This window comes from Ranitomeya variabilis, chromosome 5 (genome assembly GCF_051348905.1).
Source record: "Ranitomeya variabilis isolate aRanVar5 chromosome 5, aRanVar5.hap1, whole genome shotgun sequence".
Lineage (NCBI taxonomy): Eukaryota > Metazoa > Chordata > Amphibia > Anura > Dendrobatidae > Ranitomeya > Ranitomeya variabilis.
This window is the reverse complement of record NC_135236.1, coordinates 33,994,757-34,138,935: the sequence shown is the minus strand read 5'-3', so window position 1 is coordinate 34,138,935 and position 144,179 is coordinate 33,994,757. Positions and strand designations below refer to the sequence as shown.

At 45.6% G+C, this 144,179-nt stretch overlaps 1 protein-coding gene across 1 annotated transcript; it reads left to right on the top strand.

The window, feature by feature from the left end:
• Positions 1-78,371: 78,371 nt before the first annotated feature.
• On the top strand, positions 78,372-134,444 carry LOC143774801 (extracellular calcium-sensing receptor-like). The gene is made up of 6 exons (XM_077262570.1): positions 78,372-78,389; positions 79,688-80,515; positions 82,998-83,225; positions 120,786-120,909; positions 133,792-133,895; positions 133,998-134,444. Exons 1-6 carry the CDS (start codon positions 78,372-78,374, stop codon positions 134,442-134,444), a joined length of 1,749 nt encoding a protein of 582 aa, XP_077118685.1.
• Positions 134,445-144,179: the final 9,735 nt, after the last annotated feature.

Below are 144,179 nucleotides of genomic sequence, written 5' to 3'. Positions count from 1 at the left end.
ACTTGTAGGTTCATTCTACATGAAGGAAAACAACTAAGAATAATGTAGGATGTATTGGGGGACGTGGCGGAGATATTAAAGGCACAGAGGTTTAGCCCAATGTAATAGAATAGCAGGATTTTGCGTTTTTTTTTATGACGTTCGGCGTTAGAAAGAATTTGACTATGTTAATTTTTTTTTTAATGTCAGATATTGATGTTTCACTGCTTCCACGCCCTTCACCTTTTTTTTTACTTCTCCCACGCTTTCTTCTTAATTATCCTCATCATCAGCTTCTTTGACATCAACTTCTTCACCTTATTCATCTTCTTCTTCATCTTCTACCTATTATTTTTTGGGTTACATTGTTCATATTGTTTTTAGTTTACTATTATCTTCATCATATTCTACTTCTTCATCATATTCTTATTTGTGACAGGCATTCCCGTAGTTGTTATCTATAAAAGTTTGAAGATTACACCTTCCGTTCTGCCTGTCACAAAACAGTTACATTTGTCCGCGTTCAGTTTGGCCTGCAGCATCAGGCTTTATCCAGGGGCACCACGAGGAGGAACGGACTCACCCCCATACACTGCTTAGTCTTCTTCTGCTTATAATTTACATAATATTTTTTGCTCTGATATTTTGTGTTATGCTTAATGTCCTTCTGCTCTTTGTTCTGCAGTCTCTTGTTCTTCTGCTTCTCGGTCTTCCAGGTCGTCGTCGTCTCCAGGGTCGTCGTCTCCGGGGTCGTCGTCATCGGGGTGGTCTTCAGGGTCGTCGTCTCCGGGGTCGTCGTCATCGGGGTGGTCTTCAGGGTCATCGTCTCCAGGGTCGTCGTCATCACGGTGGTTGTCGTCTCTGGTGTCGTCGTCATCTTAGGGGTGGTCTTCCGGGTCATCGTGTTTAGTCTCTTGAACTTGGAAATGTAGCAGAAGGTACAAGAAGGCTGAGAAAATGCCGAGAACCAGCTGATGGAACTGGAACTCGGATGGCTACCCGAAGGTCCAAGAGCCAATGGAACGACCGAGGACCAGCTGACGTTACTGGAACCCGGTTACTAAGCAGGAGGTACCTGTGCTGAAAGCACTACCAAGGACCACCTGACGTTGGTGGAACTCAGATACCCAGAGGGAGGCACCTAAGCCAAAGGCTCTGCCCGGAACCAGCTGACGGTACTGGAACCAGGATGGGGAGCAGAAGGTACAAGAGCAAAAGACACTGCCGAGAACCAGCTGACGGTGCTGGAACCCGGATGGGTAGCCGAAGGTCCAAGAGCCAATGGAACTACCGAGGACCAGCTGACGTTACTGGAACCCGGTTACTAAGCAGGAGGTACCCGTGCCTGAAAGCACTACCAAGGACCACCTGACGTTGGTGGAACTCGGATACCAAAGGGAGGCACCTAAGCCAAAGGCTCTGCCCGGAACCAGCTGACGGTACTGGAACCAGGATGGGGAGCAGAAGGTCCAAGAGCAAGTGTCTGCGTGGCTTTTGCAGGACACGTTGCCGGCTGCACAGCAGGGGAACAGCTGGCGGTGCTGGACCCCACTGACACATTGGCGAGGTGTTTGGCTCTGTGCAGCCAGCACTTCCGGACAGCAACTAGCGGTGTTGGAGCCCGGGCTCTGCAGGGGGAGCAGAGTGTAGGCCGAAGCCTACTTGAACCAATTTCAAAGGTAACCTTTAACCCCCCCTCAGGGGTTAGAAAGTAGAAGAGCCACAGCTTATGCAGCAGTAGTGCTGCACAAGTCAAAGGTTGCTCTTTTAATTTCGCTCCTTGCACACGCTGAATGAAACACGTATAACATTTAGCCCTTTATACAGTCAAACTGTGTTGGAGGCGCGAGTTCCCTTTGTAATGAGACGCAGCACAGATGTCAAGAATCCCACCTTGGTGCTGGGTGCAGCCTCCTGAGCGTTGTTATTTGCTGTACAGGAGTCTGCGCTGTCGTGTTATCCCCTGGCCTAGCGCTGTTAGCGCTGCCCATCTTCTGACCTCATTTAATGTTGGCTGGTGCGGTTCGCGATGCCCATGAATCACAGCCCCGCAGTGTATTGACATAGTTAAAACACTGCGGGGCTGGGATTCATGGCCTGGCGCAGTACATATGTTCGCCTCTCGCTTGGGTTCTTACACCTGCTTCAGACTATGTGGCGTCAGCTGATCCCTTATCGCATGCCACGGCCATGAAGCCGCACAGTCTGAAGAAGGCGGAAGGAGATGAGGGACAGGCGAACTGATGCACTGCTCATGCCCATCAAACACACCCTCGCAGTCCCAATAAATAAGACACCGAGGGGCGTTGTGTGGGTCAGGGCGGCCGCAGAGGCGCAGGCAGCCAAACAATGATGCCAGAAGACGGGCAGCGCTACCAAGGGGGTTGCAGCGTGTCATTACAAAGGAAAGTCACACCACCGGGACGGTTAAATGGTCACACAGAGGACACATTGCAGACGTGTTTTCAGTTCCACATGTGCGAGGAGAATACGTTTCTGAGCCACCTTGCACACATGCAGCATTACCGCTGTACAAGGTGGCTGGATAACGTAAAAACGCCTGGGGGAGGGGGGACAGGTTCCCTTCAATTTCAGTTCTTGTGTCTGCGTGGCTTTTGCAGGACACGTTGCCGGCTGCACAGCAGGGGAACAGCTGGCGGTGCTGGACCCCACTGACACATTGGCTGGTGTTTTTCTCTGTGCAGCTAGCACATCTGGGCCCCAACTGGCGGTTTGTTAGAGCCCAGGGTCAGCAGGAGGAGGAGGAGCAGGAGCAGGGGGAGGGGAGTGTAGGCCGAAGCCTGCACTGGCGGCAGCTTTGGGTCTGTTGTGTCTGCGTGGCGGTCGCAGGACACGATGCCGGCTGCACAGCAGGGGAACAGCTGGCGGTGCTGAACCCCACTGACACATTGGCGAGGTGTTTTTCTCTGTGCAGCTAGCAGTACCGGGCCCCAACTGGCGGTGTTGGAGCCCAGGGCTCTGCAGGGGGAGCAGAGTGTAGGCCGAAGCCTAATTGAACCAATTTCAAAGGTAACCTTTAACCCCCCCTCAGGGGTTACAAAGTAGAAGAGCCACAGCTTATGCAGCAGTAGTGCTGCACAAGTCAAAGGTTGCTCTTTTAATTTCGCTCCTTGCACACGCTGAATGAAACACGTATAACATTTAGCCCTTTATACAGTCAAACTGTGTTGGAGGCGCGAGTTCCCTTTGTAATGAGACGCAGCACAGATGTCAAGAATCCCACCTTGGTGCTGGGTGCAGCCTCCTGAGCGTTGTTATTTGCTGTACAGGAGTCTGCGCTGTCGTGTTATCCCCTGGCCTAGCGCTGTTAGCGCTGCCCATCTTCTGACCTCATTTAATGTTGGCTGGTGCGGTTCGCGATGCCCATGAATCACAGCCCCGCAGTGTATTGACATAGTTAAAACACTGCGGGGCTGGGATTCATGGCCTGGCGCAGTACATATGTTCGCCTCTCGCTTGGGTTCTTACACCTGCTTCAGACTATGTGGCGTCAGCTGATCCCTTATCGCATGCCACGGCCATGAAGCCGCACAGTCTGAAGAAGGTGGAAGGAGATGAGGGACAGGCGAACTGATGCACTGCTCATGCCCATCAAACACACCCTCGCAGTCCCAATAAATAAGACACCGAGGGGCGTTGTGTGGGTCAGGGCGGCCGCAGAGGCGCAGGCAGCCAAACAATGATGCCAGAAGACGGGCAGCGCTACCAAGGGGGTTGCAGCGTGTCATTACAAAGGAAAGTCACACCACCGGGACGGTTAAATGGTCACACAGAGGACACATTGCAGACGTGTTTTCAGTTCCACATGTGCGAGGAGAATACGTTTCTGAGCCACCTTGCACACATGCAGCATTACCGCTGTACAAGGTGGCTGGATAACGTAAAAACGCCTGGGGGAGGGGGGACAGGTTCCCTTCAATTTCAGTTCTTGTGTCTGCGTGGCTTTTGCAGGACACGTTGCCGGCTGCACAGCAGGGGAACAGCTGGCGGTGCTGGACCCCACTGACACATTGGCTGGTGTTTTTCTCTGTGCAGCTAGCACATCTGGGCCCCAACTGGCGGTTTGTTAGAGCCCAGGGTCAGCAGGAGGAGGAGGAGCAGGAGCAGGGGGAGGGGAGTGTAGGCCGAAGCCTGCACTGGCGGCAGCTTTGGGTCTGTTGTGTCTGCGTGGCGGTCGCAGGACACGATGCCGGCTGCACAGCAGGGGAACAGCTGGCGGTGCTGAACCCCACTGACACATTGGCGAGGTGTTTTTCTCTGTGCAGCTAGCAGTACCGGGCCCCAACTGGCGGTGTTGGAGCCCAGGGCTCTGCAGGGGGAGCAGAGTGTAGGCCGAAGCCTAATTGAACCAATTTCAAAGGTAACCTTTAACCCCCCCTCAGGGGTTACAAAGTAGAAGAGCCACAGCTTATGCAGCAGTAGTGCTGCACAAGTCAAAGGTTGCTCTTTTAATTTCGCTCCTTGCACACGCTGAATGAAACACGTATAACATTTAGCCCTTTATACAGTCAAACTGTGTTGGAGGCGCGAGTTCCCTTTGTAATGAGACGCAGCACAGATGTCAAGAATCCCACCTTGGTGCTGGGTGCAGCCTCCTGAGCGTTGTTATTTGCTGTACAGGAGTCTGCGCTGTCGTGTTATCCCCTGGCCTAGCGCTGTTAGCGCTGCCCATCTTCTGACCTCATTTAATGTTGGCTGGTGCGGTTCGCGATGCCCATGAATCACAGCCCCGCAGTGTATTGACATAGTTAAAACACTGCGGGGCTGGGATTCATGGCCTGGCGCAGTACATATGTTCGCCTCTCGCTTGGGTTCTTACACCTGCTTCAGACTATGTGGCGTCAGCTGATCCCTTATCGCATGCCACGGCCATGAAGCCGCACAGTCTGAAGAAGGCGGAAGGAGATGAGGGACAGGCGAACTGATGCACTGCTCATGCCCATCAAACACACCCTCGCAGTCCCAATAAATAAGACACCGAGGGGCGTTGTGTGGGTCAGGGCGGCCGCAGAGGCGCAGGCAGCCAAACAATGATGCCAGAAGACGGGCAGCGCTACCAAGGGGGTTGCAGCGTGTCATTACAAAGGAAAGTCACACCACCGGGACGGTTAAATGGTCACACAGAGGACACATTGCAGACGTGTTTTCAGTTCCACATGTGCGAGGAGAATACGTTTCTGAGCCACCTTGCACACATGCAGCATTACCGCTGTACAAGGTGGCTGGATAACGTAAAAACGCCTGGGGGAGGGGGGACAGGTTCCCTTCAATTTCAGTTCTTGTGTCTGCGTGGCTTTTGCAGGACACGTTGCCGGCTGCACAGCAGGGGAACAGCTGGCGGTGCTGGACCCCACTGACACATTGGCTGGTGTTTTTCTCTGTGCAGCTAGCACATCTGGGCCCCAACTGGCGGTTTGTTAGAGCCCAGGGTCAGCAGGAGGAGGAGGAGCAGGAGCAGGGGGAGGGGAGTGTAGGCCGAAGCCTGCACTGGCGGCAGCTTTGGGTCTGTTGTGTCTGCGTGGCGGTCGCAGGACACGATGCCGGCTGCACAGCAGGGGAACAGCTGGCGGTGCTGAACCCCACTGACACATTGGCTGGTGTTTTTCTCTGTGCAGCTAGCAGTACCGGGCCCCAACTGGCGGTGTTAGAGCCCAGGGTCAGCAGGAGGAGCAGGGGGAGCGGAGTTTAGGCCGAAGCCTGCACTCGAGCAAGTTGAAAGGAAACCTTTAACCCCCCCCCCCCAGGCGTTTGTAGCTGAAAGAGCCATTGTGTACAGCACTAATGCTGGAAAAGGTAAACTTAGCTCTTTTAATTATGGTCCTTGCACATGCGGAACCTAACAGTTATGAAATGTGTCCCCTCACAGCGTTAAACCGTCCGGTAGGTGGAACTTTCCTTTGTCGTGTGACGCAGCACAGCCATCATTTTTACCCCCTTGGCGCCGTGCGCCGCCTCCTCAGCATTGTTTGAATCTGTCCCGGAGCCTGCGCTGTTAGGTTAGCCCTTGGCCATGCACACATTTTGCGCTGCCCGTCTTCTGACATCATTTGGTGTCAGGCTGGCTGCGCCTGTGCGGGTGCGCTGGCCGAGATCCCGCCTCGCAGTGTCGTCTAATGTAATCCCACCGCGGGCCTGTGATCCGTGCCCGTGCGCAGTGCATATCCTCGCCTCTCACTCCCCTCCCTACGGCTTTTTCAGACTGTGCGGTGTCACGGCCGTGGCATGCTATTAGGGACCAGCTGACATCGCACAGTCTGAAGAAGCCGTAGGGAGGGGAGTGAGAGGCGAGGATATGCACTGCGCACGGGCACGGATCACAGGCCCGCGGTGGGATTACATTAGACGACACTGCGAGGCGGGATCTCGGCCAGCGCACCCGCACAGGCGCAGCCAGCCTGACACCAAATGATGTCAGAAGACGGGCAGCGCAAAATGTGTGCATGGCCAAGGGCTAACCTAACAGCGCAGGCTCCGGGACAGATTCAAACAACGCTGAGGAGGCGGCGCACGGCGCCAAGGGGGTAAAAATGATGGCTGTGCTGCGTCACACGACAAAGGAAAGTTCCAGCTACCGGACGGTTTAACGCTGTGATGGGACACATTTCATAACTGTTAGGTTCCGCATGTGCAAGGAGCACCACGAAAAGAGGCACTTTTTCCCTTTGCATCATTACTGCTGCACAAGGTGGCTCCTTCAGTAACAAACGCCTGGGGGGGGGGGGACAGGTTCCCTTAAAGTAAACTTGTTGTGACTGCGTGGCGGTCGCAGTACACGTTGCCGTATACACAGCAGGGGAACAGCTGGCGGTGCTGAACCCCACTAACACATTGGCGAGGTGTTTGGCTCTGTGCGTACAGCACTTCTGGACGGCAACTGGCGGTGTTGGAGCCCAGGGACAGGTGGAGGAGGAGGAGGTTGGAGGAGGTTGGAGGAGGTAGGAGGGATTGCCACACACACAGCAGGGGAACAGCTGACGTTACTGAACCCCAATAACAGAGGAGGGACTGTTGACTGTGCGTACAGCACTTCTGGACGGCAACTGGCGGTGTTGGAGCCCAGGGACAGGTGGAGGAGGAGGAGGTTGGAGGAGGTAGGAGGGATTGCCACACACACAGCAGGGGAACAGCTGATGTTACTGAACCCCAATAACAGAGGAGCGACTGTTGACTGTGCGTACAGCACTTCTGGACGGCAACTGGCGGTGTTGGAGCCCAGGGACAGGTGGAGGAGGAGGAGGTTGGAGGAGGTAGGAGGGATTGCCACACACACAGCAGGGGAACAGCTGACGTTACTGAACCCCAATAACAGAGGAGGGACTGTTGACTGTGCGTACAGCACTTCTGGACGGCAACTGGCGGTGTTGGAGCCCAGGGACAGGTGGAGGAGGAGGAGGTTGGAGGAGGTAGGAGGGATTGCCACACACACAGCAGGGGAACAGCTGACGTTACTGAACCCCAATAACAGAGGAGGGACTGTTGACTGTGCGTACAGCACTTCTGGACGGCAACTGGCGGTGTTGGAGCCCAGGGACAGGTGGAGGAGGAGGAGGAGGTTGGAGGAGGTAGGAGGGATTGCCACACACACAGCAGGGGAACAGCTGACGTTACTGAACCCCAATAACAGAGGAGGGACTGTTGACTGTGCGTACAGCACTTCTGGACGGCAACTGGCGGTGTTGGAGCCCAGGGACAGGTGGAGGAGGAGGAGGTTGGAGGAGGTAGGAGGAGGTAGGAGGGATTGCCACACACACAGCAGGGGAACAGCTGACGTTACTGAACCCCAATAACAGAGGAGGGACTGTTGACTGTGCGTACAGCACTTCTGGACGGCAACTGGCGGTGTTGGAGCCCAGGGACAGGTGGAGGAGGAGGAGGAGGTTGGAGGAGGTTGGAGGAGGTAGGAGGGATTGCCACACACACAGCAGGGGAACAGCTGATGTTACTGAACCCCAATAACAGAGGAGGGACTGTTGACTGTGCGTACAGCACTTCTGGACGGCAACTGGCGGTGTTGGAGCCCAGGGACAGGTGGAGGAGGAGGAGGAGGTTGGAGGAGGTAGGAGGGATTGCCACACACACAGCAGGGGAACAGCTGACGTTACTGAACCCCAATAACAGAGGAGGGACTGTTGACTGTGCGTACAGCACTTCTGGACGGCAACTGGCGGTGTTGGAGCCCAGGGACAGGTGGAGGAGGAGGAGGAGGTTGGAGGAGGTTGGAGGAGGTAGGAGGGATTGCCACACACACAGCAGGGGAACAGCTGACGTTACTGAACCCCAATAACAGAGGAGGGACTGTTGACTGTGCGTACAGCACTTCTGGAGGGCAACTGGCGGTGTTGGAGCCCAGGGACAGGTGGAGGAGGAGGAGGAGGTTGGAGGAGGTAGGAGGGATTGCCACACACACAGCAGGGGAACAGCTGACGTTACTGAACCCCAATAACAGAGGAGGGACTGTTGACTGTGCGTACAGCACTTCTGGACGGCAACTGGCGGTGTTGGAGCCCAGGGACAGGTGGAGGAGGAGGAGGAGGTTGGAGGAGGTTGGAGGAGGTAGGAGGGATTGCCACACACACAGCAGGGGAACAGCTGACGTTACTGAACCCCAATAACAGAGGAGGGACTGTTGACTGTGCGTACAGCACTTCTGGACGGCAACTGGCGGTGTTGGAGCCCAGGGACAGGTGGAGGAGGAGGAGGTTGGAGGAGGTTGGAGGAGGTAGGAGGGATTGCCACACACACAGCAGGGGAACAGCTGACGTTACTGAACCCCAATAACAGAGGAGGGACTGTTGACTGTGCGTACAGCACTTCTGGACGGCAACTGGCGGTGTTGGAGCCCAGGGACAGGTGGAGGAGGAGGAGGTTGGAGGAGGTTGGAGGAGGTAGGAGGGATTGCCACACACACAGCAGGGGAACAGCTGACGTTACTGAACCCCAATAACAGAGGAGGGACTGTTGACTGTGCGTACAGCACTTCTGGACGGCAACTGGCGGTGTTGGAGCCCAGGGACAGGTGGAGGAGGAGGAGGAGGTTGGAGGAGGTAGGAGGGATTGCCACACACACAGCAGGGGAACAGCTGACGTTACTGAACCTCAATAACAGAGGAGGGACTGTTGACTGTGCGTACAGCACTTCTGGACGGCAACTGGCGGTGTTGGAGCCCAGGGACAGGTGGAGGAGGAGGAGGAGGTTGGAGGAGGTTGGAGGAGGTAGGAGGGATTGCCACACACACAGCAGGGGAACAGCTGACGTTACTGAACCCCAATAACAGAGGAGGGACTGTTGACTGTGCGTACAGCACTTCTGGACGGCAACTGGCGGTGTTGGAGCCCAGGGACAGGTGGAGGAGGAGGAGGTTGGAGGAGGTAGGAGGGATTGCCACACACACAGCAGGGGAACAGCTGACGTTACTGAACCCCAATAACAGAGGAGGGACTGTTGACTGTGCGTACAGCACTTCTGGACGGCAACTGGCGGTGTTGGAGCCCAGGGACAGGTGGAAAAGCAGAGGAACACAATGTAGGCCGAAGCCTGAGAAAGTCGAAAGGGAACCTTTAACCCCCCCCCCCAAGGCGTTTGTAGCTGAAAGAGCCAGCTTGTGCAGCACAAAAGATGCAAAAGGAAAAGGTGGCTCTTTTCATCATGCTCCTTGCACACGCAGAACTAAACACTTATAAAATGTGTCCCCTGAAACCGTGAAACCGTCCCGGAGGTGGGACTTTCCTTCGTAATATGACGCAGCACAACCGTCATTCCTACCCCCCCGGCGCCGCGCCCCGGCTCCTCAGCGTTGTTTGATTCCGTCCCGGAGCCTGCGCTGTTATGTTATCCCGTGGCCAGGCACACTTAGCGCTGCCCATCTTCTGACATCATTTGGTGTCAGGCTGGCTGCGCCTGTGCGGCCGCGCTGGCAGAGAGCCCGCCTCGCAGTGTCTTCTGATTTAATCCCACTGGGGGCCTGGGATCCATGGACATGCGCAGTGCATATCCTCGCCTCTCACTCCCCTCCCTACGGCTTCTTAAGACTGTGCGGTGTCACGGCCGTGGCATGCTATTAGGGACCAGCTGACACCGAACAGTCTGAAGAAGCCATAGGGAAATGAGTGAGAGGTGGAGGTTCAGATATGCACTGCGCATGTCCATGGATCCCAGGCCCCCAGTGGGATTAAATCAGAAGACACTGCGAGGCGGGCTCTCTGCCAGCGCGGCCGCACAGGCGCAGCCATCCTGACACCAAATGATGCCAGAAGACGGGCAGCGCTAAGTGTGCCTGGCCACGGGATAACATAACAGCGCAGGCTCCGGGACGGAATAAAACAACGCTGAGGAGCCGGTGCGCGGCGCCGGGGGGGTAGGAATGACGGCTGTGCTGCGTCACATTACGAAGGAAAGTCCCACCTCCGGGACGGTTTTACGGTTGCAGGGGACACATTTTATAAGTGTTAAGTTCTGCGTGTGCAAGGAGCTAAACAAAAATAGCTACCTTTTCCTTGTGCAGCATTACTGCTGCACAAGGTGGCTCTTTCAGTAACAAACGCCTTGGGGGGGGGGGGACAGATTCCCTTACATTTCAGTTGTTGTGTCAGCGTGGCGGTCGCATGACACATTGCCGGCTACACAGCTGGGGATCAGCTGACGTTACTGAAACCCAATAACACTGGGTCGTATGTTTTGACTGTGCAGACGGCACTTCTGAGCCTCAACTGGCGGTGTTGGAGCCCAGGAATTAAAGTTCAGGTGGTAGAAAGATGAACACAACAGGAGACCTGGATAACGTATACAGTGACCTAATTATTTAATCAGGAGGAGGAGTGGCAAATTCCTGCGAGATCCAGGCCTTGTTCATTTTCAGGAAAGTAAGCCGGTCAACGTTATCGGAGGATAGTCGCATGCGACGGTCAGTTAGTACACCACCTGCAGCACTAAAGACACGTTCCGATAATACACTGGCCGCAGGGCAAGACAGCACCTCCAATGCATACTGGCTTAGCTCTGGCCATGTATCCAGCTTTGAGACCCAAAACTTGAAAGGGGAAGAGCCGTCTGGGAGTACAGCAAGAGGGCAAGACATGTAGTCTGTCACCATCTGACGGAACCGTTGCCTCCTGCTGACTGGAGCCGTCTGTGATGGTGTAGACTTTTGTGGGGGGCACAGAAAACTGTGCCACAGTTGGGCCATACTGGTCTTGCCTTGGGCAGAGGCACTGCTTCTGCTCCCTCTTTGTGCAGAGCCTCCACCACTGCCTGGACGCACTGAGCTGCTTTGGAATGCACTAGCAGCACTTCTCTCAGTTGGAATGGAGAAGATGATGGAATTGACCAGTGTGTCTTGGTACTCCCGCATTTTTCGCTCACGGTTCAACGGTGTGATGAGGCTTTCTACGTTGTCCCGGTAGCGAGGATCGAGGAGGGTGAACACCCAATAATCAGACATGTTGAGAATGTGGGCGATGCGGCGGTCGTTTCTCAGGCACTGCAGCATGTAATCCACCATGTGCTGCAGACTGCCAACTGCCCAAGAAACGCTGTCCCCTGCTGGAGGCGTGATCTCTGCCCGCTCGTCATCACCCCACCCTCGCTGTACACACTGAGTACTGGACAATTCGGTAACTCCCTCCTCTGGACGGACGTCTTCCTCCTCCATTGACTCCTCCTCATCCTCCTCACAAACTGTCCCCTGCCTAAGCGTTTGTGAGGAACCACGTGGCGCTGACTGTCCAGAAGATGATGGAAATGGTGAATCCTCATCCTCCACCTCTTCCACAACATCATCCCTTAGCGCTTGCAGTGATTTTTCAAGCAGGCAGATAAGGGGGACAGTCATGCTGACTAGTGCATCATCTGCACTCGCCATCCGCGTGGAATAATCAAAGGGACGCAAAACCTGGCAGACGTCATTCATAGTGGCCCACTCTGTGGTTGTGAAGTCTGTACGGCGCTGAGTGCGACTTCTTTGCGCCTGAAGCAGCTGGTACTCCATTACAGCTTGCTGCTGCTCACACAACCGCTCCAACATATGTAACGTGGAATTCCACCTGGTAGGTAGGTCACATATGATGCGATGTTCCGGCAGGCGGTGTCGGCGCTGCAGAGCCGCAATGCGCGCTTTTGCCGTGCTGGAACGCCGCAAGTGAGCACACTCTAGGCGGACCTTGTGCAGCAGTGCATCAAGATCCGGATAGTCCCTCAAAAAGCTCTGCACGACCAAATTGAGCACATGTGCCAGACATGGGATGTGAGTGAGGTTGCCGAGGCCCAGAGCTGCCACCAGATTTCGGCCATTATCACACACTACCATGCCTGGCTGGAGATTCGCTGGCACAAACCACACATCGCTCTCCTGCTTGATGGCATTCCAGAGCTCCTGCGCTGTGTGGCTATGATTCCCCAAAAAAATTAATTTCAACACGGCCTGTTGACGTTTGGCCACGGCTGTGCTCATGTCGGTCGTAACAGGTACACGTTCATCACGGGTCCATGTGGAGGTGGACTGTGACGGCTCCTGCAGCGATGATTCTGAGGAACTGGTGTAAGAGGAGGAGTCAATGCGTACAGAATGGATTCCTGCAATCCTTGGAGTGGGCAGGACACGTCCTGCGCCACTCGCACGGTCTGTACCCGGCTCAATGACATTAACCCAATGGGCAGTGAGGGAAAGGTATCGCCCCTGTCCATGTTGACTGGTCCACGCATCGGTGGTGAGGTGGACCTTGCTACTGACGGCGTTCAGTAGCGCGTGTTTTATGTGTCCCTCCACATGCTTGTGCAGGGCAGGGACGGCTTGCCTGCTGAAGTAAAAGCGGCTGGGCACATTGTACTGTGGGACTGCCAATGACATCAAGTCACGGAAGCTGTCAGTCTCCACCAGCCTGAATGACAGCATTTCCAGTGACAGAAGTTTGGCAATGCCTGCAGTCAGAGCCTGTGCTCGTGGGTGGTTTGACGAGAAAGGCCGCCTTTTCTCCCATGCCTGTACTACCGATGGCTGTAGACTGGGCTGGGAGTGTGTGGATGACTGGGAAAGTGGTGCTGCGGGTGGAATTACAGCGGGTCTCTGGACAACAGGGCCAGAGGTTCTTCCACGGCAATCCTGGGAGGAAGCCGAACCAGCTGCGTGTGAGCTAGAGGAAGAGGCAACACGAGCTGAAGAGGTGGTAGCTGCCGCTGTTGGTTGGCCTACCTCTTCAGTGTGTTTTTCTAACAACGCCGGGTGCCTGGTGCGCACATGTTTCCACATGTTGGAGGTATTGAGGCTGCTGACATTTCGACCTCTTTTGACTTTGTGATGACACACGTTGCATCTGACATAGCAAATGTCATCTGCAACTGTGTCAAAAAAGGACCAGGCACTGCAAGTCTTGGGAGCGCCCTTTTTGGCTTTTGGAAGAGACATGCTCCTAACGGGTGCCAAAGCGGAGGCTGCAGGATCCGCAGTCTTCCCCCTCCCTCTCCCTCTTTGGGCCGTACGGGGAATCTCTTCCTCAGAGCTGCTCCCACCACCTTCCTGTCCCTCACGCCAAGATGGGTCGAGGACCTCATCATCTACACTACCCTCTGCCCCCAACTGCTCCTCCTGGGTAGTCTCAGCAGCAGAGCACGCACCAGTAAGTGGCACCTGAGTGTCATCATCAGCTGATGCGGCCTGCGATGTGGTGACCGGAGCCACTGGCCCACCCGCCTCTTCAGAGGAAGACAGAAAAAGCTGTTGGGCATCACTGCACCCTGCCTCTTCTTCCATTTCTCCAATGCTGCTTGGCTGGCCCCCTGTTTCCAAGCCAAGAGATTCAGAGAACAGAAGTAGAGACGGCTCCTGTCCTGGGCTCTCTGTCTGCCTGGGCAATTTGGCAGGTGGTGAAGAGACAGATGGCTGCTCTCCAGTGCTCTGTGTCTGAGAGGATGTGGCACTAATGGAAGTTGATGCATTAGCTGCCATCCATCCGACAACGGCTTCAATTTGGTCTTCACGCAGCAGCGGTGTACGGCGCTCTGACACAAAGCTGCGCATGAACGACTGTTGCCTGGTGAAAGTGGGTGCTGATGAGTCACCGGTGCCCGCAGCAGGCACAGAATCCCCACGTCCCCTCCCTGCTCCGCGCCCACGCCCACGTGCCTTACTCACTGCCTTCTTCATCTTGGTTGACTGATAAAGATAAGCAGAAAAGTACTAACGGATTTGTGTGCTTATTCCTGAGCAACTCCTCCTAACAGGTATAAGAAACACTAATTTTCTAAAGTGTGGACTAGACTTTAATATGAGCTAATGTGGCCTACACAAATGTAAAGTGGTGTAACTGGTGTGTTTGGTGAACTTTATTATTTATTTCTTTTTTGGGGGCTGAACTGACAACAGATAGAGCTGCAGTCACACAGAGACCGTGCAGACAGACGTAAACGGCGCTGCAAGGCCCAAAAACCCTCCTCTACTTTATCCTATGTAGTGTTTTTCAACAAATTAGCTGGAGACGGGTGGAAAGACACTAATAGGATTTTTTTAAATTAATTAGCAGCAGACTACACTACTTGAAAAAAAATTAAAATTGATTTGGCGGTATGACGCAGTGAACAACCCTGAGCTGGAGACAACCAGGCTACGGCTGCTCACAGACTACAGGGCGAGCTGCAGTCACACGGAGACCGTGCAGACAGCCGTAAACGGCGCTGCAAGGCCCAAAAACCCTCCTCTACTTTATCCTATGTAGTGTTTTTCCACAAATTAGCTGGAGACGGGTGGAAAGACACTAATAGGATTTTTTTAAATTAATTAGCAGCAGACTACACTACTTGAAAAAAAATTAAAATTGATTTGGCGGTATGACGCAGTGAACAACCCTGAGCTGCAGACAACCAGGCTACGGCTGCTCACAGACTACAGGGCGAGCTGCAGTCACACGGAGACCGTGCAGACAGCCGTAAACGGCGCTGCAAGGCCCAAAAACCCTCCTCTACTTTATCCTATGTAGTGTTTTTCCACAAATTAGCTGGAGACGGGTGGAAAGACACTAATAGGATTTTTTTGAATAAATTAGCAGCAGACTACACTACTTGAAAAAAAAAAAAAAAAAAAGAACAGTATGAGGCAATGAACCACCCTCCCTGAACTGAATACAACCAGCTATGGATGGCCTATGTGGCTGCACTCAGACTAGAGAGTGGGCTGCACTCACACACACACACACACACACAGACCTTGCAGATCGCTGTGAAAACAGCGCTACAAGGCAAAAGCAAGGTGAATAGTAGGTGAACACAGCGGTTGCTAAATTAGCCTTTGGAAAGCACAAAGAAGCAAATCGCTATCTCTAAACTGTCCCTCAGTCAGCAAACAGCGTCCTGTCACTAACTGAATTCACAGCAGAGTGATCGGAAAATGGCGCCAGCGACTTTTAAACTGCATCATGACATCATTTCAGCAGCCAATCACAGCCTTGCCAGTAGTTTCATGCCCTCCATGCTAAACAGGATGTGCCCACACTTGGAATCATTCTCATTGGCTGAATTTCTGAATTTTGAATCTTGGAACTTCCGATTCCGGTATCCGATACGCGGCAAGTATCGGAATACCGGTATCGGAATTCCGATACCGCAAGTATCGGCCGATACCCGATACTTGCGGTATCGGAATGCTCAACACTAGCGATGACGATTACTGGTTGGCCTGCATCCTTGACCCTCGCTATAAAGGCAAATTGCAAAATATTATGCCACATGAGAACCTCGAACAAATATTAGCAACCAAACAAGCTACTCTTGTAGACCGTTTGATTCAGGCATTCCCAGCACACAGCGCCGGTGATGGTTCTCACACAAGCTGCAGGGGGCTACATGGAAGAGGTGTTAGAGGTGCACAGATCAGAAGTGGCGTTGGACAGAGGGGTTTTCTGACCAGGTTGTGGAGTGATTTCGCAATGACCGCAGACAGGACAGGTACTGCAGCATCTATTCAAAGTGACAGGAGACAACATTTGTCCAGTATGGTTACTAACTATTTTTCTTCCCTTATCGATGTTCTCCCTCAACCGTCATTCCCATTTGATTACTGGGCATCAAAAGTAGACACCTGGCCTGAATTGGCAGAATATGCGTTGCAGGAGCTTGCTTGCCCAGCAGCTAGTGTGCTATCAGAAAGAGTATTCAGTGCTGCTGGTTCAATATTAACCGAAAAAAGGACTCGTCTGGCTACCCAAAATGTGGATGATCTCACCTTCATTAAAATGAACCACTCCTGGATTTCAAATTATTTTGCCCCACCTTTCCCGGCTGACACCTAGCTTTCCTATAAAAAGGTCTTGCTTGTGGACTGGTCTTACTGAGTGTTCCAATCTGTTAATTTGCAGCAGCTGTTTGTCCAGCATACGACATGTTTACACCTCCCCCAATGGGAAAAATCCCCCCACGGGGCCGTTGTCTCGCCACTTGGCGTAAGCACCCGTTACAGTGCTGATTGTCTGAAGAGGCAGGTGTGCCCGCTTTTGGTCGACGGCATTGCCACTGGGTCCCTCATAGTACAATGTAGTGTCTCTGGCGGTGGTGGTGCGCACCCAACGTCAGACACACCGTTGTAACATGAGGGGCCCTGGGGCGGTACCGCCGGCCGCAAGAGAGTTCCCCCCCAGCTCAAACTGTGCTCTACCACGTGCAAAATTATCACGCACAGCTCCACCAATGTTTAGTCTATGCACTGACATCATTCAATGCCTGGCACTGACAAACAATACCAATTTGTTTGCATCTATGATGCTAGTTAAAGTAGTCTGGGTCAGTGTCCTATATTGACACCAGTAAATACTAATTTACTGCCAAATAACTTTGTCATAAACTCTGCAGATGAGCCCACCCCTGTACCTAAGCATGCCATCCTTTTTTTACTTATAGTTGTTTTGCGAGACATTAACATCTATTTATTTTTTTGGAGTACTAACTGTGTCAGACACTCCTTGCAATACTCCTCCACTGACCACAATGCTGCCTGGAGTGCCTGCCTGTGTATCCATGTAACCGATTTCAAACTGCCATGACTGCCTACTGTTTGTTATTTTAGGCCTTAGTGAGCCTGTCTGCGGCCCCTACTTGCAATACTCCTCCACTGACCACAATGCTGCCTGTGTATCCATGTAACCGATATAAAACTGCCATGAGCCTATTGTTTGTTATTTTAGGCCTTTGATAGCCTGTCTGCGGTCCCTACTTGCATTACTCCTCCACTGACCACAATGCTGCCTGGAGTGCCTGCCTGTGTATCCATGTAACCGATGTAAAACTGCCATGACTGCCTACTGTTTGTTATTTTAGGCCTTTGTGAGCCTGTCTGCGGCCCCTACATGCAATACTCCTCCACTGTCCAGTGACCACAATGCTGCCTGGAGTGCCTGCCTGTGTATCCATGTAACCGATGTAAAACTGCCATGACTGCCTACTGTTTGTTATTTTAGGCCTTTGTGAGCCTGTCTGCGGCCCCTACTTGCAATACTCCTCCACTGACCACAATGCTGCCTGCCTGTGTATCCATGTAACCGATTTCAAACTGCCATGACTGCCTACTGTTTGTTATTTTAGGCCTTTGTGAGCCTGTCTGCGGCCCCTACTTGCAATACTCCTCCACTGACCACAATGCTGCCTGGAGTGCCTGCCTGTGTATCCATGTAACCGATTTCAAACTGCCATGACTGCCTACTGTTTGTTATTTTAGGCCTTTGTGAGCCTGTCTGCGGCCCCTACTTGCAATACTCCTCCACTGTCCAGTGACCACAATGCTGCCTGGAGTGCCTGCCTGTGTATCCATGTAACCGATGTAAAACTGCCATGACTGCCTACTGTTTGTTATTTTAGGCCTTTGTGAGCCTGTCTGCGGCCCCTACTTGCAATACTCCTCCACTGTCCACAATGCTGCCTGGAGTGCCTGCCTGTGTATCCATGTAACCGATGTAAAACTGCCATGACTGCCTACTGTTTGTTATTTTAGGTCTTTGTGAGCCTGTCTGCGGCCCCTACTTGCAATACTCCTCCACTGACCACAATGCTGCCTGGAGTGCCTGCCTGTGTATCCATGTAACCGATGTAAAACTGCCATGACTGCCTACTGTTTGTTATTTTAGGCCTTTGTGAGCCTGTCTGCGGCCCCTACTTGCAATACTCCTCCACTGACCACACCAATGCTGCCCGTGTACCCCTGGAACCTATTTAAAAGTTCACAGAGCCTAGTTATATATTTTATTTACTATTAATAAGGCCATGATAGACTACGCTGTACCATGCTACAAGCTAACCAGTCGACACTTCTTTTGCGAGAAAAGCCATCCCAACCCTCCACCAGCATGTAAAAGACCGCATTGTCCATGCACTCTGGCAATCTGTGAGTACAAAGGTGCACCTGACAACAGACGCATGGACCTGTAGGCATGGCCACGGAAGATTACGTGTCCATTACGGCGCAATGGGTTAAGGTGTTGGATGCATGGTCCACAGGGGACAGCCTACTAAGTCTGTCTGCAGTCCCTAATTCAAATTGTCCTCCACTGTCATGAATCCCAATGGCTAGGGATAGCAAGGGACAAGCAAAGTAATACAAAATATCGGACGAGCTCTAGGGTGATGGAACCTGGGCTGACCGCTGCCCTACGCCTGACAAACGCAACTAGAGATAGCCAGGGAGCGTGCCTACGTTGGTTCTAGACGCCACGCACCAGCCTAAGAGCTAACTAGTACTGCAGAGAAAATAAGACCTCACTTGCCTCCAGAGGAATGAACCCCAAAAGGTATAGTTGCCCCCCACATGTATTGACGGTGAAATGAGAGGAAGGCACACACATAGAGATGATATATATAGGATCAGCAAATTGAGGCCCGCTGTAAACTAGAAAGCAGAACGATACAAAAGGGGTCTGAGCGGTCAGCAAAAAACCCTAATCAAAAAACCATCCTGAGATTACAAGAACCCATGTGCCAACTCATGGCACATGGGGAGAACCTCAGTCCACTAGAGCTACCAGCTAGCATAGAGACATAATAAGCAAGCTGGACAAAAAACCAAACAACTGAAAATCAGCACTTAGCTTATCCTGAAAGATCTGGGAGCAGGTAGGCAGGAACCAAACAGAGCACATCTGAATACATTGACAGCCGGCAAGGGAATGACAGAAAGGCCAGGTAAAATAGGAAACACCCAGCCTCTGATGGACAGGTGGAAACCAAAGGCCGCAACCCACCAAAGTCACCCAGTACCAGCAGTAACCACCAGAGGGAGCCCACAAACAGAATCCACAACAGTACCCCCCCCTTGAGGAGGGGTCACCGAACCCTCACGAGAACCCCCAGGGCGATCAGGGTGAGCTCTATGGAAGGCGCGGACCAAATCAGTCGCATGAACATCGGAGGCGACCACCCAGGAATTATCCTCCTGACCATAACCCTTCCACTTAACCAAATACTGGAGTTTGCGTCTGGAAACACGAGAATCCAAGATCTTCTCAACAACATACTCCAATTCTCCCTCCACCAGCACCGGAGCAGGAGGCTCAACCGAAGGAACAACGGGCACCTCATACCTCCGCAACAACGACCGATGGAACACATTATGAATAGCAAACGATGCTGGGAGATCCAAACGAAAAGATACAGGGTTAAGAATCTCCGAGATCCTATAAGGACCGATGAACCGAGGCTTGAACTTAGGAGAAGAGACCTTCATAGGGACAAAACGAGAAGACAACCACACCAAATCCCCAACAAGAAGTCGGGGACCCACGCGGCGACGGCGATTAGCAAACTGCTGAGTCTTCTCCTGAGATAACTTCAAATTGTCCACCACCTGATTCCAAATCTGATGTAGCCTGTCCACCACCACGTCCACTCCAGGACAATCCGAAGACTCCACCTGACCAGAGGAAAAACGAGGATGAAACCCCGAATTACAAAAAAAAGGAGAGACCAACGTGGCAGAACTAGCCCGATTATTAAGAGCAAATTCGGCCAGCGGCAAAAAAGCAACCTAGTCATCCTGATCAGCAGAAACAAAACACCTCAAATAAGTTTCCAAGGTCTGATTAGTTCGCTCCGTCTGGCCATTCGTCTGAGGATGGAATGCAGATGAGAAAGACAAATCAATGCCCAACTTGGCACAAAACGTCCGCCAATATCTAGACACAAACTGGGATCCCCTGTCAGAAACGATATTCTCCGGAATCCCATGCAAACGAACCACGTTCTGAAAAAATAAAGGGACCAACTCAGAGTAGGAAGGCAACTTAGGCAAGGGCACCAAATGAACCATCTTAGAAAAGCGGTCACACACCACCCAGATAACGGACATTTTCTGTGAAACCGGGAGATCAGAAATAAAATCCATGGAAATGTGCGTCCAAGGCCTCTTCGGGATGGGCAAGGATAACAACAAGCCACTGGCCCGAGAACAGCAAGGCTTAGCTCGAGCACACACTTCACAAGACTGCACAAAGGTACGCACATCCCTAGACAAGGAAGGCCACCAAAAAGACCTGGCCACCAAGTCTCTAGTACCAAATATTCCAGGATGACCAGCCAACACAGAAGAATGGACCTCGGAAATGACTCTACTGGTCCAATCATCCGGAACAAACAGTCTTTCTGGTGGACAACGATCCGGTTTATCCACCTGAAACTCCTGCAATGCACGTCGCAAGTCTGGGGATACGGCGGACAATATTACCCCATCCCTAAGGATACCAGTAGGCCCAGAGTCTCCAGGAGAGTCAGGCACAAAACTCCTGGAAAGAGCATCTGCCTTCACATTCTTTGAACCTGGCAGGTATGAAACCACGAAATTGAAACGAGAAAAAAAACAACGACCAACGAGCCTGTCTAGGATTCAAACGCCTGGCAGACTCAAGGTAAATGAGATTCTTGTGATCAGTCAAGACCACCACACGATGTTTAGCACCCTCAAGCCAATGACGCCACTCCTCAAATGCCCACTTCATGGCCAAAAGCTCCCGATTACCCACATCATAATTGCACTCGGCGGGCGAGAATTTTCTAGAGAAGAATGCACATGGCTTCATCACCGAGCCATTAGAACTTCTCTGTGACAAAACCGCCCCCGCTCCAATCTCGGAAGCATCAACCTCAACCTGAAAAGGAAGTGAAACATCTGGTTGACACAACACAGGAGCAGAAGAAAACCGGCGCTTAAGTTCCTGAAAGGCCTCCACGGCCGCAGGAGACCAATCAGCAACATCAGCACCCTTTTTAGTCAAATCAGTCAAAGGTTTAACAATACTGGAAAAATTAGCAATGAACCGACGATAAAAATTAGCAAACCCCAAGAACTTCTGAAGGCTCTTAACAGATGTAGGTTGTGTCCAGTCACAAATCGCCTGAACCTTGACGGGATCCATCTCAATAGTAGAAGGAGAAAAAATGTACCCCAAAAAAGAAATCTTCTGGACTCCGAAAAGACACTTTGAGCCCTTCACAAACAGAGAATTGGCCCGCAGAACCTGAAACACCTTCCTGACCTGTAAAACATGAGACTCCCAGTCATCAGAAAACACCAAAATATCATCCAAATACACAATCATAAACTTATCCAGATATTCACGGAAAATATTGTGCATAAAGGACTGAAAGACTGACGGAGCATTGGAGAGTCCAAAAGGCATTACCAAATACTCAAAATGGCCCTCAGGCGTATTAAATGCGGTTTTCCACTCGTCACCCTGTTTTATCCGCACCAGATTATACGCACCGCGAAGATCTATCTTAGTGAACCACCTAGCCCCCTTAATGCGAGCAAACAAATCAGTCAATAATGGCAGTGGATACTGATATTTGACTGTAATCTTATTCAGAAGGCGATAATCTATACAAGGCCTCAGGGAACCATCTTTTTTTGCCACGAAAAAAAAACCTGCTCCCAGAGGGGACGAAGATGGACGAATATGTCCCTTTTCCAAGGACTCCTTAATATAATTCCGCATAGCAGTATGCTCTGGCAGTGACAGATTAAATAAACGACCCTTAGGGAACTTACTGCCAGGAATCAATTCTATAGCACAGTCACAATCTCTATGAGGAGGGAGCGAATTGAGCTTAGGCTCCTCAAAAACATCCCTATAGTCAGACAAAAACGCAGGGATCTCAGAAGGAGTAGATGAAGCGATTGAAATCGGAGGTGCATAATCATGAACCCCCTGACATCCCCAGCTTAACACAGATATTGTTTTCCAGTCCAGGACAGGATTGAGTTTGTAACCATGGCAGACCAAGCACTAGTACATCATGTAAATTATACAGTACAAGTAAGCGAATCACCTCCTGATGAACGGGAGTCATGCGCATGGTCACTTGTGTCCAATACTGCGGCTTATTCATAGCCAATGGTGTAGAGTCAATTCCCTTCAGAGGGATAGGAACTTCCAGAGGCTCCAGACTAAAACCGCAGCGTTTAGCAAATGACCAATCCATAAGACTCAGGGCAGCGCCTGAATCCACATAGGCATCGACGGAAATGGAAGACAGTGAAAAAATCAGAGTCACAGACAAAATGAACTTAGGCTGCAGAGTACCAATGGCAAAAGATTTATCAACCCTTTTTGTGCGTTTAGAGCATGCTGATATAACATGAGCTGAATCACCACAATAAAAACACAATCCATTTTTCCGCCTATAATTTTGCCGTTCACTTCTGGACTGAATTCTATCACATTGCATAGTCTCAGGTGCCTGTTCAGAAGACACCGCCAACTGGTGCACAGGTTTGCGCTCCCGTAAACGCCGATCAATCTGAATGGCCATAGCCATCGACTCATTCAGACCTGTAGGCGTAGGGAACCCCACCATAATATCCTTAATGGCCTCGGAAAGACCATTTCTGAAGTTAGCAGCCAGGGCGCACTCATTCCACTGAGTAAGCACCGACCATTTCCGAAATTTTTGACAATATATTTCCGCTTCATCATGCCCCTGAGAGAGGGCTAATAAAGCCTTTTCAGCCTGAATCTCCAGGTTGGGTTCCTCATAGAGCAATCCCAATGCCAGAAAAAACGCATCCACATTGAGCAATGCAGGATCCCCTGGTGCCAATGCAAATGCCCAATTCTGAGGGTCGCCCCGCAGGAAAGATATTACAATCTTGACCTGTTGAGCAGGGTCTGCAGAGGAGCGAGATTTTAAAGAAAGAAACAATTTACAATTGTTCCTGAAATTCAGGAAGGTAGATCTATCTCCAGAAAAGAACTCTGGAATAGGAATTCTAGGTTCAGACATGGGAGTGTGAACAACAAAATCCTGTATGTTTTGAACTTTTGCCGCGAGATTACTCAGGCTGGAAGCCAAACTCTGGACATCCATGTTAAACAGCTAATATCAGAGCCATTCAAGGGTTAAGAGGAGGTAAGAAGCACCTAGACAGCAATTAAGGGCTAGGCAGCAAAACTCTGAAGGAAAAAAAAAAAAAAAAAAGATTTCCCTTAAACACTTCTTTTTCTCCTGCTTCAGCCCAAACAATTAACACTTTGTGGGCCGGCTATACTGTCATGAATCCCAATGGCTAGGGATAGCAAGGGACAAGCAAAGTAATACAAAATATCGGACGAGCTCTAGGGTGATGGAACCTGGGCTGACCGCTGCCCTACGCCTGACAAACGCAACTAGAGATAGCCAGGGAGCGTGCCTACGTTGGTTCTAGACGCGACGCACCAGCCTAAGAGCTAACTAGTACTGCAGAGAAAATAAGACCTCACTTGCCTCCAGAGGAATGAACCCCAAAAGGTATAGTTGCCCCCCACATGTATTGACGGTGAAATGAGAGGAAGGCACACACATAGAGATGATATATATAGGATCAGCAAATTGAGGCCCGCTGTAAACTAGAAAGCAGAACGATACAAAAGGGGTCTGAGCGGTCAGCAAAAAACCCTAATCAAAAAACCATCCTGAGATTACAAGAACCCATGTGCCAACTCATGGCACATGGGGAGAACCTCAGTCCACTAGAGCTACCAGCTAGCATAGAGACATAATAAGCAAGCTGGACAAAAAACCAAACAACTGAAAATCAGCACTTAGCTTATCCTGAAAGATCTGGGAGCAGGTAGACAGGAAGCAAACAGAGCACATCTGAATACATTGATAGCCGGCAAGGGAATGACAGAAAGGCCAGGTAAAATAGGAAACACCCAGCCTCTGATGGACAGGTGGAAACCAAAGGCCGCAACCCACCAAAGTCACCCAGTACCAGCAGTAACCACCAGAGGGAGCCCACAAACAGAATCCACAACACTCCACTGTCTAAATCGGAGCTTCCACCTTCTGGCTTTCGGCCTATAGTATCAGAAATTAAACTGCATTTGACCTTCAACTTTGGTTACGGCCTACTAACGGTGTCTGCCCCTGCCTGGTGTTTGTCCTCAACTGAATAAAGCTGAGCTTCAACCTTCTGGCTCTCATTAAGTGCTGTTATTTTAAAAATTGGTGGTTAGGGCCTACTAAAGGTGTCTGCCCCTCCCTGGTGTTTGCCCGCAACTGAATAAAGCTGAGCTTCATACTTCTGGCTCTCATTAAGTGCTGTGTTTTCAAAAATTGGTGGTTAGGGCCTACTAACGGTGTCTGCCCCTCCCTGGTGTTTGTCCTCAACTGAATAAAGCTGAGCTTCATCCTTCTGGCTCTCATTAAGTGCTGTGTTTTCAAAAATTGGTGGTTAGGGCCTACTAACGGTGTCTGCCCCTCCCTGGTGTTTTTCCTCAACTGAATAAAGCTGAGCTTCAACCTTCTGGCTTTCGGCCTATAGTATCAGAAATTAAACTGCATTTGGCCTTCAACTTTGGTTACGGCCTACTAACGGTGTCTGCCCCTGTCTGGTGTTTGTCCTCAACTGAATAAAGCTGAGCTTCAACCTTCTGGCTTTCGGCCTATAGTATCAGAAATTAAACTGCATTTGGCCTTCAACTTTGGTTACGGCCTACTAACGGTGTCTGCCCCTGCCTGGTGTTTGTCCTCAACTGAATAAAGCTGAGCTTCATCCTTCTGGCTCTCATTAAGTGCTGTGTTTTCAAAAATTGGTGGTTAGGGCCTACTAACGGTGTCTGCCCCTCCCTGGTGTTTGCCCGCAACTGAATAAAGCTGAGCTTCATCCTTCTGGCTCTCATTAAGTGCTGTGTTTTCAAAAATTGGTGGTTAGGGCCTACTAACGGTGTCTGCCCCTCCCTGGTGTTTGTCCTCAACTGAATAAAGCTGAGCTTCATCCTTCTGGCTCTCATTAAGTGCTGTGTTTTCAAAAATTGGTGGTTAGCCTACTAACGGTGTCTGCCCCTCCCTGGTGTTTTTCCTCAACTGAATAAAGCTGAGCTTCAACCTTCTGGCTTTCGGCCTATAGTATCAGAAATTAAACTGCATTTGGCCTTCAACGTTGGTTACGGCCTACTGACGGTGTCTGCCCCTGCCTGGTGTTTGTCCTCAACTGAATAAAGCTGAGCTTCAACCTTCTGGCTTTCGGCCTATAGTATCAGAAATTAAACAGCATTTGGCCTTCAACTTTGGTTACAGCCTACTAACGGTGTCTGCCCCTGCCTGGTGTTTTTCCTCAACTGAATAAAGCTGAGCTTCAACCTTCTGGCTCTCATTAAGTGCTGTTATTTTAAAAATTGGTGGTTAGGGCCTACTAACGGTGTCTGCCCCTCCCTGGTGTTTGCCCTCAACTGAATAAAGCTGAGCTTCAACCTTCTGGCTTTGGGCCTATAGTATCAGATATTAAACTGCATTTGGCCTACTAGTGTGGTTGGGCCCTTAAAACAGTGTCTGCTGCTCCTGGGTTTGCTACTCCACTGAACAAAGCAATGCCGCCTGTTTAGTCCTGTCCTGTTACCAATTTTGAACTGCATTTAGCCTACTTTATTCTTTGGCCCTATATCTGTTTCCTCCTCATCCTGCCCATTGCCCAGCCACTGCTAGATGAGTGTGCTGGTACATTGACCTAGACCACTACATTCCCCTTGCACTCTACACAGCCAGAATCTGACCCTGCTGAAAGTAAGGTTCCCCTTCCCGCATGTTATACCACCTTACACAGGGACAAAGAGGAAGGTGCAGATGAAAGTGCAGGTTCCTTCATCAGGTGGGGGGGGCATACTCGTTGGCGACGTCACTGGCACAGGGCCCCTCAGAGTACGCAAAAGTGTCGCTGCTGGTGGGAGGCGCCCCCGCCGTGCAAACACACCGCTGTACTTTGAGGGGCCCTGTGCCAGTGCCAATGCGAACAAGTGTGCCCCCCTGCTTGCTCAGGATCACAGCACTTGCAACGTTGAAATACTTTCCTCTCCCTGCTCCACCGCCATGACGTAGTCCACGATTCCTGGGCCCACTAAAACCTTGAACCAGCCCTACCCCCCACAAATTTGCCAAATAACCCCCAAGTTCCATTGAACAACTATTATTATAAAGTTAATTAAGATTGACAAGCTTCAGAAACAAGAATGGATGTTTTTGGCATTAAAATGGGCACTGTAGGTGTTTTCCTGGCCTCCACTCACTGCCGACTATGCTTCCCCATTGACTTGCATTGGGTTTCGTGTTTCGGTCGATCCCCGACTTTTAGCGATAATCGGCCGACTGCACTCGACTCGACTCTGGACAAAGTCGGGTTTCACAAAACCCGACTCGATCTTAAAAAAATGAAAGTCGCTCAACCCTACATGAGTGTTCTTTTTCTGTTCATCTGCGATAGCTTTTTTCGCTAATTTTTCACGTTCTTTTTGTGATTTAACCATGGTGAGGCTTCTAATAACGTGTATAGCTGTGCACACAACTTGGACAAAAGAGAGAAAATTCATTTGCGCATATTTTTGGAGTTAGAGCAAATTATGAGGTGTCGCTGTAGTATTAAAGAGAGATAAATGAATGCAGAGCACTTTCCATGTCTGTTTTGAAATGAGAAAAAATGTACAGTCTCTAAACGCTTTATATGTGCTCTTAAAAACGGTAGCCTAGCAGAGAGAAAGCAGTCTGGGGGATACTGAAAGGCTATAATGAATCACCCTTCCCTTTGATTGATTGCTGGGGGGTAGTTGCCACAACAGTTCAACAGTCCTGCTTATAAATTGGGAAATTGGGTATGGGGCAGCAGGAGAGAAAGCTCATGAGAGCAACCTAAGATATGAGCAGCCTTGTCCCCAGAGCCGAGTGCTGGTGAATATGTACAGTTAAAGTTTATAATGACCAAAATGCCCTGAGAGCAAATAACTATAATCAGGACTCCGGTAGATGAAGCTTGCCCTGGTTGCCCTGGGGCCTCTGGGCTCACCTTGTCTCCTCCGTGCTGAAGGCCGATGGAGAACATGCTGCTTCCCCTAGGGCGACGCTGCACTCTGAGTCCGGATGCCGGCTGTGAACAATTCAGCTCTGTAAACCGCAAACGCCTTCCGCCTCCTTACTAGAGTCAGGGAGGGCCGTCGCCTGCTGCGGGGGGATGTCGGGTGGCACCACGCTTTGTGGTCCTCTGGCGGGAAAGATACCAGGTTCGCAGCAGAGCCACGTCGGCCGCACCCAACTCCGAAGAGCTCCGATACCCTCTCACCGCCGTCGATCATCGGGGATGCCTCTGGTGCTTCTGGGGTCTCGGCGCAGGTATCAGCGTTGTACTCTGGTCCCCAGCGCCGCGATAGTAAGTGCAGGAACCCTCTGCTGATGATCACCATAGCTCTTGCGCCTCCAAGCAGCGAGGGGAAGCTGCCTCCCGTGGGAAGGAGGTCCCAGACCGACCAGCACCGGGTGAGTGATGCTGTTCTCCTTTTTAGCAAGCTGGGAGAGTGGCGCTGGGTTTGCGGTAATAGGTTAGCCACCGGTCCCTGTTGCTGATGGAGGGGGAGAGTGACTCACGTTGTGTGTTGCCTTCTCTCCAAGATGGCGGTTCCAGCGGGATCCAGGCAGCTGGAGGGACGCCGAAGTGAGAAGTCTCTCAAAAGCTTGCTAGATTGATGAGCTTGGTCCCCACTTGAAGCTGATCATCTGGATAGGCTTTAGATGTCCACAAAAGTCCTTTTTAGCCTCAAAAAGGGTTTAAAATAGCTTAAATGAAGGGGTCTGGGAGGGAGCTCAGAGTTCCTGCTGCCTCACCCGACCAGAGCTAGGCCACGCCCCCTCTTCTGGGTCATTTTAATGTGAGTTTGCCCATGTTGGCTGTGGACAGGTACATGTGTCTGTCTGTGATCACACCTCTATCATGCTAAACACACTTTCTGACAGTACACTTTCCGCAGGGCAGGACAACACCTCCAAGTTGGAAAGGGCAAGCTCAGGCCATATGTCCAATTTGGAGATTCAAAATTTAAATGGGCCAGACCCATCAATTAGTATGTGGATAAATGTGAACACTTACTCTTCCACCATGTTGTTGAAACTGTTTTACTCATGGATTTGAACCCTTAAGCTTGTGTTTTTTCGTCTGCTTATCTTTCTGCTGAGCCATATGAGACACACCTTTTCTTTGAGTGTTTGTTTTCTGGCTGCACTCTGTGTAGCTTGACACAGGTGTTTTTCTCTGTTCACCTATCACCTTATGGGTGCAGCATTATATTCTTTCCCCATTTCCTGCTGGTGATACATTCATTTAGATATTCTGACATTGTACTGATGTTTGGAGCAGGTCTGTGAGTTTTGAGCTAAGGATTTTCACCTTGTAGTATCCTTGCTATACTTTGCACCTCTCTTCTGTTTAACTTAAGTAAGCTGTATATTATTCCATGTTCTGTAATTTCTTATTTACTTTACTCACAGTAAGATCTTTCCTTTGCTCAGCACACTTCTCCTCTTGTAGTTAATTCACACTCTACTCTGCCCACCGGTTCCTTAGGAGATACATGAAGCAGGTCCAAGTTGCCATCCAATAGTTCTTTGGTTAGGGCTATCTGCTTACCTGAAGGCACCACTGCCGGTACAGACTGCGGTGTCACAATATACAGTCTGCACGGGAAGTGACTGGCTCAGTTGGGTTTCTTTAGTGTCTAATCTACCGTATATAGTCGAGTATAAGCCGACCCGAGTATAAGCCGACCCCCCTAATTTTGCCACAAAAAACTGGGAAAACTTATTGACTCGAGTATAAGCCTAGGGTGGAAAATGCAGCAGCTACCGGTGAATTTCAAAAATAAAAATAGATGCTCCATACCGTTCATTATGGCCCCATAGCTGTGCCATATAGTGCTCTGCACCATTCATTATGGCCCCATAGCTGTGCCATATAGTGCTCTGCACCGTTCATTATTGCCCCATAGCTGTGCCATATAGTGCTCTGCACCGTTCATTATGGCCCCATAGCTGTGCCATATATGCTCTGCACCATTCATTATTGCCCCATAGATATACCATAGGAAGCTGTGCCATATAGTGCTCTGCACCATTCATTATTGCCCCATAGCTGTGCCATATAGTGCTCTGCACCGTTCATTATTGCCCCATAGCTGTGCCATATAGTGCTCTGCACCGTTCATTATTGCCCCATAGCTGTACCATAGGAAGCTGTGCCATATAGTGCTCTGCACCATTCATTATTGCCCCATAGCTGTGCCATATAGTGCTCTGCACCGTTCATTATTGCCCCATAGCTGTGCGATATAGTGCTCTGAGTCTGCACCATTCATTATTGCCCCATAGATGTACCATAGAAAGCTGTGCCATTGCTGCTGCTGCTGCAATAAAAAAAAAGACATACTCACCTCTCTTGCTTGCAGCTCGTCAGCGTCCCATCCCGGCGTCTCTCTGCACTGACTGATCAGGCAGAGGGCGGCGCGCACACTATATGCGTCATCGCACCCTCTGACTTGCACAGTCAGTGAGGAGAGACGCCGGGAAGATGGAGCGGCGCCCGGCGTGTGGAACGCGGACAGGTGAATATGTAATACTTACCTGCTCCCGGCATCCCGCTCCTTCCCCCGGACAGCTGGTCTTCGGTGCCACAGCCTCTTCCTCCATCAGCGGTCACCGTTACCGCTCATTAGAGAAATGAATATGCAGCTCCACCCCTATGGGAGTGGAGTCCATATTCATTTCTCTAATGAGCGGTCCCACGTGACCGCTGAACAGGGGAAGAGCTGCGGCACCCGGTGACCGTGGGACTGCAGGGACAGCGCCAGGAGCCCCGGAAGCAGGTAAGTATGCCTCAGCGCCCTCTCCCCCTCAACCGCCGACCCTGCCGCCGACCGTGACTCGAGTATAAGCCGAGAGGGGCACTTTCAGCCCAAAAATTTGGGCTGAAAATCTCGGCTTATACTCGAGTATATACGGTATTAATCTCAAGTGAATTACTACACATGCATAACTTAAAGGCTGCCTCCTGCTAATACGCACCATATCAGATGGTGGTGCTGGATGTTGTGATATGCTGAATAATGTTTCCCACATATCCGCCATGCTAACTTTCCATTATGTGGAGGTGCTGATAGCAACTTCCTCCTCCTACTATGCCATGTGCCTCCGCTGAGCACTCACTGTCAGGTGAGGATGAATTTAGTAGTGCATTCATTAGGGTGTGGTTGTATTCTCGCATTTTATGATCAGTGATCAATGTAAGGATGGCACGTTGTGCTTGTAGTGGGGATTAGTGGGGATTCAGCAGGCTGAACACACAGTAATCATCACATGTAACAATCCTGCCAACTCAGCGGTCATTGCATGTAATGCCTCTTGCGTTCCAGGTTGTCAAGAGGCAACAACAAGCTGTCCTCAGTGGGGGTGTATCATGCCAGTCACACTCAGTGAAATCTGGGAGCTGCTTTGAGTGTCACGCTTCTGTGAACATGTTGTACACATGATTGTTCCTCATCCTCCTCCTCCTTGAAAACTGTTCCTTGGCTGGATATTTGTGTACCTGGCCACTGTTGGCAAAGAAACTCATCCTCCAAGGCATGTGTGGATGCCTGGCCTGATAATTTTGTGAATGATCCCTGTTCTTCCTCCTCTTCCTCCTGTGCTACCATCTTATCCATCATTGCCTGAAGGTTTGATATTCTACGAGGCATAGAACTGGGATAGTAGCTCTGATTATAGCATCATCAGCACTGGTCATGTTCTTGAAGTACTTAAAGCAGCGCAACATGGCACACATGTCCCTCATGGTGGTCTACTCATTGCTTGTGATGTGGTATTGTTCCGCAGGGAGATTCACCCGTGCATGCTGCAGCTCAAATGCAAGCATCACTTGCTGCCGCTACCACAGTCTCTCCATAATCTGCAAGGTGCAGTTCCACTTTGTGGTTACATCACAAATGAGTCGTTGAGCTGGAAAGCTGCAGTGCAGACAGGTGAGAAGCATCAGGGTGAGAACGACAAAAGCGCACACAGAGAGCCTGCAGTTTCAGCACCAGCTCTGTGTTAATGTTAAGGAAGCTCTACACCACCAAATTCAGCACATGAACCAGGGAAGGGACGTGCATTAAACTGGCTAGATACAGAGATACTATGAGATTTCGCCTGTTATCGCGCACCACCAGGCCGGGCTTGAGGTTTTGCAGCACCAATCACCCATATGTCAGTTGAATGATCCCCATCCACAGATCCCGCGTAGTGTAGCATTTTTCCCACAAACAGATGAGTTTCAGAAAAGCCTGCTGTAGTTTACCCCCTTAAAATGCTGAAGTTGGTGGTGCATGTGATACGCTGATCAGATGAGGAGGCGTTGGAGAAAACGGAGTAGAAGGAAGAGGCAAAATGTAAAAATGTAGAGAGAAACATCCCAAAAACATTCAGCAATCCTCTGCTGTAGTAGGACATGCACCCAAAACGCTTTCTGCCTCAGCCCCAATTGACATAACAATTAGCCAATGGGTAGTTAGAGAGATATAATGTCCCTGCCCTTGCTTACTGGTTCATGTATCAGTGGTTTTGTGGACCTTTACACTGATGGTATTGCACAGTGCACACATGATTTTGTACGCAACATGTTCGTGCCACCTCCAGATCCATCATCACCTGAAGCGTTTTTTCATGGAAGCATAGAAGTGGTATAGGGGGGGATTCAGGGGAGCTTCCCTCAAATATGGATATATGTCCTGGTCTGGAGGAGGAGTTAGCCAGTTAGTGAGAGACACTGAAGTGGAAGGACATCTGGAGCAGATGTGAGAGGCCTGGCAGCCACGAAGGAGCTGCAGCCTCTGGGAAAGGACAAACAACCTGGTGGGTTAGATGTGGAGTACCTGGAGAGGAAAGGAGCAAAGGAGAGGAACAGGGCTCAGAGGGGAACTGTAACCGGGCACCCTCAGAGCCGATGCACAGAGCCGGGTAACGAGAGCCCAAGACTTTTGTGGGACTCTAGGACACAGAGCAGAACCGGAGGGCCAGGAACTGTATGTAACTAGCCCACACCACGCCTGAGATGCAGCAGCAACTATGGAGCCTGGGGCATGTTAGAGTCCCTGTAAAACGGCTCAAGCTGCCTGTCATGCAGGTATCTTTCCCAGGACAGAGGAAAACTGGAGGACCCTGTAGGAAGCTTCAGGCAGCAGAGACTTCACCTTTAACGACACTAGAGGAACCTCTTACGGACCTCCCCTGGAGAAGGGGACTCTCCGTTGCCTCTGAGCTGGCTGGGCCATCCCACCACCCTTGCCTGGTGCCCGGGCCATCCCACCACCCTTGCCTGGTGCCCTGGACTGTGGCCATCCAACTACAGTAAACCAGGTAAGGACTTAAAATGTTCTCCTCCATTTATTTATTGGCACATACCATCATCTTGGCCACACACCATAGGACCCATGGGGACCCCGCTTCACCTGTGGGAAGTGTAACATCTGTGCTGCCACAGCATCCCAAGGGGACCCCTTCAACGCAGCGCAGGTCCCACTGCTGACCAAACACCACAAGTGGCGTCACGATGGACTTTGAACATTTTCCCCTTTAAAGACCGTCTCCCCTTTAACGTTGAGCCCCAGGGCCACGGACCGGGTCGCAGCCACTGTGACATCCCCTTTAAGACCAGACCCGGTTCCGAGTACCCCACTGTCCTGGCTGGGTGACTCAAGTACATGTAGCAATGCAACACAGCACACAGGTCCCGCATGGAGGCAGAAAAAAGAGTATAGGCCAGCAGTAGCAGCCAACTTAATGGTTAAGGGCCGGCTTCGGCATTTTTGTACCCTGCTCCCACGTTTGCTGTGCAACAGGGGCAGCATGACCACCACCTCTTCCTCCAAACTGCCCTTATCACTAGAATGGCCTAGACTCCATGTAAGGTCAAGGACCTCATCATCTCCCATCGCATCATCACACCTCTCCTATCTGTCCATTATTTTGCTGTACTATTATTCCACTTCTGTCCTCACTACTCCTAAGCTTTTCCCCTCTACAAATCTGTTCATGGTCTCCTAAATCCACAATGTATGTGTATGAAAACCTGCTGTGGATGCAATTGTCCTCCTACCATTTCAAGACTGCTGCGTCATGCGGTGCTAGCGCGCACTTGGATGATGAAATTATACGCAATGATGCCTTGTGTATGTACAGTATGTGCTGAGTGTGGGATGCTGTGCTTTCCTCTAGTTTCAAAGCCCGGGAGACAAGGGGATACTGTGATTTCATTGGTTTTGAGGCACTGGAGACATGGGACTCTGTGTCTCTCAGTTGCCAGGCATTGAAGAACGCTGCCTTGGTGTTAGCCAATGGTGGAAATGTTTGCACCCTGCTGTTCAGATGAGCAGGGAGTGGCTCCCTAGACATGACTGGAAGGAATGCATCACCTGATTATTACCTTTGGACTTCTAAAAACAGTTTGCAGTCCTTGCCCATAGCGTTCTAAGAAAATTTATTCTGAACTCTAGTCTAGTCCAAATTGATGGTTGACTATTCTTTAAATGTTAAACCTCATCGTTAGGTTAGCTTCATGTTTTGCCCCCACTATAATATCAGACGGGTTCAAGTCAGAATTTGGTCAAACTAACGTTTAGATCAGTGTTCCCCAAGTTCGGTCCTCAAGAGCCACCAACGGGTCATGTTTTCAGGATTTCCTTAGTAATGCCCAGGTGAATACTCCATAATCTTGACAGGCAACAATTCCATCACCTGGGCCATACTAAGGAAATCCTGAAAACACGACCTGTTGGTGGCTCTTGAGGACTGGAGTTGGGGAATACTGGTTTAGATGATAGAGGTTAGAGGGGTATTTCCATCTTAAACATTTATGTTGCATCTGCAGAAAGATCTTTATAAATTATTTTGGAATATTCATTGATTTCTTGGATAACTCTGTTTTGAATGCCCTTCATAGTAGGACATAAATTAGCCACAGTGTTCTGAGTCTTCTTTCATTGTGAATAATGATGACTACACCCTTGGTGGTCTAGGGCACTGGCTCTTTTTTTTAGCACCATTCTGTATTTTGCTGATGATTCGGCACTAAATGGCTGTAGAAGACGGCATCACACATAGCGTTACTCAATGTAGCTGGCTTTGACGATAACAACATACAGACTATTATATCAGGAGACATATTACTAAAGCTGAGGTGGTCTAAAACGTTGTGAGGGGGGAAAGAAGAGGGAAGTGCTACATTAAAAATGCCTTCCAATTAATTTTGCTTCTTTTTCTGCTTTTTGAAGATTCAACCTGGAATATTATCACCGATTTCAGACATTCCTGTTCACCGTTGAGGAAATCAACAAAGACCCAAATATTCTGCCGAATATGACAGTAGGATTCCAGATGTATGAAACATGTAACATACCTCACTATGAATTACAAGGGGCTTTACAGTTCCTGACTGACTCTAGTACAACTATCGCCAACAACAAGTGTAATTCTCGACCAATGTTCCCCGCTGTCATTGGGCCCACAGTTTCTGCCAATTCAATCATCTTAGCTCATTTTTTGGGGACCTTCAGATATCCACAGGTAAGAAACTTTTAGAAACAAGGTTTCAAAAGTAGGAAATTATGGCACATGCAGTGGATACGGAAAATGTTCATACCCCTTTAAATTTTTCACTCTTTGTTTCATTGCAGCCATTTGGTAAATTCAAAAAAGTTCATTTTTTCACATTAATGTACACTCTGCACCCCATCTTGACATAAGAAACAGAGATGTAGAAATTTTTGCTAATTTTTTAGAAAAATTGAAATATCGCATGGTCATAAGTATTCAGACTAGTGATGGGCGAGCACTAAAATGCTCGGGTGCTCGATGCTGGGGTCGAGCAAATTGGAATGCTCGGGTGCTCAACCCGAACAACGAGCCCAATGTAAGTCTATGGGAAAACGGAGCATTTATGCCGCAACACCTCCCCCCCCCCCCCGGAATCCTTTTAGCGTATAAAAACATCTGAAATAGCTGGGATCAGTTCTCAAATAACATGGGAACATCATGGGGAAGACCCCTGGAGGCATTTCTGACCCCCAGGTCACAGCTGTGAACAATGGATTTTCCTGGGAAATATGTTAAGGAACATCCTTTCCAGGGTAATAATTTGTACGTAAGGCAAAATAAATAACCCAACACATAAATGTTCCTCCACCACTTGGACTATGTTCACATGCAGCGTTTTTTATGTGTTTTTTAACTTTCGCATTGCTATCAACCAAGACAAAAGCATTCACTGGGAAATGTCATTTTAACATTTTACAACCTTATCTGGCCATGTGGTGTGCGACACCTCATCAGACACATCCTGTTTCATTTATGGAGGGAGTCTGAACTCACAAAGTCTATTTTTATAGGGCCATCAGTCGGCCCACGCTATTCTTAGAGAGCCATCAGCCGGCTATGCTTTGTTGTTCCCATTATTAAACAGTGGGTCCCTTATACTGTTATTGTGTATGCAGTGAGTGGCAGGGCTGTCCAAAATTTCTATGCACCCCAACAACCCATTGAACAGATGTCATGGATGACCACATGCAACCAAATTTCACATTATTCACATTATTGTTCACATTCGGTACTCCCATGCTGTTTGCGTGTGCATTAAATGCAAGGCCTGGCCTGCCCTGCCCAAAGTTACACGCACCCCAATAACCCTTTGACCCACATACTGCATGGCCACATGAAAACAAAGTTCTCATTATTAGTCATTTAGTACTCCCATAAAGTTTGCACATGAAGTGAATGCAAGACCTGCCCCAAATTTGCACGGACCCCAATCCACTTTGGAATAAATGTGGAAGATGGAATCTGAAAAATGTTTTCTCAGTTTAAAGGAGGGGGTCTCCTATACTTATAATGCCCATACACTAAGTGTATGGGCTGACAAACATTTTGCCCTGGGAGGGTACACATCAGCATACTGTGTAAACATTTTTATTTATGGGCATCATAAACACCCTTGAAAAAAATAACCTGGCTGTTGCATCATAGAACTCGTTCACCCTGGTGATCTAATGGAGGTGTCTGAAGAGACGCGGAGGATGGTCTCCTAAAAATTATTTTCCCAATTTAAAGGAGCGGGTCTCCTACACTTGTAATGCCCATACACTAAGTGTATGGGCTGACAAAAATTTCCTCCTGGGGGGTACACCTCAACATAATGAGTAAACATTTTTTTTTTTTTTACAGTCATCAAAAACACCCTTTAACACAATAACATGGCTGTTGCATCACGGACCACGGTCACCATGGTGATCTAGTACTGGAGGCTGATGAAGATGAGGAGGATAACAGCAAATAGGCATAATCAGGACTCGTATACCCATGTGTGGGTGTGAAGAGGTACATGGGAATAGACCTCCCAAAAAAAGACACCATATTGGAGGTTATGTTTCGCTGTTCTCATTCGGTGGTGTAGAGAAGTCTGGCCCAGTCCAGTCCTTGTTCATTTTTATAAGAGTCAGCCTGTCAGCATTTTCAGTTGACAGGCAAATGCGCTTATCAGTTATAATTCAGTGGCACTAAAAACCTGCTCTGACAAAATGCTAGCAGCAGGGCAGGCCAGGACCTCCAAGGTGTAGAGAGCCAGTTCATGCCACGTGTCCAGCTTGGATACCAAATAATTAAAAGGCACAGAGGAATCACGGAGGACGTTGGTACAGTCAGCAAGGTACTACCTCAGCATCATCCAAAACTTTGCACTCCTTGTGAGAGTACCCCGCACCTCAGGTTCAGTGCTATGGGAGGGTCTGAGAAAACTCTCCCAGAACTTTGCCAGTGTTCCCCTGCCTCTGCTGGATTTGAGTTGTGTCTCTCTCGCCTGTACTCCTTGGTTGTCCAACGAACTGTGACTTCTGCCGCCAGCATTTTCAGATGGGAATTTTTTTAATAATTCTGCAACAATGGCTTTCTGTTACTGCACCATTTTAGTATACATGTCAGCCTCTGGAAGTAGAGATTGAAAGACTGAAATTTCTGCTTGTAGCAAGGGTCTAGAAGTGTGACCATCCAGTAATGACTGTCACAAAACATTTTGACAATATGAGGGTCATGGGAAAAGCAGCGCAACATAAAGTCAGCCATTCATGCCATACTGCTGACAGGCAAGACTTCCGTATTCTCACCAAGAGAACGACTGACCATGTTCTTGTCCTCCTCCTCCTCTCTTCAGGCTATCCACGCTGAACAGACGTATAACAGTTGTGCTGGTAGTACCGTCTATAGTTGATGAAACTAGCTCCTGTTCTTCCTCCTTCTCCTCCTCTTCCTCATTATCCTCCAATCCACGTTGCGATGACATGAGGCTGGGCTGTGTGTAATCACCCTGTATGGTTCCTTGCTCCATCCCATCGTCCACCACCTGAAATGCATCCTCTTTCATTGTGAGCAGAGAGCTTTCCTGAATACAGAGAAGCAGGATGGTGATTCTAATTATGGCTTCATCGCCGCTCATCATCTTGGTGGACTCCTCAACATTTTGTAGCATGGTACATATGTCTGACATCCATGTCCACTCCTGAGGTTTTATGTGTGGAGTCAGAACTGAATACCAGTGGCCTTGTTGATGCTAGTAGTCAATAACTGCCCTCTTCTGCTCACAAATCCTTTACAACATATGAAGTGTAGAGTTCCAAAGCGTTGGGACATCATGCACCAGTGGGTGAGCCGGAAGCTGCAAATGCTGCTGAAGCACGACAAAGACGGCGGAAGCTGTAGCTGACTTTCTAAAATGGGCACAAAGGCGGCGCACTTGAACAAGCAGATCTGGCAGCTCTGGGTAGCTTTTGAGAAACCGTTGACCAGCAAGGGCTAGGCATGGTACTTGTGTGAGCTCACCTCACCTCAGAGCTGGCACCAGGTTCCGGCCATTGTCACACACTACCATGCCTAGTTGCAGGTTCAGTGGTGTCAGACACACATCTGCCTGCTCTTTCAGAGCTGTCCACAACTCTTCAGCATTGTGTGGTTTGTCACCTAAGCATATTAGCTTCAGCACAGCCTGTTGCCACTTGGCTGAGGCAGTGCTGCAGTGCTTCCAGATTATGACTGATGTACTACTTTGGGAGATGGAGGCTGAAGAGGAGGAGGAGGCGCAGGAGCAGTAGACTGTGGGGGCAACCATGATTAATGTAGGGCCTGCAGTCCTCAGCGTTGGGAGGTCGAGTTCCATTCCAAGGTCCGACTGGGTCCTGGCTTCCACTATGTTAACTCAGTGTGCCATCAGCGAGATGTACCATCCCTGCCCACAAGCACTTGTCCACGTATCCATGGTTAGGTGGACTTTCCCAGTAACAGCATTGAGGGCATGGCTAATGTTGTCTGACACGTGCTTCTGTAATGAGGGGACGGCACACCGGGAGAAATAGTGGTGGCTGGGGACCGAGTACCTTGGGATGGTGGCCACCATCAGGTTGTGGAAAGCTTCCATCTCCACGAGCCTAAAAGGCAAAATTTCGAGCACAAGCAGACAAGAAATGTGTGAATTTAGTGCTGTTGCCTTTGGGGCATTGGCTGCGTATTTACGCTTGCGTCCAAGGACTGGGGTATCTTCACCTGAACAATGCACTGGGACAAGGACGTAGACGTGCCTGATGATGGTGCTAGTTGAGTGTCTGCAATGACAGATGCAGGGCTGGAGGCATCTTCACAGGCACCATGGACAGGGGATTGGCTTCCATGCACAACTGCGGAAGAAGCAATGGTGTCACCCACAGACAGTGTTCTTGGACCCTGGGGTTTGGCTCACAAAGTTGGGTGCTTTACTGCCATGTGCCTGATCATGCTGATGGTGGTCAGGCTGGTAGTTTTGCTACCCCTGCTAATGTGGACATGGCAGAAGGTGCAAATGGTCTGTTTTGGGTTATCGGCAGAGTCTTTAAAAAGACCAGACTTGGGAAGACCTAACAGTTGGAGTGCCAACTTCCGTCATGTTTGTGTTATGGGGATCGGTTGACCACCTTCTGTCTGCAGCTTCTTCCTGCCTGTTGTGGTGCTACACCTCACTCCCCCTTTGTGCTGCTGTTCTCGCTCTGCATGTCTACCTGCCAGGTTGGGTCAGTTACTATATCATCCACCACCTCGTCATCCACTGCCACACTCTGGTCCTCCTCTTGACTTTCTGGCAATTGTCTCATCATCGTCCACCTCTTGTGACACGTTCCCACCATCGCCTTCATGTGACCGTGGCTGCTCAAATATTTGGGCATTGCTACATGCAATCTCATCTTGCCCCGCTTCAAGTAGACTGAGTGAGAGGCACTCGGCATGGTGGGAGGAAGGACAAATAAGGTGAAGAATATGCGGTCTAGTCTCACGGCTGCTCAGACTTTACCATGTGGAAGACAGGGTGGTAGTGGCTAAGTAACTGGAAACATTATCCGCTATCCAAACAGCAACCTTTTGACAACGCTCTGGGTTCAATAGTGGTGTTCTGCGGTCCCCTAGTAATTCGGACAGGAAGATTGGACGAGAAGATGTTGGTGTTTGTTGTGGCACAATTTCAGTTTTCCCACGGTCTCGGCCTCTGCATGCACCATCACCATCATGTCCACTTCCCCATCCCTTGCCACGTGCCTTTCCCATTTTAAATGCACTGCAATATTTTCCAAGTTCATTACAAATGGCTGAACTTAGAGCGAACTTATATGTGATCCACAGTTTAAAATATCTGGCCTGTAGCTAACATTTTTTTTCAGCAAACTGGTGTCAATAATTAGGCTAAGACATCGGAAAAATAATTGAATGGAGGCTTCAAATGCCACAATATGTAGTAAACAGATAGAAGAGGCATGTAACAGAGATACTAAACTGTAAAGTATGTGGCCTGTATTTTTTTTTTTTACAGGAAAATAGTGTCAAGAACAACTGTAGCACACAGGAAAAATAGTTGAATGGAGGCCTGAAATGACACAATTTTTAGCTCACAGGTAAATGAGGCGTGTGACGGAGATACCACACCAAGATGTGGCCTGTATTTTTTTTATTTACAGCAAAATAGTGTCACTAACTACGGTAGCACACTGCAAAAACAGTTCAATGTAGGTCTGAAATGCCACAATTTTTAGCCCACAGATAGATAAGGCGTGTGACCGAGATACCAAACTGTAAAATATGTGGCCTGTATTTTAATTTTCTTACAGGAAAATGCTGTCAAGAACAAGGGTAATGTGAGCAGGTTGCATGATGCAGTGATGGACAGGAGGCAGAGCAAGGGTTAGCAATTTTAATTAACACTGAGAAACTCTATGCAGGGAGATTAAAGGTTAACTAGGGGCTTGAGTAGGCAGTTCAAAATATAGATAGTGTGCAGGGGTTAAAGAACAGTGAAAAAGGTATTAACAGTTTTTGGGGGGTTAACTTATCCTGTCAGATGTTTATCAAGATGTGGTAGTCCCGAAGTAGGTGATGGCGCCAACAACAGCTAACGCGATGCTTGTCTGATATGGTACTGTAGATAACAATGATCTGACTTCTGGCGGCAGCGCTTGGTCTCCGGCACATTCCGCTGAGCCCCTAGTCCATATACTGATGTTGCCGTAGGAGGCTGACGTGTCCCGGCAGACATACACTGGTTAATCAGGGTGCAGATAGCAGTCCTGCACCCGGTCTCTCTCTGGCAACACGCGTGCAGTACTCACTAGCCCGGAATGTTCAACTTCTCGCTTTGTGGTGACCAACGGGCACACTGCACGTCTCTCCTCGCAGTCTCTGTCAGCGGTGATGGGGAAGCTCAAGTGCGGGCCTGCGCTATATTGATGCTGGCGGGCCGGAGCACTCATGTCCCCCTGCTGTGCACCGTCTCTTCCCGCAAAGTCTGCCCATTTCTGAACATGCTGAGACTGAAAGCGCTTAGCCACACCCCCTGTTTCTGCCTGCAATAATTGGTCCGGTCTCTTAAGCTTTCTCCTGGAAAACAGAGGAGACAGCTGTCACGATGTGACTGAAGCAGTGTGACACAATCTTACCATAGGTCGGTCACCAACAGTACAACAAGGGAACACCCGGGACACAATTACATTGGTGGGCCCTGCGATAGGGAACTGGGAGATGGACACCTCCTGCACTCTCCTAAAGATGTGCCCTGATCTCCCTGATGTCCCAATACAGGTTCTTTCAACCTATCGCCTAGCAGGATACCCTAGCCCTAGCTTGCCCTTGCACCTATCCCTAAGTAGGGAATTGGCAAGTGCGGACACTGGTCCCACCGCTGCACTAAAACAATACAAAGGGAAGGTATGACAGACAAGGTAAAGAAAAAACAACACTTAACTCACTGCTGCAAAATGCAGTACAGCAGGAAAGAAACACCAGACTCAGCTGATGAACAACTGTTCCCAGCAAGCTCCTATTCCCAGCTTGGTCACTGCAGAATGAACTCTAACACCAACAGCTAGCTGATGCATCAGGTGACCTCTTGAAGGATGGTGGGAGTGGTCACCACCCACATCAGCTGACCCAGCAGCAATATAATTACACCAGCAGGCCACCGGGGGGAAACTGCATTAACCCTCGATGACCTGAAAGGAATAAAGATTTCATTAGAGGGAAACCAGATCTGCCACAAATCCAAAAATGGATTATGACAGTACCCCCCTTTCAATGAGGGGCCTCTGGACCCTCACCACTGGACCTCACCAATAAACAACCTGCGGAGAGTACCTTTGAATTCACCAGAGTTCACCTTGACAGTCGCCTGACCCACAGGTTTATGGTGAACGCAGCACGATGGTGAAACAACGTAGGTGGCACAAATCTCCAGAGCGCCGACCTATGGAATGAGTTGTGTACGGGCATTACTGGGGGTAACTCCAGCTGGTACGTCCCTGGGCTGAGAATAACCGGCACCCAATATGGCCCGATTACCCTCGACCTCCAGATTCCAGTACCATACTTCCACCTGATGTCTTTGGTGGACACGCATACGCATTCATTCACACACAGGTCTGAACCTGAACTTTTATTTTCATGCATGCGTCTGCCACAAGATGGTGAACTCTCTTCAGAACTGACAACAGAGATGTCCCCCTGTGTTACCAAACTCACACCCCAACTATGCACAGAGGGAACCACCACTCTCCTCTGACCCCTCCTCCTAAGAGGTCTCTGACACACCGGGTTAGTATATAGTGAGGGTAAAGTTTTGCCCCTACTCCCTGGAAGCACCTGTGCTGCCCCCACTGGAGAAGAAGGGGAGAAGTAGGTTGTAGAAGGACGGCAGAGATAGTAGCTCCCGGTCAGCAGTCCTTACACGACTGACCCCAGCTTACTACTTCCCTGGACTGCCAATCTATGACTGGGTTGTGTTTTTTCATCCAAGGGAGTCCTAAGACCATGGGAGTTGGCATGCCCTCCAAGACATAGCAGGACAGGGACTCTTCATTACAAGCCTGTATACGCAGATGTATATTGTCCATGACTTGGGTAATGCTCCGCTGGCTAAGTGGAGCAGAGTCAATGGCCTGGATGCTTAGGGGTCTCGCTAGCGTCCTACTCATCAGGCCATGGATCTGGACAAAATGAGCATCCACCAAATTCACTCCTGCTCCACTGTCCACCAGCATCAGAATATTCTCAGTTACCCCACCAACAACCACCTCAGCAGGTAAGGTACACTGAGATGAACAAATGGAGGAAATATACACACCCTGGTCGCCTCCCTCTACACGGCCAGGGGGATGCGGCTTTTTAGATGGTGCAAGTACTTTGGCGCTCGCTGGGCAGACATTGATAAAATGACCAGTCTGCCCACAGTAAAAACATGCCCCCACTCCATGGCGAACTGCAGGCAAACCCGTTTGGGAACCAACTCATCCCACCTGCATGGGTTGGTCTGCCTGCTCAGGTGTGTCCTCCTCCCTAGCCAGGACTACAGGGGGCACATTTCGTATATGCCTCTCCCTCAAGCATCTATCCACCCGAATGGCAAGTGACATATGATAAGATACGATACACTTTAATGATCCCACGGGGAAATTACAGACATGGCAGCCTCCAACGACCTGGGGGTGGCGAACTGCACAAGAGTATCCTGCAACCTTGGGGACAGACCCTGCATAAAATGGCTCCTAAGGGCAGGATCATTCCACTGAGTGTCAGTGGCCCACCTCCTGAACTCTGAACAGTACTCCTCAGCTGGCCGACCCCCCTGCTTGATCTTATGGAGCCGGGATTCCATCAGGGAGACGCCATCAGGATCACCATACACCAGCAACAGAGCTGCAAAAAAATTGTCCACTGACCGTAGAGATGGAGAACCAGTCGGCACGGAGAAGGCCCAGGACTGGGGATCACCCCTAAGAAGGGAAACGATGATTCCCACCCGTTGCCCCTCACTCCCTGATGAACAAGGGCAGAGCCTGAAGTTTAGCTTGCAGGCCTCCTTAAAAACCAAAAATGTAACACTCCCTCCAGAGAACTTATCAGGGAGAGATATCTTGGGTTCCGATTCAGCTTGTACCTGGGCCAAAGCCCAAAACCCCACCAACTGCTGCAGCAGCTGCACCACCTCACCATGCAGCACCTTAAACTCCTCAGTGAGGGTCTGAAGCAGTTGGGCAAAGGCCTGCATTTGAGCCATGGCACACCAGAATTAAACGATATGGTCGGTGTTAATGTCACGATGTGACCAAAGCGGTGTGACACGACCTAACCGTAGGTCGGTCACCAACAGTACAACAAACAAGGGAACACCGGGGACACAATTGCGACGGTGGGCTCTGAGAAAGGGAACGGGGAGATGGACACCTCCTGCACTCTCCTAAGGATTTGCCCTGATCTCCCTAACATCCCTATACAGGTTCTTTCCTCTTGACGCCGAGCAGGATACCTTAGCCCTAGCTTGCCCTGCACCTATCCCTAAGTAGGGTATTGGCAAGTGCGGACACTGGTCCCACCACTGCACTAAAACAATACAAAGGGAAGGTATGACAGACAAAGTAAAGAAAAAACAACACTTCGCTCACTGCTGCAAAACACAGCACAGCACAGCAGGAAAGAAACACCAGACTCAGTTGACGAACAACGGCTCCCAGCAAGCTCATATTCCCAGCTTGGTTGCTGCAGAATGAACTCTAAAACCTACAGTCAGCTGATGCATCAGGTGACCTCTTGAAGGACGGTGGGAGTGGTCACCACCCTCATCAGCTGACCCAGCAGCAATGCAATTGCACCAGCAGGCCACTGGGGGAAACTGCATTAACCCCCGATGACCTGAAAGAAAAAAATTTTAATCAGAGGGAAACCAGATCTGCCAAAAATCCAAAAATGGATTGTGACAACAGCCCTGACCTGGCACAAAAAAAGATAACTGCAGCACGGTAACACAGAGCAAAAACAGTTCAATATAGGCCTGAAATGCCACAATTTTTAGCCCACAGAGATATGAGGTGTCTGATGGAGATAGTCCACTTTCAAATATCTGGTCTGTATTTTTTTTTGGGACCAGCAAAAATGTGTCAATAAGTAGGCTAAGCCACAAAAAAAACAATGCGCATACCGCAGTGGTATGCAATCTGTGTGGTGGACAAAACCCAGTGTAAAATATCTGCCCTGTAGCTAAATATTTTTTTGGCCGCTAAATATTTTTTGGCAGCAAAATGGTGTCAAGAAATTGCATAAGACCCTCCCAAAAAATGTTACAGTACCACAAAAATTGAAAAACACACATGCGCATAGCACTCAGATGGCAAACCCATTTAAAATAGCTGGATTTTCACGCTGTACTATGAAAAGGATGTGACTGTATTCTGCAGTCCCAACAAGCAAATGGAGAAAACAAATGTGGGCTCTGGATTGCTTTGGAATTAAATAAACAGGAATAAGATGCAAAAAAGATTATTCCTGCCACTGATACCTGGGGCTATGTATATACGGTCAATATGTGTAATAGGCAGCAGCAGCAGACAGTAATGGAATGGACCCTCGTGATGAATACAATGAAGTGTGCCACATACAATGCCTGCCTGCTACTGATATCTATATACCCACATACAGTCCCTGCATACCTAGCACTGCAATCTATATACAACATATTTAGTCCTTAGAAGGACTGTTGGTTTGGCTGGATTTTTGTACTGAATTGTGGCATACCCACAGTAACTGATACACCACCTATTCTGTCCCTAAGGCTGCAGTAAATCACCCTACACTAGTGATTCCAGAGCTGACTATGGTGAGCAGAGCGTGCCCGTTCTGATATAGACCTGATGACGCTGTGCGGCCTGCCAATCACTGTAATGCCACAACCTGGCGCTCGAGTCCGACACATCGCTGATCGGGTGGACAGATTACTGGGAGGGGCTGGTGAGGACCCAGCGGTCATGGTGCACATTGGCACAAATGACAAAGTTAGAGGTAGGTGGAAGGTCCTTAAAGATGATTTCAGGGAATTAGGCTGCAAGCTGAAAGCAAGGACCTCCAACGTGGTATTTTCCGAAATACTGCCTGTACCACGTGCCACGCCAGAGAGGCAACGGGAGATTAGGGAGGTTAATAAGTGGCTCAAGAATTGGTGTAGGAAGGAGGGGTTTGGGTTCCTGCAGAACTGGGCCGACTTCTCAGTTGGCTACAGGCTCTACGCTAGGGACGGGCTGCACCTCAATGGGGAAGGTGCAGCTGTGCTGGGGGAGAAAATGGTTAGAAGGTTGGAGGAGTGTTTAAACTAGGGAATGGGGGGGAGGGTATTCATTTTATAGGAGGGGAAGATAGTGCAGATAGAGACCTGGGCACAAATAAGGAAGTTGGGGGTGGCGGTGGCATGGGGGGTGGGGTTAGAACAGTTAGTAATTTAAGAAAGAATAGAGGTACAGAGAGTAACATCAAGTGCATGTATACTAATGCCAGAAGCCTCGCCAACAAAATGGATGAATTAGAACTAATGTTGTTGGAGCATAATTATGACATGGTGGGGATATCTGAGACGTGGCTGGATGAGAGCCATGACTGGGCTGTTAACTTGCAGGGCTATAGCCTGTTCAGAAATGACCGTACAGATAAGCGAGGGGGGGGGTGTGTCTATATGTAAAATCTTCCTTAAAACCCATCCTGCGTGATAATATAGGTGAATTTAATGAAAATGTAGAGTCCCTGTGGGTGGAGATAAGGGGAGGGGGAAAAAATAATAAATTACTGATAGGGGTTTGTTATAAATCTCCAAAACTAAAGGAAGCAATGGAGAATATCCTCGTAAAGCAAATAGATGAAGCTGCGACTCAAGGAGAAGTCATTATTATGGGGGACTTCAACTACCCTGAAATAGATTGGGGAACAGAAACCTGCAGTTCCAGCAAAGGTAATCGGTTTTTGACAACTATGAGAGACAATTACCTTTCACAACTGGTTCAGGACCCAACAAGGAGGGGGGCACTGCTAGACCTAATATTAACCAACAGGCCAGACCGCATATCAAATATAAGGGTTGGGGGTCACTTGGGGAATAGTGATCACAAAATAATAAGTTTTCATGTAACCTTTAATAAGATGGGTAGTAGGGGGGTGACAAGGACACTAAACTTCAGGAGGGCAAATTTCCAACGGATGAGAGAGGATCTTGGTGCAATTAACTGGGACGATATCCTGAGACACAAAAATACACAAAGAAAATGGGAGACATTTATTAGCATCCTGGATAGGACCTGTGCACAGTATATACCGTATGGGAATAAACATACTAGAAATAGGAGGAAACCAATATGGCTAAATAGAGCTGTAAGGGGCGCAATAAGGGACAAAAAGAAAGCATTTAAGGAATTAAAGGAAGTAGGTAGTGATGAGGCATTAAATAAATACAGAAAATTAAATAAATTCTGTAAAAAGCAAATCAAGGCAGCAAAGATTGAGACAGAGAGACTCATTGCCAGAGAGAGTAAAAATAATCCCAAAATATTCTTTAACTATATAAATAGTAAGAAACTAAAAAATGACAGTGTTGGCCCCCTTAAAAATAGTCTGGGTGAAATGGTGGATGAGGATGAGGAAAAAGCCAATATGCTAAATGACTTTTTTTCATCAGTATTTACAAAAGAAAATCCCATGGCAGACAAAATGACTAGTGATAAAAATTCCCCATTAAATGTCACCTGCTTAACCCAGCAGGAAGTACAGCGGCGTCTAAAAATAACTAAAATTGATAAATCTCCGGGCCCGGATGGGATACACCCCCGAGTACTGCAGGAACTAAGTACAGTCATTGATAGACCATTATTTTTAATCTTTAAAGACTCCATAATAACAGGGTCTGTACCACAGGACTGGCGTATAGCAAATGTGGTGCCAATATTCAAAAAAGGGGCAAAAACTGAACTCGGTAATTATAGGCCAGTAAGCTTAACCTCTACTGTGGGTAAAATCCTGGAGGGCATTCTAAGGGATGCTATGCTGGAGTATCTGAAGAGGAATAACCTCATGACCCAGTATCAGCACGGGTTTACTAGGGACCGTTCATGTCAGACTAATTTGATCAGCTTCTATGAAGAGGCAAGTTCCGGACTGGACCAAGGGAACCCAGTGGACGTAGTATATATGGACTTTTCCAAAGCTTTTGATACGGTGCCACACAAAAGGTTGTTACATAAAATGAGAGTAATGGGGATAGGGGAAAATATGTGTAAGTGGGTTGAGAGCTGGCTCAGGGATAGGAAACAAAGGGTGGTAATTAATGGAGCACACTCGGACTGGGTCACGGTTAGCAGTGGGGTACCACAGGGGTCAGTATTGGGCCCTCTTCTTTTTAACATATTTATTAATGACCTTGTAGGGGGCATTCAGAGTAGAATTTCAATATTTGCAGATGACACTAAACTCTGCAGGGTAATCAATACAGGGGAGGACAATTTTATATTACAGGATGATTTATGTAAACTAGAAGCTTGGGCTGATAAATGGCAAATGAGCTTTAATGGGGATAAATGTAAGGTCATGCACTTGGGTAGAAGTAATAAGATGTATAACTATGTGCTTAATTCTAAAACTCTGGGCAAAACCGTCAATGAAAAAGACCTGGGTGTATAGGTGGATGACAAACTCATATTCAGTGGCCAGTGTCAGGCAGCTGCTACAAAGGCAAATAAAATAATGGGATGTATTAAAAGAGGCATAGATGCTCATGAGGAGAACATAATTTTACCTCTATACAAGTCACTAGTTCGACCACACTTAGAATACTGTGCACAGTTCTGGTCTCCGGTGTATAAGAAAGACATAGCTGAACTGGAGCGGGTGCAGAGAAGAGCGACCAAGGTTATTAGAGGACTGGGGGGTCTGCAATACCAAGATAGGTTATTACACTTGGGGCTATTTAGTTTGGAAAAACGAAGACTAAGGGGTGATCTTATTTTAATGTATAAATATATGAGGGGACAGTACAAAGACCTTTCTGATGATCTTTTTAATCATAGACCTGAGACAGGGACAAGGGGGCATCCTCTACGTCTGGAGGAAAGAAGGTTTAAGCATAATAACAGACGCGGATTCTTTACTGTAAGAGCAGTGAGACTATGGAACTCTCTGCCGTATGATGTTGTAATGAGTGATTCATTAATTAAATTTAAGAGGGGACTGGATACCTTTCTGGAAAAGTATAATGTTGCAGGGTATATACACTAGATTCCTTGATAAGGCGTTGATCCAGGGAACTAGTCTGATTGCCGTATGTGGAGTCGGGAAGGAATTTTTTTCCCCATGGTGGAGTTACTCTTTGCGACATGGGTTTTTTTTGCCTTCCCCTGGATCAACATGTTAGGGCATGTTAGGTTAGGCTATGGGTTGAACTAGATGGACTTACAGTCTTCCTTCAACCTTAATAACTATGTAACTATGTAATATGTAACATGGCTGTGGCATTACAGTGCATGGCAGACAATCTCTGCATGTTGGTTGGTGCTCTAAAGAGAGCCAAACATGCAGGGCGGGGACCCGAGCTCCTGCCAAATAATTCCAGAAATGCTCAGTGCTCACTGAGCACCTCGAGTACAAAGATGCTTGGGCGAGCACCGAGCATTACCGAGTATGCTTGCTCATCAATAATTCAGACCCTTTGCTCAGTATTGAGTAGAAGCACCTTTTTTGAGCTAGTACAGCCATGATTCTTCTTGGGAATGATGCAACAAGTTTCTCACACCTGGATTTGGGGATCCTCTGCCATTTTGCCTTGCAGATCCTCTCTGTCATGACTCAGGAGAGGATGGTGCCACCTCCATCCTGGTCAGGTCAGGGTTAATTTTAGACCACCTCTCTTTGTTTCTGGGGCAGCTATTTAATGTTGGCAGTTCCTGGATTGTGTGTCGGTGATACTTCCGTATACTGACCCAGGTACTCATCCGTAAACATTGTGCCTCTGTGCTAGTGTGCCTTGTTGTGTATGACTCGGTTTTGTTCTCTGACTTCCATTTTTTCATTCTGCTTTGTACTGCTCTGTCTCTCCTGGTTACCAGACCCATTGGCTTGTCCCTGTTTACTCTTTGTCTTATCCCCAAGGTACTTCACTCCCTCCTGGCTTTGACCCTCAGCAGTAATAATTATAGGGGATAACTCAGGAGACTCTTTGCATGGAACAAGACAACTACAGGACACAGTTTTATAAGTGGTAAAGTCCATGTTATCACACGGTGATTTAAACAGGTGCAGAGAGAAAGTCCACAACACTTGGAGTAAATATTAAATGCAGCTTAGCAGTCTATAGGAAACTTCAGAGGAAAATGCAATCAAGCAGAAAGTCTATGAAGCACAATTATTCTTGAGGATACTTGACACAAGTAAGTCCTTGTCTTAGTCCAAAACACAGATAGATATGCTTATAAGGCAGTTCAAATAATATCTTAGCTCAACCAGGGAGGCCTGGTTATTAGTCTCAGGTTTAAGCAGAGCATCAACAGCTTACATGTCCAGCAAATGCAGATGGAAGTAAACACAAGCAGCAGATAAAGGAGGATTACGGGAAACTTGTGTATGCAGCAGGAATTCAGAGCAGAGTAGCAGGATAACCCCACAGGTTCACAGGAGCAGGTATATAGCCAGGGAGTCACCAGAGGTCAGGAGCTGGATGCAAGGCAGAATACTCTAGCACAGACTGAAGGCTGGGGTGGAGTTTTATAGCAGGAAGGCACAGTGCACATGAGACCAAAGACGCCATCTTGGAAAAGGGCAGTAATTCACAAAAGGTAATAAAAAATGTTCAGAGTCCTGACATCAGCTCTATTTGACTACGTTTTCTGTCTGTGCCCTGCATAATGTGTGATCAGTGTCATTCTCTACACTCACTGCTGTGTTTCCGTCCCCTGGTCCCATTACTGCTCTGTGCCACGTCCTGTGCTCACTGCAATAGAGAAAGGTCCTTGAATTCAGCGTGACGTGTTTCTGCACTCACTACGTTTATTTGTGCCCCCCTGTTAGCACCCCCTAGGCAGCGCCAGTGACACCTTAGGTGTCACGACACTCTCCAATTCCATCAGGTGGGATGGTGGGATGGTGAACGTTGGTGGACAGCCATTTTCAGGTCTCTCCAGAGATGCTCAGTTGGGTTTAGGTCAGGGCTCTGGCTGGCCCAGTCAAGAATGGTCAGATCTTCTGAAGCCACTGCTTTGCTATTTTAGCTGTGTGCTTAGGGTCATTGTCTTGTTGGAAGGTGAATCTTCAGCCAAGTCTGAGGTCCAGAGCACTCTGGAAGAGGTTTTCATCCAGGATATCTCTGTACTTTGCCGCATTCATGTTTCTTTCAATGACAACCAGTCATCCTGTCCCTGCAGTTGAAAAACACCCCCATAGCATGATGCTGCCACCACCATGTTTCACTGTTGGGATTGTATTGGGCAGGCGATGAGCAGTAAAATACCTATACAGAAAAGAAATACCAGCAATGTATAAATAAAATAAAAACTCAGAATACCAAATATAATATATTACCCAAACAAAGAATTCCAAAAACAACATGTAAAAATAATTAATTTAAAATAATAAATACCGCGCCACAAGGGTCTAAAAACAATTTTCAACTGATCTATAGGTTGATTACCGGTTCGCCTTTCACAGCAAACTTTGCACAATATAGTGAATATTCTGCACTAGTGTCCAATCGCCTGACACTGTTCCTGCCTTTAATTGGAATACATCGCAATTAATATGTACACTATATATACCTATTGTGGTAAATAAATAATAAATCACATACCGTGATGGTCTAGCTGATGGCTTGAAGTAAGTGTACCACTAGATACATGCGATACTCCACAACGATGGACAAGGGGTCTGTTGGTAAGGGTGGTCCTCTATGCGATGGCGGTCAGGTAGGCACACACCGGTTACCACTTGTGCAGACAGAGGACCGGGTGCCAGTGAACAGTGCAGAGCCAGGAACCGTCCCGGCCGGAGATGATCCTGGTTGTACTGAAAAAAATGGCATCTCTGAACGCACAGTGCGTCGAACTTTGAGGCAGATGGGCTACAGCAGCAGAAGACCACACCGGGTACCACTCCTTTCAGCTAAGAACAGGAAACTGAAGCTACAATTTGTACAAGCTCATCGAAATTGGACAGTAGAAGATTGAAAAAACGTTGCTTGGTCTGATGAGTCTCGATTTCTGCTGCGACATTCGGATGGTAGGGTCAGAATTTGGCGTAAACAACATGAAAGCATGGATCCATCCTGCCTTGTATGGAGCATCTTTGGGATGTGCAGCCGACAAATCTGCGGCAACTGTGTGATGCCATCATGTCAATATGGACCAAAATCTCTGAGGAATGCTTCCAGCACCTTGTTGAATCTATGCCACGAAGAATTGAGGCAGTTCTGAAGGCAAAAGGGGTCCAACCCTTTACTAGCATGGTGTACCTAATAAAGTGGCCGGTGAGTGTATATTTTTCACAATTATTTTTGGCATTTATTCTTATTTATTTCACTCACATTTTATTACACTAAAAAAAAATAATTCAATATAATTTTTATATTATTTTTTTATTTTTATTTATTTTAATAAATAATACATTTATTTTATTTATTCTTCATTTAGTAAATCTAATTTTTCATATTTCATACCTGGACCGGATTTTTTCACTTGTTTCATATATTACAATATTATTTTCACTATAACATTATATCATCCATCACATTTTATATTATTCACATTAATTTTTTCTAGTTGCATTATTTTTTATTTTTGCCAGTATTCATGAAATTTCATTAGTAAATCATCATATATAATTCCTTTAATTTTGTTGCACTTTTTACACCTTATTTTTTGTTCAACTGTATCATTTTTTTATTTATTTGATTACATATCTATATATATTATTTCTGGCGACATTTTGCCATTAAATCACATAGAAATAAATATTATATGGTTTTACTTTGTGATATATATATATATTTTCCAGTCATTTGCATAATTGTTACCAGACAATTTCCCTTTTTTTATCTTTCACTTCTGCCCCTCAGCTAGGTTTATTCGATTAAACAGTCTCCCTGTTCCATGATGGCTGCAGTGGCGCTGCACTCTGCCTCTCCGTTGGGTTGGTGGCGTGGAGGTCGCGTGATCGACTGTGCCCTAGGTCGCACTCGGTCACGTGCTTCCAGTTTTCCGGCTCGCGGTGATGGCGCCCGCATGTGTAAGTAGCGGCGTGACATAATATGACGCCGCTGATTTATATCATTTTCACCGGTCTTCCTCCTTATATATAGTTCACTGGACCCCTGACGAAGCGGCAGCGAAACGTGCGTTGGAGTGGTGTGTGCAGGGGACAGTGGAGCTTCACATCCGTTGGTATCACCAATCTATATATGCATTTATTATTTCCAACTTTTAGGTTTGTTGATCACTTGATCATTGAATTATATACCAGCTACTACGCATACCTTTTGGTCTTTACTTGATGATATGGCTGTATGTACTGTTCCATTCATCTTGATCAAAACATGTGCTTTGATTGATTTATTATGGTGCACATATTACTGATTTTGGGTATTCACTATACATTTATTATTATATATTTATATATTGCACTAAAAATATACAGTATATATGTTTTTATTGATTCATTTTTTGTGCGGGTCACATATTTATTTTTATACACATATACTGTATGTTCAAATATTTTCCACTGAGTAAATTATCACGTTTTTATTACTCTGTATACACTTTTGTGATGTCCCACAAGATATAGTTATATTTTTTGCTGTTATACTTATTCTTATATTTGATATATTTTGTACCATACAGTCTGGTGCTCCTCGTCCCCTGCTACACAATTTTTATATAAACTTTTTTTATTATATCAATTTTAATAAATTCTTTTGGTATCATCAATTGTTACCTGTATGTGTATATTATTTTAATGTAATAAAGTTTTTTACCTTCTGTATAATCATGGCTTTATAATTAGTGATGAGCGAACGTGCTCGCCACTACTCGTTACTAGCCCGAGTATCACTGTGCTCGGTGTACTCGGTGAGCACTGAGCATTTCCGGAATTGTTCGGCGGTAACTGGTGTCTCCACCCAGCGGTTTTGTCGGACTTTAGAGACCCAATCACGGTGCAGGGATTGGCCGCAGCCATCTTTGTTGTGGTCGTGCAGAGATTGGCTATGCCGTACAGCATCATCCCGAGTATAAGAGACCTGGCGCCGCCCTGCTCGCTGCATTCTGTTTCTGTTTCAGCTAGAGTAGGGAGAGCTGCTGCCGAGATAGGGTCAGAATTAGTGTTGAGCTGTTGTGAATTCTGCTCTTGGGCTCCCTCCGGTGGTTGTAAGTGGTAGCGCTGCTGTCTCTGAATCGCAGCAGTTATCAGGTGTGTTCACTTTTTGCAATTTTTACTGGGCAATTTAGTCTTGCTTCACCCTTTAGTCAGTGCCAGTTGTCCATTGTTCCTGGAGGATTCACATGCCTGCCTGGTCTCTTCTGCTTTGCAGTTCATTTCAACAAAGATAAGTTCTGGCCTTGATTTTTCTTGTCCAGCTTGGTCTGTATAAGGATTTGTTTAGCCAAGCTGGTAACTCTGGAGATGCAGATATACCCTCCATATCTTTAGTTAGCTGTGGAGATTTTGTATTTTCTGTGGTGGATATTTTCTAGTGTTTTAATACTGACCGCATAGTACTCTGTCCTATCCTTTCTATTTAGCTAGAAGTGGCCTCCTTTGCTAAATTCTCATTTCAGTCTGTGTATGTTTTTTCCCTCTCCTCTCACAGTCAATATTTGTGGGGGGCTGCCTATCTTTTGGGGATTTTCTCTGAGGCAAGATAGTTTTCCCTTTTCTATCTCTAGGGGTAATTAGTCCTCCGGCTGTGTCGAGATGTCTAGGGAGCGCTAGGTACATTCCATGGCTACTTCTAGTTGCGGTGTTAAGTTCAGGGTCTGCGGTCAGTACAGGTACCACCTTCTCCAGAGTACGTCTCATGCTGCTCTTAGGCCACCAGATCATAACATTGAGCATTCCGATACCGCAAGTATTGGGTATCGGCCGATATTTGCTGTATCGGAATTCCGATACTGAGTTCCGATATTTTTGTGATATCGGAAATCGGAATCGGAAGTTCCCAGTGTATGGTTCCCAGGGTCTGGAGGAGAGGAGACTCTCCTTCAGGCCCTGGGATCCATATTCATGTAAAAAATAACGAGCACAAATAAAAAATATGGATATACTCACCCCTCCGGTGGACCCTGGACCTTAGCGGTGTAACCGGCAGCCTCCGTTCCTAAAAATGCAGTGAGTGTAGTACCTGCGATGATGTCGCGGCTTGTGATTGGTCGCGTGAGCGGTCACATGAGCGGTCACGCGACCAATCACACGCCGCAATGTCATCGAAGGTCCTTCACTCTGCATTCTTAGGAACGGAGGCTGCCGGTTACATCTCTAAGGTCCAGGGTCCGCCGGAGGGGTGAGTATATCCATATTTTTTATTTTTATTCTTTATTTTTTACATGAATATGGATCCCAGGGCCTGAAGGAGAGTTTCCTCTCCTTCAGACCCTGGGAACCATCCAGGATACCTTCCGATATTTGTGTCCCATTGACTTGTATTGGTATCGGGTATCGGCGAGATCAGATATTTTGCCGTATCAGCCGATCCAATCCGATACCGATACTTTCGAATATCGGAAGGTATCGCTCAACACTAGTCAGAATCATAGTTTTATAGTTAGTGTAGATCTGCAACTCTTACATCCACAACTCCTGAGAAACCAACAGTCCTTTTTAGAGCTAATTCATGGGTCCCGAGATTGCAGCACTAGGTAGGCAGGGCACAGCATATCCACATCAGTGCAAGGCCTGCAGGCACTGTATGTATGTCCATTGTTCCCACTGCATCCCTCCCAAAGCTCCATAACTGCCTGCTGCAGCTTGTTTACTGTCTATATACCTATTTTTTTCCACAATTCCCCCCCCCCAAAAAAAAAACAGTCTGTTCTGTCAGACTGAGACCTGTTGAAAAGTTATAGTTTGTCAGGCATACGTAGCATAGTTGTGTGTGCTACCCTTGTGCCCTTTTTTTTTTTTTTTTTGGTGTTTTAAATTCACCGAAAAAGACCTGATATATCTCTGTGCTCTAAGTTAGGTCATTGGAGGCCGGTGTACTTACTTTGTGGCTGTGTGATACTCAAATTCTATGCAGCGCTATTTAGCATCCAAAAAAATTGAAAGGCCACAGATTTGCCAGTGTGGTATTTCCGTTACAGCCGTCAACCATCATATATCTCTGTACTCTAAGTTTGGACATTGAAGGCCGGTGTACTTATTTTTTGGCTGTGTGATACTCTAATTCTATACAGCCCTATTTAGCGTAAATTAACTTTAAAAAAAAAAATTGAATACATTTGTGTTGAGCATTTGAAATAGTGCAGTAGTCCATTTAAAATGGTTAAGGCAAGGGGCAAGGGACGGGGAAGTGGACGTGATGCTTATGGTGCATCCAGAGGACGAGACCGTGGGGAAGGTGAAAGTGGGCAACAACAAAGACCCAAATCTTTTCGCTCGACCTTCCTGTCCCAGTTTCTGGGGGACCGCAGAACACCAATATTGAAGCCAGAGCAGTGAGAAATGATTGTTAGTTGGATAGCGGATAATGCTTCCAGTCACTTAGCCACCACCACCACCATGTCTTCCACATGGTCAAGTCTGAGTAGCCGTGAATGTGGCCTGGATATTCCTCACCCTGATCCTCCTTCCTCCCACCATGCCGAGTGCCCAGAGACAACTGATCCCACACTTGGACATTCTGAAAAGCTGTTCAGTTTACCATTTCAAGATTCAGATATCTCTGCTAGTCAACTTGAAGTGAGGAAAGCTGAGATCGCATGTAGAGCTGCCCAGAGCTTTGACCAGCCCCGGTCACATGAAGGCGATGGTGGGAAAGTGTCACAAGAGGTGGACGATGATGAGACAATTGCCAGAAAGTCAGAAGGAGGAGAAGGGTGCGGATGTGGAAGACGAGGTGGTGGATGACATAGTGACTGACCCAACCTGGCAGGAGGACATGCATAGCGAGGACAGAAGCACAAATGGGGAAGGAGGCATAGCCCCCCAACAGGCAGGAAGAAGCAGTGTGGTGGCCACAGACACAAGGTGTGCATCTTTTCCCCGTAACACCACCATGAGTAAAGTTGCCTTTCCACCTGTGAGATCTTCCCGAGCCTGGCTATTTTTTAAAGACTCTGCCAATAACCCCAAACAGGCCATTTTCAGCACCTCCCATGCCCGCATCAGCAGGGGTAGCAAAACAATCAGCATGACCACCACCAGCATGATCAGGCACATGCAAGCAAAGCACCTGACTTTGTGGGCCGAACCCCAGGCTCCAGGACCACTTCCTGCTGGTCACACCAATGCTTCTTCCACTGTTTTGCATAGAAGCCAATCCCCAGTACACCATGCATGTGAAGATGCCTCTAGCCCTGCACCAGTTGTGGCCCACAGTCAAGCAGCATCATCCGCAAGCGCATCCACGTCTTTGACCCAGCACAGTGTTCAGTTGTCTATAACCTAGTCTTTGGAACACAAGCGGAAATACCCAGCCAACGCCCCACAGGCCACAGTCCTCAATTCTAATATTTCTCTCCTGCTTGCGCTAGAAATGCTGCCTTTTAGGCATGTTAAGACGGAAGCTTTCCGCAACCTGATGGTGGCAGCCGTCTCAAGGTACTCGGTCCTAAGTCACCGACATTTTTCCCGGTGTGCCATACCGGCATTACACCAGCATGTGTTCCACAACATTACCCGTGCCCTCAATAATGCTGTTACCAGGAAAGTCAACCTAACCACGGACACATGGACAAGTGCTTGTTGGCAGGGACGGTACATCTCAATGACGGCGCACTGTGTTAACATAGTGGAAGCCGGGACCCAGTCGGACCTTGGGATGGAACACATACTCCCCACGCTGAGGATTGCTGGCCCTATGTCAATCAGGGTCTACAGCTCCTGCACCTCCTCCTCCTTTGCATCCTTCATCTCTGAAAGCAACATATCAGTCAGAAGCTGGAAGTACTGCAGCACTGCCTCAGCCAAGCGGCAACAGGCTGTGCTGAAGCTAATCTTCATAGGTGACAAACCTCACAATGCAGAAGAGTTGTGGACAGCGCTGAAAGAGCAGTCAGATGTTTGGATGACACCGCTGAACCTACAGCCAGGCATGGTCATGTGTGACAATGGCCGTAACCTGGTGGTGGCTCTGAGGCAAGGTGAGCTCACACACGTACCTTGCTTGGCCCATGTGCTTAACCTCATGGTTTAACAGTTTCTGAAAAGCTACCCGGAGCTGCCGGATCTGCTAGTGAAAGTACGCCATCTGTCTGCCCATTTTTGAAAGTCAGCTACAGCTGCAGCTGCCCTTGCCGTGCTTCAGCAGCGTTTTCAGCTTCCAGCTCACTGACTGTTGTGTGATGTCCCCACGCCCTGGAACTCTACGCTGCATATGTTGGAAAGGATTTGTGAGCAGAAGATGGCCATTGTTGATTACCAACATCAACAAGGCCGTCGAATTCCAGGTCAGACTCCACACAAGGAGTGGACATGGATGTCAGACATATGTAACATCCTTCAAAACATTGTGGACTGCACCAAGATGGTGAGCAGCGATGACGCCATAATTAGCATCACCATCCCTCTTCTCAGCATTCTGAAAAACTCTCTGCTCACAATCAAAGAGGATGCATTGCAGATGGAGCACGAGGACATGGAGCCTGGAAACATACAGGGGCATTACACTCAGCCCAGCCTCATGTCCTCTCAACGTGGATTGGTAGGCAATGAGGAGGAGGAAGAACAGGAGCTACTTTCATGCGCTATGGACGGTACTACAAACACATCTGAATTAGCTTCTGTTCAGCGGGGATGGCCTGAGGACAGGGAGGAGGAGGATGAGGAGGAGGAGGACAGCATCGCCAGTCATCCTGTTGGTGAGGACATGGAAATCTTGCCTGTTAGCAGTCTGGCCTGCAAGGCTGACTTTATGTTGGGCTGCATTTCACGTGACTCTCGGATTATCAAAATTTTGGGTGACACTCATTACTGGTCGGTGAATGGGGCAACCAGGCGCACAACAGTATAAATGTATAAATGATAATATGGTAATGATGGAAGGGTGCAAAGCAGTAAAAAGCAACTGATTATACAAAAAAGGAGAAGAAAGTATACTGCATAATAATGCACACCATCCAAATAATAATAGGTATAACAAAAGATTTATTGACACATCTTAAAGACACGAACATCTAAAACATGCTTAAAAAACAACAATGCACTGACCAGGTTGTAATGACCATGTGAAACAAATGACACCTCTATCTAAACCCCGCTGGCTCATGAGAACACTGACAAAGTAGTCTATAATGAAATAAATAACCCTAATGCAAGGGAACAAAAGAATACAAATGGATCAGACAAATGAACCAAGATAACCAAGATAAGGCAGGACCTGGATGAGGTCACATCCACAAGGCCCAGGGGCTGGACAGATGAGCACATGGACAAGAACAACGCTCATGGCAGAGGGGAAAGATAACCCTCCATGAGCATACAACCTGGAATGGCAAACGATGTCCCACGCGTATCGCCCGGCAGACGGGCTTCGTCAGGGATAATAGGTAAGAGATGTGTACACCAATCTTAAATAGTACGACTAATAAAAAGAGAAAGTGATACCGGTGTGCAGACATACAGCGAACCGGAAGCGAGGGTGGCTCGCGCCGCCGCAGAAGAGAGCATGTGGAAAAAAGCCACGCAGCCGTAGTTGAGCCCGGCACCCGGCCAGGAAGGTAGGACGCCGGCGCCGGGCTAATGTAACGCAAGCGCAGTAGCCCACAGACAGGGGCGCACCAAGAGCCAATAGAAATCATGGCTGTGTACGGGTCCTGGTCCTGCCTTATCTTGGTTATCTTGGTTCATGGGTCTGATCCATTTGTATTCTTTTGTTCCCCTGCATTAGGGTTATTTATTTCATTATAGACTACTTTGTCAGTGTTCTCATGAGCCAGCGGGGTTTAGATAGAGGTGTCATTTGTTTCACATGGTCATTACAACCTGGTCAGTGCATTGTTGTTTTTTAAGCATGTTTTAGATGTTCGTGTCTTTAAGATGTGTCAATAAATCTTTTGTTATACCTATTATTATTTGGATGGTGTGCATTATTATGCAGTATACTTTCTTCTCCTTTTTTGTATAATCATTACTGGTTGGTGACACTTTTAGACCCATGCTACAAGGAGAACTTTCAATCTCTTCTGCCTGAGGCAGAGAGGTGTACTAAAATGTTGCAGTACCACAGGGCCCTTGTAGCGGAATTACTTAGAAAATTCCCATGTGAGAACATTGGCAGCAGACGTCATAGTTTGTTGTACAACCAAGGACTCCAAGTGAGAGAGACAGAAGTACAACCCAGCTCAGGCAGGAGAACAATGGCCAAGTGCTGGGACAGTTTTCTCAGACACTCCCATTGTGGCGGCACCGAGGCAAGGGGTGCTGTCACAAGAAGTGCAATGTTTGTGAAGATGGTGAGGGAGTACCTTGCAGATCGCTCAAATGTCCTCCTTGATTCCTCTGTGTCTTTTAATTATTGGGTATCCAAGCTGGACAAGTGGCATGAACTGGCTCTCCACGCCTTGAAGGTCCTGGCCTGCCCTGCTACTAGCATTCTGTCAGAGAGGGTTTTTAGTGCCGCTGGTGGAATTATAACATATAAGCGCATCCGCCTGTCAACTGAAAATGCTGACAGGCTGACTCTTATAAAAATAAACAAGGCCTGGATTGGGAAAGACTTCTGTACACCACCAAGTGACAACAGTGAACCATAACCTCAAATATATTCTCTCTTTTGGGGAGGTGTACTCTCATGCACCTCTTCACAACCACACATGGGTATACGCCTCCAGATTTGGTCTGTTTGTTCTTATCCTCCTCCTTATCCTCATGCTCCTCATCCAGAAGCACTATATCACCAGGATGAATGTGCTCTGTTCGGTGCATGTTGGCCAAGGGGGCTGTGATGGCACTCTTTTATTTTTTAAACAAAGGATTTCACATTGGGGAATTGGGCATGACATTACATTGGGCCTACTTCTTAACTCGGTCGCCTGAAATCTGTCCTGTACCTGTCAGTAGATCACCAGGGTTAACGTGCTCTGTATGGTGCATGTTGGCCAAGGGGGCTGTGATGGTATTCTTTTATTTTTTAAAAAAAGGACAACACATTGAGGAATTGGGCATGACATTACATTGGGCCTACTTCATAACTCGGTCGCCTGCAATCTGTCCTCTACCTGCCAGTAGATCACCAGGATGAACGTGCTCTGTACGGTGTATTTTGGCCAAGGGGGCTGTGATGGCACTCTTTTATTTTTTAAAAAAAGGATCCCACATTGGGGAATTGGGAATGACATTCCATTGGGCCGACTTCTTAACTCGGTCTCCTGCAATCTAAAATGTACCTGCCACTAGATCACCAGGGTGAACATGCTCAGTACTGTTATAGGCCATTGAAGTTTGGGCTAGGGGCATGCGATGGCACTTGTGTATTTTTTAAAAAAGGTACCTCCATTGGGGAATTGTTTAGCAGATCATGCACTGCATTACAAGTCTCAGAGACCCACACCACTACATTGGCCCTAATTCTTAACTCTGTCTCCTGCAATGTCTCCTCCTTATCTCCGACGACATGACCTGGGTGAACATGCTCTGTAATGTTATAGACCTGTGAAGTTTGGGCAAGGGGGGCTGTGATGGCAATAGTATATTTTTAAAAAAGGTACCCCCCATTGGTGAAACCACATCCTTGATGGCAAACACTTCGCATTTGTGTACCTTAAAGAGCTCACTTGAAAAGCTCCTTTTTGTGTTGCCTGGTTGCTCAGATTGGACACAATACACTTCATATAAATTTGATAAACAATGCTGTTAGTTTGTCTCAGTAATTCATTAAAAATATAGCTTTGTCCACTATATTAGTTTCTCTCCTTGAGAGCCATAACTTTGGCTGCCTCAAATGTACAAATGGCGAATATACAAATGATGATTTGTAAACAAGATTGAAATACTGTATACCGAATGCATTCAGACAATCACATATCTGCATGTCTTGTAAAACATTTACAGATGTGACAGACAATGCTCATAAATTTCAAAAAGCTGACCGTCACAACCAAACATACATCAAGTGTGAACTTGTGCTGAACCTAGAGTCACCAACTCGTATACAGTCAAATAAATAAGGCAGCACACTGCGGTGCTAAAACATGAAAACATGAAAATTGAACTGCATTACTGCACTAGAAATATGAAAAAATGAGAGCGTTTAGTGCATAAATTGGCCAATTCATTTGTACCTGGTAGCCGCATTAAGGCATCTCTCGTAAACCAGGTCCTACACTTTCCTTTCCTTGCTGAGAATAAACGTCTTCATCTGAATGGGTACCTGTGAAACCTCTTCTTAGACTGAATTTCTCTCTCTCTGTGGAGGGGTAATGGTGACGGTCAGTTTTTTGAAATTTGTATTCATTAGCCTTCTGACTGAGCACTCCTCCACCTCTTAGCCACAGGTGTTTTAATCGCAGCAGGTCCATTACTCCTCCACAGAGAGAGAGAAATTCAGTCTAAGAGGTTTCACAGATATACATTCAAATGAAGACGTTTATTCTCAGCGAGGAAAGGAAAGTGTAGGACCTGGTATACGAGAGATACCTTAATGTGGCTACCAGGTACACGTGAATTGGCCAATTTATGCGCTAAACACTCTCATTTTTTTTCATATTTCTAGTACAGTAATGCAGTTAAATTTTCATGTTTCATGTTTGCATGTTTTAGCGCCGCAGTGTGCTGCCTTATTTATTAGACAATGCTCATAGTGACACAATCTTGATAAATGTTTGTTTACTCACTTCACAAACAGTTCGAAGCCTCTATATGTTTGCTGTTTGTCATTGTAAAACAGTAAGGTTTACCAAAACTCTGCCTGTGGTGGTTTGATCTTAATCCTTGTGACTTTAATTTCTAGGGGTTCTCTGTATTGGTGTTGCTTCTCGGATAATCCAAATGGATGATATTTAAAAGCCTCTTGGTGATGATCTAAGTAGACTGTATGAAGTTAACCTTCATATATACATAATCAGTATATTTATGTAATTCTTTTATGTACTTATTAACTTTTCTATGTTATTGTTAACATATACAAAAATGTACGCACTCACACTATTCAATCTTAACCCCTTCCCGACCTCCGCCACACTATTATGCGCTGCGACGCTGAGCCCACCTTAAAGCCGGTGTAACAGGCCAGATTATACCCCCAGGCCAGACTATACCCGGGGTTAAAGTGGCCTAGGCTAGATTATACCCCGGGTATACTTTGGCCTAGGCCAAACTATACCCCGGGGTATAAAATAGCCTAGGCCAAAGTATACCCCTCCAGGCCAGATTATACCCCCCAGGGTAAGCTGAGGGAAAGCTGCTCATTCTTCTAGGTCACAGCTCCCCCTCCCATCGGGCACTGCTCCTTTTCAAGCTCCTCCACCTCTGGTGACGCCAGGGATCTCCCTTTCTAAGCCCCACCCCCTCCCTATAGTCACATGTGACATGAAATCTTCAGCCCTGCTCGTGCCAGCTCGTTGTCTTGGCGCCTTGGATATGCTTGGAAAAGGGCTTTGTATACCTAGGGGGCACTGACGAGCACTGAGGGGTGGGTGGGGAACCCCTTTACTGGTTGCTATGGGATATAGCATGATCACTCTATCCTAGCAACACCTTGGATACGCTTGGAAAAGGGGTTTATCTATCTTGGGGGCACCATTGCAGCACTGCGGGTGGGTGGGGAAACCTTTTACTGGTTGCTATGGGATTTTACATGATCACTCTATCCTAGCAACGCCTTGAATACGCTTGAAAAAGGGGTTTATCTACCTTGGGGGCACTCTCGCAGCACTTAAGGATAGGTGGTTAACCCCTTAGGTGGTTGCTATGGGATTTTACATGACCACTTTATCCTAGCAACGGCTTGTATACGCTTGGAAAAGGGGTTTATCTACCTTGGGGGCACCCTTGCAGCACTGTGGGGAAGCCGGGGAACCCTTTTACTGGTTGCTATGGGATTTTACATGACCAATTTATCCTAGCAACGCCTTGTATACGCTTGGAAAAGGGGTTAATCTACCTTGGGGGCACCCTCACAGCACTGCGGGGTGGGTGGGGAACCCTTTTACTGGTTGCTATGGGATTTTACATGGCCATTCTATCCTAGCAACGCCTTGGATACGCTTAAAAAATGGGTTTATCTACCATGGGGGCACCCTCGCAGCACTGCGGGGAAGCCGGGGAACCCTTTTACTGAGGAAGGAAACAGCACAAAAATTCAAAAGCTGACTTAGGCCATAGTATACCCCCGGGGGATAAACTTTATACCAGGGGGTATAAAATAGTTTTTATAGTATTTCTCTAGGCCATAATGTTATCACTTCACTGTTTTTCTCACCCTATTGCTTATTTGTTGAAAAGTGTGCAGATCTGAACTGACAGTAGATGGCGCTGTCCTGTCAGTGCATAGTTAATGATAACTTGTTTTGTATGTTCTCTATGACACCTCTCTGCTCTCTATGACACCAAATCTTTTCCAATTTTGACAACCATGGAAGATCAATTGTATGACCAGCTTTTGAGATTCTACACTGCAACAGAACAAAGGTACCCTCAGTATACCTACGATCTACCTCCTGAGAAACGTGCAAATGCCAAGTCCCAGTTTAGACAAACAGCAAAGCCATATCGAGCCCAAGGAGGAATTGTTTATCATAGGGAAAAGGAGGTTCTTACTAAAAGTCGACTGCCAAATATCCTGAAGGCCTGTCATGACAACCCAATATCTGGGGGCCATTTTGGCAGAGATAAAACTTTAGCCAAAATCTCTGACCGGTTTTACTGGAAGGGAATGAAAAATGACGTTCACCAGTATGTGAAAGCCTGTCAAAAATGTTTTGTTATAAATCCCAAAATCACAAAGGAAGCTCCACCACTCAACAGTATATCAGTGCCTGGAAAAGTATGGAGCTTAGTTGGGATTGATATGATTGGCCCTCTTCAGGAAACATCAAATGGCAACAAATATATAGTTGCTGCCACTGATCATTTCTCCAAATGGACTGAAGCAACAGCTGTCCCAGATAAGAGTGCCAAGTCAGTGGCAAATTTTTTGTACTCCGTTATCTGTCGCCTTGGCTGTATGGAGACTCTGATTAGCGACCAGGGACGAGAGTTTGTAAACTCGATCATTGACAACCTGATGGAACATTTTCAAACAGATCACCGTATTTCATCTGCATACCACCCACAAACAAATGGCCAGCGGGAACGTGATAATCGGACACTTAAAGAAGCTCTTAGTAAGCTTGTCAATGACCAAGGAAACAACTGGGATCAATTCATCCCTGGTGTTCTGTTTGCCTATCACACATCTGTGCATGCTTCAACCAAGGTTACTCCATTTGAGGTCATGTATGGACGGAAGGCCAAGCTTCCCATGGACCTTAATCCCTCAAAAGATGATACGGTGGATCCCATGCCCATTTCAGATCATGCCACCCCTGATGTGCTAAATACACTGTCAAGCATTCTTAAAAAGCTGCACTCAGACGTCAGTACCAACATCCACTCTGCTCAAGAACACCAGAAGTGTGCCTTTGATCGCCGACACAAAAGCAACAAAGAAATCACTGCTGGTACCATAGTTTATATCAAGAATCAGCGCCGTATTCAACGCATAGGTTCAAAGATGGAACCACGCTGGATTGGACCTTATTTAGTTGTGGAATCCTTGACCAAGGGACGAGTAAAACTTAAGAACAACAAAACTGGCAAGATATTAAGCAACACATACCACACCAGCAACCTAAAGATTTACCAGGATAAAGAGGCTTCTCCACCATCCGATGATGATTATTCCAGTGACTCTGCCACACAGAAAAATAAGCAAACTAAGGCTTTCAACCTACTACCAAGTTCAAGAAGGAAGTATCTTAGCACCACTCTTGGCCTTACGTTTAGTAAGGTTGTATACTGTGGATGCAGACGAGACCTTGAACAACCACGGCGTACATATAAAACCAAAGGTGATGGAAACTGCTTCTTCCGGGCCATCAGCTACATCTTGACAGGAACAGAGGACAACCATTCCCTTCTCAGAGATAAAGTCATCCACCATATGAAAACTGACTTGACAAAAAAACTACAGGACTACTTGAACCAAAATGTGAATGAATATGTGAACATCTCTGGAATCTCTCGTGATGGAGTCTGGGCAATTGATGCAGAGATCATGACCACGGCGAATCTGTTGAGTTGCGACATAATAATCTACACAAACGTCGGTGACTCCATGGATTGGTTGACATATCCTGCAAGCTTCAATCTGCAGTCAACAACTGAACATGCACTGTATCTTGAAAATAAGCACGATCATTTCAATGTTGTTATCAGTGTTTAGCTTTAAACGTTAATTTGGTAGCAAGGACATGCTAGACTAAATGTCATAATACACAGAATGACTGTTGGGCGATTTGTTGCCCCAGATAATTGCATTGCATGATAAGTGACTTATAGCTAATGAGAAATTATTGCCCCCCCTCCCACCGCTAGGTGGTGCTGGCTCTGCTTCTACAAGCTCCAACGGCACTAGCCAGGTGCCGCTCTCCTCTATGGCGCCTGGCTGTGACGTCGGCGCATGGAGAGGCAGCGCCACCTAGCGGCAGGAGGGGGACCCCGTCTACCAGGAGACGGGCAGCGGCGGTTAGCGAGGGGGGGTAATCGGGCAGCCCCCCTAAGGTAACTATAAAATGGGGGGGTATTTGTAATGCATATGCATTACAAATACCCCCCTTTACAACTACTTTTGCCATGGGCAAAAGTTTTGTATAGTGGGAGGTACTCTTTAAGAATTGTCAGTTTGGTTTCTCAATAAAATGTTGAAGCATTAAGTAATTCTTAATAATAATAAGTAAGTAATAATAATTAAGTAATTAAGTAATATCACTCAATGCAAATGATTTCATTGGGGTATAATATGAGCTGAGAGGTATAAATTGGGCTAGGCAACTTTAACCCCAGATTAGTTACATAATCTGGCCTGGAGGGGTATAGTTTGGCCTAGGCTATTTTACACCCCGGGGTATAGTTTGGCCTAGGCCAGTTTATGCCCGGGTATACTCTGGCATAGACCAAATTATACCCGGGGTTAATCTGGGACAGGGTTACTTTGGCCTGTTACACCGAGGAACCCTTTTACTGGTTGCTATGGGATTTTACATGACCACTTTATCCTAGCAATGCCTTGTATATGCTTGGAAAAGGGGTTTATCTACCTTGGGGGCACCCTGCTTGCTATAGGGTTTTACATGGTGTAAGTACCTTAGATTGATCATTTGAAATCGCTTAGCAACCAGGAAAAGAGTTCCCCAGCCTCCATGCAATGCTGCGACAGTGCCCCCAAGGTAGATAAGCCCCTTTTCCAAGCGTATCCAAGGCGTTGCTAGGATAAAGTGGCCATGTAAAATCCCATAGCAACCAGTAAAAGGGTTCCCCGGCTTCCCCGCAGTGCTGTGAGGGTGCCCCCAAGGTAGATAAACCCCTTTTCCAACCGTATCCAGGGCGTTGCTAGGATAAAGTGGCCATGTAAAATCCCATAGCAACCAGTAAAAGGGATCCCCACCCACCCCGCAGTGCTGTGAGGGTGTCCTCCAAGGTAGATTAACCCCTTTTCCAAGCGTATACAAGGCGTTGCTAGGATAAATTGGTCATGTAAAATCCCATAGCAACCAGTAAAAGGGTTCCCCGGCTTCCCCGCAGTGCTGTGAGGGTGCCCCCAAGGTAGATAAACCCCTTTTCCAACCGTATCCAGGGCGTTGCTAGGATAAAGTGGCCATGTAAAATCCCATAGCAACCAGTAAAAGGGATCCCCACCCACCCCGCAGTGCTGTGAGGGTGTCCTCCAAGGTAGATTAACCCCTTTTCCAAGCGTATCCAAGGCGTTGCTAGGATAAAGTGGCCATGTAAAATCCCATAGCAACCAGTAAAAGGGTTCCCCGGCTTCCCCGCAGTGCTGTGAGGGTGCCCCCAAGGTAGATAAACCCCTTTTCCAACCGTATCCAGGGCGTTGCTAGGATAAAGTGGCCATGTAAAATCCCATAGCAACCAGTAAAAGGGATCCCCACCCACCCCGCAGTGCTGTGAGGGTGTCCTCCAAGGTAGATTAACCCCTTTTCCAAGCGTATACAAGGCGTTGCTAGGATAAATTGGTCATGTAAAATCCCATAGCAACCAGTAAAAGGGTTCCCCGGCTTCCCCGCAGTGCTGTGAGGGTGCCCCCAAGGTAGATAAACCCCTTTTCCAACCGTATCCATGGCGTTGCTAGGATAAAGTGGCCATGTAAAATCCCATAGCAACCAGTAAAAGGGATCCCCACCCACCCCGCAGTGCTGTGAGGGTGTCCTCCAAGGTAGATTAACCCCTTTTCCAAGCGTATACAAGGCGTTGCTAGGATAAATTGGTCATGTAAAATCCCATAGCAACCAGTAAAAGGGTTCCCCGGCTTCCCCGCAGTGCTGTGAGGGTGCCCCCAAGGTAGATAAACCCCTTTTCCAACCGTATCCAGGGCGTTGCTAGGATAAAGTGGCCATGTAAAATCCCATAGCAACCAGTAAAAGGGATCCCCACCCACCCCGCAGTGCTGTGAGGGTGCCCCCAAGGTAGATTAACCCCTTTTCCAAGCGTATACAAGGCGTTGCTAGGATAAATTGGTCATGTAAAATCCCATAGCAACCAGTAAAAGGGTTCCCCGGCTTCCCCGCAGTGCTGTGAGGGTGCCCCCAAGGTAGATAAACCCCTTTTCCAACCGTATCCAGGGCGTTGCTAGGATAAAGTGGCCATGTAAAATCCCATAGCAACCAGTAAAAGGGATCCCCACCCACCCCGCAGTGCTGTGAGGGTGCCCCCAAGGTAGATTAACCCCTTTTCCAAGCGTATACAAGGCGTTGCTAGGATAAATTGGTCATGTAAAATCCCATAGCAACCAGTAAAAGGGTTCCCCGGCTTCCCCGCAGTGCTGTGAGGGTGCCCCCCAAGGTAGATAAACCCCTTTTCCAACCGTATCCAGGGCGTTGCTAGGATAAAGTGGCCATGTAAAATCCCATAGCAACCAGTAAAAGGCTATAGTCTGGCCTGAGGGTATAGTGTGGCCTGTTATAGTTTGGCCTAGGCTGTTTTACATCCTTAGGTATAGTTTGGCCTAGGCCAAAATATACCCAGGGTTAAATGTAGCCTAGGCCACTTTAACCCTGGGGGGTATAATGTGGCCTGGAGGGGTATAGTTTGGCCTAGGCTATTTTACACCCCGGGGTATAGTTTGGCCTAGGCCATTTTATGCCTGGGTATAGTTTGGCCTAGGCCAGTTTATACCCCGGGGTATACTCTGGCCTAGGCCAAATTATACCCGGGGTTAATCTGGGACGGGGTTACTTTGGCCTGTTACACCGGGACATGTCAGCTGTTTTGAACAGCTGACATGTGCCCACAATAGCGGCAGGTGAAATCGCGATTCACCCACCACTATTAACTAGTTAAAAGCCGCTGTCATACGCGGCCGGAAATGATCGCATCGCCGACCCCCGTCACATGATTGGGGGTCGGCAATGCGTCAGGATGGTAACCATAGAGGTCCTTAAGACCTCTATGGTTACTGATGTCGGCCTGCTGTGAGCGCCACCCTGTGCAATTCAGCTACCAGCCTGCAATCCAGCTACCAGGCTGCTATGTAGCTGAGCCACTCCAGTTGTGCCAGCTTCTAGCCTCCCATGGAGGCTATTGAAGCATGTCAAAACTTAAAAAAAATGTTTTTAAAAATATGAAAAAAAAAAATATATATAAAAGTTTAAATCACCCCCCTTCTGCCCCATTCAAAATAAAACAATAAAAAAAAATCAAACCTACACATATATGGTATCGCCGCATTCAGAATCGCCCGATCTATCAATAAAAAAAGGGATTAACCTGATCGCTAAACGGCGTAGCGAGAAAAAAATTTGAAATGCCAGAATTACGTTTTTTTGGTCGCCGTGAAATTGCATTAAAATGTAATAACGGGCGATCAAAATAACGTATATGCACCAAAATGGTATCATTAAAAACACCAGCTCGGCACGCAAAAAAATAAGCCCTCAACTGACACCAGACCACGAAAAATGGAGACGCTACGGGTATTGGAAAATTGCGCATTTTTTTTTATTTAGCAAAGTTTGGAATTTTTTTTTACCGCGTAGATAAAACATAACCTAGACATGTTTGGTGTCTATGAACTCGTAATGACCTGGAGAATCAAAATGGTCATTCAGTTTTAGCATTTAGTGAACGTAGCAAAAAAGTCAAACAAAAAACAAGTGTGGGATTGCACTTTTTTTGCAATTTGACCGCACTTGGATTTTTTTTCCCGTTTTCTAGTACTCGACATGCTAAAACCAATGATGTTGTTGAAAAGTGCAACTTGTCCCTCAAAAAACTAGCCTTCACATGGCCATATTGACGGAAAAATAAAAAAGTTATGGCTCTGGGAACGAGGGGAGCGAAAAATGAGAAAGCAAAAACAGAAAAGGGCATGGTCGTGAAGGGGTTAATATTCCTTGAATTTCGTAGTTTGCAATGAAATTGCGTTGTATTGCAAGTATTAACCTTTTTTAAAGCCATATCTGAACTTTAGTGTTAAAAACATGTCAAACACAATTGTGAAATTCTCCTGTAAATAATTCTGCAAAAAGGGAACCATCATACCACTAAGAAATATGAGTGAATTTTCATGGGTCCATCCAGTATGTGGGTTCCAAGGCCTAATGGGGTGCATATGACTATGCAGCAGGGCTCGCCTTCCTGCCAATGTAGAAAAAAAAGGAGTAAGGAGCACACAATGCATATTCTTAAGTGGATTTTCCTGGGCCCATCCAGTATGTGGGCTCCAAGGCGTAAGAGGGGGCATATGAATTGATAGCAGGGCAGGCCTTGCATTCAATGCAACATTTTTTCAGGAGTCCCGCCTGGACATCTTATGACAGGGGTATTGTGGTGTGTCATAATTCTTGGCAGTCCATCCACTCACAGCGAAGGGCGAAGGCTACAACATCTTAGGAGACCCACAATTTAAAAATGGCCCTTTAAGAAGATTAATGCCTCCTGATGCACCAGTAAAAATAGGCTCTGTGACTTTAAGAGTCCCTCCTTTGTAAATGAAACAAGACGGGTCTGCTTATGTGTCACACACCACATAGCCAGCTAGGGGTGTTACATGTTACAATGACATTTCCCAGTGAATGCATTTGTAGTGGTTGAAAGCAATGTTAAAGTTCAAAAATGCTTCAAAAACGCTGCGTCAGAACTAAGTCTAAGTGGGAGAGGAAATTTTCGGTCTGGGGTTAAATATTTGGCCTTACAGGCAAGTCATTAACCTGCAAAGGATGTACCCTGACTAGTGTTGAGCGATACCTTCCGATATTCGAAAGTATCGGTATCGGATTGGATCGGCCGATACCGGCAAAATATCGGATCTCGCCGATACCGATACCCGATACCAATACAAGTCAATGGGACACAAATATCGGAGCAACGAGCACCCGAGCATTTTAGTGCTCGCCCATCACTATTTATAATCTTTAATAAAGTGAACTTATTTTTACATATTTTTGTTTTTTGAATACTTTGTTTGGGTAATAGGTGAGGAGCAGTGCCTGGTTTTCTCGACACATACCACTGAAAATTATTACCAAAAAGGTCTATCTTCATCTCATCAGACGAGAGAATTTTATTGCTCATAGTCTGGGAGTCCTTCATGTGTTTTTTAGTAAACTCTATGTGGCTTTCATATGTCTTGCACTGAGGAGAGGCTTCCGTCGGGCCACTCTGCCATAAAGGCCTGACTGGTGGAGGGCTGCAGTGATAGTTGACTTTGTGGAACTTTCTCCCTTCTCCCTAATGCATCTCGGGAGCTCAGTCACAGTGATCTTGGGGTTCGTCTTTACCTCTCTCACCAAGGCTCTTCTTCCACGTTTGCTCAGTTTGGCTGGACAGCCAGGTCTAGGAAGACTTTTGGTGGTCCCAAACTTCCTCCATTTAAGGATTATGGAGGCCACTGTGCTCTTAGGAGCTTTGAGTACTGCAGACATTATTTTGTAACCTTGGCGAGATCAGTGCCTTGCCACAATTCTGTTTCTAGGCTTGTTAGCCAGTTCCTTTGGCCTCATGATTCTCATTTGGTCTGACATGCACTGTGAGCTGTGAGGTCTTATATAGACAGGTGTGCGCCTTTCCAAATCAAGTCCTATCAGTTTAAACACAGCTGGACTCCAATGAAGGACTAGAGCCATCTCAAGGAGGATCACAAAGAAATGGACAGCATGTGAATTAAATATGAGTGACTGAGCAAAGGGTCTGAATACTTATGACCATGTGATATTTCAGGTTTTCTTTTTTATTAAATTTGTAAAAAATTCTACATTCCTGTTTTTTTCAGTCAAGATGGGGTGCAGAGTGTACATTAATGAGAAGAAAATGAACTTTTTTGAATTTACCAAATGGCTGCAATGAAACAAAGAGTGAAAAATGTAAAGGGGCCTGAATACTTTCCGTACCCACTGTACAATGTTCTAAAATACAAGTTGTAAAATCTGGAAGGCAAATAACTCTGTGTAGTTTTCTAGATCCTTCTGATTTAGAACTATCCACATTTACAAACCAAGTACCATTTACTTGAATGGTACTTCTTTGCTCATGCCCCCTATAGTAGACTCATACATTGAGCGGCATTGGTTTAGACATAGTGTCACATGGTTAACAAACATATCCCCTTAAACTTTCACTTTATTATTATACTGTTTATAATAGAAATCCAAATGAGAAAAATATGAATAATATTCACTAATAAAATGTGTCAATTAGTGATGTAAGGAATATGATGTAGATACCAGGTAGAAATATAATCAATACATCAAAACTTGGTGTCCCTTCACTATTTTCTTGCCATAGAGGTCAGTGCCCCCAAAGTAGGGCTTTATCATTTTCCTACTAGAAAATATATGATATTGCTCTTTTGGCGGCCCCAATAATTCATACAACTCTTAGTTGTCAGTAAGTATTTGCACTATACCACCTTGGGCATAATGTACAGTTGCATATGATCATGAACAGAAAAACGAGTTTTAGCTAGATAACTAATATCCCCTCTGATGACCCTTCTTGACCACAGGGGTTGGCTTGCTAACATTAGTGTGCAAAGGGTGCTCCCACTCACATGTGGTCTGTTCCTGGTGCCAGATTCATTTGGCTCTAATATTCCTCTGGTCAATTCCTTGGCAGTCTTACGTGATTCTTCCAATTTTGTCTCCTATTAAGCACGCTACACTGTATGGATAATTACAGTTAGGTCCATATATATTTGGACAGAGACAACATTTTTCTCATTTTGGTTATAGACATTACCACAATTTAATTTTAAACAAAACAATTCAGATGCAGTTGAAGTTCAGACTTTTAGCTTTCATTTGAGGGTATCCATATTAAAATTGGATGAAGAGTTTAGGAGTTTCAGCTCCTTAACCTGTGCCACCCTGTTTTTTAAAGGGACCAAAAGTAATTGGACAATTGACTCCAAGGCTATTTCATGGACAGGTGTGGGCAATCCCTTCATTATGTCATTCTCAACTAAGCAGATAAAAGGCCTGGAGGTGATTTGAGGTGTGGTGCTTGCATTTGGAAGGTTTTCCTATGAAGTAAACATGCGGTCAAAAGTGCTCTCCATGAAGGTGAATCAAGCCATTCTTAAGCTGCGAAAACAGAAAAAACCCATCCGAGAAATTGCTACAATATTAGGAGTGGCAAAATGTACAGTTTGGTACATCCTGAGAAGGAAAGAAAGCACTGGTGATCTCATCAATGCAAAAAGACCTGGGCGCCCACGGAAGACAACAGTGGTGGGTGATCGCAGAATAATCTCCATGGTGAAGAGAAACCCCTTCACAACAGCCAACCAAGTGACCAACACTCTCCCGGAGGTCGGCGTATCAATATCCAAATCTATCATAAAGAGAAGACTGCATGAAAGTAAATACAGAGGGTTCACTGCACGGTGCAAGCCACTCATAAGTGTCAAGAATAAAAAGGCTAGACTGGACTTTGCTAAAAAACATCTAAAAAAGCCAGCACAGTTCAGGAAGAACATTCTTTGGACAGATGAAACCAAGATCAACCTCTACCAGAATGATGGAAAGAGAAAAGTATGGCGAAGGCTTGGTACAGCTCATGATCCAAAGCATACCACCTCATCTGTAAAACACGGCGGAGGCAGTGTGATGGCTTGGGCATGCATGGCTGCCAGTGGCACTGGGTCACTAGTGTTTATTGATGATGTGACACAGGACAGAAGCAGCCGAATGAATTCTGAGGTATTCAGAGCCATACTGTATGCTCAGATCCAGCCAAATGAAGCAAAACTGATTGGTCGTCGTTTCATACTACAGATGGACAATGACCCAAAACATGAAGCCAAAGCAACCCAGGAGTCTATTAAAGCAAAGAAGTGGAATATTCTTGAATGGCCAAGTCAGTCACCTGATCTCAACCCAATTGAGCATGCATTTCACTTGTTAAAGACTAAACTTCAGACAGAAAGGCCCACAAACAAACAGCAACTGAAAACCACCGCAGTGAAGGCCTGGCAGAGCATCAAAAAGGAGGAAACACAGCGTCTGGTGATGTCCATGAGTTCAAGACTTCAGGCAGTCTTTGCCAACAAAGGGTTTTCAACCAAGTACTAGAAATGAACATTTTATTTAAAATTATTGAATCTGTCCAATTACTTTTGGTCCCTTTAAAAACAGGGTGGCACATGTTAAGGAGCTGAAACTCCTAAACCCTTCATCCAATTTTAATGTGGATACCCTCAAATGAAAGCTGAAAGTCTGAACTTCAACTGCATCTGAATTGTTTTGTTTAAAATTCATTGTGGTAATGTCTATAACCAAAATGAGAAAAATGTTGTCTCTGTCCAAATATATATGGACCTAACTGTAAGTAAGTACAGCAAAAAATTGTAATACTTTATTGAATTGTTATATACCACAGAAATTTACCACAGATCATGTAATAGTGTATGGATGAGTAATTTAACCCAGAAAAATGTTTAAACACTTTTTGGAAGAATTAGAAATTACAGAAATGTACCCAAAACCACAAAATACTGTATGGCTGAGAAATTTAACTCAGCAAAATTTTGATGTGCAGGCAATCATCGCATGCTTATTTGCTGTGTAACAGTGGGGATTAGAGTTTTACATCAAGCACCGACTAATGCTCGCTGATTAATGAGTACAATCGAGCACCGTGATATTCAAGTTATATCCAAGTATTACAGAGCACATTCACTCATTCCTACCAGCAACCCAATGACTGGATACTATCAAGTTAACATCGGGGGTGAACCTATCTAGGTTTGCACAAGATCGATCCTCATACAGATCCATTATTATTATTATTATTATTCATTTTTATAGCACCATTTATTCTATGACGCTTTACATGTGAAAAAAGGGGCATACATAGAAAAGTGCAATAAACATGAGCAATACAAGGCATACACAAGGAGAGAGGACCCTTGGGGATGGGTGAGAATACACTAGAAGAGAATAGAGCTGGTCATGCGGCAGTTCAGTAGACTGAGGATCACTGCAGGTTGTAGGCTTGTCAGAAGAGGTGGGTCTTCAGGTTCCTTTTGAAAGTCTCCATGGTAGGCGGAAGTCTGATGTGTTGTTGTAGAGAGTTCCAGAGTATTGGGAAAGCACGGGAGAAGTATTGTGTGCTGTTGTGGGAAGAAGAGATAAGAAGGGAGTAGAGAAGGAGATCTTGAGAGGATCGAAGGTTGTGTGTAGGTAAGTACCAGGAGACCATGTCACAGATGTATGGAGGAGACAGGTTTTGGATGGTTTTGTATGCCATAGTTAGGGGTTTGGACTGGAGCCTCTGGACAATAGGAAGCCAGTGAAGGGCTTGGAAGAGAGGAGAGGCTGGGGAATAACAGGGAGACAGGTGGATTAGTCGGGCAGCAGAGTTTAGGATAGATTGGAGTGGTTCCAAAGTGCTAGAGGAGAGGACAGAGAGTAGGAGGTTGCAATAGTCATGATGAGGGTGTGTACGAGCGTTTTTGCAGTTTCTTGGTCAAGGAATGTACGGATCCAGAAAATATTTTTAAGTTGGAGTCAGCAGGAGGAGGCAAGTTCTTGGATATGTGGCTTGAAAGAGAGGGCAAAGTTGAGGATCACCCTGAGGCACCGAGCATGAGGGACTGGGGAAAGTGAGCAGCTATTGACATGGATAGATAGGTCTGGTGGAGGAGTAGAGTGAGATGGGGGAAAGATGACGAATTCTGTTTTGTCCATGTTCAGTTTTAGAAAGCGAGTAGAAAAGAAAGATAAAATAGTGGACAGACATTGTGGGATTTTGGTCAGTAAGGAGGTGAGGTCAGGTCCAGATAGGTAGATATCCGTATCATCGGCGTAGAGATATCTGCGTGTCATCGGCATAGAGATGATACTGCAGACCATGGGATTCTATGAGCTGTCCCAGGCCAAAAATGTAGATGGAGAAGAGTAGGGGTTCTAGAACTGAGCCTTGGGGAACACCGACAGACAGGGGGCAAGGTGAGGAGGTGGTGTGGGAGAAGGAAACACTGAATGTCCGGTTTGTTAGATATGATGACAGCCAGGATAGGGCCAAATCTGTGATGCCAAGAAATGACAGAATCTATAACAAGATGGAATGGTTGACAGTATCAAAGGCAGAAAACAGGTCAATGAAAAAATGGACAGAGTAGTGTTGCTTGCTCTTGGCAGTTAGTAGGTCATTGGTAACTTTACTTAGGGCACTTCCAGTTGAGTGATGCCGTCGGAAGCCAGATTGTAACCAGTCAAAGAGGGAGCAGGAGAGGTATGCAAAAAGTTCATGACGGATGTGTTGTTCCAGTAGTTTTGAGGAATAAGAGAGAAGTGATATCAGGCGGTAGCTAGACACAGAGAATGGGTCGAGGGAGGGCTTTTTGAGGATGGGGTAATTGAGGCATGTTTGAAGGATGAGGGGAAGACACCATTTGCAAGTGAAAGTTGAAGAGATGTGTTAGGGTTGGGATCAAGACTTTGGCTGTTCTGACGTAATCCATCTAACAACGAGTGTCCCCCGATGATCTCCCCTATAGAGCAGCCACATCAGGGGATGTGACCACTCTACAGGGCCTCCAGTGACACACCGACAAGAGACAATGGCTCCTGCAGTATTATCACTGAGGACTCACTGGAGTTAATGCTCTCACCCTATGGCACCACTGTGTGAGAATTTTTCCACACAGCAGTGCCGCAAGTGACAGCCCAAACTCCACTGACCTCTGATGGCAGAGTGATACACAGCTGGAGGATACCTGCAGTTATTATATCACCTGAGGCACCTGGAGAACAGTCACATCTGAAGATCTGACAGCTCTCCACGGCAGATCGTAGTGGGACAATCGCCACCACATGGAACACGTCTGGACAGGGAGCATACTATTGCTTTATTATTATATTTTTTTACAGGTGATCGAGGGCATCTGGGATTAGCTTTATGGTACGTATGTACTATATGTGTGTATGTTTTTTTTTTTTTTACACTTGAACACACTAGCCTGATGATGGGACTACAACTGTCCCATAATTGGCTAGCTGTCACTTCTGGTTGGGACTATTAGTCCCATCGGACGATGCCTGCCTACATACAGATCCGCACACACACCAACACACACACACAGCCCCGCAGACCCCCGCCATCACCGACACACACAAACGCATACACACAGACCAGCATACAGTCCTACAGACCCACGCCGACCCCCTCAAACACAGCACACACACACATACACAGAGACACCCGCACACAGACGCGCACATATTCACCACACACAGTCTCTGCCTACACACTCTTCCTCCTCACGTTCTGCAGCATTTCTAGCACCCAACTCCGCATCAAAACCACAAATCTTCTTAAACCTGCGGTTTTGCTGCAGATTTGCCTGACTCAATGGAAGTCAATGGGTGCAGAAACGCTGCAGATCTGCACAAAGATTTGACATGCTGCTGAAAATAAAATGCGGCAAATCCACATGTATTTTTCCACAGCATGTGCACAAGAAATCTCAATTTCCCATAGATTAACATTGGTGGTGCACTACACTGCAGATTTGATGCAATTCCGCGTGTCCAAACACACTGCTGAGACGCATCAAAATCCACAACTTGTGCAAACAACCTAAGGGGTGAAAAAAATTTTGGGGCGAGTTGTAAAAAAAAAAAAAAATCCTGTCACCATATTCCGAGGCTTGTAACATTTTTATGTTTTGGTCGATGAGGCCGTATGAGGGCTTTTTTTTTCGCACTCTAAGCCCATGTTTCTTTTGGTGTGGATATTATTTTTTTTATCTCCTCTACATTTTGTTTTCCAATGTGTCGATGGTGGCAAAACGCGTTTCTGGAATTTACTTTTTTTTTTTCCCCCAATGATGCAGTTTACTGATCGGGTAAAGTAAATTTGTATTTTGATAGATCAGATCCATCAAGTCATGATGGCTTGAGATTGTGCTTAAGGCCGTTTAAAAGAAAACTGTAATTTTTTTCTATGACATTTTTTAATTTAATGTACTTGTGTGTTTATTTTTTGTTAACTCTTCATCAAGAAACTCTAAAAATAAACAAAAACAAGCCAGGAGTCAAAATGACTCCATTCGGTAGTTCTAGGGGGGTCACCAGTCCAGTAGTCCTAGTGTTAAATTGTGGGGGAAAAAATAAAATATGCCACATTTCTTTGCACCATTTACCAATTGCCATGACTAAGACAGCTAAAGAAAATAAATACTTGGTGTCTTGATTTTTAGGTCTGTTCCTGGGGGTTATTTGGGATTGTAATTCAGAAAATTGCACGGGATAGAATGCTTCAGCTCTAGCTTTTTAAATATGGTTGAAATTATAAAAATGTTGTCCTCTCTTCTGCAAAAACGTATGTATTTAAATTATTCACATTTTTAAATATAATGATATACAAGTTAGCAAAAATAGTGTGAATGTTCCCTTTTTTCAACTATAGTTTTACATCCAAACCATTGGATTATACAATGCAAGTAACTTAACTGTATTATAGTGAGAATCTTGATGACTTAAGCAAACAGCAAGGTGAAAGATTTTCCCAAGACTTAAAAATAATGTAAGCCAGATACCAAGGAAGAAAGGATGCAAACATTATGGTAGAACATTGTGGGGAAATGATGTGTGATTGTACTGGCACATCCCACTCGGAAACCTTAGAAAAAATGCTCTAAAACGTAAATCAATGGGAAGCCTACATTTATTTTGCAGGATTGATCTTTGGAAAGAGAATAATTAAACAATAGGGTCATGGCAACATAAGGAAATTTTGCTCAGGCCACCATTGAGCATTGCATGGCACTGTCATTATAAGACCAAGCAAGAAGAATTATCTAGGTTTTTCCACACAATGTTTACAAAATAAATGCTGCGCAGTGAAAAAAAAAATAATAATTCTGAGAGGCGGTTGGTCTTCCAAGCACAACATGACCGTGTGTTGCATGGACAGCCTTCTGACTCTATTGAGGTTGTTTGATGTTTATTCTTCCTGCAGTAGAGTACAATGAAGCTAAAGTCTTGCTCATGGGTTTCCATGTCCCAGTAAAACATCCTATGATCAATTTAGAATCGTTTGACGTTTTATCCAAAAATCTTCATAACTCTATATTCTCCAAACAAATTTACATTGTTCAAATTACTAATTCTTTATATTCCAATTTACATTTTTTTCTTCCAGATCAGTCCATTTTCCAGTGTTTCCATCTTAAGTAACAGAAACATGTTTCCATCCTTCTTCAGGACTTCACCGAGTGACATTGTCCTCTCTAAAGGCATGGCTAAGCTTATTCTCAGATTTGGCTGGACCTGGATTGGTCTTCTGGCTCTCGATAATGATTATGGTATACAAGGAATTCAGCCAATAAAAGAAGAAATAATAAAAGCTGGAGCATGTGTGGCCTTTATGGAATATATTAGCCTTGGCCAACCCGACCGCAATGCTCCACGTATAGTCAAAGTCATGAAAGAGTCCAGCGCTAAGGTTGTAGTTGTTTTTACCCTTGAAATTGAATTTATTCCTATTTTGAATGAGATGATAAAGCAAAATCTAACGGGAAAGATTTTTATTGGGAACGCCGGTTGGGCAAAGTCGCTGTTATTGTCCATAAGTAAATATTTCCAGTTGTTATCTGGCAGTCTTAGTTTAGCCAGCAATGATTACACTATCCCAGGTTTTAGCCAATTCCTTACCAAGATCCATCCATCTACATCAACAACAGTACACTGGACCACGATGATGTGGGAGACAGTTTTCAACTGCCAATTTGTCCCTGAGAACCAAACTGTTTCTTTAGGGAACCCGGTGAAGGTTTGCACTGGATCAGAACATATAGATGATATCAAAAATAATTCCATCTATATCGCCAGCCTTAAATCGACTTATGCAATGTTTGCTGCCGTTCATGTCTTATTTAAAGCGTTAGATGATCTGAAAACCTGCAATTTTGCTGAAGGGCCATTTTCTAAGAGGACCTGTGCACACATTTGGAACTTCAAATCATGGCAGGTAAATATACATATGCTGGGTTCAAAAAAATTACTGCATTCAGTGCTGTGAAAAAGTGTTTGCCCTTTCCTGATTTCCTATTCTTTTGTATGTTTGTCACACTTTCAGCACACACAAACAGATCACCAAACAAATGTAAATATTAGACAATGATAACCCAAGTAAGCACAAAATGCAGTTTATAAATGAAGGTCTTTATTAAGAGAAAAAGAAATACAAACCTACAGTGCCCTGTGCGAAAAAGTGATTGCCACCCTTCCCTTAAAACATAAATTAACTGGTCTATCACATCTTTGGGAAGCTGAGTTCAAAGTCCCTAACCAGACACAGGCCTGATTACTGCCACACTTGTTCTCAATAAAGAAATTACTTAAATAGGACCTGACTGACAAAGTGAAGTAAACAAAAAGGTAATCAAAAGCTAGACATCATGCCCTCATCCAAAGAAATTCTGTAACAAATGAGAAACAAAGTAAATGAGATATGGAAAATGTTATAAAGCCATTTCTAAAACTTTGGGTCTCCAGTGAACCTAATTGAGAGCTATTAAACACAAACGGTGAAAATATGGAAAAGTATTAAACTTTCCCAGGAGTGGTCTGCCGAACAAAACTACCCCAAGAGTACGTCTCATTCAAGAAGTCGCAAAAGAACCCACAACAACATCTATAGAACTGCAGGCCTCACTTGCCTCACTTAAGGTTAGTGTTCACAACTCTAACAGAAGAAAGAAACTGGGCAAAAATGGCCTGCATGGCAGAGTTATAAGATGAAAACCACTGTTGAGCAATAAAAACATAAAGGTTAGCCTCAGTTTTGCCATAAAATATCATGATGATCTCCAAGACTTTTGAACACACTGTGGACTGACGAGACAATAGTTGAACTCTTTGCAAGGTGTATGTCCCATTACAGCTGGCATAGAAGTAACACAGCATTTCATAAAAGGAACATCATAAAAACAGTAAGATATGTTGGTGGTAGAGTGATGGTCTGGGGCTGTTTTGCTGATTCAGGACCTTGAAGACTTACTGGGGTAAATGGAGCCATGAATTCCAGTGTCTACCAACCAAAATATTCTATAGGAGTATGTCCGGCCATCTGTTTGTGACCTGAAACTGAAGCGCATTTGGGTTATGCAGTAGGACAATGGTCCAAAATATACCAGCAAGTCCACCTCTGAATGATTTAAGAAAAACAAAATTAAGACTTTGGAGTGGTCTAGTCAATGTCCTGTCCCTAATCTGATTGAGTTGCTGTGGCATGACCTTAAAAAATTGGTTCGTGCTCGTAAACCCTCCAATGTGGGTGAATTATAACAATTCTGGAAAGGTGAGTGAGCCAAAATTATCCCAGACTCATTGCCAGTTATAGCAAACTCTTTAATGCAGTTATTGCTGGTAAGGGTGGCCCAATCAGTTATTAGGTTTAGGTTGCAATCACTTTTTCACACAGGGACCTGTAGGTTTGGATTTCTTTTTTTCCGTTAATAATAAAGACCTTCATTTAAAAACTGCATTTTGTGTTTATTTATGTTATCTTTGTCTAATATTTAAATTTGTTTGGTAATCTGAAACATTTAAGTGTGACAAACATGCCAAAGAATAGGAAATCAGGAAGGGGGCAAACACTTTTTCACACCATAGTATATGTACAGTGGCGTGTAAAACTTTGGGCACCCCTGTTTAAAGTTACTGTTATTGTTAACACAAGTTGAAGATAAAATGATTTCTAAAAGGTCTAAAGATAAAAATAAAGCAATTCATTTGTATTTCAGGCAAAAAATATATACATATTTTCATCTTTTACATTTTAAAAATAACAAAAAGGAACATGGACCAATGCAATAGCTTGGGTTCGCTTAAAATTTGTGTACTCAGATAACTTTGATAAAGGTTTCACACCTTAGTGAGCCTGTTAGGGTAATAGCTTGTTCACAATCATTATTAGGAGAGGCCAGGTGATGCAAATTTCTCAGCTTTATAAAAACCCAACCTTCAATGAAGAGTCATCAGAAGAAAACCTCTCCTGCATCCTCACCATAAAATTCAGCATCAGAAGTATGCAAAAGAACATCTAAACAAGCATGCTGCATTGTTGAGGTTAAAATAGAACTTGTTGGCTACAATGATCAAAAGTATGTGTGGAGAAATACCAATAGATTGAGAGCGCTACGTTCCCATTAATAATATCATGCAGCAAGGCCTTTTTGTCAAGACAGATGCAGGTCACTCCTTCATGACCACATTTTCTTGACATTTATGGAAAATCATTTGGATATCTCAATAGTGTTCCTCTAATGGGGGTTTCTTACAACACACATTTATCCACATGATTCTCTTAGAATCTCTTGACATGTAAATCCGATACTGATGTCAGTGCCAGAGCATGTGTCATTGTGATTGTTTTCACATAATTGATGGTAAATTCTTATTTTAGAATGGTATTATTAAATCTTTTTATTAAACCTTTCCAAATGTAGCTTATGTACTATATACGGAGGGTCAGAGCTAATTTGAATCTGAAGAGCGAAAAATATTTTGATGAGAATGGTGATCCTCCTGGAGTGTATGCGGTTGATGACTGGCAGCTGAAGGCAGATGGGACCCTGGCACAAGTGAAGATCGGCATCTATAATAATACAGCCCCACCACCTCAGGATCTGACCCTGAACTCTAATCTAACAGTGTGGAATCTGGGAAGTCAACAGGTGGGTGGAAATATAGTACAAATAATAATGATTACACGAGCTGAATGTTAGTGATTGTAAGGATGTGATTCACATTTAGACTGTGTTCACACTGAGTTTTTTTACAGAAGTTCAAAGACCATGAACTTTCAAACATAAGGCACTTGAAACCCTCATTTCTGGGGAGCTCGTGTGAGAGTTTTTCACTTCCAGAAGTTATCTAGAGTCTAGGCACAACCGTCAGAGTTTTTGCTCACAAAGCCACTGCAGAAAAAGCTGACTTTTTGAAGTTGCTCTCTTGATGATTTTGTCTTAATTTTCAGAGTCTTTTTATTATATCTTCTACTAAGAGAGTTGGGGGAAACCACCTGCAGAATTGAAAAGCGCTGTGAAACCACCACAATGACAATGACTTTGCTGTGCACATGTTCCACCTTATATCATTTCTATTAACCATTTTAGGGTTCAGAAACTACTGAAAAACCACCTGAGGCTTTAGAAAAAAAGTCACTAGATTTTTTCTGAAGTGACTTTGCGTGAAAGACAATTCTGTCAATTCTGCCGTTGGGTGAAAGATGTTGTGTGCACACAGAACGGTTCTGCTGCCAAAACTATGATTGCGCATTGTTATAATGTGATTCCGGGCTACCTGATCATGATATCTTTTAAATTCCGGAGTTTTGCCAGAGAAAACTGCTTCAGACAAATGCCAGTGTTCATTTTTCCAATAGAGCTTCGCTGGCGGTCTGTCCAGCATTCCTGTGACGGCTCCACAACTAGTGTATTTTGCTCTATACTGTCAAATATAGAGAGTGGCTTCCTACGGGAAGCTGCCTGAAGAGTGAACATGTCATTTCTTTTAACCGCTGGCATCTTTACTGTTGTTTCTGCAGCATCTTTTTCCTATATCTTGAAAGTAGCCTGAAGAATGAACATGCTGTAAACCGCTTCATGGTTTCCAAACTCTGGAATAGTGATGTAACATAACGCTTTGAGTGGAAACTGAGAAGAAACTGGGTATGTGCATACAAAGTCTTTTTACTGTGGTCTTGGAGTGAAAACTGAACTGATCCTCCAAACTATTGAGGTATTTTGAGATGTGGAAGAGGATTACGAGAGTGTCCAGTGTGCAGTACAGTGCAACCTCCACCGGGGGGAGTTTGAGAGGAAAGTAAGACTACACACACAGGACAGCAAAACAGACGCCACCTAGTGGCGAGAGAGTGGTCAGGCAAGCCGAGTCAAAAGCACGAGATAGCACGACAGTATTTATAGGATAAGACAGATGGATAGTCAGAACGTAGCCAGAGATCAGTAAACCAGAACGAGCAATATACGGTACAAAAGGGACAAACAGCAACAGCGTAAAAAACCAAGCCAGGGGATCAGAACCGGAGAATCAAGCAGACAATCAGACAGAGAAACACTGGGAAAAGGGAAGACAGAGGGAGTTAACAGACACAAGACAAGTCAGGGTTCACAGCAGGGCAAATCAAGAGCTACCAGCAGGGTCAGGTTAACACGCCAAAGGCAGAACTATAGCTGACACTGCCAGCAAGATTCATGGGAGCTAAATAGCAAGCCTGAACCCAGAATGAGGCAAAGCACAGTTAACTCTTGACATGATCCGTCCAGAAAAAAGGGCAGACACTAATAAACCCTGGAACGGATCATGACAGTACCCTCCTTTCAAGGGGGGCCACCGGACCCCCAGGTTTCCCAGGATAACGTGCATGAAATGCCCGGACCAAGACCAATCAATCAGCATGGACAGATCACGCCGGGACCGAAGATCGATCCTCAGGACCATAACCCCTCCAATGGACCAAATACTGAAGAGAACTACGGACCATGCGAGAATCCACGATCCGTTCTACTTCAAACTCGGTCTGACCATCCACAGAGACAGGAGGCGGAGGGGATGGAGGCCCAGCGGAAGATGGTACAAAGGACTTAAGAAGGGATTTATGGAACACATTGGGGATCCGAAGCGACTGAGGAAGGCGTAAACGAAAGGCAACTGGATTGACCACCTCAATGATCTCGTAAGGACCAATAAACCTGGGACCCAGCTTAGCAGAAGGAATCTTTAGACGAATGTTCTTGGTAGACAACCACACTTTATCTCCTACCAGGAACATAGGTCCTACAGACAGTCGCTTATCAGAAAAAAGTTTATGTTTGCCCTGAGCCTTCCCAATGTTCTTCTGGACCTCCCTCCACACCTCCCCCAACCGTTGCACTGCCGTATCAGCCCCTGGACATCCTGAATCAAGCCTAGAAAATTCACTAAATTGGGGATGAAAACCGTAGTTACAGAAGAATGGAGAGGTGCCCGTGGACTGGTTAATCCGATTATTAAATGCAAATTCAGCCACGGGCAAAGAAGAACACCAATCATCCTGCTGAGACGTAGCAAGACACCTCAAAATCTGTTCAAGTGACTGATTGGTCCTCTCCGTCTGCCCATTGGTCTCAGGATGGTAAGCAGAGAAGAAGGTCAAACAAATACCCAATCTTTTACAAACTGCCCTCCAAAATTTGGACACAAATTGTACTCCTCTATCAGAAACCACACTCAAAGGCACACCATGCAGCCATACAACGTGTTCAACAAACAATCTAGATAGTGTCTCAGCATTAGGCAATCCTGCCAGAGGTACAAAATGCGCTTGCTTACTGAATCTGTCAACCACTACCCAGATTACAGTTTTGCCATTGGAAAGAGGGAGATCAGTGATAAAATCCATGGACAAATGAGTCCAAGGTCTATCTGGAATTGGCAATAGCACCAATTCCCCGGCCGGCCGGTTATGGGAGCTCTTAGCATGGGTACAGATATCACAAGCAGACACAAACTCAATGATATCAGAGTTCATGGAGGGCCACCAAAACAGCCTAGCAATAGCTTTCCGGGTGGCAGAGATCCCCGGGTGACCACTAAGAGCAGAATCGTGGAACTCCCGGAGAATCCTCAATCGGTACTGAACTGGGACAAAAAGCTTATTGTCAGGCAAAGAGGGAGGAGCAAGAGACTGAGCCTTTCGAATCTCCTGCTCCAATTCAGAAGATACCCCCGCAACAACCACCCCGTGCTGAAGAATGGAGGAAGGATGTTCGGGGGGTGATATCGGATCAAAACTGCGAGATAAGGCATCAGCCTTGACATTCTTGGAACCAGGCCGAAAAGTAATTGAAAAATGAAAACGAGAGAAAAAAAGTGACCACCTAGCCTGTCTAGGAGTTAAGCGTTTGGCGGTTTCAATATAAGACAAATTCTTGTGGTCAGTAATCACCGTGATCCGATGAACCGCTCCCTCCAAAAAATGCCTCCATTCTTCAAAAGCCAATTTTATGGCCAATAACTCCTGGTTCCCAACATCATAGTTCCTCTCAGCAGAAGAAAACTTACGGGAGAAAAAGGCACATGGTCTCAAGTTGGTCAAAGTAACGGGTCCCTGGGACAACACCGCCCCTACTCCCACCTCTGATGCGTCCACCTCTACAATGAATGGTTTAGATGGATCGGGCTGAACTAATACAGGAGCAGACATAAAACATTTTTTTAGTGTAATAAATGCTTCAACTGCCAAGGATGACCAAACTTTGAGATCAGCCCCCTTGCAAGTGAGATCAGTGAGTGGCTTGACAACCTGAGAAAACCCTTTGATGAATTTCCGGTGATAATTGGCAAAACCCAGAAAATGCTGCAACTCCTTGAGGTCTCTGGGTTGTACCCAATCAACAATGGCTTGTACCTTTCCGGGAGCCATCCGAAACCCATTCACAGAAAGGATGATCCCCAGAAAAGAAAGCTCCTGGACACAAAACAAACATTTCTCTGGTTTAGCAAACTAAGAATTTCCCCGTAACCGGTGAAGAACAGCACGTAAATGACCAATGTGAGATTCCTTGTCAGGCGAAAAAACAAGGATATCATCCAGGTATACAACCATAAAGCGCCCGATAAAATCAGAAAAAACATTATTCATGAAGTTCTGAAACACCGCGGGCGCGTTTGTGAGACCAAAGGGCATGACCAAATTTTCAAACAGGCCCTCGGAGGTGAGAAATGCCGTTTTCCACTCATCCCCTTCCTGAATGCGGATAAGGTTATATGCTACCCTAAGATCGAGTTTGGAAAACCACTTAGCCCCAGACAATTGGTTATAGAGATCAGGAATGAGTGGGAGAGGGTAGGTATTTCTCACCGTAATTTTATTTAGTTCCCGGAAATGGAGGCATGGGCGTAAACCACCATCTTTTTTCTTGACAAAAAAAACCCCGCGGCCACAGGTGAGACAGAAGGACGGATGTGACCTTTGCGTAGACTATCAGAGATATAGTTTTTCATAGCAGTACTTTCTGGGCCAGAAAGATTGTACAAATGGGCTTTGGGCAATTTAGAACCCGGAATAAGGTTGATGGTACAATCATAAGGACGATGGGGTGGTAAGACCTCAGCCTCTTTTTCGGAGAACACGTCCCCAAAGTCCTTTAGGTACTCTGGAATACCCTCCGGACTAATAGTGGACACAAACACAGCAGAAAGACAACCATTGGAACAATTAGGACCCCATTTAACAATATCACGAGATCCCCAGTCTATAACAGGATTATGCCTCTGCAACCAGGGGAACCCCAAAACCAGTCCCGCAGGAAGATTATTCATAACATAACATGAAATTCGTTCCTGGTGCAAAGAACCCACCTTGAGGAGGAACTCCTCAGAGACAAATTTAAGGACATTTTGAGCCAACGGTGTCTTGTCAATGGCAACAATATGGATGGGAGTCTCTAGCCTAACTGTCCCTAACTTTAACTTGGACACCAGACTATAGTCAATGAAGTTCATGGAAGATCCACAGTCCACAAACGCTGAAGTGGATGCAAAAACGCCTCCATAACACCGTTCCACCTCTGACAAAACTTTTTGAAATGATGAAAATGGTACCTGTGAGTCTGGATGACCTCCAAGACCATCACCCAGACTCGGCAGCTTGTTACTCGATGGACAAGAGGGGCAGTCCTTCTTCCGATGTCCCGGATCTCCACAGTAAAAACATAATTTCCCATCACGTCGCCGTTTCCTCTTCTTCTCCTTGAAATTGATGGCACCAACTTCCATAGTCTCCTTGAATGACATAACCACAGATTTGGCAGGCAAAACAGGAATCTCACGCTGGATAATTCTCTCCCGTAATCTCCGGTCCATACAAATGGCCTGAGTCATGGCCTCCACCAGGGAACTGGGAGACGTGTGAAGGGCCAGCGCATCTTTGAGATAATCAGAAAGTCCTCTCTCAAACAAGCGCCTCAGAGCAGAGTCACCCCAAGACACCTCAATGGACCACCGCCTAAACTCAGAACAATACTGTTCAGCAGTGAGTTCATTCTGGGAGAGACTCATGATCATGTCCTCTGCAACCCTGACCCGGGCCGGTTCGTCATAAATAAGTCCCAGAGCCTCAAAGAATCTATCCACAGACACACGTTCAGGGGCAGAAGCAGGTAAAGAAAAAGCCCATGATTGAGGTCCCTCCCGCAGTAAAGAAATAATTATTCCCACCCGCTGACTCTCATCTCCAGAAGATCGAGGTCTAAGAGAAAAAAAAAGCTTGCAACTCTCCTTAAAAGTATGAAATCTCTCCATCTCCACAGAGAAGGTACCTGGGAGCTTGACAGTAGGTTCAGGAGAGTGCAAAAGACATCAACAGTGTCAGAGTGCTTACAGTCAGTCTGCAACAATTTAACTGTGTCAGAAAGCTCCCTTTGCAGGTGGTTATGAGACGAGGACAAGGCCCTCTGTTCCACAAACAGGTCTTGTATCATAATCGTCAAACTGTCCACTTGATCCACCAAGCTATGGAGCGGATCCATAGCAAACAGAGCAGAGGGAAAAAAAATGCAGAAGGCCCTATAAATGTATTGGTCAGCTATAATGTCACGCTGCTGCAGTGCAGTACAGTGCAACCTCTACCGGGGGGAGTTTGAGAGGAAAGTAAGACTGCACACACAGGACAGCAAAACAGACGCCACCTAGTGGCGAGAGAGTGGTCAGGCAAGCCGAGTCAAAAGCACGAGATAGCACGACAGTGTTTATAGGATAAGACAGATGGATAGTCAGAACGTAGCCAGAGATCAGTAAACCAGAACGGGCAATATACGGTACAAAAGGGACAAACAGCAACAGCGTAAAAAACCAAGCCAGGGGATCAGAACCGGAGAATCAAGCAGACAATCAGACAGAGAAACACTGGGAAAAGGGAAGACAGAGGGAGTTAACAGACACAAGACAAGTCAGGGTTCACAGCAGGGCAAATCAAGAGCTACCAGCAGGGTCAGGTTAACTGTTGTGAATTCCGTTCTTGGGCTCCCTCTGGTGGTTTCTAGTGGAACTTAGCAGCTGCATTCACTAATCGGTTCCCTGGTCTTGTTATTTAACTGGGCTCTAGTCTTTAGTCAATGCCAGCTGTCAATGTTCCTCCTGTGGACTCAGTCCTTTCCTGGAAGTGCTCTGTTGGCCAGTTCATTTCAGCTTAAGATAAGTCTGCTAGTTTTTTGGGTGTTTCCTTGCTTATGACCTTCAGTTCAAGTTAATGTTATGTCTGTTGTCCAGCATGCCAGTATGAATTATTTTGGCTAGTTGGAAGCTCTGGGGTAGCAGATTTGCCCCTCCACACCGTGAGTCGGTGTTGAGGTTATTTTTTGTAAACTCTGCGTGGATATTTAGTTTTTTAATACTGACCGCACAGTATCCTTTTCTATCTCTGTCTATTTAGATAGTAATGGCCTCCTTTGCTAAAATCTAGTTTCATTTCTGCGTGTGTCATTTCCCTCTCCACTCACCGTCAATATTTGTGGGGGGCTATCTTTCCTTTGGGGGTTTCTCTGAGGCGAGTTAGTTTTCCGTTTCCATCTTCCGGGGTAGTTAGCTCTTAGGCTGTGAAGAGGCATCTAGGCAGAGACAGGAACGCTCCACGGCTATTTCTAGTGTTGGTGTTAGGTGTAGGGCTTGCGGTCAGTAAAGTTACCACCTCCCCAGAGCTTGTACATGTTTGGTTTTACCCACCAGGTCATCTCAGTACTGCTTCGTAACCACCAGGTCGTAACAGTACAGCTGGCCTACAATGTGTTAAATGCTTCTCAAAAGAGGGAAAAAAAAGGGTTCTGAGTCAGTGTTTGTTTGTTTTTTTTGTGCTGCTTGTTTTGTTCTTTTTTTTTTTTCCCCTTGATCTTTGGATGGTTCAGAATTTGTGGACTGAGATGGAGGTTCAGGGTCTGTCTGCGCGTGTTGATCATCTCGCTGCTAGGGTACAGAGTATCCAAGATTATGTTGTCCAGACTCCGGTTTCTGAGCCTAGAATTCCTATTCCTGATTTGTTTTCTGGGGATAGATCTAAATTTTTGAACTTCAAAAATAATTGTAGATTGTTTTTTGCTCTGAGACACCGTTCCTCTGGTGACTCCGTTCAGCAGGTGAAGATTGTTATTTCTCTGCTCCGGGGAGACCCGCAAGACTGGGCATTCTCCCTTGAGCCAGGGAATCCTGCATTGCTCAATGTAGATGCATTTTTTCAAGCACTCGGACTGCTTTATGATAAACCTAATTCTGTGGATCAGGCAGAAAAAATCTTGCTGGCCCTGTGTCAGGAGCAGGAAGCAGTAGAGATATATTGTCAGAAATTTAGAAATTGGTCTGTGCTTACAAAATGGAATGAGGATGCTCTGGCGGCTATTTTCAGAAAGGGTCTTTCTGAAGCCCTTAAAGATGTTATGGTGGGGTTCCCCATGCCTGCTGGTTTGAACGAATCAATGTCTCTGGCCATTCAGATTGATCGGCGCCTACGTGAACGTAAGGAGGTGCACCATATGGCGGTGTCCGCTGAGCAGAGTCCTGAGCCTATGCAATGTGATAGGACTTTGACTAGAGCAGAACGGCAGGAGTTCAGACATCAGAATGGGCTGTGTTTCTACTGTGGTGACGCTACTCATGCTGTCTCTGACTGCCCGAAGCGTACTTAGAGGGCTGCTAGGTCGGTTACCATCAGTATTGTACAGCCTAAATTTCTCTTGTCTATTACCCTGATTTGCTCATTGTTGTCCTTTTCTGAAATGGCATTTGTGGATTCTGGCGCTGCCCTGAACTTAATGGACCTGGAATTTGCCAGGCGCTGTGGTTTTTCCTTGGAGCCTTTGCAGAGCCCTATTCCCTTGAGGGGGATTGATGCTACGCCATTGGCCAAGAATAAACCTCAGTACTGGACACAGTTAGCCATGAACATGGCTCCTGCACATCAGGAAAACATTCGCTTTTTGGGGTTGCATAATTTGCATGATGTGGTTGTGCTGGGGTTTCCATGGTTACAGGTACATAATCCTGTGCTGGATTGGAAATCTATGTCTGTGACTAGTTGGGGTTGTCAGGGGATACATAGTAATATTCCTCTGATGTCTATTTCTTCGTCCCCTCCTTCTGAAGTTCCTGAGTTTTTGTTGGATTTCCAGGATGTATTTGAGGAGCCCAAATCCAGTCCCCTGCCTCCTTATAGGGACTGTGATTGCGCCATTAATTTGATTCCTGGCTGTAAGTTCCCTAAGGGCCGACTCTTCAATCTGTCTGTGCCAGAGCATGCCGCTCTGCGGAGTTATGTAAAGGAGTCCTTGGAGAAGGGGCATATTCGCCCGTCTTCATCACCGTTGGGAGCGGGGTTCTTTTTTGTTGCCAAGAAGGATGGCTCCTTGAGGCACTGTATAGATTATCGCCTTCTCAATAAGATCACGGTCAAATTCCAGTACCCTTTGCCTTTGCTCTCTGATTTGTTTGCTCGGATTAAAGGGGCTAGCTGGTTTACCAAGATTGACCTTCGAGGGGCATATAATCTAGTCCGCATCAAACAGGGTGATGAATGGAAAACAGCATTTAATACGCCCGAAAGCCATTTTGAATATCTTGTGATGCCTTTCGGGCACTCTAATGCTCCATCTGTGTTTCAGTCCTTTATGCATGATATTTTCCGGGAGTATCTGGATAAATTCATGATTGTATATTTGGATGATATTTTGGTTTTTTCCGATTATTGGGAGTCTCATGTGAAGCAGGTCAGGATGGTATTTCAGATTCTTCGTGCTAATGCACTGTTTGTGAAGGGGTCTAAGTGCCTTTTTGGAGTTCAGAAGGTTTCTTTTCTGGGGTTCTTTTTTTCCCCTTCAGCTATTGAAATAGACCCTGTTAAGGTCCAGGCTATTTATGATTGGACTCAGCCCACATCTGTGAAGAGCCTTCAGAAATTTTTAGGCTTTGCTAATTTTTATCGCCGCTTCATTGCTAATTTTTCTACTGTGGTTAAACCTCTGACCGATTTGACCAAGAAAGGTGCTGATGTGGTGAATTGGTCCTCTGCGGCTGTGGAGGCCTTTCAGGAGCTTAAGCGTCGTTTTACTTCTGCCCCTGTCTTGTGTCAGCCAGATGTCTCTCTCCCTTTTCAGGTTGAGGTTGAGGTCTGAGATTGGGGCAGGAGCTGTTTTGTCTCAGAGAAGTTCTGATGGCTCTGTATTGAAACCATGTGCTTTCTTCTCTAGAAAGTTTTCGCCTGCTGAGCGTAATTATGATGTCGGCAATCGGGAGTTGTTGGCTATGAAGTGGGCATTTGAGGAGTGGCGACATTGGCTTGAGGGAGCTAAGCATCGTGTTGTGGTCTTGACCGATCACAAGAATCTGATTTAACTTGAGTCTGCCAAGCGGTTGAATCCTAGACAGGCTCGGTGGTCTTTGGTTTTCTCCCGTTTCGATTTTGTGGTCTCGTATCTTCCGGGATCTAAGAATGTGAAGGCTGCTGCCCTGTCTAGGAGTTTTTTGCCTGATTCTCCGGGAGTCCTTAAGCCGGCTGGTATTCTCAAGGAGGGGGTGATTCTTTCTGCCATCTCCCCTGATTTGCGGCGGGTGCTTCAGGAGTTTCAGGCTGATAGACCCGACCGCTGTCCTGTGGGGAAATTGTTTGTTCCTGATAGATGGACTAGTAAGGTGATTTCTGAGATTCATTGCTCTGTATTGGCTGGTCATCCTGGAATCTTTGGTACCAGAGATTTGGTTGCCAGGTCCTCTTGGTGGCCTTCTTTGTCACGGGATGTGTGTTCTTTCGTGCAGTCCTGTGGGATCTGTGCCCGGGCTAAGCCCTGCTGTTCTCGTGCCAGTGGGTTGCATTTGCCTATCCCTGAGAGGCCCTGGACACATATTTCCATGGATTTTATTTCCGATCTTCCTGTCTGTCAGAAGATGTCTGTCATCTGGGTGGTTTGTGACCGGTTTTCTAAAATGGTCCACTTGGTACCTTTGCCTAAGTTGCCTTCCTCCTCTGATTTGGTTCCTTTATTTTTTCAGCATGTGGTTCGTTTGCATGGTATTCCGGAGAATATTGTGTCTGACAGAGGTACCTGTTGTGAATTCCGTTCTCAGGCTCCCTCCTGTGGTCATGAGTGGTACTGTGTGAGTTCTGTTCTTGGGCTCCCTCTTGTGGCCTTTAGCGTTACGGCTGGTCTGTAGGCGGCTCAGCTGTCTCGTTTCCTGCTATTCTGGTTCCTATTTAATTCACCTGGACCTTTACTGGTTGCCTGCTGTCGTTGTATTCAGTACTGGTTCTGATCTCTCCTGGACTTCCCTTGTGACCTGTCGTCTCCTCCTGGAGAAGCTAAGTCTTGCTAGTTCTTTTGCGCCCCTCGCATCGTGAGTCGGTGTGGGGGTTCTTTTATTCTCTGCGTGGATATTTTTGATTGCATTTTGTACTGACCGCACAGATCCCTTGCTATCTTCTGACTATTTAGTATTAGCGGGCCTCATTTGCTTAAACCTGTTTTCATTTCTACGTTTGTGCTTTCCCCTTAACTCACCGTTATTATTTGTGGGGGGCTGTCTAAACTTTGGGGTTATTTCTCTGAGGCAAGTGAGGCTTGCTTTCTCTCTAGGGGTAGCTAGTTTCTCAGGCTGTGAAGAGGCGTCTAGGTTTTTAGGTAATGCTCCATGGCTGCCTTTAGTGTGTTTGGATAGGATCAGGGTCGCGGTCAGTATAGTTACCACATCCCCAGAGCTTGTCCTATTATTCTGGTTTACCTATCAGGTCAGTTTTGTGATCCTTACCACCAGGATCCATAACAGTACAGCAGGCCATTAAAGTGTTAATGCATCGCAGAAGAGGGATAAGAGAAATCCTGAGTTCATTTTTTTTTTCTGCAGTGTGTTTTGCTTCTCTCCTCTCCTTAATCTCTGGGTGGTTCAGAATTCAGCTGCAGACATGGACATTCAGAGTCTGTCCTCTAGTGTGGATCATCTCTCTGCAAGGGTACATAGCATTCAGGACTATGTAGTTCACAGTCCTATGTCCGAGCCTAAAATACCAATTCCTGAGTTATTCTCTGGAGATCGATCTAGGTTTTTGAACTTTAAGAATAATTGTAAGTTATTTCTTTCTCTGAGACCTCGTTCCTCTGGTGACCCTGTTCAGCAAGTTAAAATTATTATTTCTTTGTTACGTGGTGACCCTCAAGATTGGGCATTCTCTCTGGCGCCAGGAGATCCTGCATTGCTAAATGTGGATGCATTTTTTCTGGCACCCGGATTGCTCTATGAGGAACCAAATCTGGTAGACCAAGCAGAAAAGGTTTTGCTGACTCTCTCTCAGGGTCAGGATGAAGCAGAGGTTTACTGTCAGAAGTTTAGAAAATGGTCTGTGCTCACTCAGTGGAATGAGTGTGCCCTGGCAGCGATTTTCAGAAAAGGTCTTTCTGAAGCCCTTAAGGATGTTATGGTGCGGTTCCCCACGCCTGTGGGTCTGAATGAGTCAATGTCTTTGGCCATTCAGGTTGATCGGCATTTGCGGGAGCGCAAACCTGTGCACCATCTGGCGGTATTTTCTGAAGAGAAGCCTGAGTCTATGCAATGTGACAGGATTCTGACCAGAATTGAACGGCAAAATCACAGACGTCAGAATGGGTTGTGCTTTTACTGTGGTGATTCTGCTCATGTTATCTCAGCATGCTCTAAGCGCACAAAAAACTTCGCTAAGTCTGTCACTATTGGTACTATACAGCCTAAATTCATTTTGTCTGTTACTTTGATTTGCTCTCTGTCATCCTACTCAGTTATGGCTTTTGTGGATTCAGGTGCTGCCCTGAATTTGATGGATTTGTCTTTTGCCAGGCGCTGTGGTTTTATCTTGGAGCCTTTGCAATTCCCTATTCCACTAAAGGGAATTGATGCTACGCCATTGGCCAAGAATAAGCCTCAGTACTGGACTCAAGTGACCATGTGCATGACTCCTGCAGATCAGGAGGTGATTCGCTTTCTTGTGTTGCATAATTTGCATGACGTTGTCGTGTTGGGTCTGCCATGGCTGCAGGCTCATAATCCAGTCCTGGATTGGAAAGCAATGTCTGTGTCAAGTTGGGGTTGCCAGGGGATTCATGGCGATGCTCCTTTGGTGTCAATTGCTTCTTCTACTCCTTCTGAAGTCCCTGAATTTTTGTCGGACTACCAGGATGTATTTGATGAGCCCAAATCCAGTGCCCTACCTCCTCATAGGGATTGTGATTGTGCTATAAATTTGATTCCTGGTAGTAAGTTCCCTAAGGGACGACTCTTTAATTTATCTGTACCAGAACATGCCGCTATGCGGAGTTATATAAAGTAGTCTTTGGAGAAGGGGCATATTCGCCCGTCTTCGTCCCCTTTGGGTGCGGGGTTCTTTTTTGTGGCCAAGAAGGATGGTTCTCTGAGACCCTGTATAGATTATCGCCTTCTAAATAACATCACGGTCAAATTTCAGTATCCTTTGCCACTGTTGTCCGATTTGTTTGCTCGGATTAGGGGTGCCAGTTGGTTCACCAAGATAGATCTTCGTGGAGCGTATAATCTTGTGCGTATAAAGCAGGGCGATGAATGGAAAACAGCATTTAATACGCCCGAAGGCCATTTTGAGTACTTGGTGATGCCTTTTGGGCTTTCTAATGCCCCTTCTGTGTTCCAGTCCTTCATGCACGACATCTTCCGAGAGTAACTGGATAGATTTATGATTGTGTACCTGGATGATATTTTGGTCTTTTCTGATGACTGGGAATCTCATGTGAAGCAGGTCAGGATGGTATTTGGCACACAGCAAATACTCACCATATGTATTTGTATAATCCATATCATGGCTGCTGCTTTCACACACAATCACCGCCCTTGCATCAACTCTTTACACTCCATCCATATTGGCCCCTCTGTCCTGGCCTCTCCTATGTATAGCACTCATGCTCTGTTCACATTGCTTAACAGTACAGATCCATTCAGTCCCACCATCCAACAGAAGAGACACTCTCACAAATCACTTAACCATCTGCTCACTCTTTCTATCCTCCTTCTCCTAGTTGCTGGAGACATCTCTCCGAACCCCGGCCCCCCATGTTATAGCCAGTCAAACCTCCCAACTGCTACACCCAGAAACCCCTCTAACCTTATTAATATTCCATGCATGCCTTCTGTCTCTTTCAATTGTGCTCTTTGGAATTCTCGCTCTGTGTGTAATAAACTCTCCTTCATTCATGACTTCTTCCTTTCTAACTCTCTTAATCTCCTGGCTCTTACTGAAACCTGGATCCAGCAGTCAGACACCACCGCTGCTGCTGCTCTCTCATTTGGTGGACTACACTTTTCTCATACCCCAAGATCAGACAACAGAGCAGGTGGAGGCGTTGGTCTGCTCCTTTCACCCAAATGTACCTTCCAAGTTATCCCCCAAGTACCCTCACTTGTATTCCCTTCCTTTGAGGTCCATGCTGTCAGATTCTACGTCCCCTTCTCCATGCGAGTGGCGGTGGTGTATCGTCCTCCCGGCCCCTCTCACCAGTTCCTGGATCATTTTGCCACCTGGCTTCCACACTTTCTCTCTTATGACACCCCCACCCTCATCATGGGTGATTTCAATATCCCAATTGCTTCTCCCCTCTCCTCATCTGCTTCTCACCTTTTATCTCTAACCTCCTCTTTCGGCCTCTCGCAGCATACTAACTCTCCAACACATGATGATGGAAACTCCCTTGATTTGGTCTTCTCCCGGCTTTGCTCACTGGATGATTTCACAAACTCCCCTCTCCCGCTCTCTGACCACAACCTTCTTTCATTCTCTATCAAGAACTGCCATCCCGCTCAGGTCATCCCCACTTTCCACACTTATAGAAACATACAGGCCATTAACACCCAGAAACTTATGAAGAACTTGCAGTCTTCATTGGCCCCAATCTCCTCCATCTCTTGTCCTGATTCTGCTCTGAAGCATTACAATGAAACCCTGCAAAGTGCCCTGGAAGAAGCTGCACCTCCTATACATAGAACAACTCGGCACAGACGGCGACAACCGTGGCACACGCTGCAAACACGTTTCCTGCAGCGGTGCTCCAGGTGCGCCGAACGTCTGTGGAGAAAATCTAATCTGCCCGAAGATTTCATCCATTATAAGTTCATGTTAAAAACATACAACTCTGCCCTTCACCTCTCCAAACAAACCTATTTCAACACCCTCATCACCTCGCTGTCCAATAACCCTAAACGTCTCTTTGACACTTTCCGGTCCCTACTCAACCCAAGAGAGCAGGCCCCAACCACAGATCTCCACGCTGACGATCTGGCCAATTACTTCAAAGAAAAAATTGACCACATTCGACAGGAAATCATTTCCCAATCTCTTCATACCAAGCACTGTCCTCCCTCCCCCACTGCATCTAGTTCACTCTCTGACTTTGAACCAGTTACAGAAGAAGAAGTAAGCAGGCTCCTTGCATCTTCTCGCCCGACCACTTGCACCAGCGACCCCATTCCGTCGCATCTCCTCCAGTCCCTTTCCCCGGCTGTCACCTCTCACCTAACAAAAATATTCAACCTTTCCCTCACTTCCGGTATTTTTCCCTCCTCATTTAAGCATGCCATCATACATCCACTACTTAAAAAGCCCTCCCTCGATCAAAATTGTGCCGCTAATTATAGACCTGTCTCTAATCTTCCCTTCATCTCTAAACTCCTCGAACGCCTGGTCCACTCCCGTCTTACCCGCTATCTCTCAGATAATTCTCTTCTCGACCCTCTTCAATCTGGTTTCCGCTCTTTACACTCTACTGAAACTGCCCTCACTAAAGTCTCTAATGACCTACTAACAGCTAAATCTAATGGTCACTATTCCATGCTAATTCTCTTGGATCTCTCCGCAGCATTCGACACTGTGGATCATCAGCTCCTCCTCACTATGCTCCGCTCCATCGGCCTCAAGGACACCGTTCTCTCTTGGTTCTCCTCCTATCTCTCTGGCCGATCCTTCACTGTTTGTTTTGCTGGTTCCTCCTCCTCTCACCTTCCCCTTACTGTTGGGGTTCCTCAAGGATCAGTCCTAGGCCCCCTCCTCTTCTCTTTGTATACTGCCCCTATTGGACAAACAATCAGTAGATTTGGTTTCCAGTACCATCTCTATGCTGACGACACCCAATTATATACCTCTTCTCCTGTTATCACGCCGACCTTTTTAGAAAACACCAGTGATTGTCTTACCGCTGTCTCTAACATCATGTCCTCCCTCTATCTGAAACTGAACCTGTCAAAAACTGAACTCCTCGTGTTCTCTCCCTCTACAAACCTACCTTTGCCCGACATTGCCATCTCTGTGTGCGGTTCCACCATTACTCCAAAACAACATGCCCGCTGCCTTGGAGTCATCCTTGATTCCGAGCTTTCTTTCACCCCCCACATCCGATCACTGGCTCGCTCTTCTTATCTGCATCTCAAAAACATTTCCAGAATTCGCCCTTTTCTTACTTTCGACTCTGCAAAAACTCTTACTGTCTCACTTATTCACTCTCGTCTGGACTATTGTAACTCTCTACTAATTGGCCTACCTTTTACCAGACTCTCCCCGCTCCAATCTGTCCTGAATGCTGCTGCCAGGATCATATTCCTCGCCAACCGTTACACCGATGCCTCTACCTTGTGCCAGTCATTACACTGGCTACCCATCCAATCCAGAATCCAGTACAAAACTACTACCCTCATCCACAAAGCACTCCATGGCTCAGCACCACCCTACATCTCCTCTCTGGTCTCAGTCTACCAACCTACCCGTGCCCTCCGCTCTGCTAATGACCTCAGGTTAGCATCCTCAATAATCAGAACCTCCCACTCCCGTCTCCAAGACTTTACACGTGCGGCGCCGATTCTTTGGAATGCATTACCTAGGTTAATACAATTAATACCCAATCCCCACAGTTTTAAGCGTGCACTAAAAACTCATTTGTTCAGATTGGCCTACCGCCTCAACGCATTAACCTAATTATCCCTGTGTGGCCTATTAATAAAAAACAACAACATAATCACGTTCCTCCATCATGTTCTCATACACTTTACGCAGTTAATAGCCTCTGTGTCCGTACTGCTACATACTTAGGCAGTTAACTGGTTCATGCAGCTTTACATGAACACCCGAGCCTTACACTATGGCTGGTCCAAATAACTAAAGCAATTGTTACCATCCACCTCTCGGGTCTCCCCTTTTCCTCATAGATTGTAAGCTTGCGAGCAGCAGGGCCCTCATTCCTCCTGGTATCTGTTTTGAACTGTGATTTCTGTTATGCTGTAATGTCTGTTGTCTGTATAAGTCCCCTCTATAAGTTGTAAAGCGCTGCGGAATATGTTGGCGCTATATAAATAAAATTATTATTATTATTATTATTATTATTATTTCAGGTCCTGCGAGCCAATGCATTGTTTGTGAAGGGCTCTAAATGTCTCTTTGGAGTCCAGAAGGTTTCCTTTTTGGGCTTTATTTTTTCTCCTTCTACTATTGAGATGGATCCAGTCAAGGTCCAGGCTATTCATGACTGGACCCAACCTACATCAGTGAAGAGTCTTCAGAAGTTCTTGGGTTTTGCTAATTTTTACCGTCGCTTCATCACTAATTTTTCCAGTGTGGTTAAGCCTTTGACGGATTTCACCAAGAAGGGTTCTGATGTGATGAATTGGTCTCCTGCGGCCGTGGAGGCCTTTCAGGAGCTGAAACATCGGTTTTCTTCGGCTCCTGTTTTGCGTCAGCCGGATGTCTCTCTTCCCTTCCAGGTCGAGGTTGATGCTTCTGAGATTGGAGCAGAGGCTGTCTTGTCGCAGAGAAGCTCTGATGGCTCTGTGATGAGACCATGTGCTTTCTTTTCAAGAAAGTTTTCGCCTGCCGAGCGGAATTATGATGTTGGTAATCGGGAGTTGTTGGCAATGAAGTGGGCATTTGAGGAGTGGCGACATTGGCTTGAGGGAGCCAAACATCGTGTGGTGGTCTTGACGGATCACAAGAATTTGACTTATCTCGAGTCTGCCAAGCGGCTAAATCCTAGACAGGCTCGTTGGTCGCTGTTTTTCTCCCGTTTCGATTTCGTGGTTTCATACCTTCCGGGTTCGAAGAACGTGAAGGCTGGTGCCCTTTCTAGGAGTTTTGTGCCTGACTCTCCGGGAGTTTCGGAACCAGCTGGTATCCTCAGAGAGGGGGTGATTTTGTAGGCCATCTCCCCTGATTTGCGACGGGTGCTGCAGGAATTTCAGGCCAATAGACCTGACCGTTGTCCACCGGAGAGACTGTTTGTCCCGGATAGATGGACCAGTAGAGTCATTTCCGAGGTTCATTCTTCGGTGTTGGTGGGTCATCCTGGGATTTTTGGCACCAGGAAATTGGTGGCTAGGTCCTTTTGGTGGCCTTCTTTGTCGCGGGATGTGCGTTCCTTTGTGCAGTCCTGTGGGATTTGTGCTCGGGCCAAGCCTTGCTGTTCTCGTGCCAGTGGATTGCTTTTGCCCTTGCCTGTCCCAAAGAGGCCCTGGATGCATATTTCCATGGATTTTATTTCGGATCTTCCTGTCTCTCAGAGGATGTCTGTCATCTGGGTGGTTTGTGATCGTTTTTCTAAAATGGTCCATTTGGTACCCTTGCCTAAGCTGCCTTCCTCCTCCGATTTGGTGCCACTGTTTTTTCAGAATGTGGTTCGTTTACATGGTATTCCGGAGAACATTGTGTCTGACAGAGGATCCCAGTTTGTGTCCAGATTTTGGCGGTCCTTTTGTGCTAAGATGGGCATTGAATTATCTTTTTCGTCAGCCTTCCATCCTCAGACGAATGTCCAAACCGAACGAACTAATCAGACCTTGGAAACTTATCTGAGATGTTTTGTTTCTGCTGATCAGGATGATTGGGTGACTTTTTTGCCTTTGGCTGAGTTCGCCCTCAATAATCGGGCTAGTTCTGCTACTTTGGTTTCGCCTTTTTTTTGCAATTCTGGTTTTCATCCTCGTTTTTCCTCAGGTCAGGTTGAGCCTTCTGACTGTCCTGGGGTGGATTCTGTGGTAGATAGGTTGCAGCAGATTTGGAACCACGTGGTGGACAATTTGACGCTGTCACAAGAGAAGGCTCAGCGCTTTGCCAACCGCCGTCGCTGTGTGGGTCCCCGACTTCGTGTGGGGGATTTGGTATGGTTGTCTTCTCGTTATTTTCCTATGAAGGTTTCCTCTCCTAAGTTCAAGCCTCGGTTCATCGGTCCTTATAAGATTCTCGAAATCCTCAACCCTGTGTCATTACGTTTGGACCTCCCAGCATCGTTTGCCATTCATAATGTGTTCCATAGGTCTTTGTTGCGGAGGTATGTTGTGTCAGTGGTTCCTTCTGTTGATCCTCCTGCTCCGGTCTTGGTCGAGGGAGAATTGGAGTATGTGGTGGAGAAGATCTTGGATTCTCGTGTTTCTAGACGGAAGCTTCAGTACTTAGTCAAATGGAAGGGCTATGGTCTGGAGGATAATTCCTGGGTTGTCGCCTCTGATGTCCATGTGGCCGATTTGGTTCGTGCCTTTCATTTGGCTTGTCCTGATCGGCCTGGGGGCTCTGGTGAGGGTTCGGTGACCCCTCCTCAAGGGGGGGGTACTGTTGTGAATTCCGTTCTCAGGCTCCCTCCTGTGGTCATGAGTGGTACTGTGTGAGTTCTGTTCTTGGGCTCCCTCTTGTGGCCTTTAGCGTTATGGCTGGTCTGTAGGTGGCTCAGCTGTCTCGTTTCCTGCTATTCTGGTTCCTATTTAGTTCACCTGGACCTTTACTGGTTGCCTGCTGTCGTTGTATTCAGTACTGGTTCTGATCTCTCCTGGACTTCCCTTGTGACCTGTCTCCTCCTGGAGAAGCTAAGTCTTGCTAGTTCTTTTGCTCATTGTTTCCTTGAAAATGTTTCTCACTATATGATGAGTTCAGTCCTGCTTGCTTATATGTGATTTTCTCGCTTGCTGGTAGCTCTGGGGTGCGGAGTGCGCCCCTCGCATCGTGAGTCGGTGTGGGGGTTCTTGTATTCTCTGCGTGGATATTATTGATTGCATTTTGTACTGACCGCACAGATCCCTTGCTATCTTCTGACTATTTAGTATTAGCGGGCCTCATTTGCTTAAACCTGTTTTCATTTCTACGTTTGTGCTTTCCCCTTAACTCACCGTTATTATTTGTGGGGGGCTGTCTAAACTTTGGGGTTATTTCTCTGAGGCAAGTGAGGCTTGCTTTCTCTCTAGGGGTAGCTAGTTTCTCAGGCTGTGAAGAGGCGTCTAGGTTTTTAGGTAATGCTCCATGGCTGCCTTTAGTGTGTTTGGATAGGATCAGGGTCGCGGTCAGTATAGTTACCACATCCCCAGAGCTTGTCCTATTATTCTGGTTTACCTATCAGGTCAGTTTTGTGATCCTTACCACCAGGATCCATAACAGTACAGCAGGCCATTAAAGTGTTAATGCATCGCAGAAGAGGGATAAGAGAAATCCTGAGTTCATTTTTTTTTTTTCTGCAGTGTGTTTTGCTTCTCTCCTCTCCTTAATCTCTGGGTGGTTCAGAATTCAGCTGCAGACATGGACATTCAGAGTCTGTCCTCTAGTGTGGATCATCTCTCTGCAAGGGTACAAAGCATTCAGGACTATGTAGTTCACAGTCCTATGTCCGAGCCTAAAATACCAATTCCTGAGTTATTCTCTGGAGATCGATCTAGGTTTTTGAACTTTAAGAATAATTGTAAGTTATTTCTTTCTCTGAGACCTCGTTCCTCTGGTGACCCTGTTCAGCAAGTTAAAATTATTATTTCTTTGTTACGTGGTGACCCTCAAGATTGGGCATTCTCTCTGGCGCCAGGAGATCCTGCATTGCTAAATGTGGATGCATTTTTTCTGGCACCCGGATTGCTCTATGAGGAACCAAATCTGGTAGACCAAGCAGAAAAGGTTTTGCTGACTCTCTCTCAGGGTCAGGATGAAGCAGAGGTTTACTGTCAGAAGTTTAGAAAATGGTCTGTGCTCACTCAGTGGAATGAGTGTGCCCTGGCAGCGATTTTCAGAAAGGGTCTTTCTGAAGCCCTTAAGGATGTTATGGTGCGGTTCCCCACGCCTGTGGGTCTGAATGAGTCAATGTCTTTGGCCATTCAGGTTGATCGGCATTTGCGGGAGCGCAAACCTGTGCACCATCTGGCGGTATTTTCTGAAGAGAAGCCTGAGTCTATGCAATGTGACAGGATTCTGACCAGAATTGAACGGCAAAATCACAGACGTCAGAATGGGTTGTGCTTTTACTGTGGTGATTCTGCTCATGTTATCTCAGCATGCTCTAAGAACACAAAAAACTTCGCTAAGTCTGTCACCATTGGTACTATACAGCCTAAATTCATTTTGTCTGTTACTTTGATTTGCTCTCTGTCATCCTACTCAGTTATGGCTTTTGTGGATTCAGGTGCTGCCCTGAATTTGATGGATTTGTCTTTTGCCAGGCGCTGTGGTTTTATCTTGGAGCCTTTGCAATTCCCTATTCCACTAAAGGGAATTGATGCTACGCCATTGGCCAAGAATAAGCCTCAGTACTGGACTCAAGTGACCATGTGCATGACTCCTGCAGATCAGGAGGTGATTCGCTTTCTTGTGTTGCATAATTTGCATGACGTTGTCGTGTTGGGTCTGCCATGGCTGCAGGCTCATAATCCAGTCCTGGATTGGAAAGCAATGTCTGTGTCAAGTTGGGGTTGCCAGGGGATTCATGGCGATGCTCCTTTGGTGTCAATTGCTTCTTCTACTCCTTCTGAAGTCCCTGAATTTTTGTCGGACTACCAGGATGTATTTGATGAGCCCAAATCCAGTGCCCTACCTCCTCATAGGGATTGTGATTGTGCTATAAATTTGATTCCTGGTAGTAAGTTCCCTAAGGGACGACTCTTTAATTTATCTGTACCAGAACATGCCGCTATGCGGAGTTATATAAAGTAGTCTTTGGAGAAGGGGCATATTCGCCCGTCTTCGTCCCCTTTGGGTGCGGGGTTCTTTTTTGTGGCCAAGAAGGATGGTTCTCTGAGACCCTGTATAGATTATCGCCTTCTAAATAACATCACGGTCAAATTTCAGTATCCTTTGCCACTGTTGTCCGATTTGTTTGCTCGGATTAGGGGTGCCAGTTGGTTCACCAAGATAGATCTTCGTGGAGCGTATAATCTTGTGCGTATAAAGCAGGGCGATGAATGGAAAACAGCATTTAATACGCCCGAAGGCCATTTTGAGTACTTGGTGATGCCTTTTGGGCTTTCTAATGCCCCTTCTGTGTTCCAGTCCTTCATGCACGACATCTTCCGAGAGTAACTGGATAGATTTATGATTGTGTACCTGGATGATATTTTGGTCTTTTCTGATGACTGGGAATCTCATGTGAAGCAGGTCAGGATGGTATTTCAGGTCCTGCGAGCCAATGCATTGTTTGTGAAGGGCTCTAAATGTCTCTTTGGAGTCCAGAAGGTTTCCTTTTTGGGCTTTATTTTTTCTCCTTCTACTATTGAGATGGATCCAGTCAAGGTCCAGGCTATTCATGACTGGACCCAACCTACATCGGTGAAGAGTCTTCAGAAGTTCTTGGGTTTTGCTAATTTTTACCGTCGCTTCATCACTAATTTTTCCAGTGTGGTTAAGCCTTTGACGGATTTCACCAAGAAGGGTTCTGATGTGATGAATTGGTCTCCTGCGGCCGTGGAGGCCTTTCAGGAGCTGAAACATCGGTTTTCTTCGGCTCCTGTTTTGCGTCAGCCGGATGTCTCTCTTCCCTTCCAGGTCGAGTTTGATGCTTCTGAGATTGGAGCAGGGGCTGTCTTGTCGCAGAAAAGCTCTGATGGCTCTGTGATGAGACCATGTGCTTTCTTTTCAAGAAAGGTTTCGCCTGCCGAGCGGAATTATGATGTTGGTAATCGGGAGTTGTTGGCAATGAAGTGGGCATTTGAGGAGTGGCGACATTGGCTTGAGGGAGCCAAACATCGTGTGGTGGTCTTGACGGATCACAAGAATTTGACTTATCTCGAGTCTGCCAAGCGGCTAAATCCTAGACAGGCTCGTTGGTCGCTGTTTTTCTCCCGTTTCGATTTCGTGGTTTCATACCTTCCGGGTTCGAAGAACGTGAAGGCTGGTGCCCTTTCTAGGAGTTTTGTGCCTGACTCTCCGGGAGTTTCGGAACCAGCTGGTATCCTCAGAGAGGGGGTGATTTTGTAGGCCATCTCCCCTGATTTGCGACGGGTGCTGCAGGAATTTCAGGCCAATAGACCTGACCGTTGTCCACCGGAGAGACTGTTTGTCCCGGATAGATGGACCAGTAGAGTCATTTCCGAGGTGCATTCTTCGGTGTTGGTGGGTCATCCTGGGATTTTTGGCACCAGGAAATTGGTGGCTAGGTCCTTTTGGTGGCCTTCTTTGTCGCGGGATGTGCGTTCCTTTGTGCAGTCCTGTGGGATTTGTGCTCGGGCCAAGCCTTGCTGTTCTCGTGCCAGTGGATTGCTTTTGGCCTTGCCTGTCCCGAAGAGGCCCTGGATGCATATTTCCATGGATTTTATTTCAGATCTTTCAGTCTCTCAGAGAATGTCTGTCATCTGGGTAGTTTGTGATCATTTTTCTAAAATGGTCCATTTGGTGCCCTTGCCTAAGCTGCCTTCCTCCTCCAATTTGGTTCCACTGTTTTTTCAGAATGTGGTTCGTTTGCATGGTATTCCGGAGAACATTGTGTCTGACAGAGGATCCCAGTTTGTGTCCAGATTTTGGCGGTCCTTTTGTGCTAAGATGGGCATTGAATTATCTTTTTCGTCGGCCTTCCATCCTCAGACGAATGTCCAAACCGAACGAACTAATCAGACCTTGGAAACTTATCTGAGATGTTTTGTTTCTGCTGATCAGGATGATTGGGTGACTTTTTTGCCTTTGGCTGAGTTCGCCCTCAATAATCGGGCTAGTTCTGCTACTTTGGTTTCGCCTTTTTTTTGCAATTCTGGTTTTCATCCTCGTTTTTCCTCAGGTCAGGTTGAGCCTTCTGACTGTCCTGGGGTGGATTCTGTGGTAGATAGGTTGCAGCAGATTTGGAACCACGTGGTGGACAATTTGACGCTGTCACAAGAGAAGGCTCAGCGCTTTGCCAACCGCCGTCGCTGTGTGGGTCCCCGACTTCATGTGGGGGATTTGGTATGGTTGTCTTCTCATTATTTTCCTATGAAGGTTTCCTCTCCTAAGTTCAAGCCTCGGTTCATCGGTCCTTATAAGATTCTCGAAATCCTCAACCCTGTGTCATTTCGTTTGGACCTCTGTTATGACCCCAATGGCGAGGGTCTCAGAGGAACGTGGAAGTCTGCAGAATACAAAAATCCAGCTCATAGGGCAGTGGTAACTGGGTTGACCATATATCTACACCTAACGCCAACACTAGAAGTAGCCGGGGATCATTCCTACGTTGATTCTAGATGACACGCGCCAGCCGGAGAATCTAGCTACCCCTAGAAGAGGAAAACAAAGACCTTTCTTGCCTCCAGAGAAGGGGACCCCAAAGCTGGATAGAAGCCCCCCACAAATAATGACGGTTAGGTAAGAGGAAATGACAAACACAGAGATGAACCAGGTTTAGCACAGAGAGGCCCGCTTACTGATAGCAGAATAAAGAAAGGTAACTTATATGGTCAACAAAAACCCTATCAAAATCCACACTGGAAATTCAAGAACCCCCGAACCGTCTAACGGTCCGGGGGGAGAACACCAGCCCCCTAGAGCTTCCAGCAAAGATCAGGATATAGATTTGGAACAAGCTGGACAAAAATACAAAACCAAAACAAATAGCAAAAAGCAAAAGGCAGACTTAGCTGATATAACTGGAACCAGGATCAGTAGACAAGAGCACAGCAGACTAGCTCTGATAACTACGTTGCCAGGCATTGAACTGAAGGTCCAGGGAGCTTATATAGCAACACCCCTAACTAACGACCCAGGTGCGGATAAAAGGAATGACAGAAAAAACCAGAGTCAAAAAACTAGTAACCACTAGAGGGAGCAAAAAGCAAATTCACAACAGTACCCCCCCCTTAGTGAGGGGTCACCGAACCCTCACCACGACCACCAAGGCGATCAGGATGAGCGGCATGAAAGGCACGAACTAAATCGGCCGCATGAACATCAGATGCGACCACCCAGGAATTATCCTCCTGACCATAGCCCTTCCACTTGACCAGGTACTGAAGCCTCCGCCTGGAGAGGCGAGAATCCAAGATCTTCTCCACCACGTACTCCAACTCACCCTCAACCAACACCGGAGCAGGAGGCTCAGCAGAAGGAACTACAGGCACAATGTACCGCCGCAACAAGGACCTATGAAATACATTGTGAATAGCAAACGACACAGGAAGATCCAGACGAAAAGATACAGGATTAAGGATTTCCAATATCTTGTAAGGCCCAATAAAACGAGGTTTAAACTTGGGAGAGGAGACCTTCATAGGAACAAAGCGGGAAGAAAGCCATACCAAATCCCCAACGCGTAGTCGGGGACCCACACCGCGGCGGCGGTTGGCAAAGCGCTGAGCCTTCTCCTGTGACAACTTCAAGTTGTCCACCACATGATTCCAGATCTGCTGCAACCTATCCACCACAGAATCCACCCCAGGACAGTCAGAAGGCTCCACATGACCCGAAGAAAAGCGAGGATGGAAACCAGAGTTGCAGAAAAAAGGCGAAACCAAGGTGGCGGAACTAGCCCGATTATTAAGGGCAAACTCAGCCAACGGCAAGAATGTCACCCAATCGTCCTGATCAGCAGAGACAAAACACCTCAAATAAGCCTCCAAAGTCTGATTGGTTCGCTCCGTCTGTCCATTAGTCTGAGGATGGAAAGCAGACGAAAACGACAAATCAATGCCCATCCTACTACAAAAGGATCGCCAGAACCTGGAAACGAACTGGGATCCTCTGTCTGACACAATATTCTCAGGGATGCCGTGCAAACGAACCACGTTCTGGAAAAACACAGGAACCAGATCGGAAGAGGAAGGCAGCTTAGGCAAAGGAACCAAATGGACCATCTTGGAGAAGCGATCACATATCACCCAGATAACGGACATGCCCTGAGATAGCGGAAGATCAGAAATGAAATCCATGGAGATATGTGTCCAAGGTCTCTTCGGGACAGGCAAGGGCAAGAGCAAACCGCTGGCACGAGAACAGCAAGGCTTAGCTCGAGCACAAGTCCCACAGGACTGCACAAATGACCGCACATCCCTTGACAAGGAAGGCCACCAAAAGGACCTGGCCACCAGATCTCTGGTGCCAAAAATTCCCGGGTGACCTGCCAACACCGAGGAATGAACCTCGGAAATGACTCTGCTGGTCCACTTATCCGGGACAAACAGTCTGTCAGGTGGACAAGACTCAGGCCTATCAGCCTGAAATCTCTGCAACACACGTCGCAGATCCGGAGAAATAGCTGACAAGATAACTCCATCTTTAAGAATACCAACAGGATCAGCGACTCCAGGAGCATCAGGCACAAAGCTCCTAGAAAGAGCATCGGCCTTCACATTCTTTGAGCCTGGTAAATACGAGACAACAAAATCAAAGCGGGAGAAAAACAATGACCAGCGGGCCTGTCTCGGATTAAGGCGTTTAGCAGACTCGAGATACATCAGATTTTTGTGATCAGTCAAGACCACCACACGATGCTTAGCACCCTCGAGCCAATGACGCCACTCCTCAAATGCCCATTTCATGGCCAACAACTCCCGATTGCCCACATCATAATTTCGCTCGGCAGGCGAAAACTTCCTAGAGAAAAAGGCACAAGGTTTCATAACAGAGCAACCAGGGCCTCTCTGCAACAAAACGGCCCCTGCCCCAATCTCCGAAGCATCCACCTCAACCTGAAAGGGAAGTGAGACGTCAGGCTGGCACAAAACAGGCGCCGAAGTAAACCGGCGTTTCAACTCCTGGAAAGCCTCCACGGCAGCAGGAGCCCAGTTAGCTACATCGGAGCCCTTCTTGGTCATATCCGTCAAAGGTTTCACAATGCTAGAAAAATTAGCGATAAAACGACGGTAGAAGTTAGCGAAGCCCAAGAACTTCTGAAGACTCTTAACTGACGAGGGCTGAGTCCAATCAAGAATAGCTCGGACCTTGACTGGGTCCATCTCCACAGCAGAAGGGGAAAAAATGAATCCCAAAAAGGGAACCTTCTGTACACCAAGGAGACACTTTGAGCCCTTGACAAACAAAGAATTTTCACGCAAAATTTTAAAGACCAACCTGACCTGCTCCACATGCGAATCCCAATTATCAGAAAAAACCAAAATATCATCCAGATAAACAATCAAAAATTTATCCAGATACTTCCGGAAAATGTCATGCATAAAGGACTGAAAAACTGAAGGCGCATTGGAGAGCCCAAAAGGCATCACCAAGTACTCAAAATGACCTTCGGGCGTATTGAATGCGGTTTTCCATTCATCACCTTGCTTAATGCGCACAAGGTTGTACGCACCACGAAGGTCTATCTTGGTGAACCACTTGGCACCCTTAATCCGGGCAAACAAGTCAGACAACAGCGGTAAAGGATACTGAAATTTGACAGTGATCTTATTTAAAAGCCGATAATCAATACAAGGTCTCAAAGATCCGTCCTTTTTTGCCACAAAAAAGAATCCCGCACCAAGAGGGGAAGAAGACGGACGAATATGTCCTTTCTCCAGAGACTCCTTGATATATGAACGCATAGCGGTATGTTCAGGTACCGACAGATTAAACAGTCTTCCCTTAGGAAATTTACTGCCTGGGATCAAATCTATAGCACAGTCACAGTCCCTATGAGGAGGCAGTGCACTGGACTCAGACTCACTGAAGACATCCTGATAATCAGACAAATACTCCGGAACTTCCGAAGGCGTAGAAGAAGCAATAGACACAGGCAGGGAATCCCCATGAATACCACGACAGCCCCAACTTGAGACTGACATAGCCTTCCAGTCCAGGACTGGATTATGGGTCTGTAACCATGGCAGCCCTAAAACAACCAAATCATGCATTTTATGTAAAACCAGGAAACGTATCACCTCGCGGTGTTCAGGAGTCATGCACATGGTAACCTGTGTCCAATACTGCGGTTTATTTGCTGCCAATGGTGTAGCATCAATACCCCTAAGAGGAATAGGATTTTCTAATGGTTCAAGAGTAAAACCACAGCGCTTAGCAAATGAGAGATCCATGAGACTCAGGGCAGCACCTGAATCTACAAATGCCATGACAGGATAAGATGACAGTGAGCAAATCAAAGTTACAGACAGAATAAATTTAGGTTGCAAATTGCCAACGGTGACAGGACTAACAACCTTAGCTATTCGTTTAGAGCATGCTGAGATAACATGTGTAGAATCACCGCAGTAGTAGCACAAGCCATTCCGGCGTCTATGAATTTTCCGCTCATTTCTAGTCAGGATTCTATCACATTGCATTAAATCAGGTGTCTGTTCAGACAACACCATGAGGGAATTTGCGGTTTTTCTATCACATTGCACCGAATTAGGTGTCTGTTCAGACAACACCATGAGGGAATTTGCGGTTTTGCGCTCCCGCAACCGCCGGTCAATTTGAATAGCCAGTGCCATAGTATCATTCAGACCTGTGGGAATGGGAAAACCCACCATAACATTCTTAATGGCTTCAGAAAGGCCATTTCTAAAATTAGCGGCCAGAGCACACTCGTTCCAATGTGTCAGCACGGACCATTTCCGAAATTTTTGGCAATACACTTCAGCCTCGTCCTGCCCCTGAGACATAGCCAGCAAGGCCTTTTCTGCCTGAATCTCAAGATTGGGTTCCTCATAAAGTAAACCGAGCGCCAGAAAAAACGCATCAAGATCAGCCAATGCCGGATCTCCTGGCGCCAGCGAAAAAGCCCAATCCTGAGGGTCGCCCCGTAAGAACGAAATAACAATTTTTACTTGCTGAGCAGAATCTCCAGATGAACAGGGTCTCAGGGACAAAAACAATTTACAATTATTCACGAAATTCCTAAACTTAAACCTGTCTCCGGAAAACAGTTCAGGAATCGGTATTTTAGGTTCTGACCTAGGATTTCTGATAACATAGCCTTGTATGCCCTGCACACGAGTAGCCAGCTGGTCCATACTTGTAATCAAGGTCTGGACATTCATGTCTGCAGCAAGCATAGCCACTCTGAGGTAAAGGGGAAGAAGAAAGAAAAAAAAAAAAAAAAAAAACTCAGAATCTTCTTTCTTATAATCCCTCTTCTGCAATGCATTAAACATTTAATACTGGCCTGGCAAACTGTTATGACCCCAATGGCGAGGGTCTCAGAGGAACGTGGAAGTCTGCAGAATACAAAAATCCAGCTCATAGGGCAGTGGTAACTGGGTTGACCATATATCTACTCCTAACGCCAACACTAGAAGTAGCCGGGGATCATTCCTACGTTGATTCTAGATGACACGCGCCAGCCGGAGAATCTAGCTACCCCTAGAAGAGGAAAACAAAGACCTTTCTTGCCTCCAGAGAAGGGGACCCCAAAGCTGGATAGAAGCCCCCCACAAATAATGACGGTTAGGTAAGAGGAAATGACAAACACAGAGATGAACCAGGTTTAGCACAGAGAGGCCCGCTTACTGATAGCAGAATAAAGAAAGGTAACTTATATGGTCAACAAAAACCCTATCAAAATCCACACTGGAAATTCAAGAACCCCCGAACCGTCTAACAGTCCGGGGGGAGAACACCAGCCCCCTAGAGCTTCCAGCAAAGATCAGGATATAGATTTGGAACAAGCTGGACAAAAATACAAAACCGAAACAAATAGCAAAAAGCAAAAGGCAGACTTAGCTGATATAACTGGAACCAGGATCAGTAGACAAGAGCACAGCAGACTAGCTCTGATAACTACGTTGCCAGGCATTGAACTGAAGGTCCAGGGAGCTTATATAGCAACACCCCTAACTAACGACCCAGGTGCGGATAAAAGGAATGACAGAAAAAACCAGAGTCAAAAAACTAGTAACCACTAGAGGGAGCAAAAAGCAAATTCACAACAGACCTCCCAGCATCGTTTGCCATTCATAATGTGTTCCATAGGTCTTTGTTGCAGAGGTATGTGGTGTCAGTGGTTCCTTCTGTTGATCCTCCTGCTCCGGTCTTGGTCGAGGGAGAATTGGAGTATGTGGTGGAGAAGATCTTGGATTCTCGTGTTTCTAGACGGAAGCTTCAGTACTTAGTCAAATGGAAGGGCTATGGTCAGGAGGATAATTCCTGGGTTGTCGCCTCTGATGTCCATGCGGCCGATTTGGTTCGTGCCTTTCATTTGGCTCGTCCTGATCGGCCTGGGGGCTCTGGTGAGGGTTCGGTGACCCCTCCTCAAGGGGGGGGTACTGTTGTGAATTCCGTTCTCAGGCTCCCTCCTGTGGTCATGAGTGGTACTGTGTGAGTTCTGTTCTTGGGCTCCCTCTTGTGGCCTTTAGCGTTATGGCTGGTCTGTAGGTGGCTCAGCTGTCTCGTTTCCTGCTATTCTGGTTCCTATTTAGTTCACCTGGACCTTTACTGGTTGCCTGCTGTCGTTGTATTCAGTACTGGTTCTGATCTCTCCTGGACTTCCCTTGTGACCTGTCTCCTCCTGGAGAAGCTAAGTCTTGCTAGTTCTTTTGCTCATTGTTTCCTTGAAAATGTTTCTCACTATATGATGAGTTCAGTCCTGCTTGCTTATATGTGATTTTCTCGCTTGCTGGTAGCTCTGGGGTGCGGAGTGCGCCCCTCGCATCGTGAGTCGGTGTGGGGGTTCTTGTATTCTCTGCGTGGATATTTTTGATTGCATTTTGTACTGACCGCACAGATCCCTTGCTATCTTCTGACTATTTAGTATTAGCGGGCCTCATTTGCTTAAACCTGTTTTCATTTCTACGTTTGTGCTTTCCCCTTAACTCACCGTTATTATTTGTGGGGGGCTGTCTAAACTTTGGGGTTATTTCTCTGAGGCAAGTGAGGCTTGCTTTCTCTCTAGGGGTAGCTAGTTTCTCAGGCTGTGAAGAGGCGTCTAGGTTTTTAGGTAACGCTCCATGGCTGCCTTTAGTGTGTTTGGATAGGATCAGGGTCGCGGTCAGTATAGTTACCACATCCCCAGAGCTTGTCCTATTATTCTGGTTTACCTATCAGGTCAGTTTTGTGATCCTTACCACCAGGATCCATAACAGGTACCCAATTTGTTTCTAGGTTTTGGCGGTCCTTTTGTGCTAGAATGGGCATTAATTTGTATTTTTCTTCAGCATTTCACCCTCAGACAAATGGACAGACGGAGCGAACCAATCAGACCTTGGAAACCTATTTGAGATGCTTTGTGTCTGCTGATCAGGATGATTGGGTTACTTTTTTGCCGTTGGCCGAGTTTGCCCTTAATAATCGGGCTAGTTCGGCTACTTTGGTTTCACCTTTCTTTTGTAACTTCGGTTTTCATCCTCGTTTTTCCTCAGGGCAGGTTGAGCCTTCGGACTGTCCTGGGGTAGATTCTGTGGTGGACAGGTTGCAGCGGATTTGGACTCATGTGGTGGACAATTTAACATTGTCTCAGGAAAAGGCTCAACGTTTTGCTAACCGCCGTCGGTGCGTTGGTCCCCGGCTTCGGGTTGGGGATTTGGTCTGGTTGTCTTCTCGTCATGTTCCTATGAAGGTCTCTTCTCCTAAGTTCAAGTCTCGTTTTATTGGTCCTTATAGGATTTGGAAATTATCAATCCTGTGTCTTTTCGTTTGGCCCTTCCAGCTTCTTTTGCCATTCATAATGTGTTCCATAGATCTTTGTTGCGGAGATATGTGGTGCCCATGGTCCCCTCTGTTGACCCTCCTGCTCCGGTGTTGGTTGAGGGGGAGTTGGAATATGTGGTGGAGAAGATTTTGGATTCTCGTCTTTCGAGGCGGAAACTTCAGTATCTGGTCAAGTGGAAGGGTTCTGGCCAGGAGGATAATTCTTGGGTTTTTGCCTCTGATGTCCATGCTGCTGATTTGGTACGTGCTTTTCATTTGGCTCGTCCCGATCGGCCTGGGGGCTCTGGTGAGGGTTCGATGACCCCTCATCAAGGGGGGGGTACTGTTGTGAATTCCGTTCTTGGGCTCCATCTGGTGGTTTCTAGTGGAACTTAGCAGCTGCATTCACTAATCGGTTCCCTGGTCTTGTTATTTAACTGGGCTCTAGTCTTTAGTCAACGCCAGCTGTCAATGTTCCTCCTGTGGACTCAGTCCTTTCCTGGAAGTGCTCTGTTGGCCAGTTCATTTCAGCTTAAGATAAGTCTGCTAGTTTTTTGGGTGTTTCCTTGCTTATGACCTTCAGTTCAAGTTAATGTTATGTCTGTTGTCCAGCATGCCAGTATGAATTATTTTGGCTAGTTGGAAGCTCTGGGGTAGCAGATTTGCCCCTCCACACCGTGAGTCAGTGTGGAGGTTATTTTTTTGTAAACTCTGCGTGGATATTTAGTTTTTTAATACTGACCGCACAGTAGCCTTTTCTATCTCTGTCTATTTAGATAGTAATGGCCTCCTTTGCTAAAATCTAGTTTCATTTCTGCGTGTGTCATTTCCCTCTCCACTCACCGTCAATATTTGTGGGGGCTATCTTTCCTTTGGGGGTTTTTCTGAGGCGAGTTAGTTTTCCGTTTCCATCTTCAGGGGTAGTTAGCTCTTAGGCTGTGAAGAGGCGTCTAGGCAGAGATAGGAACGCTCCACGGCTATTTCTAGTGTTGGTGTTAGGTGTAGGGCTTGCGGTCAGTAAAGTTACCACCTCCCCAGAGCTTGTACATGTTTGGTTTTACCCACCAGGTCATCTCAGTACTGCTTCGTAACCACCAGGTCATAACAGTTAACACGCCGAAGGCAGAACTATAGCTGACACTGCCAGCAAGATTCATGGGAGCTAAATAGCAAACCTGAACCCAGAATGAGGCAGAGCACAGTTAACCCTTGACATGATCCGTCCAGAAAAAAGGGCAGACACTAATAAACCCTGGAACAGATCACGACAGCCACTATGCAGAGTCTTTCCAAATTATCTTCAAACACCTGGAGGTTTTGAGCGGTTTCTGCTCTGCAAAATCTGCAAAAATCTCTGTGTATACAAAGCCTTAGTGTACGTACACACATCGTATGTAAGATGCAGGTGGACCATTGAGTTTTGTCTAGGTAAAGTAGAGACTAAGGGTACGTGGAATGGCTTCCAAACAAAAGTCTTATAAAAAATAGTCAGGTCCGTTCTTTGATCTGCATCATGGCTTTTGAAGCCCTGAGAAGGATAAAAGAAGCTCAAAAGACTGAACATATGCACAATATGCCATTTTTCCTAGTGATGAGCGAGTGTGTTTGTTACCGAGCATGCTCGGGTGTTCTCCAAGTATCTTGAGCATGCTCGTAGATTATGTGTGAGACCCCGCAGCTGCATGATTTGCGGCTGCTAGACAGCCTGAATACATGTGGTGATTCCCTAATAAACAGGCAATCCCTGCATGTGTTCAGGCTGTCTAACAGCTGCAAGTCATGCAGCTGCGGGGACACAAACATAATCTATGAGCACGCCCAAGATACTCGGAGAACTCCCGAGCATGTTCGGAAATCTCGAGTAACTACTCGTTCATCACTACATTTTACATTGTTTTTGTCACGTCTAGTGCTTCTTCAAGCAGGTTTCTAGCAGAATCTGCCAGAAAAATGATGCCATGTGCAAATACCTCAAATTTGTGGGTTAAATTTTAGATTCCTATGGTTAAAAGGAGTAGCATTTTAATTCTTCAGGCAACTTCCATTAGGGCGCCGCTAGCCACGCTAATGAAAAATACTGAGAAAAGACAATGGTTACAGAGCAGAAAATTACCGCAAAGTCAGAAGTGGAGCTGTTTCAGGGAAAAGCCAACTGTCATTTTCCTGGAGCAGTATTGCCTAGAAAAACTCAGCAGCTCTGATACCAGGAAAGAAATTGTGTGCATCTTCCTCAACTCTCTAGCCAAAACTAATTTTTTAATCCCTATTGGTTTTGGAGAGTTTCTGATCTAAAAGCACAAGAAAAGAAACATATCCTGAACACAATCTCAGGGCTCATACCCATCACCATTGAAAGAAAAAAGCAGTCCGATATCAGTCCTGAAAAGTGGGACGAGCGCCATGTGATTTTCATACAATGCGATTTTTATCACCTTCCATCCAAATGATTTACGTGCAAATGCGACTTTAACATGAGCTTTTACAAAGAGTATTTATGTCAGTTACACATTATATAATTATATTAGTGATAATCGTATAGTGAAATATTCGGATGCATGAAATTCGTTCCAAATAATTTCTAATATCCGTGTATTCGTACCGTATAATAAATCCATTGCAAGTCAATAGGAAAGCCGAATATTTCTCTGCTGGACCCAACAAACAGGTCTGGGGGAATGAGAAAAAAGCTGAAATAGATGGGAAAAAGCAAAAACTAAATGGGAAGAGCATGGAGAGGATTCCTGCATGTCTTTCTGACTCACGTGGTATCTGGGAATAATGTTGTCAGACTATTGTGCAGATTTTATGAATTTATAAAAAAAGACCTTCCAAACCATACCTAAATTGTTGTTTACAGGGAAAAATGCTAAGAAACATTGCTTTCTTCATAATTATTTGTATGTAAAGTAAAATAAAAAAGTGATAAAAAATTTTTTATCTCCCCTTTAGGCTTTAGTTTTTCCTTTTACATTTGTGAAGGCTCTCACTCCTACGTTCGGGAGGTCCTTCCCTCATGCCATATAGTTAGCCAGATAGTGGAATGCATATTCCCCATCCCTTTACAATGGCAGATGAAACAAGCCTATTTGAATTTTGAGCTTCGAACGCCACCACCACCATGTCCACCGCCATGTCATAATGTGGCCCTCGCTTCACATTTTCAGAGGGACACCAGGTGCTGTGAAACCTGAGTTTTGTGAGCTCCACAGTTCATTTTGGCCACCGGATCCCAATGGAGCCACTGTCATAGCGGATGAAGCCACTTTAAGGTGAACATAATGCAGGAGTTGGGGGAGCTGTATGATCGGTGTCAATAAATTGGATTCTACCAGACACCAAAAGCATTAGAATTAAATTTTTCATACAGTGTGTGCAAGTGATGGCCTGTATTGTGGTCAGTGTGTCAGGCCTGAAACCCATGTCAGGAACATGTACAAGCCTCATTTTACTTGGAAGCAGCCTCCTCAAGGGAAAGAGACGCAAGTGCTATTGACCAATCTGCACAAGACCAAGTACTTCTTCTGGAAACTACACAACAAGGCAGAATGGATCTTTTGCGTGGTTTTCAGCAACAATGGAGCAATTACAGGATATATCCCACAGAGTGACAAGGTCTTTGGAGTGTATTACTCAGGTGACAAGCAGTGCTACAGAGCTCAGGTAAAGGCCTTAGCGTAACAATGCCCATGTTCCAATATGTAGGGAGGAGGTTATTTGGCGTGCACTCGGCTCAATACGATGAGGTGCTGGTGTAATGGACCTAGTGGCCCCAAATAAGTAGTTAATCAAATTCACCGCACTCTCTTTGGATAAGTGTCAAAGTTGTAACAGTTTATTCAACCTGAATTGAGTTGGGAGCGTAACAGAATATTACAGCATATGCGATTAACAACGTTTCGGCTCGACGTTTCGGTACACCTGATACACGCTGACACAGAGCACAACGCGGGAGCGCCGCTCTCCATCCTGACTCTCAAGGTCCATACCCCCATAAGGGAACCTCTGCTAATATATCTACTCAGCAGCACACCAGTACATTACTGAGAGAATCTGCTGCATCACTGAGACTTATCCCTCCTCACATACTATCCTTTATTGGAATAAGCGATAACGTGATAAAGGCTCAGGTCGAGCCGAAACGTTGTTAATCGCATATGCTGTAATATTCTGTTACGCTCCCAACTCAATTCAGGTTGAATAAACTGTTACAACTTTGACACTTATCCAAAGAGAGTGCAGTGAATTTGATTAACTACATGTTCCAATATGTGTAAGGCTGTGGCCTGAATAGGTCTATAGACCATTTTAATCCAGTCTCTTAGACCTGCTTAAAATGTACAGAAACTCGCCAATACCCCACAATCATTTTTATTTTTACAAAAATTTTGAAAATGTAAGAGAAGCGATGGTTTAATAAAGAGACACAAGTCTCATTTATGAGTCTGGAAAAGCCAGGAATGGACAACGTAAAGTGCTAACAATAAGGAAGAGATATATATCCTGCCATTGAAAACTGATCACTGCTCTGGGACCAAAAAGTAGGATGGTAAGGCATGGATGTTAAGACAACTTACAAAAAAGAACATTTGGGGAGAATTTAGATTGGATTGCTATCATCCGGAGGGCTTTCAAAGTCTTAGGAAATCCAGCCCTCGTTCAATTTTAGAAGAGACGGCTTGTCGGCAATTTCCGTTGACAGTATTATGCACCTATCCGTTATGATTGCACTCTCCGAACTAAAGACCTGCTCAGACGACACACTTGCCGCAAGGCATGGAATCACCTCCAAGGCATATAAAGAGAGGTCAGGCCAAGTGTGCAGCTTGGACAAACAATAGTTAAAGAGCACTGAAGAATCAGGAAGGATGCTGTTATGGTCACTTAAGTACTCCTTCACCATCTTGGTCAACTTATTCCTCCTTGTCATACTTACAGTACATCCACAGATATACCTTGCTGATATGTTGGTTTCATGAAAATGGCCTAGATGGTGGATATTTTCCCTTGCCTGAGTTGCACCTGGTGTGCGTGTCCCTCCCCTGTAATCCTTGTGGGTGAAAAGAGGCGGTACCTCAGCCAGAAGTGTTGTCTGAGGGTATGTGCACATGTTGCGGATTTCTTGCAGAAATTTCCTGAAGAAAACCGGAAACTGCTTTTGCAGCATCTATAGTAAAAGATAGAACGTTTAAAAATAATAAAAAAAATAAAAAAAATGCTTATACTCACCCGCAGACATCAGATCTCCTCACCGGCGTCCGTTCCTATAGCTGATGTGTGCGCGCAGGGCCTTCCATGACGTCACGGTCACGTGAGCGGTCTCGGCCAATCACAGGACAGTGACGTCATTCGGCAAGGTCCTTCACCGCACACCAGCTACAGGAACCGAAGCCAACGTGCAGCACAGAGGCGGGAACACTTCGGGGGCCATCAGAGGGTGAGTATAGGACTATTTTTTATTTTAATTCTTATTTTTTTACCAATTATATGGTGCCCAGTGCGTGGAGGAGAGTCTCCTCTCCTCCACCCTGGGTACCAACCGCACATAATCTGCTTACTTCCCGCATCGTGGGCACAGCCCCGTGCGGGAAGTAAGCAGATCAATGGACCCCTAGGTGTGCGGAATCCCCTGCAATTCCGCATTTTAATGAACATGTTGCTTTTTTTTCCGCGATGCGATTTTTTCGCGGAAAAAAAGGCTACATTTGCACAAAAAATGCGGAATACACTGAAAATAATGGGAGGCATATGTTAGCGTTTTTTTCGCGTTTTTATCACGTTTTTATAGCGAAAAAACGCGAAAAAAATGCGAAAAATACTGAACGTGTGCACATGGCCTGAGGGTAATCTTTTCAGCAACTCTTCATCAATGGCCCTCTGTCAGGCATGCATTTAAAATGGCATGTATGACTCTGACATTAGAGAAGGAAATTTATTCTTGCACCATGGGTCAAGAAAAATGCACAGCCAGTATTTCTTGGGGGACAAAATGTCTTTCACACGAGGGTCTTGGGAAAAGCATCTGGACATGAAATTTGCCATGTGTGCCAGACTACAAGTTGTCAAACATTCAGTGTCCACACTAGGAAGAACACTAACCATCCTCTCCTCCTCACGACGCCTTGCCTCCTCCTCTTCAGGCCAACCATGCTGGACAGGCAGGAAGCTGGGATTGGGAGTTCCCTGTGTAGCACAGACACATCACAGCATGCTGGGCTTTTTGTTCTCAGTCTGAATTCAGCTGAAAAAAAAATCAGGGAGTCATAGATTAACATTGGTAAGAGTGCAATCCAATATGTTATCAAATTGCACTTGTCCATTTTCCTCGCAGATGAGTATGAGCTCTCAGAATGTTAATCCCATGTTCTCATCATTCCACTTCCACCACCATTTAATTATCTGTTTGATTTGACATAAACCTTACAATTAAACAGCATCTTCGAGACATAAAATTAATCTTTACTGTTTCTAGGTCCCACTCTCAAGTTGTAGTAACAGCTGCACCATTGGATTCCGGAAGACTGCTTTGCAAGGGAAACCATTATGTTGCTATGCCTGTGTCACGTGTTTACATGGAGAGATCTCAAATCAGACAGGTGATGTTCCATTGCAGTGAAACTGTATCTCAAGTTTAGGGATGAGTGAACCTGAACTGTGAAGTTTGAGGTTTGTACCAGGCACTTTGTGTCCAGTACAATCACTGATTTTTTACTGGATGTCCGGTTTACTGTCCGGGTTCAAGTACTTAATTAAGTTTGCTGATAGGCTGCAGCACAGCCAGTCAGCCAGCTTTTAGGCTGTGGGCACTTCCCGAGCCATCACAGACATGCCAAGTACGGACATGGCTGGATTGTCGAGTGCAGGAGGTGACCCAGGTGTTTAGAAGCCAGATCAAGCGTGTCACCACAATTCTGCTCTCTTTAGTGTAGGTAGAAGATGCAGTTAGAGTGAGGGACAGTGCTAGTGCACTTTGTCACAAATCTGTTTCCTCTGCATTTGACTCATTTGGAATACTGTGCCATAAGCCGCTGTGTGTACTCTGCACCTCCGGGTGTGAGAGTACTGTGCCATAAGCCGCTGTGTGTACTCTGCAGTTGTCTCTGTGCCACTTGTAGGGTAAACAAATAATTTAACTGTACTGCAGTGTCTATACAAGTAGTGTGTGTAAAAGTTAGTCTTACTCTGCAGCTGTTTTTTGTGAGTAATGTGAGTAAAAAATAAAAGTACTCTTTTTGCTAGTAGCGTGTGTAAAAAGTATTGTACTCTTCAGCAGCTTTTTGTGAGTAGTGAGTCTAAAAAATAAGTGTACTCTGTAGTGTTTTACTGCAAGTAGAGTCTAAAAATAGCTGTGCATGCTTAATGATCATTGAATTGGCAGCATTGCTACCAGTGCTGATTACCGGAAGGCCACCCTGAAGGATCCCACAACAACAATGTACATCATTACATCCATCACTGAAATGCGATTAAAAAATACGTAAATACAAGAGAAGGTTGGTAGAGAAACTGCTGTTGGCTTTTTGACCTGACAGCGGGGGCTAAGAAAATAATACACATAGAGAACCAAAATGAAGTAAAAATTGTATTTATTGGCAAGACATTTAAAACATTGTTTAAATTACAATAAGGGAGCAGAGGCAAAAGGCAATGAAAATCACCAATAGAGTGGCACCACAGGTCCGAGGTATAGACATAAATCCAAGGTACCCTTAGTAAAACATAGATAGTTCACAAGTATATCCAGTGAATCACTGAAACAAAGAGGATCTAAAGTGAATCAGCAATAAAGATAGGAACTTGGGAGTAAGGAATAAAGATGGTTACCTCAGACCTCTGGAGCCATAGCCCTTACGCGCTTATCAGCTTTGTGCCTTTTTTCGGGGAAGTACCACCATGTCATAGGGTCCGTATTAACTGGAAGCAAAGTTACAACAACATAGTTAGTGAGTACCTGTCCATTACGTCTCCACGTATTATATGATGAGTTTGACCCATTTAACTTTTGGGTCTTCAAATTGGACTCATAGCCTGAGATTGCACTTTATGACTTAGAGGTGTTGGCCTGCCCCTTGGCAAGTGTGCTGTCAAAATGTTTGTTTAGCGGGGCAGGGGGTGTGATCACACACCGGCACATCAGTCTGTCCACATCCAATGTGGGGATGCTAATATTCCTTAAAATTAACCAGGCATGGATCCCGCAGGACTAGTTCATACCTTTGGTTGACTAGATAACTAAAGCAGCTGCACACATTTACAGGTGCATCCCACAAAATTAGAATATCATCAAAAAGTTAATTTATTTCAGTTCTTTAATACAAAAGTGAAATTCATATATTACATAGAGTCATAACACACAGAGTGATCTATTTCATGTGTTTATTTCTGTTAATGGTGATGATTATGGCTTACAGCCAATGCAAACCCAAAAGCGATTATCTCAGTAAATTAGAATAATTACCAAAAAACAAAAAAAAAAACACCTGCAAAGGCTTCCTAAGCGTTAAAAAGGTCCCTAAGTCTGTTTCAGTAGGCTCAACAATCATGGGGAAGACTGCTGACTTGACAGATGTCCAGAAGGCAGTCACTGACACACTCCACAAGTAGGGTAAGCCACAAAAGGCCATTGATAAGAATCTGGCTGTTCACACAGTGCTGTATTCAAGCATATTAATGGAAAGTTGAGTGGAAGGAAAAAGTGTGGTAGAAAAAGGTGCACAAGCAACAGGAATGACCGCAGCCTTGAAAGGATTGCTAAGAAAAGGCCATTCAAAAATTGGGGGGAGATTCACAAGGACTGGACTACTGCTGAAGTCATTGCTTCAAGGGCGCACACACACACATGTATGTATCCAGGACAAGGGCTACAAGTGTCGCATTCCTTGTGTCAAACCACTCATGACTCATAGACAATGCTAGAAGCGTCTTACCTGGGCCAAAGAAAAAAAGAACTGGACTGTTGCTCAGTGGTCCAAGGTGTTGTTTTCAGATGAGGGTAAATTTTGCATTTCATTTTAAAATCAAGGTCCCAGAGTCTGGAGGAAGAATCCAAGATGCTGGAGGTCTAGTGTGAAGTTTCCACAATCAGTGATGCTTCGGGAGCCATGTCATCTGCTGGTGTAGGTCCACTGTGTTTTATCAAGACCAAAGTCAGCACAGCCACCTACCAGGAGATTTTGGAGCACTTCATGCTTCCCTCTGCCGACAAGCTTTTTGAAGATGGAAATTTCATTTTCCAGCTGGACTTGGCCCCTGTCCACACTGCAAAAAGTACCAATACCTGGTTTACAAGCAACAGTATCACTGTGCTTGATTGGCAGCAAACTCGCCTGACCTTAACCCCATAGAGAATCTATGGAGTATTGTCAAAAGGGAGATGAGAGACACTAGATCCAACAATGCAGACGAGCTGAAGGCTGCTATCAAAGCAACCTGGGCTTCCATAACACCTCAGCAGCACCACAAGCTGATCGCCTCCATGCCACGCCGCATTGATGCAGTAATTGATGCAAAAGGAGACCCAACCAACTTGTGAGTGCATTTACTGAATATACATTTCATTGGGACAACATTTTTCAAGCTGGTATTATAAAGTATTCTAATTTACTGAGATAATTACTTTTTTGTTTTCATTGGCTGTAAGCCATAATCATCAACATTAACAGAAATAAACACATGAACTAGATCACTCTGTTTGTAATGACTATATATAATATAGGAATTTCACTTTTTGTATTAAAGAACTAAAATAAATTAACTTTTTGATTATATTCTAATTGTGTGAGCAGCACCTGTAGTTTTCAACTCTATTTGCCATTGATTTCATTTTGGTGTCTCCTCAAGAAGAAAAAAACTGTGTTGGCTAGCTCTTCCTCTGTCTCTTCCACCTACCCTGTCACTTCCACCTACTCCACCACCTCCTCTAGTTGGACCTCTGCCCCTTGGTTGTAGCTTGCTAGTTTATTTTGAGTTCCTTCTATGTTCTTTATCAGTTCCCTAATCCCCCCTCCCATCCAAAAAACACAGTTTTTTTTTAATAAACAAAAACAACAAGTGTTGGATTACTCTTCTCTTGCCTCTTCTACCTATACCTCCATGACCACCTTCCCCTCCACTTGGACCTGTTCCTCCTGGTTCAATATTGTAATTTGTTATTGCTCTGCTTAGCATATTAACAGGATACAGCTGTAGTGTAGTTTTGCAAAAACACTTTGTTTTTCATGCCACTGGGCGTACCCCAATATTTTTCTAATCTGCAGCCATGTCAGTGGGAGTCATGTGCATCAAAACAATTTTTTCTACTAATATGCACAATGTCTTTGATTGTATAGTGCATCAATTTACATTGTTCTACTCTTATTCACCTATGTCTGAGATAGTACTGTGAGTACAAACACATTTTTTCTAATAGTATGCACTCATGTCTTTGATAGTACTATGACAAAAAGTCAATGTGTGTACTCTGCACCAATATCTGTGGGGGTGCTGTGCCAAAATCCCTCTATGTTTACCTTTAAACCTCACATGTGGGAGGGCCATTTCAAAAAGAATCTGTGTACTCTGCAGCCATGTCTGCCCGAATAAGGTGAACAAAAAATTATTCTACTTTGTAGCCTTCTTTTTTTTGAGTAATATGTGAAAAAAATATTATATTATGCAGCCATTTATTTCCCATTTGTTGAGTGAAAAAATTATTTTATTGTACCACTTTGTCTTTACGAGTAGTGTGTCTACATCTTTTTTTTACTCTGCAGCCATCTCTGTCCTATTTATAGGTTAAAAAAATTATTTAATTCTATCGCTGTATCTATACAAGTAGCGTGTATAAAAAGTTCTACTCTGCTGCAATCTTTTCTGAGTAATGCTTCTAACAATGTCCTACTTTGCAGCCATCTTTTTGTGAGTAAGGAGTGCGTTACACTCCGAAACGCGTTGGTTTGCTTTTTGCCCTAGTGTGACTCCGTAGGCCTGTGACGTCACACGCTGCCTGGCAGCGCCGGCCATTCTTTCCAGTACAACCAGGAGCGTCTCCGGCCGGGACGGTTCCTGGCTCTGTACTGTGTATTAGCATCCGGCCCCCCGGCTGGACAACTGTTATTCGGTGTGCTCATCTGGTTGACCACCGCTGTGAGGACCACCCTAACTAGCAGACCCTTGTCCATCGTTGAGGAGTACTGCGTGCATCTGGGATTACATTCAACTCAAGCCAGCAGCAGCACCACCGCGGTATGTGTTTTATGTTCTGCTTACCCTAGTTAAATTCAGCGCACATAATTGCGATTTGCTTCAATCATAGGGAGGATTATTGGCAATCGACGATTGTTTGGACACTGTTACTGACCATTCACTACATTGTGTCAAGTTAGTGTTGCTAAGGTGTATTGGGAACCAACTTGCAGTTTGGTCTAAACTAGTTCTTACACCCTTGTAGCACGGTATTTAATATTTTAAGTTGTTTTTTTGTGAGTAATGTTTCTAAAAAAAATGTTGTACTATACAGCCGTCTCTTTCCCATTTGTAGACTGAAAAACAAATTTCATTCTACCTTTATGTCCATACGAACAGGGTGTCTAAAAAGTTTTTCTAGTCTTCATCCATATCTTTCCCTTTTGTGGGCCAAAAAGTCTTTGTGTGTACTGAGTCAAAAAGCTTCTGTTTGTACTGTACCAAAATGGCAACCATATCAGATGGTGGAGCTGGATTTTGCGATGTTCTGAGTAAGAGTGTATATATTTCTGCTCTGATAACCATCCCTTCTAAGGTGGTGCCAGTGTTTCAGCTGCTTTGGTGACTTCATCCTCCTCTGCCTTGAGCTTCCACTGAGCCCTGCTGTCACGTGAGGATGTCATCAGTAGTGCGTCTACCAGTCTGCGCTTGTATTCCCACATTTTCCTATCTTGCTCTAGTGACAGAAGTAAGGATTGCACATTGAGCTTGTAATGGGGATCCAACAGCCCCGGGAGCTCCCTCCTGCACAGCAGCGCAGCGTCCTCTCCACCCCTGACAGCGGCAACATCCAGCGCTCCTCACTTTGCGAGTATCTCGCATTACCACAAGCGCCTATACTGCCGTCCAGTGCTTTCAGACGCATTGCTCTCCCGCTCCTCGGCTACACACACAGTGTGTGACTCATACACACTACCAGTGTCCTCCAGCATTTGACAACCATATCTGATGAAGGTCTCAGTTGTCGAGACCGAAAACGTTTATATGTTGAGCTGGATGCACTAGAATAAAAATCTACTTTTTGAATCATTCTACAAATTTCTCCTGAGTGCCAAGAATTATTATATTTGCTACTACGGGTTGGATCCCCTACTTGAGCACCTCCCAAGAATCCCTGAGTGCCGTGGCCAATACTTTCTATATTTCTGCTCTGATAACCATCCCTTCTAAGGTGGTGCCAGTGTTTCAGCTGCTTTGGTGACTTCATCCTCCTCTGCCTTGAGCTTCCACTGAGCCCTGCTGTCACGTGAGGATGTCATCAGTAGTGCGTCTACCAGTCTGCGCTTGTATTCCCACATTTTCCTATCTTGCTCTAGTGACAGAAGTAAGGATTGCACATTGAGCTTGTAATGGGGATCCAACAGGGTGACCATCCAGTAATCAGCACTTGTATCAACTCAGCGGTCATTGCATAGGCACAACATAGGCCCCAGGATGCCCAGAGTCAACAACAAGTTGTTCTCTGTGGGAGGTGTGTCGTCTAGGTCCTCTGTGTTGTTTGTATCCTCCTTATCCCCCAGATACGCTTCATTTATGCCCGTGAGATGGTTTGAGTGCCACTCTGCTGTGAACACAGTTGTTCCTCATCCTACTCCTCGGGCCATGTTCACACATTCAGAATTTAGTCAGTATTTTATGTCAGACTTTGTAAGGAAAAAACCAGGAGGAGGTGAAAAATGTTGTGCACGTGTTTCTATTATACTTTTCTTCTGATTGTTCCACTACTTATTATGGCTTACAAATTATGATGTAAAATACTGATCAAATGATGAACGTGTGAGCATTGCCTTATATTCTTACTCCTCCTCCTGACCATAGAAAACTGTCCCCTGACTGGAGATTTGTATACATGGCCGCTGTCGGTACAGGAACCCATCCTCAAAGGTATGTGTGGACACCTAGCCTGGTAATGGTGTGAAAGGTCCTTGTTCCTCCTCCTTTTTTTCCTCCTTTGCCACCACCTCATCCATCATCGCATGAAGCTTTGCCTTTCTAGGAGGCATAGCAGTGTGATAGTAAGGCTGTAGTCACACTAAACGTATAAAAATAATTCTGATTCTCACTGCCGAGAGTTGCACGAGTGTTCTCCATATGGTAATCCATGTGTAATGCGTTTCCATTGCGATGATACAATATATTCTAAGCCATTTATCCATATGATATCCGTATGGCTTTAAATTTTTCACATATTTTTACAATGTACCGCCCCGTTAAATTAACTTACTCAAAGGTCTGAAATGAATAGAAACCTAATCAATAAGGCCATACATTGGGTCCACAAGAAGCTTAGTCCACAAATCTTTCATGCAGACACCCTGTAGGAGTTTTGCTTGTCTTGGTTTGTGAAAACCATGTGTGACAGGATTACATTAAACTGAGAGGGTGCTTTTACATTGGGTCTTGTCTCAGGGGAGCTTTACTCAATGATTGTTGATCCGAGGAGGCGGAGACGAATGTGGGTTCATCTGCTTTTGAGGAGATGGCTCACAAAAGGACATTTCCACTGACTATATGGTTCTCTATGCAGCCATCCTGACTAGTTTTATCACAACTGTTGGAGGCAGAGCAACCTGGGCTAACATTCAAGGACAGAAAGATGCGCAAATGTATTTCGGCAAAGGAAAATGTTTTACTTACAGTACGGTGTGTATTCATTTTATGCTTGTTGGCTACTGAATGTAATGGTCATTTTGAAACAGGTTCCACCCATATGTTATTTCAAAATATTATATGAATGTTGATGACATCTTTACTTCAACTACTTCCAAAAATGTTGTTATTATCACTCCTTGATGTAATTGAAACTGAACTGTTCCTGAGAATGTAATAGTGATGTTTATTTTTGACCCAGTGTTTAGTTTTCTATTTTGCTTACTTTTATGATGGACTACACTGTTTGTGTTATGCGTGCTGATGTTTGTTTTTTTTTCAGATTTTTTCCTTTTTTTTAATTTTTCTATAAACCGGTCTCTTCTGTGCGGTGCTTCATTTGGAGATTCTTAATGGGAAATCTATCATCTCAGCCATTTGTACATTCCACTTGAACAGAAATCTGGTCCTGCATTCAGAATTCAGTTATGCCCGAGCCCAAACAACAAGACTGGGTGCAGATAGCCCGTGGCTTTGAGCAAAAATGCCAGTTCCCCAACTGCAGAGGATCTCTGGATGGAAAGCACATCCAAACCGAAGCCGCCAAACTTTTTTCTCTGTGGGACTGTTGGTCCTAGTCGACAGCACATACAGGTTTATAATTGTTGATATTGGGGCCTATGGAAGAACTGGAGACCCCAGAGTCTTCAATTCTTTTGTTGGATTGGCGGCAGCAAAATAATGATTTGCCCATCACATGGTTCCTTATGTAATGGTTACTGATGAGGCATTTCAATCGATCTCCAATGTAATGAGTCTATATCCACAGAGAGGCGTGAACCACCAGTGGCAAATTTTTAATTATCGGTTATCACACGCAAGACGATTGGAGAAGTGCGCCTTTGGAATCCTATGTGCAAAATGGAGGGTCCTGATGTCAGCCATCCAATTAAGTGAAGCTAATGTGAATGCGGTCATTAAGGCCTTTGTCATCCTTCACACTTTCACGAGGATCCATGAATGTCCAACAAATGATGCTGATGAGGGAGAATACGGGAATAATGGCAGACCTAGAACACATGTTGCCAATCCACGTCGTCAGCCCTATGGCATTAACCCCTTCACCCCGAAACTCGTTTTCTCCTTCCTGACCAGGCCAATTTTTTTCAATTCTGATCACTCTCATTTAATGAGGTCATAACTCTGGAACACTGCAATGGATCCCACTGATTCTGAAACTGCTTTTTTGTGACATATTGTACTTCATGATAATGGTAAAATTTATGTGATATGACTTACATTTAATTGTGAAAAAAAGGAAATTTGGCAAAATTTTTGAAAATGTTGTAATTCTATTTTAAATTTTTTTAATTTTTATGCACTTAAATCAGAGAGCCATATCACACAAAATAGTTAATAAATAATATTTCCTACATGTCTACTTTACATGAGCAGAATTTTTGAAACATAATGTTTTTGTTTTTTGGAAGTTATAATGGTTAAAAGTTGACCAGTGATTTCTCATATTTACAGCAAACTTTAGGGACCACCTCAAATTTGAGGTGACTTTAAGGGCACTATATGACAGAAAATGTCAAAAAGTGACACGATTCTAAAAACTGAACTACTCAAGGTGCTCAAAACAACATTCAAGAAGTTTATTAACCCTTCAGGTGCATCACAGGAATTAATGTAATGTGGAAGAGAACAATAAAGATTTAACTTTTTTCCACAAAAATGTTCCTTTAGACCCTCATTTTTTTCATGAGGTTAACTAGAAATATTGCTCCATATAATTTGGTGTGCAATTTCTCGTGAGCACACCAATTATTGTTATTATTATTATTTATTATTATAGCGCCATTTATTCCATGGTGCTTTACATGTGAGAAGGGGTATACATAATACAAACAAGTACAATAATCTTGAACAATACAAGTCACAACTGGTACAGGAGGAGAGAGGACCCTGCCCGCGAAGGCTCACAATCTACAAGGGATGGGTGAGGATACAGTAGGTGAGGGTAGAGCTGGTCGTGCAGCGATTTGGCCGATCGGTGGTTACTGCAGGTTGTAGGCTTGCCGGAAGAGGTAGGTCTTCAGGTTCTTTTTGAAGGTTTTGATGGTAGGTCAGAGTCTTATATGTTATGGCAGAGAGTTCCAGAGTAGGGGGGATGCACGAGAGAAATCTTGTATGCGATTGTGGGAAGAGGAGATAAGAGATTGTGAGCCTTCGCGGGCAGGGTCCTCTCTCCTCCTGTACCAGTTGTGACTTGTATTGTTCAAGATTATTGTACTTGTTTTTATTATGTATACCCCTCCTCGCATGTAAAGCGCCATAGAATAAATGGCGCTATAACAATAAATAATAATAATAAGAGGGGAGTAGAGAAGGAGATCTTGTGAGGATCGGAGGTTGCATGCAGGAAAGTACTGGGAGACGAGGTCACAGGTGTATGGAGGAGACAGGTTGTGGATGGCTTTGTACGTCATGGTTAGGGTTTTGTACTGGAGTCTCTGGGCAATGGGGAGCCAGTGAAGGGATTGACAGAGGGGACAGGCCAGGGAATAGCGGAGGGACAAGTGGATTAGTCGGACAGCTGAGTTTAGAATAGATTAGAGTAGTGCAAGAGTGTTAGAGGGGAGGCCACAGAGCAGGAGGTTATAGTAGTCGAGGCGGGTGATGATGAGGGCATGGACTAGGTTTTTTGCATATTCTTGGTATAGGAAAGTACGAATCCGTGAAATATGCCATATGTTGGGGAAAACCACTGTTTGGGCCCACAGCAGGGCTTAGAATGGAAGGAGCGTCATTTGACTTTTTGAATGTAAAATTTGATGGAATAACTATCGGACACCATGTCCGAGGGACAGCATTTTGGAGACTACACCCCTCAGGGAACTTATCTAGATGTGTATTGAGTACCTTGAAACCTGCGGTGCTCCACAGAAGTTTAGAGCGTTGAGCCATGAAAATAAAAAATAAACACATCTTTCCCACAAAAATTATTTTTCACTCCAAGCTTTGCATTTTCATAAGGGTAACTTGAAAAATTGCACCATACAATATGTTCTGAAATTTCTCCTGAACATGCCAATACCCCATATATGGGGGAAAATCACTGCTGGGGTACACATCAGGGCTTGGGTGGAAAGGAGAGCCATTTGACTTTTTGAATGTAAAATTTGTTGGAATAATTAGCAGACACCATGTCGTGTTTAGAGAGCCCCTGATGTGCCTAAACAGTGGAAACCATCCACAAGTAACACATTTTGGAAACTAGACCCCTTAGGGAACTTATCTAGATGTGTGGTGAGCACTTTGAAACCCAAGGTGCTTCACAGAAGTTTATAAAATTGAGTCAAGGGTAACAGGATAAAATATACCCCAAAATTTGTTATGCAATTGCTCCTGAGTTCACCGATACCCAACATGTGGTCAAAAACTAATTTTGAGGCAGCTCAGAAAGGAAGTGGTGCCATATTAAAATGCAGATTTCCCTGCACTGGTTTGAGGGTGCCATGTCATATTGGCAGAGCCCCTGAAGTACCAGAACCATAATCAGCCTGCTCAGGGGCCTGTAGCAGCGAGGAGGTAGAGCAGGGAGATCGATTCTCCCTGCTCTGCCGCAGAATGTAACTGTATCGGCGTGCTGTGCACGCCGATACAGTTACAGTAGCGTAGCTCCGGGTGGGCCCCCTCTGAGCAACGGGCCCAGGGCGCCTGCACCCTCTGCCCCGTCGGTAGCTACGCTACTGCCACGAAGCATATTGTGATTATGGTGTAACGATGTGCGCTGCCTGAAGTCTAGTTAGCATTGCATTAGAAGATATCTTGGTGATGATAGTCCTAGTGCAGAGGGCAGGGACCATCCACACCATTACCAGGCTAGGTGTTCACACATACCTTGAAGGATGGGTTCCTGTACCAACAGCGGCCAGGTACACAAATCTCCAGCTAGAAGACAGTTTTGCATAATCAGGAGGAGGAGTAACAGTATAAGGAAACGTTCACACGTTCAGTATTTGGTCAGTTTTATACATCAGTATTTGTAAGCCAAAATCAGAGGAAAAGAATGATAGAAACATGTCACCACTTATGTATTTATCACCCACTGTTGATTGTGGCTTATAAATACTGAAAGTGTATGTATAAAGAATGCAGGTTGCCTCTAAACATAATAAAATATAGGATGAAAAATTAATACTCACCTCTATGCTGACCTGTCCATCTGCTCATGCAGCCCACCCATGGAGTGGTCCCCTTCTTTTTGCCTCTCCCCTTTGGTGTATCCCTCTTTGACCTGCTTCCCTCTTATTAGGCCTCTGATATCATTGCACACCAGGTCACCGAGAAGCATATTGTGATTATGGTGTAACGATGTGCGCTGCCTGAAGCCTAGTTAGCATTGCATTAGAGGATATCTTGGTGATGATAGTCCTAGTGCAGAGTGAAGGAAGTTGAAGAAAATTCTAATGACAGAGGAAGATGAAAAGAAGTTGCGAGGAGGACCGGCTGGTGGGAGCAGGTGACTAGTGAGTTGAGCAGCAATTTTTTTTCCCCTTTTGCTGGTCCTCTACTGGTCCACAAAATGGTTATCATTTTCCTAAATGTGTGATAACTGATATTCTGGAAAATCCAAATTCATGGGAAAATTCAATTTTACTCAAACAAATTTTCTCTGTCGAGAACAATCCTGGAAAGTTTACAATTACAATCCTCTGTTAGTCTGAAAAATAACTTTTGGAGTTACATACAGTAATATAACAAAAAATGCACCATTTTACCTTTAATGAAGGTGTCCACAATCCACATCATCATCATGGTTAAGAAGTTGCACATTTGAAGACCCCCAGAATGAAGGAGGAATCAAGTATGTATAACTTGAAGGTAGCATGGGTACATTCCTTTAAGGAAAAAGGGTCATTTCACAGACACAGAAATTTAACAAAAGTAACACTTGGATAGACCCTTCAGACAAGTCTTGCAAAAGGCAGATTTTTTCCATCAAACACGTCTTCCGCTTTCCTTCGTATACTAGAAATCTATGTGGTTACAGATCAAGATGGCTGCCATCTTTTCCACCTTAGTTTTATATGTTATGACCCCTTCAGTCTTTCTAACAGATGATTAATATATATATATATATATATATATATATATATATATATATATATATATATATATATATAATAACATGTAGAAAATAGAGAATATAAAAAAACAAATTTATTGAAATACATAATATTAAATAGTCATTAAAGGTAATGAGGGGATAAAAAAGGTGAGAAAACATAGATGAGGTAGATAGGTGACAAAGCCCGGGCACATACAGTAGAATAATAAATATGCAAACAGGTAATGACATGTAGTAAACATATTGTTTTCTCCATTTATAGATTCCCTGAATTGCCTCAGATGTCCATGGGACGAATGGCCGAATCCTGAAAAATCCAAGTGTCTCCCAAAACCCATAGAGTTTCTTTCTTATGAAGATGTATTAGGAGCCACCTTAGCTGCAACTTCCATAATCTCCTCCATTATTCCAGCTCTTATCTTGGGATTTTTCTTTCACTATAGCAATACACCACTTGTGAAAGCCAGCAATTACTCCCTAAGTTGTCTCCTACTGATATCCCTCAGTCTTTGCTTCTTCTGCTCTTTAGGTTTTATTGGTTACCCTGATCATGATAAATGTCTACTACGTCAGGTATCTTTTGGACTGGTCTTCACTCTCTGTGTTGCCTGTATATTGGCCAAGACGGTCATGGTAGTTTTTGCTTTCATGGCTACTAGACCGGGAAGCAGTCTAAGAAAATGGACTACGCTAAGAGTCTCCTACTCAATTATCTCTGTATGTTTCCTTCTACAGCTAATATTGTGTATCACTTGGATGTCAGTGGATCCTCCACATCCACATGTCAACACAGAAGATAAAGCAGAACTCATTATTATTGACTGTAATGAACGGTCTGTCGCATTCTGGGCCATGCTCGGTTATCTCTTTCTTCTGGCCACCATTAGCTTCATAGTGGCTTTCTTGGCTCGAAAACTTCCAGATAGTTTTAATGAAGCTCAGTTTATTACATTTAGCATGTTGGCCTTTCTTAGTGTTTGGCTATCTTTCATTCCTGCTTCTCTTAGTGCTCAGGGCAAATACACAGTCGCCATGGAGGTGTTTGCCATCCTGGCATCCAGTTGGGCATTGTTGATCTGTATGTTTTTTCCTAAATGTTTCATTTTACTCTTCAGACCTGAGATGAACTCTAAAGAATATCTGATGAGAAATAAAGATAAAGGTGCAATAAGCAGATTATAGATATACGTAAATCTTGATATTCTTGAATGATCTTATAAAAAATAACTAAACACTTGATATAATAAAAACACAGAAGTTTGAAGTAGGGTTTCCTTGTGAGTTCTTCTGAACTTCTCATGGTATTCCAGATGTGGTCTCACTAGAGCTCTATACAGCCAGTACATAATTACATTCATCTACTGATTATACCTTTAGACATGTAGCATTATGTATTTTCTTTCCATCTTGCCCTCACTTTCTACGCATTTAAGATATTTCTCAATTAATCCATGGTATATTCTCCTTCATGCTGTCATGCCCTGATCCATCTGCTTTCATTCACAGGTACGTCTGAACGATCTCCTACTCTGGAATAGCCACTGCACCCCTGAATCTCATGTACTTCTCCCCCTCTGTTCTAAGTGGTACTTTGTTTTTTTGGGGGTTTTTTTGTTTTTTTTTTCCCCTGACTTTAATTCCTGTATCATTCTGAACATTTTCTGACTGCATATTGACATGTCTGTGCTCCTCACCCCTAGCCCCATCTTTTGATCTTATCCTGCCTCTGTCTTCATTTTTGGTAGTCAAATGTATTTACTGCAATCTGCTAATTGTCCCCTGCTGTGGACTGTCCTCCACCTCCTTCCCCCCCTTCCTCTCTCACCTGGCTTCATCTCTTGGTCATTTGAATGGTATAAGTTGCATGGAGTGGGTCAGATCTGACTTTAGTCAGATGTGACATAATTTCAACTGATATATTTTAAGTGTATCATCTGAAATGTACCAGAAATCGGCCAGAAATCGGCCAGACGGGAAGACTAATCACTGTCTTCTAAATTTACTTGCCTTTCTTTTTCTCCCCTGCTCTTTAACCATGCTCACATTTCCCCCACCGGTTTTGCTCCACTAATCTTCACTCTCCTCCACTGACCCCATACCCTCGCACCCTCAAACCACATAACTATCTCCCCCTCTCTCTTACCCCCCCACCTCGCTTCATCTGCAGACCTGCTCTCTAACCTCAGACCTCTACCACCAAAATATAATATAAGCCAATCACTCTCCTTCTCCCACCTGCTTCTTTCTCTGCTTATTCCCACTGCTAATGACACATCCCCCAATCCTGCCCCCCCTGCCTCATTCATCACTAATCCTTGCCCCTATCCTTCTTACACTATGAGAAACTATCGCAGCTCCTCACACTTAAAATCTGTGCCACTGACCTCCACCCCCCTGCTTCCTCTTTCTGGGGCACTTTGGAATGCTCGCTCTATATACAACAAGCTCCACACGATCCACGATCTCTTTACTTCCCGCAACCTTTTTTTCCTGGCCCTCACTGAGACCTGGCTGACGCCCCCTGACACGGCCTCGCCTGCAGCACTGAGCTACAGTGGCCTCCATTTTACCCACACTCCTCGCTCTGGAAACAGACATGGTGGAGGAGTGGGTATCCTTCTTTCTAAATACTGTTCCTTCAAACCTATCTAACCCCCACCCTCCCTTATCCTCCCTTCTTTCGAGGTTCACTCTGTCTGTATCTACGCTCTCTCCAATCTCCAAACGGCTGTCATATACTGACCACCGGGCTCAGCCACTGCCTTCATCGACCAATTTTCCACCTGGCTCCTTCACTTTCTCTCTGCTGACATCCCCACCATCATAATGGGTGACTTTAATATCCCTAATGACACCTGCCAGCCAGCAGCCTCCAAGCTCCTGGCCCTTACTTCATCCTTTGGACTCACTCAGTGGTCCTCCACAGCCACCCACACAGATGGACATACACTAGACCTCATCTTCACCCACCTCTGTTCCTTATCTAATCTCACAACCTCTCCCTTCCCCCTATCTGACCACCATCTACTCGCCTTCTCATCCTTGTCCTCCTCACCTGCCCCCCCATGTCCAGCCATTACCACATCCTAGGGCAAACCCTAACTGTTCCACGACCCCAACCACTCCATATACCAGACCTCTGCCCTTCCCTAATAACCTCCCTCTCCAACATCACTGAAGGAGAGCTTACTCACCCCTTTTCCAAATCGCACCTCACCACCTGTGCACTTGACCCCATCCCCTCCCACCTGCTCCCCAACCTCACTAACATGCTCATTCCCGCCCTAACCCATCTCTTCAACCTATCGCTCTCTTCTGGTACCTTCCCCTCTGCCTTCAAACATGCCACCATCACACCCATCCTCAAAAAACTAACCTTGACCCAACTGCTATGCCAAGCTACCACCCCATATCGCTGCTTCCGTTTGCTTCAAAACTCCCTGAGCAGCATGTCCATACTATAATTTCCTCCCACCTCTCATCTAACTCTCTCCTTGACAAGCTCCAATCTGGCTTCCGCCCCCACCACTCCACTGAAACTGCCCTGACAAAAATTACTAATGACTTACTCACAGCCAAAGCTAACAGACAGTTCTCCATCCTCCTCCTCCTTGACCTATCCTCTGCTTTCGACACAGTCGATCACTGCCTACTGCTACAGATTCTTTCTTCCCTTGGCATCAAAGACCTTGCCCTGTCCTGGATTGCCTCATACCTTTCCGACTGCACATTTAGTGTTTCCCACTCCCAAACCACCTCCTCATCCCGCCCTCTCTCTGTTGAGTCCCTCAAGGCTCTGTCCTAGGGCCCCTACTTTTTTCCATCTATACCCTTTGCCTAGGACAACTCATGAAGTCCCATGGCTTCCAGTACCACCTGTATGAGGACGACACTCAGATCTACCTTTCTGGCCCAGATGTCACCTCTCTGCTGTCCAGAATCCCGAAGTGTCTGTCAGCCATATCCTCCTTCTTCACCTCTCACTTCCTAAAACTCAATGTAGACAAAACTGAACTCATCATCTTTCCCCCATCTCACGTATCCCCCATACCTGACCTATCTATTATGGTAAACGGCATCATGCTCTCTCCCGCATCTGAAATCCGCTGCCTCGGGGTAACTCTCGACTCTGCCCTGTCCTTCAAACCGCACGTCCAAACTCTTGCCACCTCCTGTCGCCTTCAACTCAAAAATATTGGCAGAATCCATTCCTTCCTCAGCCCACAATCTACCAAAACTCTTGTGCATGCCCGCATAATCTCCCGCCTCGACTACTGCAACACCCTCCTCTGTGGCCTCCCCGCTAACTCTCTTGCACCACTCCAGTCTGTCCTCAACTCTGCTGCCCGGCTAGTCCACCTCTCTCCTCGCTACACCCCTGCTTCTCCCCTCTGCAAATCCCTCCACTGGCTCCCAATTCCCCAACGAATCCAGTTCAAACTACTAACACTGATCTACAAAGCCATCCACAACCTGTCCCCTCCCTATATCTCTGAACTAAACTCCCAATATCTTCCCTCACGTATTCTCCCAAGACCTCCTACTCTCCTCCACACTTATTCGTTCCTCACACAACCACCTCCAAGATTTCTCCCGAATATTCCCCATCCTCTGGAATTCCATGCCTCAACACGTCCGACTATCCACCACCCTTGCATCCTTCAGACAAAACCTGAAAACCCATCTCTTCAAGAGAGCCTAAATCCTGCAATAACCATTCTGCCACCTCGCCATCGCCAGAGCCGCCGCCTCTCCATCGCCAGAGCTGCCTCCTCGCCCCTACCTTCTGCCTCTTCCCCACTATCCCATAGAATGTAAGTCCGCAAGGACAGGGTCCTCTCCCCTCTGTACCAGTCTGTCACTGTAAACTTGATAACTGTAAACGATATCTATAACTCTGTATGTAACCCCTTTCTCATGTACAGCACCATGGAATTAATGGTGCTATATAAATAAATAATAATAATAATAATAATAATAATTAGAAATGAGCTATACTTTAGGTCTCGTTATTATTTATGATGAGTGATTAAACAAATATATATATTTTTTATTTTTCAATTTTTGATACCTTTATCTACAGATCTAGCAAAATTTGAAGTGACTCAGGTAACATAGCATTGGAAAATCACGGCACAAAAAATAGTACTTCGACATCAAATTTGACATCAATCAATGGTAGAGCTATCTGACAAAATTCAAGTGTTCCTGGGAAACATGGACCTGTTCATGGTCAAGTTGATCTCCACTGATTAAATGTACCCTATTATGCTCCAAGATCTCACCAGAACCTGGGGCATAATAAACATAAGGTGTAGAAAATTAAAAAAATCTTTAAATTCATATTACAGCTATATAACAGGATTAATGAGTTTTTAACCAAATATATACAGTTATATGAAAAAGTTTGGGCACCCCTATTAATCTTAAGCTTAATGTTTTATAAAAATGGCTTTTTTGCAACAGCTATTTCAGTTTCATATATCTAATAACTGTTGGACACAGTAATGTTTCTGCCTTGAAATGAGGTTTATTGTACTAACAGAAAATGTGCAATCTGCATTCAAACAAAATTTGACAGGTGCATAAGTATGGGCACCTTTATCATTTTCTTGTTTTAAATACTCCTACCTACTTTTTACTGATTTACTAAAGCACTTTTTGGGTTTTTGTAACCTCATTGAGCTTTAAACTTCATAGCTAGGTGTATGCAATCATGAGAAAAGCTACTTAAAGTGGCCACTTGCAAGTCGTTCTCCTGTTTGAATCTCCTCTGAAGAGTGGCATCATGGGCTCCTCAAAACAACTGTCAAATGATCTGAAAACAAAGATTATTCAACATAGTTGTTCAGGGGAAGGATACAAAAAGCTGTCTCAGAGATTTAACCTGTCAATTTCCACTGTGAGGAACATAGTAAGGAAATAGATGAACACATGTACAGTTCTTGTTAAGGCCAGAAGTGGCAGGCCAAGAAAAACATCAGAAAGGCAGAGAAGAAGAATGGTGAGATCAGTCAAGGACAATCCTCAAACCACCTCCAGAGAGCTGCATTATCAACGTGCTGCAGATGGTGATGCGAAAGAAGCCGTTTCTGCAAGCACGCCACAAACAGAGTCGGCTGAGGTATGCAAAAGCACATTTGGAGAAGCCAATTTCTTTTTGGAAGAAGGTCCTGTGGACTGATGAAACCAAGATTGAGTTGTTTGGTCATACAAAAAGGCGTTATGCATGGCGGCAAAAAAACACAGCATTCCACGAAAAAAACTTGCTACCCACAGTAAAATTTGGTGGAGGTTCCATCATGCTTTGGGGCTGTGTGGCCAATGCCGGCACCGGGAATCTTGTTAAAGTTGAGGGACGCATTCCTCTCAGTATCAGCAGATTCTTGACAATAATGTTCATGAATCAATGACGAAGTTGAAGTTACACAGGGGATGGATCTTCCAGCAAGACAATGATCCAAAACACCGCTCCAAATCTACTCAGGCATTCATGCAGAGGAACAATTACACTGTTCTGGAATGGCCATCCCAGTCCCCAGACCTGAATATCATTGAACATCTGTGGGATCATTTGAAGAGGGCTGTCCATGCTCAGCGACCATCAAACTTAAGTAGTAGAGCGTCGGGTGGTTTCGTCAAACTCAATTTGACAGGTGGACACGCCCCTATCAAAGTGTATCAAAGTGTCTAACCCCTCCCTGTCAGCCAGCTGTCCTCCTTGTCTGGCCCTCCCTTTTTGATATAGTTTAATTTGTTAATACAGTGAATATTATCCCAGTAATTGTTTTATATTAGATGTTTATATGATATATTAAGAGTAGTCTTATTTGATAATCCACTGATAGGGAGAGTGAGGCTGTGTTTCTACAGTATTATTCTGTTGTGAGCTTGAATGAGTCTGGTACTATAGTTGCTAACAGCTGCCAAGAGTTTCTGTGGTGGAGATACAAACATTCCACTTGCTAGCAGCTGTTAAAATGTATCTGTACTGACCACTAACTAGACAACCAGACTTTCTGTGATGGAGATACAAACATTCCACACAAGCATTCCTTAAACCACACAGAAATAATTTGATGTTGTGATTATTATCACCTTTTATTTATAGTCACAATAATATTTATTCTCTTTTATTTACGTTTTCATACACCTATAGTCCCAATAATATTTATTTGGCCAGCAGTTAATTAAATAAAAGCGCATAAAGTGTGTTAAATAGACATCATACGGTATGAATTGAATGAGTCTGATACTATAATTGCTAGATTATCGTATCAAAGTGTATTATTACACCTATTATTACATAAGGCCTTTTATTTATAGTCACAATAATATTTATTCTCTTTTATTTACATTTTCATACACCTATAGTCCCAATGATATTTATTTGGCCAGCAGTTAATTAAATAAAAGAGCATAAAGTGTGTTAAATAGACATCATATGGTATGAATTGAATGAGTCTGATACTATAATTGCTAGATTATCGTATCGAAGTGTATTATTTGCTCCCGTAATCAGAGCAGTGTATTTTAGACCCAGTGTTTCTGTCTGCAACATGTAATGTGTAAGAAGTTCATCAGCACACACATGGTTCCTCAATCAGCACAGCAAAACGAGTTTCTGTGTTGGAGACCTGACCCCCCTCCCCCTTTCTGAGAGCCCAGACAGATGATCAAAACACAGAAAGCTTTATCAGAGATTTAGAGTCTGTATAATTATCGGACTTCAGTATCGCTGTAAGCTGCAGACTGCCCATTTGATAATAAACTGCTGCTCCCCCTCCCTTTTTGATATAGTTTAATATTATTATCACTGTATTTGATAGTGTTTATTATCCCAGTAATTGTTTTATATTAGATTAATGTGCTGATCATTTATCAGTTTTTCATGCGTATCACAGAAAGATTTAGCTTGATCTGTGCGAGTTTGTTGGCATATTAGAAAAAGTACATTTGTATTAATTTTATTAGATTGTGGAAGAATTTTATTGACATTTTCATAAACCTATAGACCCAATAATATTTATTTGACCAGCAGATAATTAATTAAAATCGCATATAGTTCACTGATAATTGTTACAGTATTTTATTTTCCTGATGCTCCTTTTGTTCGTGTATTATCGGCGTCTTCTTCAGTTGTGATTCTTACCTTTTCTATATAAATATGGGCAAATGAATTGTCCAGTGCCAGCATAATTTTTCAGCGTGGCCAGGGGTTGTGTTTAACTATCCTTTTAGAGTGTCTAGTAGTTTTATATTCTTTGTCTGATATATTTCTACACAAAGCTTTAAAACTATTTTGTAATTTATAATGTATCACAGTAGTTTCATATGAAGTTACATCTTAGGCTCTGTTCAGACTATTGTAATATCTGTAGCTTAAAATAGAGACAAATAGCTACTTTCAAATCCTGACATACACCATTGATTTTAATGGGGTCTAAGGGGATTCTATCAAGCATTTCCACATAATAGTTATGGAAAGAATAATGCTACAGAATTGGCCGCTCCAGTTATAAAACAAAAATGATGAAAATTATCCTTGATGATAATGTGAAAAAGGCTTATGCAGCGGGTTTATGGATCTCTACAATAAACACCATGTGTAGAAATTTGGTTCTAGAACTTGTTGAATTAGTGAATATAATAACGCTTGGCATATTTTATAACATACAGCTAATGATTCTTGCTTTTAACTTGTATGTAACTGGTTAACGTTACTAATACCCTCTAACATGGGGTCATGGTTCTGCATTTTCTGAAGAGCTGAGCTTCATCTCCATCTTTCTTTAATTCTACATTATTTTATCACATATTAATTTCACAGTTGTCTGTGTGGGCTATTTACACACAGCCTTCTTGAATTCAATGTTTGTAGATTTTTCTGTCTTGGAAAAAAAAAAAAAAAAAAAAAACGTGTACAAAGTTAAAACATAATTAAAATAAAGAATAATGACCTAGCTGATTGTTTGGATGTTATTGTAAAATCATTTATTGTTTCTACTACTTGGCAATTGTTACACTCTGTTATTTTTATTTATTTATTTATTTTTTATTTTTTATTTTTTCCTTGGATTTTGTTAGTCATTACAATTATTTTTGCTCCCAAGATAGGGTTTTAGAGTCACCAAGTAACATAAACGTGCAGACTCCTGAATATTACAATTACAAAACATTCAAAGTTTGTTTCCCCACTTTTTGCAGATAATAAATCTTAATTTCTTTATAATTTGACTTTTAGTTATAGTTTGTTTCAGCTCTTTGTCGTTCTATGTATACCGTAAATTTTGCTTCCTTTCAGCGAATAATATAAGACAAATTATTTTTATACAAAGACATCTAACTTATGTATACTTTTAAAGCTTTGTTACATTTCTATCCAGTCTACACCATGCTGTGTAACATAAATACATGTGGTCTTGTAGTATGGTTTTTGGTTTCTCTGAACTGCCGCAAACAAAACATATAAGGTAGTACGGCACAAGATGTGAGCGTACCCGCAGCTCACTGAGCATTACCGCTGCACTCATGGCCACTTCTCTTTGCAGCTTCTGAATGTACACTATTCTCACCCATGGAGAGTTTTCCTTTAAAAATATGAATATTATTGAATATAATGTTTTACATATGTTACAGTATTTTATTTTCCATGCAAAAATCCATCTTTGTGCTGATGGAGGCAGTCACACACAACACAGAACACATGCACAACAAACACACATAACATACAGAACACACACAACACATACAACACACACAACAAACATACACACACAACATACAGAACACACGCACAACACATCTTTTAGTGAACTATATGCGGGGGGACAGGCACACAGCTGCTGGCAGCAGCCATGAGATGTCGTGTGAGTCTCGTATCAGTAATCAATTTTATACATTTTGATTCACTATGATTTTGGTGTGATGTCTATTTAACACACTTTATGCGATTTTAATTAATTATCTGCTGGTCAAATAAATATTATTGGGACTATAGGTTTATGAAAATGTCAATAAAAGAGAATAAATATTACTGGGACTATAAATAAAATAATACACTTATGATATTATTATCAATTTGTTGGAAGCGTATTAGTAATCAATTTAATACATTTTGATTCACTGCGGTGTCCGTTCGCTGTCTATTTAACACGCTTTATGCGATTTTAATTAATTATCTGCTGGTCAAATAAATATTATTGGGACTATAGGTTTATGAAAATGTCAATAAAAGAGAATAAATATTATTGGGACTATAAATAAAATAATACACTTTTGATATCATTATCAATTTGTTGGAAGAGTATCAGTAATCAATTTAATACATTTTGCTGACACTTTGATAACAATTTATTATCAAATGGGCAGTCTGCAGCTTACAGCGATACTGAAGTCCGATAATTATACAGACTCTAAATCTCTGATAAAGCTTTCTGTGTTTTGATCATCTGTCTGGGCTCTCAGAAAGGGGGAGGGGGGTCAGGTCTCCAACACAGAAACTCTTTTTGCTGTGCTGATTGAGGAACCATGTGTGTGCTGATGAACTTCTTACACATTACATGTTGCAGACAGAAACACTGGGTCTAAAATACACTGCTCTGATTACGGGAGCAAATAATACACTTTGATACGATAATCTAGCAATTATAGTATCAGACTCATTCAATTCATACCGTATGATGTCTATTTAACACACTTTATGCTCTTTTATTTAATTAACTGCTGGCCAAATAAATATTATTGGGACTATAGGTGTATGAAAATGTAAATAAAAGAGAATAAATATTATTGTGACTATAAATAAAAGGCCTTATGTAATAATAGGTGTAATAATAGGTGTAATAATACACTTTGATACGATAATCTAGCAATTATAGTATCAGACTCATTCAATTCATACCGTATGATGTCTAT

What these genes read in the sequence shown, in the direction of transcription:
- LOC143774801 (XM_077262570.1), top strand. An exon ending in GGAATCTGGGAAGTCAACAG is followed by an intron (nt 83,226 to 120,785) that starts GTGGGTGGAAAT and finishes TACTGTTTCTAG; the next exon opens with GTCCCACTCTCAAGTTGTAG. An exon ending in AGAGATCTCAAATCAGACAG is followed by an intron (nt 120,910 to 133,791) that starts GTGATGTTCCAT and finishes TCTGCTCTTTAG; the next exon opens with GTTTTATTGGTTACCCTGAT.